The 144,179-nt window shown below is 43.7% G+C and overlaps 1 protein-coding gene across 1 annotated transcript; it reads right to left on the reverse strand.

Moving 5' to 3' along the window:
• Nucleotides 1-51,103: 51,103 nt before the first annotated feature.
• LOC135530813 (probable global transcription activator SNF2L2) lies at nucleotides 51,104-116,576 on the reverse strand. Its single transcript, XM_064958988.1, has 8 exons — nucleotides 116,429-116,576; nucleotides 115,755-115,973; nucleotides 105,122-105,345; nucleotides 95,285-95,390; nucleotides 95,063-95,164; nucleotides 84,036-84,174; nucleotides 73,577-73,737; nucleotides 51,104-51,488 (listed from the first exon to the last, which is right to left on the reverse strand). The coding sequence occupies exons 1-8, from the start codon at nucleotides 116,465-116,467 to the stop codon at nucleotides 51,453-51,455; spliced, it is 1,026 nt and encodes a 341-aa protein (XP_064815060.1). The 5' UTR covers nucleotides 116,468-116,576; the 3' UTR covers nucleotides 51,104-51,452.
• Nucleotides 116,577-144,179: the final 27,603 nt, after the last annotated feature.

Below are 144,179 nucleotides of genomic sequence, written 5' to 3' on the forward strand. Positions count from 1 at the left end.
CATACAGTGTGGAGAACAAGTACTTGATACAAGTATTTGCCGATTTTGCAGGTTTTCCTACTTACAAAGCATGTAGAGGTCTGTAATTTTTTTATCATAGGAACACTTCAACTATGAGAGACGGAATCTAAAACAAAAATCCAGAAAATCACATTGTATGATTTTTAAGTAATTAATTTGCATTTTATTGCATGACATAAGTATTTGGGGTGGCAGGGTAGCCTAGTGGTTAGAGTGTTGGACTAGTAACCAGAAGGTTGCAAGTTCAAACCCCTGAGCTGACAAGGTACAAATCTGTCGTTCTGCCCCTGAACAGGCAGTTAACCCACCGTTCCTAGGTCGTCATTGAAAATAAGAATTTGTTCTTAACTGACTTGCCTAGTTAAATAAAGGTAAAAAAAAAAAAATTGATACATCAGAAAAGCAGAACTTAATATTTGGTCAGAAACCTTTTTTTGCAATTACAGAGATCATACGTTTCCTGTAGTTCTTGACCAGGTTTTGACACACTGCAGTAGGGATTTTGGCCCACTGTTAAGCATTGAAAATGTAGAGTACCTTTGGGTGTCAGGGAAAATGCATAGAGTAAAAAGTACATCATTTTCTTTAGGACCCAAAAAAACGACTTCGTAAAAGAGGGAAACGAGGCGGTCTTCTGGTCAGACTCCGGAGACGGGCACATCGTGCCCCACTTCCTAGCATTCTTCTCGCCAATGTCCAGTCTCTTGACAACAAGGTTGATGAAATCCGAGCAAGGGTAGCATTCCAGAGGGACATCAGAGACTGTAACGTTCTTTTCTTCACGGAAACATGGCTCACTGGAGAGAAGCTATCGGAGGCGGTGCAGCCAGCGGGTTTCTCCACGCATCGCGCCGACAGAAACAAACACCTTTCTGGTAAGAAGAGGGGCGGGGGCGTATGCCTTATGGCTAACGAGACGTGGTGTGATCACAGAAACATACATGAACTCAAATCCTTCTGTTCACCTGATTTAGAATTCCTCACAATCAAATGTAGACCGCATTATCTACCAAGAGAATTCTCTTCGATTATAATCACAGCCGTATATATTCCCCCCCAAGCAGACACATCGATGGCTCTGAACAAACTTTATTTGACTTTTTGCAAACTGGAATCCATACATCCTGAGGCTGCATTCATTGTAGCTGGGGATTTTAACAAGGCTAATCTGAAAACAAGACTCCATAAAATGTATCAGCATATTGATTGCGCCACCAGGGCTGGCAAAACCTTGGATCAATGTTATTCTAACTCCCGCGACGCATATAAGGCCCTGCCCCGCCCTCCTTTCGGAAAAGCTGACCACGACTCCATTTTGCTGATCCCTGCCTACAGACAGAAACTAAAACAAGAAGCTCCCACGCTGAGGTCTGTCCAACGCTGGTCCGACCAAGCTGATTCCACACTCCAAGACTGCTTCCATCACGTGGACTGGGACATGTTTCGTATTGCGTCAGGCAACAACATTGACGAATACGCTGATTCGGTGTGCGAGTTCATTAGAACGTGCGTTGAAGATGTCGTTCCCATAGCAACGATTAAAATATTCCCTAACCAGAAACCGCGGACTGATGGCAGCATTCGCGTGAAACTGAAAGCGCGAACCACTGCTTTTAATAAGGGCAAGGTGTCTGGTAACATGACTGAATACAAACAGTGCAGCTATTCACTCCGTAAGGCTATCAAACAAGCTAAGCGTCAGTATAGAGACAAAGTAGAATCTCAATTCAAGGGCTCAGCCACAAGAGGTATGTGGCAGGGTCTACAGTCAATCACAGACTACAAGAAGAAATCCAGCTCAGTCACGGACCAGGATGTCTTGCTCCCAGGCAGACTAAATAACTTTTTTGCCCGCTTTGAGGACAATACAGTGCCACTGACACTGCCTGCAACGGAAAAATGCGGTCTCTCCTTCACTGCAGCCGAGGTGAGTAAAACATTTAAACGTGTTAACCCTCGCAAGGCTGCAGGCCCAGACGGCATCCCCAGCCGCGCCCTCAGAGCATGCGCAGACCAGCTGGCTGGTGTGTTTACGGACATATTCAATCAATCCCTATACCGGTCTGCTGTTCCCACATGCTTCAAGAGGGCCACCATTGTTCCTGTTCCCAAGAAAGCTAAGGTAACTGAGCTAAACGACTACCGCCCCGTAGCACTCACTTCCATCATCATGAAGTGCTTTGAGAGACTAGTCAAGGACCATATCACCTCCACCCTACCTGACACCCTAGACCCACTCCAATTTGCTTACCGCCCAAATAGGTCCACAGACCACACAATCTCAACCACACTGCACACTGCCCTAACCCATCTGGACAAGAGGAATACCTATGTGAGAATGCTATTCATCGACTACAGCTCGGCATTTAACACCATAGTACCCTCCAAGCTCGTCATCAACTCGAGACCCTGGGTCTCGACCCCGCCCTGTGCAACTGGGTACTGGACTCCCTGACGGGCCGCCCCCAGGTGGTGAGGGTAGGCACCAACATCTCCACCCCGCTGATCCTCAACACTGGGGCCCCACAAGGGTGCGTTCTGAGCCCTCTCCTGTACTCCCTGTTCACCCACGACTGCGCGGCAATGCACGCCTCCAACTCAATCATCAAGTTTGCGGACGACACAACAGTGGTAGGCTTGATTTACCAACAACGACGAGACGGCCTACAGGGAGGATGTGAGAGCCGTCGGAGTGTGGTGTCAGGACAATAACCTCACACTCAACCTCAACAAAACTAAGGAGATGATTGTGGACTTCAGGAAACAGCAGAGGGAACACCCCCCTATCCACATCGATGGAACAGTAGTGGAGAGGGTAGTAAGTTTTAAGTTCCTCGGCATACACATCACAGACAAACTGAATTGGTCCCCTCACACAGACAGCATCGTGAAGTAGGTGCAGCAGCGCCTCTTCAACCTCAGGAGGCTGAAGAAATTCGGCTTGTCACCAAAAGCACTCACAAACTTCTACAGATGCACAATCGAGAGTATCCTGGCGGGCTGTATCACCGCCTGGTACGGCAACTGCTCCGCTCACAACCGTGGGTAGTGAGGTCTGCACAACTTTTCACCGGGGGCAAACTACCTGCCCTCCAGGACACCTACACCACCCGATGTTACAGGAAGGCCATAAAGATCATCAAGGACAACACCCACCCGAGCCACTGCCTGTTCACCCCGCTATCATCCAGAAGGCGAGGTCAGTACAGGTGCATCAAAGCTGGGACCGAGAGACTGAAAAACAGCTTCTATCTCAAGGCCATCAGACTGTTAAACAGCAACCACTAACATTGAGTGGCTGCTGCCAACACACTGACTCAACTCCAGCCACTTCAATAATGGGAATTGATGGGAAAGGATGTAAAATATATCACTAGCCACTTTAAACAATGCTACCTAATATAATGTTTACATACCCTACATTATTAATCTCATATGTATACGTATATACTGTCCTCTATCATCCACTGCGGCCTTAGGTAATACATGTATCACTAGCCACTTTAACTATGCCACTTTGTTTACATACTCATCTCATATGTATATACTGTACTCGATACCATCTACTGTATCTTGCCTATGCTGCTCTGCACCATCACTCATTCATAAATTTATGTACATATTCTTTATCTCCTTACACTGTGTATAAGAAATTAGTTTTGGAATTGTTAGTTAGATTACTTGTTGGTTATTACTACATTGTCGGAACTGGAAGCACAAGCATTTCGCTACACTCGCATTAACATCTGCTAACCATGTGTATGTGACATAAAATTTGATTTGATTTTGATTTAAAAGCAAAAGGTGTCGAAAAAAACAAATAGTAAAGTAAAAAAAATATATACTTAAGTCGTACTTTAAAGTATTTTTACTCAAGTACTTTAAAGCACTGACAGCGACTGGGAGTTTGAATATGGGTGCGGCAGAACGTGCCAACACCACTATCGGTGTGTGAAATGTCACTAGTACCTGAATGGTGAGTCTCGAAGCAGAGCTGTGGGCACAGGGCTCCAGGGTCTTGACTCTTTTTATGGCTCTTACATTCCTGCTTCAAAAGGTTCTCACTCTAAGGAGGAAACATATTCAACATCCTCACTCTAAGGAGGAAACATATTCAGCATTCTCACTCTAAGGAGGAAACATATTCAGCATCCTCACTCTAAGGAGGAAACATATTCAACATCCTCACTCTAAGGAGGAAACATATTCAGCATCCTCACTCTAAGGAGGAAACATATTCAGCATCCTCACTCTAAGGAGGAAACATATTCAGCATCCTCACTCTAAGGAGGAAACATATTCAACATCCTCACTCTAAGGAGGAAACATATTCAGCATCCTCACTCTAAGGAGGAAACATATTCAGCATCCTCACTCTAAGGAGGAAACATATTCAACATCCTCACTCTAAGGAGGAAACATATTCAGCATTTTGCTCATGTTTCTTTTCCCAAGAAACGTTTTTGGAACGCATCTCATCAGAGAATAGTTCCAAAGCGCATATATTTTCCTTCAATTTCCTTCAAACTGAATGCAGAGACATAACAAAGGTATCCACGGGTTCATCTGACTCTGGGGAAGTAGATAAAGTGCCTCATTGCCATAATCCTGGACTATCCCTTTGTGTTCCTGACTCAGGCTTGTTTCAAGGCTCTACAAATACATTGCTGTTTTGATTGGCATTGAATCACTGGCTACAACAGGCAGTACAGTACAAGTGGGATTGAAATAGACAAACATTTGAAATATGAAGAGGAAATTGTATCATTTTGTTTGTAGCTTTTGCCCGGGAAGAAGTTTGGAGAGGCTCTTTGGAGAGTTGATATGTCCAGGAGTGACACAATCTCCTCTCCTGATTGGTTCTGAGTTTGGCTTCCCTCCAAAGTGTATACTCCTTCTGCTTCTCAGAATGGACAGATTAAATGTTATGGTTGTTTAAAGGCCCAATTCATTCGCTTTTATCTCAATATCAAATCATTTCTGGGTAACAATTAAGTACCTTACTGCGATTGTTTTCAATCAAAATGGTCAAAAATAACAAAAATAGCTTCTTAGCAAGAGCAATTTCTCAAGCAATCATTTTTCTAAGACTGTCTGGGAGGGGTCTGAGTGGGGAGGGGAAAACTGAGAACTAGCTGTTATTGGCAGAGAGGTTTGGAACTCTCTTTTCTACTGGTCAATTAACAAAATTCACTGCCTGGTGAACTCCACCCCACTTAATAAACAGGCTGAAATTTCAGGCGGTCTTTTCAAACAGCTCTTTACACTAAAAGGGCATTATTATCATTTTCACAATTTCACAGTATTATTCCAACCTCACGGTGTGGAAATATATATAAAATACAGGAAAGCACATTTTTGGCTGCACTGGGCCTTTAAAGAGGAACTCAGAGGTCCTGAGAAATGGGCCCTGCTCTGGTCGGGCTCTGGTTCGTAAGGTTTAGTAAGCTGTTAGGGTTCTAGCTCTAAGGGTTGGGGTTACATTACAGTGCCTTCAGAAAGCATTCACACGCCTAGACTTTTTCCACATTTCATTGTGTTGCAAATTGGAACTAAAATGGGTTTAATTGTCTTTTTTTGACAACGATCTACACAAAATACTCTTTTGTCAAAGTTGAAGAAAGATTCTAACGTGTAAAACTTCATGAAAAATAAAATACTAATACTGTGTACAGTATCTTGATTAGATAAATATTCAACCCCCTGAGTCAATACATTTTAGAATCACCTTTGGCAGCGATTGCAGCTGTGAGTCTTTCTGGGTAAGTCTCTAAGAACTTTCCACACCTGGATTGTCCAACATTTGCCCATTATTCTTTAAAAAACATTTTTCAAGCTCTGTCAAATTGGTTGTTGATCATTGCTAGACAACCATTTTCAGGTCTTGCCATCGATTTTCAAGCAGATTTAAGTCAAAAAGAAAACTCAGAAACATTCACTGTCTTCTTGATTAACCATTGGCGGCTTAAGAAATGAGAACATATAACTCAGAGATAGCCTATAGGCCAATGCAGCAGTAGGCCTATACCTTCCATCATCAACTAAGTAAAATACATAGGCCTAAAGCCGACAAATAAAAACAGTAGAAAATATCCTGATGAAAATTCGGATTCTTTCAATCTCATTAATTTCTCTTTTCCGCCTGTCTGCCTCCCTTTCTGTCTTGACTTGAGCTATTTGCTAGTGAAGTTCAACATTCTGTCAAATCATCACTGGGTCAGCCAGAAGCTGTCGCTAACAAACTTACAACATTGTATCAACTAGTAGTAGTAGTAGAGTTGTTGTTGTGTAGTAGAGTAGTGTTGTTGTTGTAGTAGTAGTAGTGTTGTTGTGTAGTAGTAGTAGTAGTAGTAGTAGTGTTGTTGTTGTAGTAGTAGTGGTGTAGTAGTAGTAATAGTAGTAATAGTAGTAGTAGTGTTGTTGTTGTTGTAGTAGTAGTAATAGTAGTAGTAGTAGTATTAACAGTAGTAGTAGTAATAGTCTTAGTGGTGTATAGTAGTAACAGTAGTAGTAGTAGTAGTGGTGTAGTAGTAGCAATAGTAGTAGTAGTGTAGTAGTAGTAACATTAGTAGTAATATTAGTAGTAATAGTAGTAGTGGTGTAACAGTAGTAGTAATATTAGTAGTAGTAGTAGTAGTATTAACAGTAGTAGTAGTAAGTAGTAGTAGTGGTGTAGTAGTAGTAACAGTAGTGGTAATAGTAGTAGTGGTAGTGGTAGTAGTAATAGTAGTAGTAGTAGTGGTGGTGTGTAGTAGTAACATTAGTAGTAATAGTAGTAGTAGTAGTAGTAGTAGTAGTAGTAGTAGTAGTAGTAGTAGTAGTAGTAGTAGTAGTACAGTAATAGTAGTAGTAGTAGTAACAGTAGTGTAATAGTAGTAGTAGTAGTGGTAACAGTAGTAGTAATAGTAGTAGTAGTGGTGTAGTAGTAGTAACATTAGTAGTAGTAAGTAACAGTAGTAGTAGTAACAGTAGTAGTAATAGTAGTAGTAGTAGTAGTAATAGTAGTAGTAGTAGTAGTAGTAGTAATAGTAGTGTAGTGTGTTAGTAGTAACATTAGTAGTAATAGTAGTAGTAGTAGTGGTAGTAATAGTAGTAGTAGTAGTAGTAGTAGTAGGTGTAGTAGTAGTAATAGTAGTAGTAGTAGTAGTGTAGTGTAGTGGTAGTAACAGTATAGTAGTAGTAGTAGTAGTAGTAGTAGTAATAGTAGTAGTAGTAGTAGTAATAGTAGTAGTAGTAGTAGTAACATTAGTAGTAATAGTAGTAGTAGTGTAGTAGTAGTAGTAGTAGTAGTAGTAGTAGTAGTAGTAGTAAATAGTAGTTAGTAGTGGTGTAGTAGTAGTAACAGTAGTAGTAATAATAGTAGTAGTAATAGTAGTAGTAGTAGTGGTAGTAGTGTAGGGTGTAGTAGTAACATTAGTAGTAATAGTAGTAGTAGTAGTGTAGTAGAAGTAATAGTAGTAGTAGTGGTGTAGTAGTAGTAACATTAGTAGTAATAGTAGTAGTAGTAGTAGTAGTAATAGTAGTAGTAGTAGTAGTAGCAGTAGTAGTAGTAGTAGTGTTGGACACATTTTTGGACACATTTTTGCGAGAGTGAGCCCTCTCGCTTCGCCTCTTCCTCTCTGCTGAAACTACATCACCGGAGAAAGCATCTGTGCGAGCGAAGCAGCGCCCCTCTGTCTCAGTGGGTGTAGCCCATGTAGCTGATGCTGTCTGGACAGAAATAGTATGACATGCCATATTCAATTGATCCAGACAGCATCAGATACATGGTCTACACACACTGAGACAGAGGGGTGCTGTTTCACTGTCCAGACAGCATCAAAAACATGGTCTACACATACTGAGACAGAGGGGCGCTGTTTCAATGTCCAGACAGCATCAGATACATGATCTGTACACCCTCTCTGTCCCTCCTCTCTCCTCTCCTCACCTCTCTACTCGCTCATCCCCCTCTCCATTCTCCTCTCTCCTTCCCTCTTCTCTCCTCACCTCTCTACTCAATTCAATTCAATTCAAGGGGCTTTATTGGCAGAGGAAACATATGTTAACATTGCCAAAGCAAGTGAAGTAGAAAATATACAAAAGTGAAGTAAACAATAAAAATGAACAGTAAACATTACACTCACAGAAGTTCCAAAAGAATAAAGACATTACAAATGTCATATTATGTATATATACAGTATTGTAGTGATGTGCAAATGGTTCAAGTACAAAAGGGAAAATAAATAAACATAAATATGGGTTGTATTTACAATGGTGTTTGTTCTTCACTGGTTGCCCTTTTCTTGTGGCAACAGGTCACAATTCTTGCCGTTGTGATGGCACAATGAGGTTTTTCACCCAGTAGATATGGGAGTTTATCAAAATCAAGTTTGTTTTTTGTTTAATCTGAGGGAAATATGTGTCTCTAATATGGTCACACATTTGGCAGGAGGTTAGGAAGTGCAGCTCAGTTTCCACCTCATTTTGTGGGCAGTGTGCACATAGCCTGTATTCTCTTGAGAGCCAGGTCTGCCTAAGGCGGCATTTCTCAATAGCAAGGCTATGCTCACTGAGTCTGTACATAGTCAAAGCTTTCCTTAAGTTTGGGTCAGTCACAGTGTACTCTCTGTTTAGGGCCAAATAGAATTCTAGTTTGCTCTGTTTTTTTGTTCATTCAACACTACTACTACTACACACAACAACAACAACACTACTAATACTACTACTACACAACAACACCAACACCACTACTACTACTAGACTACTACTACGACACAAGAACACCACCACTACTACACAACAACAACACCAATACTATTACTACTAATACACTACTACGACACAACAAAAACAACACCACTACTACTACTACTACACCACTACTACTACTACTACTACTACTACACAACAACACCAACACTACTACTACTACTACTACTGTTTTTTCAGTAAAGCTTTTTTGAAATCTGACACAGCGGTTGCATTAAGTTTATCCAAAGTTCCATGCATAGCACTTGTATCTTTCATCAATGTTTATTATGAGTATTTCTGTAAATTGGTGTGGCTCCCCCGTCGTGATGTCCCCTGAATGCCCATCTGCTAGCCACGGCCCGCTAGCTGTCTAGAGCACACTGGACTGTTCGCTGAAGAAGTCCATAAGCCAGTTTTTTTGTGCTACTATACCTATTTTGCCAATTGGCATGGACCCTTTCACTACACGGAACCCTGCTGATCCATCACGACTGATTTGCCAACATAACCGTACGAAGTGGCTACAAATGATTTCTTCCGTTGCGGTGTCTCTCTAAGGCCCTTCTGCTAGCCTGCTAACCCCAGCCTGCTAGCTGTCTGAATCGTCAAATCAAATCAAAATCAAATCAATTTTTATTTGTCACATACACATGGTTAGCAGATGTTAATGCGAGTGTAGCGAAATGCTTGTGCTTCTAGTTCCGACAATGCAGTAATAACCAACAAGTAATCTAACTAACAATTCCTAAACTACTGTCTTATACACAGTGTAAGGGGATAAAGAATATGTACATAAGGATATATGAATGAGTGATGGTACAGAGCAGCATAGGCAAGATACAGTAGATGGTATCGAGTACAGTATATACATATGAGATGAGTATGTAAACAAAGTGGCATAGTTAAAGTGGCTAGTGATACATGTATTACATAAGGATGCAGTCGATGATATAGAGTACAGTATATACGTATGCATATGAGATGAATAATGTAGGGTAAGTAACATTATATAAGGTAGCATTGTTTAAAGTGGCTAGTGAAATATTTACATCATTTCCCATCAATTCCCATTATTAAAGTGGCTGGAGTTGAGTCAGTGTCAGTGTGTTGGCAGCAGCCACTCAATGTTAGTGGTGGCTGTTTAACAGTCTGATGGCCTTGAGATAGAAGCTGTTTTTCAGTCTCTCGGTCCCAGCTTTGATGCACCTGTACTGACCTCGCCTTCTGGATGATAGCGGGGTGAACAGGCAGTGGCTCGGGTGGTTGTTGTCCTTGATGATCTTTATGGCCTTCCTGTAACATCGGGTGGTGTAGGTGTCCTGGAGGGCAGGTAGTTTGCCCCCGGTGATGCGTTGTGCAGACCTCACTACCCTCTGGAGAGCCTTACGGTTGCCGAATCGTCGCGTCTCCAGCTCGCCCAGCCACTCACTGGACCCAATGATCATTTGGCTACGCATGCCTCTCCCTAATGTCAATATGCCTTGTCCATTGCTGTTTTGGTTAGTAATTATGGCCTTATTTCACTGGAGAGCTCAATACGCCTTAGCTAATGCTTTAGTTCCACCTTCCACACATGCGTTGACCTCACCTGGTTTAAAGGATGTTTTTAGAGACATTATCTCTCTCATTGTCACTCAATGCATAGGCTAACCTCCACTGTTTTCACATCCTACCATACCTGTGTCTGTACATTATTCCTTGATTATATTCTACCTTGCCCAGAGACCTGCTCCTTTTATTCTCTGTTCCAAACGTACTAGACGACCAGTTCTTATAGCCTTTAGCCATACCCTTATCCTAATCCTCCTCTGTTCCTCTGGTGATGTAGAGGTTAATCCAGGGCCTGCAGTGCCTAGTTCCACTCCCATTCCCCAGGCGCTCTCATTTGTTGACTTCCGAAACCGTAACAGCCTTGGTTTTATATATGTTAACATTAGAAGCCTCCTCCCTAAGTTTGTTGTATTCACTGCTTTAGCACACTGTGCCAACCCAGATGTCCTAGCCGTGTCTGAATCCTGGCTTAGGAAGACCACCAAAAACACAGAAATTTCCACCCCTAACTATAACATTTTCAAACAAGATAGAACTGCCAAACGGGGGCAGAGTTGCAATCTACTGCAGAGACAGCCTGCAGAGCTCTGTCTTACTATCCATGTCTGTGCCAAAACATTGAGCTTCTACTTTTAAAAATCCACCTTTCCAGAAACAAGTCTCTCACCATTGCCGCTTGCTATAGACCACCCTCTGCCCTCAGCTGTGCCCCGGACACCATATGTGAATTGATTGCCCCCCATCTATCTTCAGAGTTCGTACTGCTAGGTGACCTAAACTGGGACATGCTTAACACCCCGGCCTTCCTACAATCTAAGCTTGATGCCCTCAATCTCCCACAAATTATCAATGAACCCACCAGGTACAACCCCAAATATGTAAACACGGGCAACCTCATAGATATCATGCTAACCAACCTTCCCTCCAAATACACCTCTGCTGTCTTCAACCAGGATCTCAGAGATCACTGCCTCAGTGCCTGCATCCGTAATGGGTCTGCGGTCAAACGACCACACCTCATCACTGTCAAACACTCCCTAAAACACTTAATCAAGCAGGCCGTTCTAATCGACCTGGCCCGGTATCCTGGAAGGATATTTGGTTCACTCCAGACCCGACTGCCCTTGACCAGCACAAAAACATGATGTGGCGTACTGCTTTAGCATCGAACATCCCCCGCGATAAGCAACTTTTCAGGGAAGTTAGGAACAAATATACACAAGCAGTAAGGAAAGCAAAGACTAAACTCCAAAATGTTCTGGGGCACTGTTAAGTCAATGGAGAATAAGAGCACCTCCTCCCAGCTGCCCACTGCACTGAGGCTAGGAAACACTGTCACCACTTGGCTACCCCTACCCCGGTCAAAAGCACTGCACCCTTCACAGCAACTTGCCCAAGCCTCCCCCATTTCTCTTTCACCCAAATCCAGACAGCTGATGTTCTGAAAGAGCTGAAAAATCTGGACCCCTACAAACCAGCAGGGCTAGACAATCTGGACCCTCTCTAAAATTATCTGCCCAAATTGTTGCAACCCCTATTACTAGCCTGTTCAACCTCTCTTTCGTATCATCTGAAATCCCCAAAGATTGAAAATATGCTGCGGTCATCCCCCTCTTCAAAGGGGAAGACACTCTAGACCCAAACTGCTACAGACCTACATCTATCCTACCCTGCCTTCCTAATGTCTTCGAAAGGCAAGTTAACAAACAGATCACCGACCATTTCGAATCCCAAAGTACCTTCTCCGCTATGCAATCTGGTTTCAGAGCTGGTCATGGGTGCACCTCAGCCACACTCAAGGTCCTAAACGATATCATAGCCGCCATTGATAAGGGACAATACTGTGTAGCTGTATTCATCGATCTGGCCAAGGCTTTCAACTCTGTCAATCACCATATTCTTATCGGCAGACTCAACAGCCTTGGTTTCTCAAATGACTGCCTCGCCTGGTTCACCAACTACTTCTCAGACAGAGTTCATTATGTAAAATCGGAGGGCCTGTTGTCCGGACCCCTGGTAGTCTCTATGGGGGTGCCACAGGGACAACTCTTTTCTCTGTATACCTCAATGATGTCACTCTTGCTGCTGGTGATTCTCTGATCTGCCTCTATGCAGACGACACGATTTTGTAGACTTCTGGCCCTTCTTTGGACACTGTGTTAACTAACATCCAGACGAGCTTCAATGACATACAACTCTCCTTCCGTGGCATCCAACTGCTCTTAAATGCAAGTAAAACTAAATGCATGCTCTTCAATCGATCACTGCCCACACCTGCCCGCCCGTCTAGCATCACTACTCGCGACAGTTTTGTCTTAGAATATGTGGACAACTACAAATACCTAGGTGTCTGGTTAGACACCTTCCAGACTCACATTAAGCATATCCAATCCAAAATTAAACCAAGAATTGGCTTCCTATTTCACAACAAAGCATCCTTCACTCATGCTGCCAAACATACCCTCGTAAAACTGACTATCCTACCAATCCTTGACTTCAGCGATGTCATTTACAAAATACCCTCCAACACTACTCAGCAAATTAGATGCAGTATATCACAGTGTTATCCGTTTGGTCACCAAAGCCCCATATACTACCCACCACTGCGACAATATTCCCCTCACCAAACCCACTGGCTTCAGGTCATCTACAAGTCATTGCTAGGTAAAGCCCCGCCTTATCTCAGCTCACTGGTCACCATAGCAGCACCCACCCGTAGCACGCGCTATCTCACTGGTCACCCCCAAAGCAAATTCCTCTTTGGCCGCCTTTCCTTCCAGTTCTCTGCTACCAATGACTGGAATGGCAGTGATGCAAAAATCACTGAAGCTGGAGACTCATATCTCCCTCACTAACTTTAAGCACCAGCTGTCAGAGCAGCTCACATATGACTGCACCTGTACATAGCCCATCTGTAAACAGCCCATCCATCTACCTCATCCCCCATATTGTTATTTATTTAATTTATTTTGTTCCTTTGTACCCCAGTATCTCTACTTGCACACTCATCCTCTGCACGTCTATCACTCCAGTGTTTAATTGCTATATTGTAATTATTTTGCCACTATGGCCTATTTATTGCCTTACCTCCCTTATCCTACCTCATTTGCACACACTGTATATAGACTTTTTCTATTTTATTGACTGTATGTTTGTTTATTCCATGTGTAACTGTGTTGTTGTTTGTTTTGCACTGCTTTGCTTTATCTTGGCCAGGTCGCAGTTGTAAATGAGAACTTGTTCTCAACTGGCCTAGAAGCTGTTTAGAAGCCTCTTGGACCTAGACTTGGTACTCTGGTACCGTCGCTTGCCATGCTGTAGCAGAGAGAACAGTCTATGACTAGGGTGGCTGGAGTCTTGGACAATTTTTGGGTCTTTCCTCTGTCATTGCCTGGTATGGAGGTCCTGGATGGCAGGAAGCTTGGCCTCTGTGATGTACTGGGCCGTTCCCACTACCCTCTGTATTGACTTTTTTTGAACCTTTATTTAACTAGGCAAGTCAGTTAATAACAAATTCTTATTTTCAATGACGGCCTAGGAACAGTGGGTTAACTGCCTTGTTCAGGGGCAGAGCAACAGATTTTTACCTTGTCAGGTCTGGGATTCGATCTAGCAACCTTTCGGTTACAAGTCCAAAACTCTAACCACTAGGCTACCTGCCACACCGGTCGGAGGCCGAGCAGTTGCCGTACCAGGAGGTGATGCAACCAGTCAGGATGCTCTCGACAGTGCAGCTATAGAACTTTTTGAGGATCTGAGGACCCATTCCATGGACCATGTTAGTTTGTTGGTGTTTTGGACACCAAAGAACATGTTTAGCTTGTCTGGAAGCAAGATATTGGTGTCCCCAACGTGGCTGGTTTTCCTTTTGTAGACGATGCCACATACGTCCAGTGTCTGAGCCGTTAAATTGCAACTACACATTGTCTCTAATACTGACGTTTTGCCTGTTTGATTGTCTTGCGGAGGGACTACTACACTGTTTGACTTCAGCCATTTTCCCAGTCACATTTCCATGGTTAAATGTGGTGGATCGAGCTTTCAGTTTTGCGTGAATTCCGCCATCCATTCACGGTTTTATGGTTATTGTAGGTTTTAAATTAATATTCACAGTGGGAACAACATCTCCTATGCCCTTCCTTATAAACTCACTCACCGAATCAGCAATGAAGAGAAAGACGTAATGACTACTCTGTTTTTATAATTGTTTATTGTTATTATTTTATTAATTGTTTTAGGGAGTGGATCAGCTTTAATACTGCGGATAGATTGTCGCTTCCATCAATGTAATTATTTAGAATTCCCCCATATATTTTTGGGGTAAATATATTTATATATATACATACACATACCACTGTATACACAGTGGTTTAAAGTAAAAATATTTTAAAGTACTACTTAATGAGCTGTTTTGGGCTGTACCTTACTATTTATATTTTTGAAAACATTTACTTTTACTTCACTACATTCCCAAAGAAAATATTGTACTTTTTACTCGATACATTACGCCTGACAACCCAAAGTACTCTTCACATTTTGAATGCTTAAACAGGAAAGGCAAATTGTCTAATTCACACGCTTATCAAGAGAACACGTGGTCATCCCTACTGCCTATGGTCTGGCGGTCTCACTAAACACAAATGCATAATTTATAAATGATGTCTGAGTGTTGGAGTGTGGTTATCCATACATTTTTTATTTTTTGTACCCACTTTTTCTCCCCAATTTCGTGGTATCCAATTGGTTGTAGTTACTATCTTGTCTCATTGCTACAACTCCCGTACGGGCTCGGGAGAGACGAAGGTCGAAAGCCATGCGTCCTCTGAAACATAACCCAACTATGCCGCACTGCTTCTTAACACAGCCCGCATCCAACCTGGAAGCCAGCTGCGCCAATGTGTCGGAGGACCTGGTTAGCGTGCACTGTGCCCGGCCCGCCACAGGAGTCGCTAGTGCGCGATGAGACAAGGAGGCCAAACCCTCCCTAACCCGGACGACGCTAAGGCCAATTGTGCATCGCCCCATTGACCACTCCATGGGCTCGAACCCAGAGTCACTGGTGCCTTAGACCACTGCGCCACCCGGGAGACTCATGAATATAAGGGATTTGAAATTATTTATACTTTTACTTCTACTTTTGACACTTAAGTATATTTTAGCAATTGCATTTACTTTTGATACTTTAGTATATTTAAAACCAAATACTTTTAGACATTTACTCAAGTAGTATTTTACTGGGTGAATAACCAACTTTGAATTATTTTTCAAACTTTAGTATGACAATTTTTTCTTGACATCATGAGAAAATCTAAAGCAATCAGCCAAGACCTCAGATTTTTTTTGTAGACCTCCACAAGTCTGGTTCATCTTTGGGAGCAATTTCCAATCGCCTGAAGGTCCCACATTCATCTGTACACACAATAGTATGCAACTATAAACACCATGGGACCACGGAGCGTCATACTGCTCTGGAAGGAGACACGTTCGGTCTCCTAGAGAGGAACGTACTTTGGTGCAAAAAGTGCAAATCAATCCCAGAACAACAGCAAAGGACCTTGTGAAGATGCTGGAGGAAACAGGTACAAAAGTATCTATATCCACAGTAAAACAAGTCCAATATCAACATAACCTGAAAATCCACTCAGCAAGGAAGAAACCACTGCTCCAAAACCGCCATAAAAAAGCCAGACTACGGTTTGCAACTGCACATGGGGACAAAGATTGTACTTTTTGGAGAAATGTCTTCTGGTCTGATGAAACAAATATAGAACTGTTTGGCCATAATGACCCTCGTTATGTTTGGAGGAAAAGGGGGGGCTTGCAAGCCAAAGAACACCATCCCAACTGTGAAGCACGGGGGTGGCAGCATCATGTTGTGGCGGTGGCAGCATCATGTTGTGGGGGTGCTTTGCTGCAGGAGGCACTGGTGCACTTCCCAAAATAGATGGCATCATGAGGTAAGATAATTATGTGGATATATTGATGCAACATCTCAAGACATCAGTCAGGAAGTTAAAGCTTGGTCGCAAATGGGTCTTCCAAATGGACAATGACCCCAAGCATACTTCCAAAGTTGTGCAAAACTGCTGAAGGACAACAAAGTCAAGGTATCGGAGTTGGCATCACAAAGCCCTGACCTCAATCGTATAGAAAATCTGTGGGCAGAACTGAAAAAGCATGTGCGAGCAAGGAGGCCTACAAACCTGACTCAGTTACAACAGCTCTGTCAGGAGGAATGGGCCAAAATTCACCCAACTTGTTGTGGGAAGCTTGTGGAAGACTATCTAAAACTTTTGACCCCAGATAAACAATTTAAAGTCAATGCTACCAAGTACACTCAATTCGTATGTAAACTGGAGAGACGCTATCCGAAGCGGTGCAGGCAACGGGTTTCTCCACGCATCGCGCCGACAGAAACAAACACCTTTCTGGTAAGAAGAGGGGTGGGGGTGTATGCCTTATGGGTAACGAGGCATGGTGCGATGAAAGAAACATACAGGAACTCAAATCCTTCTGTTCAACTGATTTAGAATTCCTCACAATCAAATGTAGACCGCATTATCTACCAAGAGAATTCTCTTCGATTATAATCACAGCCGTATATATCCCCCCCCCCAAGCAGACACATCGATGGCTCTGAACAAACTTTATTTTAACTCTTTGCAAACTGGAAACCATTTATCGGGAGGCTGCATTCATTGTTGCTGGGGATTTTAACAAGGCTAATCTGAAAACAAGACTCCCTAAATTTTATCAGCATTTTGATTGCGCAACCAGGGGTGGAAAAACCTTGGATCACTGTTACTCTAACTTCCGCGACGCATATAAGGCCCTGCCCCGCCCCCCTTTCGGAAAAGCTGACCACGACTCCATTTTGCTGATCCCTGCCTACAGACAAAAACTAAAAAAAGAAGCTCCCACGCTGAGGTCTGTCCAACGCTGGTCCGACCAAGCTGACTCCACACTCCAAGACTGCTTCCATCACGTGGACTGGGACATGTTTCGAAGATAACAACATTGACGAATACGCTGATTCGAAGTTCATTAGAACGTGCGTTGAAGATGTTGTTCCCATAGCAACGATTAAAACATTCCCTAACAAGAAACCGTGGATTGATGGCAGCATTCGCGTGAAACTGAAAGCGCGAACCACTGCTTTCAATCAGGGCAAGGTGTCTGGTAACATGACTGAATACAAACAGTGCAGCTATTCCCTCCGTAAGGCTATCAAACAAGCTAAGCGTCAGTACAGAGACAAAGTAGAATCTCAATTCAACGGCTCAGACACAAGAGGCATGTGGCAGGGTCTACAGTCAATCACAGACCACAGGAAGAAATCCAGCCCAGTCACGGACCAGGATGTCTTGCTCCCAGGCAGACTAAATAACTTTTTTGCCCGCTTTGAGGACAATACAGTGCCACTGACACGGCCTGCAACGGAAACATGCAGTCTCTCCTTCACTGCAGCCGAGGTGAGTAAAACATTTAAACGTGTTAACCCTCGCAAGGCTGCAGGCCCAGACGGCATCCCCAGCCGCGCCCTCAGAGCATGCGCAGTCCAGCTGGCTGGTGTGTTTATTCAATCAATCCCTATACCAGTCTGCTGTTCCCACATGCTTCAAAAGGGCCACCATTGTTCCTGTTCCCAAGAAAGCTAAGGTAACTGAGCTAAACGACTACCGCCCCGTAGCACTCACTTCCGTCATCATGAAGTGCTTTGAGAGACTAGTCAAGGACCATATCACCTCCACCCTACCTGACACCCTAGACCCACTCCAATTTGCTTACCGCCCAAATAGGTCCACAGACGATGCAATCTCAACCACACTGCACACTGCCCTAACCCATCTGGACAAGAAGAATACCTACGTGAGAATGCTGTTCATCGACTACAGCTCGGCATTCAACACCATAGTACCCTCCAAGCTCGTCATCAAGCTCGAGACCCTGGGTCTCGACCCCGCCCTGTGCAACTGGGTACTGGACTTCCTGACGGGCCGCCCCAGGTGGTGAGGGTAGGTAACAACATCTCCTCCCCGCTGATCCTCAACACTGGGGCCCCACAAGGGTGTGTTCTGAGCCCTCTCCTGTACTCCCTGTTCACCCACGACTGCGTGGCCACGCATGCCTCCAACTCAATCATCAAGTTTGCAGACGACACAACAGTGGTAGGCTTGATTACCAACAACGACGAGACGGCCTACAGGGAGGAGGTGAGGGCCCTCGGAGTGTGGTGTCAGGAAAATAACCTCACACTCAACCTCAACAAAACTAAGGAGATGATTGTGGACTTCAGGAAACAGCAGAGGGAACACCCCCCTATCCACATCGATGGAACAGTAGTGGAGAGAGTAGCAAGTTTTAAGTTCCTCGGCATACACATCACAGACAAACTGAATTGGTCCACTCACACAGACAGCATCGTGAAGAAGGCGCAGCAGCGCCTCTTCAACCTCAGGAGGCTGAAGAAATTTGGCTTGTCACCAAAAGCACTCACAAACTTCTACAGATGCACAATCGAGAGCATCCTGGCGGGCTGTATCACCGCCTGGTACGGCAACTGCTCCGCCCTCAACCGTAAGGCTCTCCAGGGGTAGTGAGGTCTGCACAACGCATCACCGGGGGCAAACTACCTGCCCTCCAGGACACCTACACCACCCGATGTTACAGGAAGGCCATAAAGATCATCAAGGACATCAACCACCCGAGCCACTGCCTGTTCACCCCGCTATCATCCAGAAGGCGAGGTCAGTACAGGTGCATCAAAGCTGGGACCGAGAGACTGAAAAACAGCTTCTATCTCAAGGCCATCAGACTGTTAAACAGCCACCACTAACATTGAGTGGCTGCTGCCAACACACTGACACTGACTCAACTCCAGCCACTTTAATAATGGGAATTGATGGGAAATGATGTAAATATATCACTATCCACTTTAAACAATGCTACCTTATATAATGTTACCTACCCTACATTATTCATCTCATATGCATACGTATATACTGTACTCTATATCATCGACTGCATCCTTATGTAATACATGTATCACTAGCCACTTTAACTATGCCACTTTGTTTACATACTCATCTCATATGTATATACTGTACTCGATACCATCTACTGTATCTTGCCTATGCTGCTCTGTACCATCACTCATTCATATATCCTTATGTACATATTCTTTATCCCCTTACACTGTGTATAAGACAGTAGTTTAGGAATTGTTAGTTAGATTACTTGTTGGTTATTACTGCATTGTCGGAACTAGAAGCACAAGATTTTCGCTACACTCGCATTAACATCTGCTAACCATGTGTATGTGACAAATAAAATTTGATTTGATTTTTGAACTTCTGACCCACTGGGAATGTGATGAAAGAAATAAAAGCTAAAATAAATAATTCTCTCTACTATTATTCTGACATTTCACATTCTTAAATTAAAGTTGTGATCCTAACTGACCTAATGCAGGGAAGTTTTACTAGGATTAAATGTCAGGAATTGTGAAAAACTGAGTTTAAATGTATTTGGCTAAGGTGTATGTAAACCTCTGACTTCAACCCTCCTCCAATTGGAGTAAACTAATAAACAATAACACTTATGCTTCTACTTCCAGCTGACACATACTATACACATTTTACAGACACAACCTATTTTACAAAAGTTATATTCCGTTTGTTTTTAGTCCTGGCCTTCCTCTATTTCTGATGTCCATCCAGTTTGATATCTATTTGCCATATATTTGTAACTGTGCTATTTCACAAAAGTTCTGAACCTATATACATTTTACAGACCCCGCATGTTTTACATTGGTTATCTTGTTGTTACTAGTCACACCCTTCAACTCCATTTCACCCCTCCAATCTATATCTTAACACCATCCATTTTGGATTTCTATTTGCCATATATTTTTCAACTCTGCTGTGATGACATTTCTGAACCTTTCTATTCTCATAGTTTCAACAGATTGTGAATTAAAGATAAACATTCCTGGACCTGTGAACAAAAACGAGCAACATATGGACAGTACCAAAATAAATGATCTAGTGACTCTGCCTCCTTGCAGCAAAATCTGCAGAGCTGGGAAGATTGTATCCCCCATATATATAATATTCTATTGGTTGCAAGAATGTTGTATTATAATTTAAATTGAAAAATTAGAAGTTTTGAAGTCCGGCATCATTTTGCGTGTCAATTTATAAACCATGTGCCATGGAATTGGTAGATTGAAAATCTCTTGTACATTTTTTTTGTCCTTAAATTAAACTGGTATATATTTGTATTTATCACAATTTTCTTTAACCAATTTTGGTCTTTAATGCAGGCCCGAAACACAAGTTCCTTACCCCGCACCCCCTTCTACTTGCCTCTTCCATTTTTGTGGTAATGCTGCAATTAGTTGGTTGTAATGTTGGGTAGAGCAGACATTTCCATGTCTGTGTTAGCTGCATGCGTGACATAACTCCACCAGTACAATTCATGATATTCTTTACAAAGATTATACATTTTTTTCTATTTTTTTTCAAATAATATACACTACCATTACAATTATGTTAGCACAGCTGAAAATGGTTGGTCTGATTAAAGAAGCAATAAAAATGTCCTTCTTTAGACAAGTTGAGTATTTGGAGCATCAGCATTTGTGGGTTCGAATACAGGCTCAAAATGCTCACAAAGAAGTGTCTTCTGAAACTCGGCAGTCTATTCCATTAAAAAATCTGTCGTTTCCAGCTACAATAGTCATTTACAACATTAACAATGTTTCCACTGTATTTCTGATCAATTTGATGTTATTTTCATGGACCAAATTATATATGTATTTTTTTAAACAACAACATTTCTAAGTGACCCCAAACTTTTGAACGGTAGTGTATGTTTGTAAACGTACCATTAAAAACAAACATGATGATTGACTACTCTGTCTGTATTCTTCCATATTCCCAGTCACCTTGCCATGGTTAAAGCAATCGCGCTTTCAGTTTTGCGCGATTGCTGCCATCTATCCACGGCCTCTGGTTAGGGTAGGTTTTAATAGTCACAGTGGGTACAACATCTCCTATACACTTCTTGATAAACTCACTAACCGTCTCAGTGTACACATCAGTATTATTCTCGGAAGCTGCTCGGAACATATCCCAGTCCGCGTGATCAAAACATTCTTAAATCATAGATTCCGATTGGTCAGACCAGCGTTGAATAGTCCTTAGCACGGGGGGATATACACAGCTGTGACAATAACCGAAGAGAATTTTCTTGGGAGATAATACGGTCTGCATTTGATAGTGAGGTATTCTAGGTCGGGTGAACAAAAAGACTTGAGTTCCTGTATGTTATTACAATTATAACATGAGTCGTTAATCATGAAACATACACCCCCGCCCGTCTTCTTCCCGGAAAAATGTTTATTCCATTTCGGTGCGATGAACTGAGAATCCAGATGGCTGGACGACAGACCCGATGTTTCTGTGAAGTCTGTTCCACTGATTGAGGACCTTATTACTGATGAATGACTTTGTTGTTTATGACTGTGTTGTTCTTTCTGTTTGCATTTTGATGTATTTTATGTAATTTATGTAATTCTGGGCTTATCTGTAAAAGAGACCTTGGTCTAAAGTATAAAATAAAAAATAAAGGTTAAATAAAATAAAAACAAAAAAATCACTAAAAACAGCAAGTTTTATTGTTTCCCTTTGTTTATTGTATTTGATATAACCTTTATTTGACCTTCATTTAACTAGTCAGTTAAGAACAAATTCTTATTTTACAATGATGGCCTACCCAGACCAAACACTCCCCTAACCCGGGATGACGCTGGGCCAATTGTGCGCCGCCCTATGGGACTCACGATCATGGCCGGTTGTGACACAGCCCGGGATTGAACCAGAGTCTGTAGTGACACCTCTAGCACTAAGATGCAGTGCCTTAGACCACTACACCACTCGGGAGCATTGTTTACACTGTTGGTCCTGTCGCCATGACTATGACAGGCTAGCTTGGCTGGAGCTGTTAGCTCCTATGCTAACTGAGTTTTGTAAATGAATTAAACTATCAAAACATCATTAAAAATAACAACAATATCATTACACTTCACTTACCTTGGTGTTTCATATTCTATCCTTGATAACTCGCTCGCCTTGATGTTAACATTTAAAACATTTTGTTTATCTGCATCTTATCTCTTCAGTCTTCAGTTGGCTTAGCTCTCTCACTCAATTGACTCGGCCAGCTAGCGCAAGAGCCACTGTAGAGTGAGAGTGCGGGAAGCGACCACTAGAGGGAGCGGCTCCCTCTGCCGGCTGATATAAGTACAACACCCCTTGACTATATATACTGTAAATTATTACAACATGCCAACGACTAGGCTACTATATCTCTCACATACTCCCACGTTTCAGGTTGGCAAAACAGGGAACCCAAACATGAGCGACAAATGGTACAATTAATACACAAAGTATTACCCCTTCTACACAGCATCTGTTTCCCTTTGTCTTTGATGTTACAGACAAACTAGGACCAACAATATGCGCATGCATCTGACTTCATCAGACACTTGCCATATAAATTCAACAATATAATACCAACCATACTTTTTTATTTACCTTGGGGGGGGGGGGGTTAAAATATATATATATATATATATATATATATAAAATAAATGATGTTCGTAGAGCATGGCACTTGCACCGTCAGGCTTGTGGGTTTGATGCCCACGAAAAGCCAGTTGGAAAAACATACAGAAATGTATGCACTCACTACTGTAGTGGCTCTGGATCAGAGAGTCTGCTAAATGACTCACTACTGTAAGTCGCTCTGGATCAGAGAGTCTGTTAAATGACTCACGACTGTAAGTCGCTCTGGATAAGAGAGTCTGCTAAATGACTCACGACTGTAAGTGGCTCTGGATAAGAGAGTCTGCTAAATGACTCACGACTGTAAGTCGCTCTGGATCAGAGAGTCTGTTAAATGACTCACGACTGTAAGTCGCTCTGGATAGGAGAGTCTGCTAAATGACTCACTACTGTAGTGACTCTGAATCAGAGAGTCTGTTAAATGACTCACTACTGTAGTGGCTCTGGATCAGAGAGTCTGCTAAATGACTCACGACTGTAAGTCGCTCTGGATAAGAGAGTCTGCTAAATGACTCACTACTCTAGTGACTCTGGATAAGAGAGTCTGCTAAATGACTCACTACTTTAAGTCGCTCTGGATCAGAGAGTCTGCTAAATGACTCACTACTGTAAGTCGCTCTGGATCAGTCTGCTAAATGACTCACGAATGTAAGTCGCTCTGGATAAGAGAGTCTGCTAAATGACTCACGAATGTAAGTCGCTCTGGATAAGAGAGTCTGCTAAATGACTCACTACTGTAGTGACTCTGAATCAGAGAGTCTGTTAAATGACTCACTACTGTAGTGGCTCTGGATCAGAGAGTCTGCTAAATGACTCACGACTGTAAGTCGCTCTGGATCAGAGAGTCTGCTAAATGACTCACTACTGTAAGTCGCTCTGGATCAGTCTGCTAAATGACTCACGAATGTAAGTCGCTCTGGATAAGAGAGTCTGCTAAATGACTCATGAATGTAAGTCGCTCTGGATAAGAGAGTCTGCTAAATGACTCACTACTGTAGTGACTCTGGATCAGAGAGATCTGTTAATGAGAGATGTTCTCCAGTGTTCAGATCTGTTAATGAGAGATGTTCTCCAGTGTTCAGATCTGTTAATGAGAGATGTTCTCCAGTGTTCAGATCTGTTAATGAGAGATGTTCTCCAGTGTTCAGATCTGTTAATGAGAGATGTTCTCCAGTCTTCAGATCTGTTAATGAGAGATGTTCTCCAGTGTTCAGATCTGTTAATGAGAGATGTTCTCCAGTCTTCAGATCTGTTAATGAGAGATGTTCTCCAGTCTTCAGATCTGTTAATGAGAGATGTTCTCCAGTGTTCAGATCTGTTAATGAGAGATGTTCTCCAGTGTTCAGATCTGTTAATGAGAGATGTTCTCCAGTCTTCAGATCTGTTAATGAGAGATGTTCTCCAGTGTTCAGATCTGTTAATGAGAGATGTTCTCCAGTCTTCAGATCTGTTAATGAGAGATCTTCTCCAGTCTTCAGATCTGTTAATGAGAGATGTTCTCCAGTCTTCAGATCTGTTAATGAGAGATGTTCTCCAGTGTTCAGATCTGTTAATGAGAGATGTTCTCCAGTGTTCAGATCTGTTAATGAGAGATGTTCTCCAGTCTTCAGATCTGTTAATGAGAGATGTTCTCCAGTGTTCAGATCTGTTAATGAGAGATGTTCTCCAGTCTTCAGATCTGTTAATGAGAGATGTTCTCCAGTCTTCAGATCTGTTAATGAGAGATGTTCTCAGTCTTCAGATCTGTTAATGAGAGATGTTCTCCAGTGTTCAGATCTGTTAATGAGAGATGTTCTCCAGTGTTCAGATCTGTTAATGAGAGATGTTCTCCAGTGTTCAGATCTGTTAATGAGAGATGTTCTCCAGTGTTCAGATCTGTTCATGAGAGATGTTCTCCAGTGTTCAGATCTGTTAATGAGAGATGTTCTCCAGTGTTCAGATCTGTTAATGAGAGATGTTCTCCAGTGTTCAGATCTGTTAATGAGAGATGTTCTCAGTCTTCAGATCTGTTAATGAGAGATGTTCTCCAGTGTTCAGATCTGTTAATGAGAGATGTTCTCCAGTGTTCAGATCTGTTAATGAGAGATGTTCTCCAGTCTTCAGATCTGTTAATGAGAGATGTTCTCCAGTGTTCAGATCTGTTAATGATGTTCTGTTTCAGATCTGTTAATGAGAGATGTTCCAGTCTTCAGATCTGTTAATGATGTTCTCCAGTTTCAGATGTTAATGAGATGTTCTCCAGTGTTCAGATCTGTTAATGAGAGATGTTCTCCAGTCTTCAGATCTGTTAATGAGAGATGTTCTCCAGTGTTCAGATCTGTTAATGAGAGATGTTCTCCAGTCTTCAGATCTGTTAATGAGAGATCTTCTCCAGTCTTCAGATCTGTTAATGAGAGATGTTCTCCAGTCTTCAGATCTGTTAATGAGAGATGTTCTCCAGTGTTCAGATCTGTTAATGAGATGTTCTCCATGTTCAGATCTGTTAATGTGTTCTCCAGTGTTCAGATCTGTTAATGAGAGATGTTCTCCAGTGTTCAGATCTGTTAATGAGAGATGTTCTCCAGTCTTCAGATCTGTTAATGAGAGATGTTCTCCAGTCTTCAGATCTGTTAATGAGAGATGTTCTCCAGTCTTCAGATCTGTTAATGAGAGATGTTCTCCAGTGTTCAGATCTGTTAATGAGAGATGTTCTCCAGTGTTCAGATCTGTTAATGAGAGATGTTCTCCAGTGTTCAGATCTGTTAATGAGAGATGTTCTCCAGTGTTCAGATCTGTTCATGAGAGATGTTCTCCATGTTCTCTGTTCATGAGAGATGTTCTCCAGTGTTCATCTGTTAATGAGAGATGTTCTCCAGTGTTCAGATCTGTTAATGAGAGATGTTCTCCAGTGTTCAGATCTGTTAATGAGAGATGTTCTCCAGTCTTCAGATCTGTTAATGAGAGATGTTCTCCAGTCTTCAGATCTGTTAATGAGAGATGTTCTCAGTGTTCAGATCTGTTAATGAGAGATGTTCTCCAGTCTTCAGATCTGTTAATGAGAGATGTTCTCCAGTGTTCAGATCTGTTAATGAGAGATGTTCTCCAGTCTTCAGATCTGTTAATGAGAGATCTTCTCCAGTCTTCAGATCTGTTAATGAGAGATGTTCTCCAGTCTTCAGATCTGTTAATGAGAGATGTTCTCCAGTGTTCAGATCTGTTAATGAGAGATCTTCTCCAGTGTTCAGATCTGTTTCTCAGTCAGATCTAAAAAATAAACCATGATATTATAATAAACCATTATAAAGGACCAGCGGTGCGATTGCTCTTGTACCCAAAAGGCATTGCACTGAGGGGCGGACCCTTCATTCCATGTGTACAGTGGGATTCACTAAGGCTGAGATGTCCTTCCCTCTGTCCCTCTCTCCCTAAGGATCATGGGAAGGGCTACATTCTGTCTGCATCCCAAATGGAACCCTATTCCCAATTAAGTGCGCTACTTTTGACCCATAGGGTTCATATCCCCAGTCCTGGCAGCAGCCTCCAACCACAGGCCAGACACCGCCGCCCAGTGTCACTCTCCCTCTCCCCCTTTCATCAAACCAGCTACACAGGAAAGGCCAATATTTGAACATTTCACTCCCACTGCTATGCAGAGCACTCTGCTCGGCCTGAAGAGATCCAGCTTTGTACAGGAGCTGACGGCCAGACTGAGAAAATAGTGTGACGGTCCGGCTGGCTGCTAGGGCTTTGCTGGGCTGCTGCTGGGCACAGGGACCCCCTAAGAACACACCACTTCGATAAAGCAACGGCCGGCAGCCATACCCCCCCCCCACACACACACTTCGCTGTGGGGTTAGAGAATGTAGAAAATAGTGGCAGGCGCAAGTCTGACGAATGCCCAGCGTTTACATTGAGGGGTCAGCAGAGAGACAGAGCTGGAGGAGATTGGCCTCGGCATCCTTCAGAAACACAGATCAGTTTTCTGTCTAAAGTTACTTTGTCTGTCAAACTGACAGTAAAAATCCTACTTCGATATGTCCATGGATGAGTAGGATCCAGTGTGGAGGTTTACATGAATCCAGTGTGGAGGTTTAAATGAATCCAGTGTGGAGGTTTAAATGAATCCAGTGTGGAGGTTTAAATGAATCCAGTGTGGAGGTTTAAATGAATCCAGTGTGGAGGTTTAAATGAATCCAGTGTGGAGGTTTAAATGAATCCAGTGTGGAGTTTTACACCAATCCAGTGTGGAGATTTACATGAATCCAGTGTGGAGGTTTACATGAATCCAGTGTGGAGTTTTACACCAATCCAGTGTGGAGATTTACATGAATCCAGTGTGGAGGTTTACATGAATCCAGTGTGGAGTTTTACACCAATCCAGTGTGGAGGTTTACACCAATCCAGTGTGGAGGTTTACACCAATCCAGTGTGGAGTTTTACACCAATCCAGTGTGGAGGTTTACATGAATCCAGTGTGGAGGTTTAAATTAATCCAGTGTGGAGGTTTAAATGAATCCAGTGTGGAAGTTTAAATGAATCCAGTGTGGAGGTTTAAATGAATCCAGTGTGGAGGTTTAAATGAATCCAGTGTGGAGGTTTAAATGAATCCAGTGTGAAGGTTTACATGAATCCAGTGTGGAGGTTTAAATGAATCCAGTGTGGAGGTTTAAATCCCATGAAATTCTTCACGGGTAATAAAATGGAAGTCAAATAAATAGTCTGGTGAAACAGAGAGACTGAAAGCTCAGCCAGGTTTCCATTCTGAGTTGTGTAATGGGCCTGGTACTGTAGGGTTTTGGGTCTATTCAATTACATACAACCTGGCTGTGCTACAAAGGGGACATTTTGAACGTAGGCTATAAACTGTGGGTTAGGGTTGTGCCCTGTGTAAAACGACCATCCTCGTCTCCTTGCCTAAAGAATGCTGCTTCAGACAGATGATAACAGATTGTTGTCAGAACGTTGTCCGCCTGACGAGGTCCAGCTAACTCTAACCCAGATGGCATGTTGACAATGCAGACACCTGCCATGGCTCTAACCCTCTATCTCTAACCCAGATGGCATGTTGACAATGCAGACACCTGCCATGGCTCTAACCCTCTAACTCTAACCCTGGTCTGTAATCCAGTTTCATTCAGACTTACATTCCTTCTGACCACATCAGGACACAGGGAGAGAGATGGAAAGGAGGGTTTAGAGCATGAGGTAGTCACCTCATACAAGTACTTGGGAGTATGGCTAGACGGTACACTGTCCTTCTCTCAGCACAAATAAAAGCTGCAGGCCAAAGTTCAACCTAGACTTGGTTTCCTCTATTGCAGTGGTTCCCAAACTCTTTATAGTCCCGTACCCCTTCAAACATTCAATCTCCAGCTGCACCCCCTCTAGCACCGGGGTCAGCACACTCTCAAATGTTTTGTTGTTGTTGCCATCAGTGTAAGCCTGCCACACACTCTATACGATACATTTATTAAACATAAGAATGAGTTTTTGTCTCAACCCGGCTCGGTGTTGAGACAAACTAATAACAATAATAATCAATAATGTTGCTCTTTATTTAACCATCTTACATTTAAAACTTTATTTGTTCATTGAAAATTGTGAATAACAGGTTAATGAGAAGGAAAAGATGCACATACAGTTGAAGTCAGAAGTTTACATACACTCAGGTTGAAGTCATTTTCAAGCACTTCACAAATTTCTTGTTATCAAACTATAGTTTTGGCAAGTTGGTTAGGACATCTACTTTGTGCATGACACAAGTAATTTTTCCAACAATTGTTTACAGACAGATTATTTAATTTTCACTGTATCACAATTCCAGTGGGTCAGAAGTTCAGTTGACTGTGCCTTTAAACAGCTTGGAAAATTCCAGAGAATTATGTCATGGCTTTAGAAGCTTCTGATAGGCTAATTGACAACATTTGAGTGAATTAGGGGTGTACCTGTGGATGTATTTCAAGGCCTACCTTCAAACTCAGTGCCTCTTTGCTTTACATCATGGGAAAATAAAAATAAATCAGCCAAGACCTCAGAAAAATAATTGTAGACCTCCACAAGTCTGGATTATCCTTGGGAGCAATTTCTAAACACCTGAAGGTACCACGTCACCTGTACAAACAATAGTATGCAAGTATAAACACCATGGGACCACGCAGCTGTCATACCGTTCAGGAAGGAAACACATTCTGTCTCCTAGAGATGAACGTACTTTGGTGTGAAAAGTGCAAATCAATCCCAGAACAGCAGCAAAGGACCCTGTGAAGATGCTGGAGGAAACAGGTACAAATGTATCTATATCCACAGTAAAACGAGTCCTATATCGACATAACCTGAAAGGCCGCTCAGCAAGGAAGAAGCCACTGCTCCAAAACCGCCATAAAAAAGCCTACGGTTTGCAACTGCACATGGGGACAAAGATCGTACTTTTTGGAGAAATGTCCTCTGGTCTGATGAAACAAAAATAGAACTGTTTGGCCATAATGACCATGGCTATGTTTGGAGGAAAAAAGGAGAGGCTTGTAAGCCGAAGAACACCTTCCCAACCGTGAAGCACGGGGGTGGCAGCATCATTTTGTGGGGGTGCTTTGCTACAATAGGGACTGGTGCACTTCACAAAATAAAATAAATGTCATCATGAGGGCGCAAAATTATGTGGATATATTGAAGCAACGTCTCAAGACATCAGTCAGGAAGTTAAAGCTTGGTCACAAATGGGTCTTCCAAACGGACAATGACCCCAAGCATTCTTCCAAAGTTGTGGCAAAATGGCTTAAGGACAACAAAGTCAAGGTATTGGAGTGGCCATCACAAAGCCCTGACCTCAATCCTATAGAAAATTTGTGGGCAGAACTGAAAAAGCGTGTGCGAGCAAGGAGGCCTACAAACCTGACTCAGTTACATCAGCTCTGTCAGGAGGAATGGGACAAAATTCACCCAATTGTGGGAAGCTCGTGGAAGGCTACCCGAAATGTTTGACCCAAGTTAAACAATCTAAAGACAATGCTACCTAATACTAATTGAGTGTATGTAAACTTGTGATGAATGAAATAAAAGCTGAAATAAATCATTCTCTCTACTATTATTCTGACATTTCACATTCTTAAAATAAAGTGGTGATCCTTAACTGACCTAAGACAGGGAATTTTTACGAGGATTAAATGTCAGGAATTGAGAAAAACTGAGTTTAAATGTATTTGGCTAAGGTGTATGTAAACTTCCGACTTCAACTGTAACTCTGCAATGGTGGGTCTTAAATCTTAATGGTGGGTCTTAAATCATTTTCCACACAGTCTGTGCCTGTATTTAGTTTTCATGCTAGTGGGGGCCGAGAATCCACTCTCACATAGGTACGTGGTTGCAAAGGGCATCAGTGTCCTAACAGCGTGATTTGCCAAGGCAGGATACTCTGAGCGCAGCCCAATCCAGAAATCTGGCAGTGGCTTCTGATTACATTTTCACAGAACCGCTTAATAGAATTTCGATGAGTCTCTCTTGTTCAGATATCGGTAAGTGGACTGGAGGCAGGGCATGAAAGGGATAATGAATCCAGTTGTTTGTGTCGTCCGTTTCGGGAAAGTACCTACGTAGTTGCGCACCCAGCTCACTCAGGTGCTTCGCTATATCACATTTGACATTGTCCGTAAGCTTGAGTTCATTTGCACACAAAAAATCATACAATGATGAAAAGACCTGTGTGTTGTCCTTGTTAATACAGACAGAGAAAAGCTCACCATATCCTAAATTCTGTTCCGCACATTGAATATTGTTGCGGAGAGCCCTTGTAATCCTAGATTCAGATCATTCAGGCGAGAAAAAACATCACCCAGATAGGCCAGTGGTGTGAGAAACTCGTCATCATCAAGCGGTCAGACAAGTGACAATTATAGTCAGTAAAGAAAACTTTAAGCTTGTCTCTCAATTCAAAAAGACGTGTCAATACTTTACCTCTTTATAACCAGCGCACTTCTGTATGTTGTAAAAGCGTTACATGGTTGCTGCCCATATAATTTCACAATGCAGCAAATACACGAGAGTTCTGGGGCCTTGCTTTAACAAAGTTAACCATTTTCACTGTAGTGTCCAGAATGTCTTTCAAGCTGTCAGCCATTCCCTTGACAGCAAGACCCTCTAGGTGGATACTGCAGTGTACCCAAGAGCCTCTAGGTGGATGCTGCAGTGTACCTAAGACCCTCTAGGTGGATACTGCAGTGTACCCAAGACCCTCTAGGTGGATGCTGCAGTGTACCCAAGACCCTCTAGGTGGATACTGCAGTGTACCCAAGACCCTCTAGGTGGATGCTGCAGTGTACCCAAGACCATCTAGGTGGATACTGCAGTGTACCCAAGACCCTCTAGGTGGATGCTGCAGTGGACCCAAGACCCTCTGGGTGGATGCTGCAGTGTACCCAAGAGCCTCTCGGTGGATACTGCAGTGTACCCAAGACCCTCTAGGTGGATGCTGCAGTGTACCCAAGACCCTCTAGGTGGATGCTGCAGTGTACCCAAGACCCTCTAGGTGGATGCTGCAGTGTACCCAAGACCCTCTAGGTGGATACTGCAGTGTACCCAAGACCCTCTAGGTGGATGCTGCAGTGTACCCAAGACCAACTAGGTGGATACTGCAGTGTACCCAAGACCCTCTAGGTGGATGCTGCAGTGGACCCAAGACCCTCTAGGTGGATGCTGCAGTGTACCCAAGAGCCTCTCGGTGGAGACTGCAGTGTACCCAAGACCCTCTAGGTGGATGCTGCAGTGGACCCAAGACCCTCTAAGTAGATACTGCAGTGTACCCAAGAGCCTCTCGGTGGATACTGCAGTGTACCAAGTGGTGTCGGGAGCAACTGCTTGCACGCCCGTTACCACTCCACTAGGTCTCCCTGTCATGGTTTTTGCGCCATCAGTACAGATATCAACACATCAAGTCCATTTGATGTCACAAAGCAGTCCAGTACTTAAAAAATATCCTCTCCTGTTGTCCTGGTTTCCAGTGGTTTGCAGAAGAGAATGTCTTCCTTAATTTACCCTCCATAAATGTAACGGACATATACCAGGAGCTGTGCCAGGCCCACCTTGTCTGTTGACTCATCCAGCTGTAACGCATAGAATAAATTGGCTTGTATGCGAAGCAGTAATTGTTTCAAAACAAGTCCTGCCATGTCACTGATGTGTCATGAAACAGTGTTGTTTGATGAAGACATTGTCTGTATAGTTTTTTTTGGCCTTTTCCTCTAGCATTGTCCCAGCCATAAGACGCTTCTAGCCCCTTCTTATTAATGTCTTACTACACGAAAGTTGTCATAATTCTCACTCAAAAAACTCCCGTGGCTTATTTTTTAAATTGGCATGTTTTGTTCCTAAATGCACAAGAGTGAAGGTTTCATTGAGTTGTGAGATTGTACTTTTGAACATATAAACACACTGTGGCTGAGGAAAGGCACTACTCCCAATATAAGTGAACCCAAATTAATGTAATTCTCATATTTGCGCCTCTTCGATGGTCCAACCCTGTCTGTTGTTCGGTGCTTTCCCGGGTTAGGGGGCAGTAGCTCTTCGGCTGCATCAGATTCACAACTGTCAGTGTCCATGCCAGCTGGGTTAACAACAAATGTCAGATTACTGATGCTAGCATTGGATGTGTTCGTGGAAGCAGAACAACTTGTGTTGTCGACAGGTGCAGGTGTAGTACTGCTGGTAGTAGCAGTACCAGTAAAGCTGGTATGTGTCTCTATGGACGCGGGCCTTACTTGTTTTGGACCATTTGAGCAAACGGAATGAGCAGCAGCTACGTTTGGTTACAGACTGTTAGTGGAATTCCAGCGAGAGGGTAACAGTTAATGTGATTTGATGTTAATTATTTGACAAGGCTACCTGTATTTGACATTGTGTTGTTACTATTTATTTGGGGGGAGATATAAGTCTCCAACTTCAGCAATTTCTGCAATTCGTTTCAGTCATTGGCAGCAGAGAACTGGAAGGAAAGGCAGCCAAAGGAGGTGGGGATGACCAGTGAGATATACCTGCTGGAGCAGGTATGAAACAAGGCTATGCAGGCAAGAAAAAAACCTCACAGTTGGAAAATATAAATGGACTATTTGAAAATGTGAAATGTTTATTTTATTTTTTAAATATATATATTTTTTTATTTGGCGTACCCCCGACAGAATTGCAGTTTGGGAATACCTGCTCTATTGTAAATCCCTCCTCTTTCACCCCAGCTGCCAAACTAACCTTGATTCAGATGACCATCCTACCCATGCTAGATCACGGAGACATAATTTATCGATCAGTAGGTAAGGGTGCTGATGCAGTAGCACAGTAGGTAACGGCTAGATGTTCTTTACCATTCGGCCATCAGATTTGCCACCAATCCTCCTTATAGGACACATCACTTCACTCTATACTCCTCTGTAAACTGAGAGAATAGCAAGAGTGTGCAAAGCTGTCATCAAGGAAAAGGGTGGCTATTTGAAGAATCTCAATTATAAAATATATTATCAATCCACTTTAATTATCACATTTATTTATAAAGCCCTTCTTATATCAGCTGACAAAGTGCTGTACAGAAACCCAGCCTAAAACAACAAACAGCAAGCAATGCAGATGTAGAATCACGGTGGCTAGGAAAAACTCCCTAGAAAGGAACCAGGCTATGAGGGGTGGCCAGTCCTCTTCTGGCTGTGCCGGGTGGCGATTATAACAGAACATAGCCAAGATGTTCAAACGTTCATAAATGACCAGCAGGGTCAAATAATAATAATCACAGTAGTTGTCGAGGGGGCAACAAGTCAGCACCTCAGGAGTAAATGTCAGTTGGCTTTTCATAGCCGAGTCATAGCCGATCATTGAGAGTGGCTCTATTCCATCTGTATCTGTCTCTACTCTATCTGGCTCTTTTCTATCCATCTCTGGCTCTATTCCATCTGTCTCTATTCCAGCTGTCTCCACTCTACCAGTAGCTACTCTATCAGTCTCGACTCTATCTGGCTCTTTTCTATCTGGCTCTTATCTGTCTCTGGCTCTATTCCATCTGTCTCTACTCCATCTGGCTATATTCTATATGTCTCTGTCTCTATTTTATCTGTCTCTACTATATCTGTCTCTACTATATCTGTCTCTACTCTATCTGGCTCTATTCCATCTGTATCCATCTCTTTTATCTGGCTCTTTTCTATCAGTCTCTGGCTCTATTCTATCTGTCTCTATTCCGGCTGTCTCCACTCTATCAGTCTCTGGCTCCATTCTATATGGCTCTATTCCATCTGGCTCTACTCTGTCTTGCTCTACTCCAACAGGCTCTACTCTGTCTTGCTCTACTCCACCTGGCTCTAATCCATCTGGCTATATGTAATATGTCTCTGTCTCCATTTTATCTGTCTCTACTATATCTGTATCTACTCTATCTGGCTCTATTCCATCTGTATCTCTGGCTCCATTCTATATGGCTCTACTCCATCAGGCTCTACTCTGTCTTGCTCTACTCCATCTGGCTATATTCAATATGTCTCTGTCTCTATTTTATCTGTCTCTATTCCATCTGTCACTATTCCATCTGTCTCTATTCCATCTGTCTCTATTCCATCTGTCTCTATTCCATCTGTCTCTATTCCATCTGTCTCTGCCTCTATTCCATATGGCTCTATTCCAACTTTCTCTATTCCATATGTCTCTGGCTCTAATCTACCTGGCTCTATTCCATCTGTCTCTGGCTCTATTCCACCTGTATCTTTTCTATCTGTCTCCTTCTCTATTCTATCTGTCTCTGCCTCTACTCTATCTTGCTCTTTTCTAGCTGTCTCTACTCTATCTGGCTCTATTCCATCTGGCTCTATTCTGTCTGGCTCTGGCTCTACTCTATCTGGCTATATTCTATCTGACACTATCTGGCTCTACTCTACCTGGCTCTATTCGATCTGGCTGAATTCTATCTGTCTCTGGCCCTACTCTATCTGGCTCTACTCTCCTGGCTCTATTCGATCTGGCTGAATTATATCTGTCTCTAGCTCTACTCTATCTGGCTCGACTCTATCTGATTCTACTTTACCTGGCTCTACTCTATCTGGCTCTACTCTACCTGGCTCTACTCTACCTGGCTCTACTCTACCTGTCTCTACTCTACCTGGCTCTACTCTATCTGGCTCTATTTGATCTGGCTGAATTCTATCTGTCTCTGGCGCAACTCTATCTGGCTCTACTCTACCTGGCTCTACTCTACCTGTCTCTACTCTACCTGGCTCTACTCTATCTGTCTCTATTTGATCTGGCTGAATTCTATCTGTCTCTGTCTCTACTCTACCTGGCTCTACACGATCTGTCTCTATTCGATCTGGCTGAATTCTATCTGTCTCTATTCTATCCATCTCTTTCCATATGACTATTCTATCCGTCTCTTTCCATATGACTATTCTATCTGGCTCTACTCTATCTGGCTCTACTCTATCTATCTGTCTCTTTCCATATGACTATTCTATCTGTCTCTTTCCATATGACTATTCTATCTGGCTCTACTCTATCTGGCTCTATTCTATCTGGCTCTACTCTATCTATCTGCCTCTTTCCATATGACTATTATATCTGGCTCTATTCTATCTGGCTCTACTCTATCTGGTTCTATTCTATCTGGCTCTATTTTATCTCTCTCTTTCCATATGACTATTCTATCTGGCTCCACTCTTTCTGGCTCTATTCTATCTGGCTCTATTCTATCTGTCTCTTTCCATATGACTATTCTATCTGGCTCTATTCTATCTGGCTCTACTCTATCTGTCTCTATTCTATCTGGCTCTATTACATCTCTCTCTTTCCATATGACTATTCTATCTTGCTCTTTTCTATCTGACTCTGGCTCTACACTATCTGACTCTATTCTATATTTTTTCTATCTGTCTCTATTCCATATGACTATTCTATCTGTCTCCATTTGTTTGGGTTCTACTCTATCTGGCTCTATTCTCTGGGTCTATTCTATCTGGCTCTGTTCCATCTGCCTCCACTCCATCTGCCCTGCCTCCTCCACCTGCCTACTCCATCTGGCTCTGGCTCTATTCCATCTGCCTCCACTCCATCTGGCTCTATTCCAGATGCTGCTCTCACTGCTCCTCTCACTGTAGAGGTCAGACACATCTGACTGGTTCAGATGCAACCGGCGCTCTGTTTTCCAACAAATCATTTTCCATGCGCCCTGCTCCGCTGGGGACTTTGGCCTAGCTGGGCAGCTAGATAGTTGAGAGGTCTGGCGTGATGGTACAGTATAGAACAGGACATGTTTGTCAGCCATGCGTTAAACCAGGAGCGAACCCAGGAATCCGACAGGGGACAATGCCTCTGTGAGCCTCTTCCCGTCAGGCCTTTTAAGTGGTGCAGAGTGGGAGTTCAGAGGACTAAAGTTAACACGCTACAACACTATATTACTATAGAGAACACCTGCTCCTTTCTCATCATACATGACTCACATCCACCGCTCTCTGGGACAATTCCTTGAATCTGAGCAGGTCGGCACAGGGACTATGGTGGTCTGTCAGCTATCACTGGCTGGTTGTGATGATTGTGGATGGTCTCACAAAGGCTACAGAGGAATAGCAGGGATGGCTTTAGGCTACAGAGGAATAGCAGGGATGGCTTTGACACCGGACTTAGTCCAGCTGATATCTCTGGCTTTCTGGCTTCAGGACCAGGATTAGCCTCCAATTTACCTCTTTCTTACCCAGCTTAGCTCTGTCTAAACAGTTTCTCACTTCAAAGAGCCAACAAACACACACTGGACCTGGCCTGCTCAACGGGGCTCCTCTCCCCAGCACATCACTATAGTTTAGCTGGCGTTCTGAGGGAGATGTTTTGATGTGTGAGGGCAGTGGTGATTTTAACAAATGAACCCATCTAGTCCTGGTGGAATAATGCATGATTAGTAGACAGTGGTGATTTTAACATGTAAATCTGGTTTAGATGCACGCCAGCAAAGCCACAACACTAAACAATACATTAACTGCACTATAACGGTGAAAAACGGTGCCCACAAACTGTTAGGGCCTACATAAAGCTGTCCCAACAGCAGAGCTTTCTGTTCAGCACTATGGAGTGAATCCTTACCACCGCTACACCTGGCTATCAGTGGAGCCTTGTCTGGCAGCGAAACAGTTCATTCAGCCTCATTTACTGCCTTTTTAAAGAACACAGCTGATATGGCTGACTTGCTTATGGCAAATGTGGTTTCTACTCACGATTGAGATGTACAAACTATGTTATAAGGGAACGACGAGCGGATAAGAGGCAATACGTAATTTCGATTAAGACAATGAGCGAGCTAGGACGGACGTAGTCAATATAACTACTTGTTCAGCACTTTTGAAATGTACAGTGACAGAATTCAAAACATGGGCCGTTCTTACAGTGTTCTCCCTGTACACCAAGTCAGAAGCGTAGGATAAATAAAGGGGACATATAAGCAGACAATAAAAGCTCTTACAATACTCGATGATGACATTTCTTACTTTTTTAGCTACAGTATACATATCTCCCTGGCATATTACATAATTTATGCAGCAGCATACTGTACAAAACATTTTTGGACTCACCTTGTTGTGCTGTGCTCACTTGAACAGGAAGGTGGCACGCGGTCCTTCTTGTGGGTACATTTCGTTATAAAACTTTGTCATCAAAGTCTGGCATTCTCTGCATTTATGATATTTTCAAGACAACTGGGAACTCAAAAAAACAAGGTCAAATCATGACGTCAGTGATTTTCAGGTCGGAGCTCTAGAAAGAGGCCCGAGTTCCCGACTTGGAATTCCGAGTTGGATGACCGTTCAAAACATATTTTCTCACACGGAGCTCGTTTTTTTCAGAGATCATCTTGAACTCACTGAAGTGTGAGATTTCCCAGGTCCGGGTTTTCAGTTGTTTTGAACGCAGCAGAAGTCATGCTGGATTGATAGCATGGCCAATGTATTCAAACTTTTCTGGCCCTTGGCCATGTCAATATTTATCCTTTTACACTTGGAAAAGAGACCCTTAAACCCAGACTTTGACCACACACCAACTCTTAACCACTGATTCCTTCCAAACCACTCAATATTGAATTTGCAATTTCCAACCTGTTGTGTAATATTTATGTCTAATGGCCGAAGAGCACCGATACGTTTTATCTTCCTGTAGCACAAACTCAAAAACGTTTGTGCTGCAAAAAAGTCCATAGAGAATAAAAGCACCTCCTCCCATCTGCCCACTGCTCTGAGGCTAGGAAACACCGATAAATCCCAAATAATTGAACATTTCAATAAGCATTTTTCTACGGCTGGCCATGCTTTCCACCTGGCTACCCCTACCCCGGTCAACAGCTCTGCACCCCCCACAGCAACTTACCCAAACCTCCCCCATTTCTCCTTCACCCAGATAGCTGATGTTCTGAAAGAACTGCAAAACCTGGACCCCTACAAATCAGCTGGGCTAGACAATCTGGACCCTCTCCTTTTAAAATTACCTGCCAAAATTGTTGCAACCCCAATAACTAGCCTGTTCAACCTCTCTTTCGTATCGTCTGAGATTCCTAAAGATTGGAAAACGTCCGTGGTCATCCTCCTCTTCAAAAGGAGGAGACACTCTAGACCCAAACTGCTACTGACCTATATCTATTCTACCCTGCCTTTCTAAGGTCTTCAAAAGCCAAGTCAACAAACAGATTACCGACCATTTTGAATCCCACCGTACCTTCTCCGCTATGCAATCTCGTTTCAGAGCTGGTCATGGGTGCACTTCAGCCACGCTCAAGGTCCTAAACGATATCATAACCGCCACTGATAAGAGACATTACTGTGAAGCCGTATTCATTGATCTGGCCAAGGCATTCGACTCTGTCAATCACCACATTCTTATTGGCAGACTCAACAGCTCTGGTTTCTCAAATGACTGCCTTGCCTGGTTCACAAACTACTTCTCTGATAGAGTTCAGTGTGTCAAATCGGAGGGCCTGTTGTCAGGACCTCTTGCAGTCTCTATGGGGGTGCCACAGGATTCAATTCTCGGGCCGACTCTCTTCTCTGTATACATCAATGATGTCGCTCTTGCTGCTGGTGAGTCTCTGATCCACCTCTACGCAGACGACACCATTCTGTATACTTCTGGCCCTTCTTTGGACACTGTGTTAACTAACCTCCAGAAGAGCTTCAATGCCATACAACTCTCCTTCCGTGGCCTCCAACTGCTCTTAAACGCAAGTAAAACTAAATGCATGCTCTTCAACCGATCACTGCCCACACCTGCCCGCCCCTCCAGCATCACTACTCTGGACGGTTCTGACTTAGAATATGTGGACAACTACAAATACCTAGGTGTCTGGCCAGACTGTAAACTCTCCTTCCAGACTCACATTAAGCATCTCCAATCCAAAATTAAATCTAGAATCGGCTTAATATTTCACAACAAAGCATTCTTCAAACATGCTGTCAAACATACCCTCGTAAAACTGACCATCCGCGTCTATCACAGTGCCATCCGTTTGGTCACCAAAGCCCCATATATCACCCACCACTGTGAACTGTACGCTCTCGTTGGCTGGCCATCGCTTCATACTCGTCGCCAAACCCACTGGCTCCAGGTCATCTACAAGTCTCTGCTAGGTAAAGCACCGCCTTAACTCAGCTCACTGGTCACCATAGCAGCACACACCCGTAGTACGTGTTCCAGCAGGTATATCTCACTTGTCACTCCCAAAGCCAATTCTTCCTTTGGCCGCCTTTCCTTCCAGTTCTCTGCTGCCAATGACTGGAACGAACTGCAAAAATCACTGAAGCTGGAGACCCATATCTCCCTCACCAGCTGTCAGAGCAGCTCACAGATCACTGCACCTGTACATAGCTCATCAGCAAATAGCCCAACAAACTACCTCATCCCCATACTGTATTTATTTATTTATCTTGCTCCTTTGCACCCCAGTATCTCTACTTGCACATTCATCTTCTGCATATCTACCATTCCAGTGTTTAATTGTTATATTGTAATTACTTCGCCACCATGGCCTATTTATTGCCTTACCTCCCTTATCTTACCTCATTTGCACTCACTGTATATAGATTTTTTTTTCTCATTTGCTCCCATTGTATATAGACTTATTTTTCTACTGTATTATTGACTGTATGTTTGTTTATTCCATGTGTAACTCTGTGTTGTTGTTTGTGTCGAACTGCTTTGCTTTATCTTGGCCAGGTCGCAGTTGTAAATTCTCAACTAGCCTACCTGGTAATATAAAGGTGAAATATATATTTTAAAAATCTATAATTTCTCTTCATATGACAAGGATTTTAAAAGGATTTGCCAGTAGATTGTCGACTTGATTCATGATTATCACTGTTTGTCTAGCAAGCTAGCTAAGATTTTGAAAGTGTGATGTTGACATGATCAGTCCAATCAAAGCTACGGTAGAAAAATATGATTTGTTGGAAATGATTTGTGGCCAATGACATTGAGCCTGCTTGGATGGGCACTTCTAATGTAAATCTATGGTAACAGCCAAGGGGCTTGATGTAGATTTTGCGGTGATGTTGTGTCCCCATGAGTGACAGAACACTGAGCCAATGACGGTGGAACTAGAGAACATTACCAACTCCTATGCACTGTATTTTCTCCCGTCAGCCACACCACCACAGAAAGCACTGAGGTTGGCTGAAACACCTGCCTTTTGAAGGTGCCTTACTCAATAAGGCAAAAAGAGACCGAAAACAACAGGTTTAGACCTTACTGTGAAATGCATACTTACAAATCAAATCAAATGTATTTATATAGCCCTTCGTACATCAGCTGATATCTCAAAGTGCTGTACAGAAACCAATGTGTGGGGGTAGAGGTTAGTCGAGGTTATTTGTAAAGTGACTATGCATAGATAAAACAGTGAGTAGCAGCAGTGTAAAAACAAGGGGGGGGGGGTCTATATAAATTGTCCGGGTGGCCATTTGATTAATTGTTCAGCAGTCTAATGGCTTGGGGTAGAAGCTGTTTAAAAGCCTTTTGGTCCCAGAGTTGGCGCTCCGGTACCGCTTGCCGTGCGGTAGCAGAGAGAACAGTCTATGACTTGGGTGACTAGAGTCTTTCACAATTTTTTGGGCCTTCCTCTGACACCACCTAGTTTATAGGTCCTGGATGTCAGGAAGCTTGGCCCCAGTGATGTCCTCGGTCGTACGCACTACCCTCTATTGCGCCTTACGGTCAGATGCTGAGTAGTTGCCACACCAGGCAGTGAAGTAACCGGCCAGGACGTTCTCGATGGTGCAGCTGTAGAACTTTTTGAGAATCTGGGGACCAATGCCAAATCTTTTCAGTTTCCTGAGGGGGAAAAGGTGTTGTCGTGCCCTCTTCATGACTGTCTTGGACCGTCAACCTGCTCCACTTCAGCCCTGTTGATGTTAATGGGGGCCTGTTCGGCCCTCCTTTTCCTGTAGGCCACGATCAGCTCCTTTGTCTTGCTCACGTTGAGGGAAAGGTTGTTGTCCTGGCACCGAGCCTGCCCAAACTTACCCGGTTGAATGCTCCCGGTCGCCCTGCCAGTGCGGCGAGGTGGAATAGCCCGCACTGGGCTGTGCAGGCGACCCGGGGACACCATGCGCAAGGCTGGTGCCATGTAAGCCGGCCCCAAGGAGACGCACTGGAGACCAGATGCGTAGAGCCGGCTTCATGACACCTGGCTCGATGCTTACTCTAGCCCGGCCGATACACGGAGCTGGTATGTACCGCACCGGGCTATGCACCCGCACTGGAGACACCGTGCGCTCCACAGCATAACACGGTGCCTGCCCGGTCTCTCTAGCCCCCCGGTAAGCACAGGAAGTTGGCGCAGGTCTCCTACCTGGCGTCGCCATACTCCCTGTGTCCCCCCCCCAAGAAATGTTTGGGGCTGACTCTCGGGCTTCCTTGCCAACCGTGTTCCCTCGTATCGCCGGCTCCTCTCTCCGGCTGCCTCTGCTCTCCTAAGTGCCTCCACCTGTTCCCATGGGAGGCGATCTCTTCCAGCTAGTATTTCCTCCCAAGTGTAACAACCCTTGCAGTCCAAAACATCTTCCCATGTCCATTCCTCCTTTCGCTGCTCCTGCTGCCACTGCCTGTCACCACGCCACTTGGTCCTGTTGTGGTGGGTGATTCTGTAACGGTTTTCTTCTGGTGAAAGAGAGGCGGACCAAAATGCAGCGTGGTTAGTTTTGTACATCTTTAATAAAGATGAAAATACAACAATCTACAAAACAAGAAACGTGAAAAAAAACGAAACAGTCCTATCTGGTGCCACAAACACAAAGACAGGAACAATCACCCACAAAACCTAACACAAAACAGGTTACCTAAATATGGTTCCCAATCAGAGACAATGACTAACACCTGCCTCTGTTTGAGAACCATATCAGGCCAAACATAGAAATAGACAAACCAGACACACAACATAGAATGCCCACCCAGCTCACGTCCTGACCAACACTAAAACAAGGAAAACACACAAGAACGATGGTCAGAATGTGACAATAATATTAAGAAATGCTACAGATGGAAGGAAAGCAGTGTGGAAACCTACCAAAAAACAATAATGCAACAACAAATTCAATCTCTTTTTTTTTCTTCCTGGACAAATTGTTTCACTGTAATAGTGAAGGTGTGAACTTGGCAGTAGAAAACCTAAACAGTATATCTGACCTCTCAGCTTCCCTAACAAATCTAAAAATTTCAAACACAAAACCGAAAAAAATGAACAACAATGACAAATGGTTTGATGAAGAATGCAAAAACATAGACACCCAGAAAACCTGAGCCTACACCTTCACAATGGTGAATCACTAAAACAATACAGAAATACACTACGGAAAAAGAAGTAACAGCACATCAGAAAATAGCTCAATGTAATTGAAGAATCCATAGACAACCACTTCCAGGAAAATTGGAAAACACTAAACAAACAACACAAAGAGTTTATATTTACTATGGACTCCCATTAGCTACTCTTCCTGGGGTCCAGCAAAATAAAGGCAGTTTATACAATCTTAAAAACATTACAATACATTCACGGATTTCACAACAAACTGTGTGCCACCACTACCACATATGTACAGTACTAAATCCATGTGTATGCATCATGTGTATGTTATTGTGTGTGTGTGTGTATCCATACGTCTGTGCCAATGTTTGTGTTGCTTCACAGTCCGTTCCATAAGGTTTTTATCTGTTTTTAGAGTTCTATGCAGTCATGTCTCTATGTAGCACTGTGTGCCTCCCATAGTCTGTTCTGGACTTGGGGACTGTGAAGAGACCTCTTGTGGCATGTCTTGTGGGTGGGGTATGCATGGGTGTCCGAGCTGTGTGCCAGTAGTTTAGACAGACAGCTTGGTGCAGTCAACATGTCAATACCTCTCATAAATACAAGTAGCGATGAAGTCAATCTCTGCATATTATTAATATTAGCTCTCTGTGTACATCCAAGGGCCAGCCGTGCTGCCCTGTTCTGAGACAATTGCAAGTCCTTTTTTTGGCACCTGACCACACGACTGAACAGTAGTCAAGGTGCGACAAAATGAGGGCCTGTAGGGTCTGCCTGTTGATAGTGTTGTTAAGAAGGTTGAACAAAGCTTTATTATAGACAGACTTCTCATCTTAGCTACTACTGCATCAATATGTTTTGACCATGACAGTTTACTATCCATGGTTACTCCAAGCAGTTTAGTCATCTCAACTTGCTCAATTTCTAAATGATTTATTATAAGATTTAGTTGAGGTTGAGGGATTAGTGAGTGTTTTGTTCCAAATAAAATGGTTTTCGTTTTAGAAATATTTAGGGCTAACTTATTCCTTACCGCCCATTCTGAAACCAACTGCAGCCCTTTTTGAATGTTGCAGTCATGTCAGTCTCTGTAGTAGCTGACGTGTACAGTGTTGAGCCATCCACATACATAGATACTCTGGCTTTACTCAAAGTTGGTGTTATGTCATTAGTAAAAATTGAAAAAAGCAAAGGGCCTAAACAGCTAATTCCTGATTCTAACTGGATTATATTTGAGAGGCTTCCATTAAATAACTCCCTCTGTGTTCTGTTAGACAAGTAACTCTTTATCCATTATAGCAGGGGGTGTAAAGCCATAACACATACGTTTTTCCACAAAGAGTTATGGATAAACCATTGGCCCTATCACAATGCAAACAGCCAAAACATATACATGATCAACTAGAAATCTTAGAAAAAAACTATTAAAGACCACCAGAACCCACTGGATTCTCCAATTACATTGAATGAAATACAGGACAAAATACAAACCCTTCAACCCAAAAAGCCTGCGGTGTTGATGGTATCTTACATGAAATTATAAAATATACAGACCACAAATTCCAATTGGCTATACTTAAACTCTTTAACATCATCCTTAGCTCTGGCATCTTCCCCAATATTTGGAACCCAGGACTGATCACCCCAATCCACAAAAGTGGAGACAAATTTGACCCAATAACTACCGTGGGATAAGCATTAACAGCAACCTAAGGAAAATCCTCTGCATTATCATTAATTAACAGCAGACTCGTACATTTGCTCAGTGAAAAAATACTGAGTACTGAGCAAATGCCAAATTGGCTTTTAACCAAAATACCGTACGACAGACCACGTATTCACCCCGCACACCCTTATTGACAATCAAAGAAACCAAAACAAAAGTCTAGCCTAGTGATTAGAGCGTTGGGCCAGTAACAAAAAGGTTGCTGGATTGAATCCCGAGCTGACAAGAAAAAATCTGTTGTTCTGCCCCTGAACAAGGCATTTAACCCACAGTTTCCTGGCACGCCATCATTGTAAATAAGAATTTGTTCTTAAAAACTCTAGGATAGGGGGCAGTATTCGGAATATTGGATGAAAAGCATGCCCAAAAAGCATGCCCAAATTCAATTGCCCGCTACTCATCCCCAGAAGATAAGATATGCATATTATTAGATTTGGATAGATTTAGATTTTAGATTTTTGAGTTCACTCTCTTTTCAATGAGCTTTCATTGGGAATCCAGATTTCTAAGGGACCTTCTTGCAGTTCCTACCGCTTCCACTGGATGTCAACAGTCTTTAGAAATTGGTTGTCATTTTTCCTTTGTGTAATGAAGAAGTAACACTGTTCAGAACGAGGCTAGAGTGAAGAGGACTCTTTGTTAGAGTCGCGTGACCTGAAAGCATGCTACAGTTTGTTTTCCTCCTGTATTGAACACAGATCATCCCATCTTCAATTGGATCGATTATTTACGTTAAAAAATACCTAAAGTTGTATTATAAAAGTAGTTTGAAATGTTTTGGCAAAGTTTTCAGGTAACTTTTGAGATATTTTGTAGTCACGTAGCGCAAGTTGGAACCGGTGTATTTCTGGATCAAACGCTCCAAATAAATAGACATTTTGGATATATATCGACAGAATTAATCGAACAAAAGGACCATTTGTGATGTTTATGGGACATATTGGAGTGCCAACAAAAGAAGCTCATCAAAGGTAAGGCATGAATTATATCTTTATTTCTGCGCTTTGTGTCGCGCCTGAAGGGTTGAAATATGCTTGTCAATGTTTGTTTACTGTTGTGCTATCAGATAATAGCATTGTTTGCTTTCGCCGAAAAGCCTTTTTGAAATCTGACACGATGGCTGGATTCACAACAAGTGTAGCTTTAATTTGGTATCTTACATGTGTGATTTCATGAAAGTTTGATTTTTATAGTAATTTATTTGAATTTGGCTCTCTGCATTTTCATTGGCTTTTGCCAGGTGTGACGCTAGCGTCCCACATATCCAGGAGAGGTTTTAACTGACTTGCCTAGTTTTCAAAAAAGCTTTTGACTCATTTTGGCATGAGGGTCTGCAATACAAATGGGTGGGAAGTGGCGTTGACAAACATACGAAATTATCAAATCCATGTACACATACATCAAGCGTGTGCTTAAAATTGTCAAACAACACACACATTTCTTTCCAAAGGGCCAGACAGGGATGCAGCTTAAGCCCCACCCTCTTCAACATACATATCAATGAAGGGAAATAGAACAGTCTGCAGCACCCGAGCCTTCTATAACATCAAAAATAACATGAAATTCAACATACTAATTAGGATAAGGCAAAAAAACACTTCAATCAGTTACAGAACCCATTGCCCTTTATGGTTGTGAGGTTTGGGGTCCGCTCACCAACCTAAAATTCACAAAATGGGACAAACACAAAATTGAGACTCTGCATGTAGAATTCTGCCAAGAAACAAATAATGAATGCAGAGCAGAATTAGGGCGATACCAGCTAATGATCAAAATCCAGAAGAGAGACGTTAAATTCTTCAACCTCCATACCTTCCATAACAAAGCCATCACCTACAGAGATTAACCTGGAGAAGTCCCCTAAGCAAGTTGGTCCTGGGGCTCTGTTCACAAACACAAACAGACCCCACAGAGCCCCAGGACAGCAACACAATTAGACCCAACCAAATCAAGAGAAAACTAAAAGATAATTACTTGACACATTGGAAATAATTAACAAACAAAAACAAAGCAAACTAGAATGCTATTTGGCCCTAAACAGAGAGTACAGCAGAATACCTGACCACTGTGACTGACCCAAGGAAAGCTTTGACTATGTACATACTACGTGAGCATAGCCTTGCTATTGAGAAAGAAGGCCGCCGTAGGCAGACCTGGCTCTCAAGAGAAGACATAACTGGTCTAACAGGTCTATAGATACTGGATACTGGTCTAACAGGTCTATAGATACTGGTCTATCAGGTCTATAGATACTGGTCTAACAGGTCTATAGATACTGGTCTAACAGGTCTATAGATACTGGTCTAACAGGTCTATAGATACTGGTCTAACAGGTCTATAGATGCTGGTCTAACAGGTCTATAGATACCGGTCTAAAAGGTCTATAGATACTGGTCTAAAAGGTCTATAGATACTGGTCTAACAGGTCTATAGATACTGGTCTAAAAGGTCTATAGATACTGGTCTAACAGGTCTATAGATACTGATCTATAGATACTGGTCTAACAGGTCTATAGATACTGATCTATAGATACTGGTCTAACAGGTCTATAGATACTGGTCTAACAGGTCTATAGACACTGAAGGCTATCGTAATAAAGTGGACGTACAGAACAGACGTTGAAGAAATACAATGGTAGAACAAGAGGTAATACTCAGTTCTTTCATTTTATTTTGCTCTGGGCATTGAGATACAACCACAAATACAAAGATGATATAACCACAAAGACGACAAGAACAGAAGAGACCAGATCAGACCATTCAGAGAGATACTGCCAGTAAGTCTTCCTGTCTGCCTGCCTCTCTCTCTGCCTGTCTGCCTGCCTCTCTCTCTGCCTGTCTGCCTGCCTCTCTCTCTGCCTGTCTGCATGTCAGTCTTTCTTCCGGTCTGTCTGCCTCTCTCTGCCCGTCTGTCTTTCTTCCTGCCTGTCTCTTTCCTTGTCTCTCTACCATGCTGTCTTCCTGTCTGTCTGTTTTCATGTCAGCCTGTCTCTCTGTCTGTCTTCCTGTATGTCTATCTGTCGTCCTGTTTTCCTCTCTGCCTGTCTGTCTATCTAGTCAACCACACAACACCACCACACAACAACACTGCAGGGTAACAGAGAGAGGAGATCACTACTAGATTAATGACTCATATCTAACTGATATCTAATATCTAAATGAGTAAATCAAAACAGAGCACTTCAATCCATAAAGAATGAAATCAATATACTGCAGAATGTGGTCTCTCTCTACATGAGCTAGGACTACTAACTGTTAAACTGCAGTATGGGGATATTAAGATAATGGCAGCAGCTAGGACTACTAACTGTTAAACTGCAGTATGGAGATTAAGATAATGGCAGCAGCTAGGACTACTAACTGTTAAACTGCAGTATGGAGATTAAGATAATGGCAGCAGCTAGGACTACTAACTGTTAAACTGCAGTATGGAGATTAAGATAATGGCAGCAGCTAGGACTACTAACTGTTAAACTGCAGTATGGAGATTAAGATAATGGCAGCAGCTAGGACTACTAACTGTTAAACTGCAGTATGGGGATATTAAGATAATGGCAGCAGCTAGGACTACTAACTGTTAAACTGCAGTATGGGGAGATTAAGATAATGGCAGCAGCTAGGACTACTAACTGTTAAACTGCAGTATGGGGAGATTAAGATAATGGCAGCAGCTAGGACTACTAACTGTTAAACTGCAGTAAGATTAAGATAATGGCAGCAGCTAGGACTACTAACTGTTAAACTGCAGTATGGAGATTAAGATAATGGCAGCAGCTAGGACTACTAACTGTTAAACTGCAGTATGGAGATTAAGATAATGGCAGCAGCTAGGACTACTAACTGTTAAACTGCAGTATGGGGAGATTAAGATAATGGCAGCAGCTAGGACTACTAACTGTTAAACTGCAGTATGGGGATTTAAGATAATGGCAGCAGCTAGGACTACTAACTGTTAAACTGCAGTATGGAGATTAAGATTAAGATAATGGCAGCAGCTAGGACTACTAACTGTTAAACTGCAGTATGGAGAGATTAAGATAATGGCAGCAGCTAGGACTACTAACTGTTAAACTGCAGTATGGAGATTAAGATAATGGCAGCAGCTAGGACTACTAACTGTTAAACTGCAGTATGGGGAGATTAAGATAATGGCAGCAGCTAGGACTACTAACTGTTAAACTGCAGTATGGGGAGATTAAGATAATGGCAGCAGCTAGGACTACTAACTGTTAAACTGCAGTATGGGGAGATTAAGATAATGGCAGCAGCTAGGACTACTAACTGTTAAACTGCAGTATGGAGATTAAGATAATGGCAGCAGCTAGGACTACTAACTGTTAAACTGCAGTATGGGGAGATTAAGATAATGGCAGCAGCTAGGACTACTAACTGTTAAACTGCAGTATGGGGAGATTAAGATAATGGCAGCAGCTAGGACTACTAACTGTTAAACTGCAGTATGGAGATTAAGATAATGGCAGCAGCTAGGACTACTAACTGTTAAACTGCAGTATGGGGAGATTAAGATAATGGCAGCAGCTAGGACTACTAACTGTTAAACTGCAGTATGGGGAGATTAAGATAATGGCAGCAGCTAGGACTACTAACTGTTAAACTGCAGTATGGGAGATTAAGATAATGGCAGCAGCTAGGACTACTAACTGTTAAACTGCAGTATGGGGAGATTAAGATAATGGCAGCAGCTAGGACTACTAACTGTTAAACTGCAGTATGGGGAGATTAAGATAATGGCAGCAGCTAGGACTACTAACTGTTAAACTGCAGTATGGGGAGATTAAGATAATGGCAGCAGCTAGGACTACTAACTGTTAAACTGCAGTATGGAGATTAAGATAATGGCAGCAGCTAGGACTACTAACTGTTAAACTGCAGTATGGGGAGATTAAGATAATGGCAGCAGCTAGGTTAAACTAGTATGGGGAGATTAAGATAATGGCTAGGACTGTTAAACTGCAGTATGGGAAGATTAAGATAATGGCAGCAGCTAGGACTACTAACTGTTAAACTGCAGTATGGAGATTAAGATAATGGCAGCAGCTAGGACTACTAACTGTTAAACTGCAGTATGGGGAGATTAAGATAATGGCAGCAGCTAGGACTACTAACTGTTAAACTGCAGTATGGGGATATTAAGATAATGGCAGCAGCTAGGACTACTAACTGTTAAACTGCAGTATGGAGATTAAGATAATGGCAGCAGCTAGGACTACTAACTGTTAAACTTAAGATTAATAATGGCAGCAGCTAGGACTACTAACTGTTAAACTGCAGTATGGGGAGATTAAGATAATGGCAGCAGCTAGGACTACTAACTGTTAAACTGCAGTATGGAGATTAAGATAATGGCAGCAGCTAGGACTACTAACTGTTAAACTGCAGTATGGGAAGATTAAGATAATGGCAGCAGCTAGGACTACTAACTGTTAAACTGCAGTATGGAGATTAAGATAATGGCAGCAGCTAGGACTACTAACTGTTAAACTGCAGTATGGGGAGATTAAGATAATGGCAGCAGCTAGGACTACTAACTGTTAAACTGCAGTATGGGGAGATTAAGATAATGGCAGCAGCTAGGACTACTTATTGTTAAACTGCAGTATGGGGAGATTAAGATAATGGCAGCAGCTAGGACTACTAACTGTTAAAAGATAATGGCTAGCAGTATGGTATGGAGATTAAGATAATGGCAGCAGCTAGGACTACTAACTGTTAAACTGCAGTATGGGGAGATTAAGATAATGGCAGCAGCTAGGACTACTAACTGTTAAACTGCAGTATGGGGAGATTAAGATAATGGCAGCAGCTAGGACTACTAACTGTTAAACTGCAGTATGGAGATTAAGATAATGGCAGCAGCTAGGACTACTAACTGTTAAACTGCAGTATGGGGAGATTAAGATAATGGCAGCAGCTAGGACTACTAACTGTTAAACTGCAGTATGGAGATTAAGATAATGGCAGCAGCTAGGACTACTAACTGTTAAACTGCAGTATGGGGAGATTAAGATAATGGCAGCAGCTAGGACTACTAACTGTTAAACTGCAGTATGGGGAGATTAAGATAATGGCAGCAGCTAGGACTACTAACTGTTAAACTGCAGTATGGAGAGATTAAGATATTGCTTAGGATAATATAGAGAAATCGTAATTGCGTCTTTTTGTAGGCACTCACTCCGCCATGGTTTGTTGGACAAAACCTATGGGAAAATGAGAAATAAGGTCTGTGGTAAACAAAGGCTCAGGAGATCGTACGTTTTGTTCTATGAGATCATCTTCACCAGCTAATATCACTTCTTGTGAATTTTGAAGCATTTATGTATTAAAAAAACACACAACATTAAGTTGAATAAAGGTCATGTTAACTGACTGATATTATATCATAGAACACAACATATAAGACCTCCTAAGCGTGTGTTAACCTTAGACCTTATTTTCTGCCTTTATTCCAAAACCCCATTCTTTCCTTATTCATTTTCCCGATAGGAACGTCTGGACGAACCAGAGGCAAATCATTTCCTGTTGTTTGGACTACAAGCTGGGGAGCTCTATAGGAGACGAATGCTAATGGGAGTAGTGGGAAATATAACATTAGATATATCTATACTGCCATGATATAAACACTTCAAAAAGCAATTATAGAAACTAAGCATTTGCAAGCATATGTGTTGTTGATTCTGAAATTGTTTTAATCCCATTGAATTAAAGCATAAATATATAAAATGTACAAACACGCTTAAAATATAGATTCTCCACAACGTTTGATCTTTAAAATATTCCTGTAGGGTAAACTAATAAGAATATTGCCATAGAAAACCCTGTCTGTATGTCATCCTGTCTGTACTGTACTAATAACATAGTCACATGCCATCACTATGGTGGGGACAGCTCTGACAGAAAACATCCATATAGTAGAAAGAACAAACAAAACCAAAATGATTGAAGAAGTGCATTACTGTAGAAAATAAAAGAAAGGATTTTCTTGTTAAGTCCAAAGGATCAGCCTTCCTCTTCTTCACTCATCTTCACTTCTGCTCTCCTCAGACTGATTCTGCAGAGGAAGACAACACTATGAGGTCATCAACAGTGGACCTGCTGGGATGAGACTTCACCAGACCACAGGAATTAACAACCTAACAACCAACTCTAGAATAGCTCAGAGAACAAAGATAAGAGAGAAGAGGAGAGAGAAGCATAACTTACCTTTTCCTCCTGAACTGCAGAAGAGCAGAGAAAGAGAGAAAGAAAGAGAAATGGAGAGAGAAACACAGAGAGAAAGAAAGAGAGAGAGATGAGTGGAGATAGAGAGAAAGACACATGGAGAGATAAACATGGAGAGAAAGAAAGAGAGAGAGAGAAAGAGATGGAGAGAAACATGGAGAGAAAGAAAGAGAGACATGCGTGGAGAGAGAGAGAAAAAAGAGTCACGAAGAGAGAGAGAAACATGGGGATGGAGAGAGACATGGAGAGAGAGAGAAACATGGGGATGGAGAGAGACATGGAGAGAGAGAAACATGGGGATGGAGAGAGACATGATGAGAGAGAGAAACATGGGGATGGAGAGAGAGAGAAACATGGGGATGGAGAGAGACATGGAGAGAGAGAGAAACATGGGGATGGAGAGAGAGAGAAACATGGGGATGGAGAGAGAGAGAAACATGGGGATGGAGAGAGAGAGAAGCATGGGGATGGAGAGAGACATGGAGAGAGAGAGAAACATGGGGATGGAGAGAGAGAGAAACATGGGGTTGGAGAGAGACATGAAGAGAGAGAGAACCATGGGGATGGAGAGAGACATGAAGAGAGAGAGAAACATGGGGATGGAGAGAGAGAGAAACATGGGGATGGAGAGAGACATGAAGAGAGAGAAACATGGGGATGGAGAGAGACATGGAGAGAGAGAGAAACATGGGGATGCAGAGAGACATGATGAGAGAGAGAAACATGGGGATGGAGAGAGACATGAAGAGAGAGAGAAACATGGGGATGGAGAGAGACATGGAGAGAGAGAAGCTTCGGGATGGAGAGAGAGATAAACATGGGGATGGAGAGAGACATGGAGAGAGAGAAGCTTCGGGATGGAGAGAGAGATAAACATGGGGATGGAGAGAGACATGGAGAGAGAGAGAAACATGGGGATGGAGAGAGACATGAAGAGAGAGAGAAACATGGGGATGGAGAGAGAGAAAACATGGGGATGGAGAGAGAGAGAAACATGGGGATGGAGAGAGAGAGAAACATGGGGATGGAGAGAGAGAGAAACATGGGGATGGAGAGAGAGAAGCATGGGGATGGAGAGAGACATGGAGAGAGAGAAAACATGGGGATGGAGAGAGAGAAAACATGGGGATGGAGACATGATGAGAGAGAGAGACATGGAGAGAGAGAGAAACATGGGGTTGGAGAGAGACATGGAGAGAGAAACATGGGGATGGAGAGAGACATGAAGAGAGAGAAACATGGGGATGGAGAGAGACATGAAGAGAGAGAGAAACATGGGGATGGAGAGAGAGAGAAACATGGGGATGGAGAGAGAGAGAAACATGGGGATGGAGAGAGAGAGAAACATGGGGATGGAGAGAGAGAGAAACATGGGGATGGAGAGAGAGAGAAACATGGGGATGGAGAGAGAGAGAAACATGGGGATGGAGAGAGAGAGAAACATGGGGATGGAGAGAGACATGAAGAGAGAGAGAAACATGGGGATGGAGAGAGAGAGAAACATGGGGATGGAGAGAGAGAGAAGCATGGGGATGGAGAGAGACATGATGAGAGAGAGAAACATGGGGATGGAGAGAGAGAAGAAGCATGGGGATGGAGAGAGACATGATGAGAGAGAGAAACATGGGGATGGAGATGAAGAGAGAGAGAAACATGGGGATGGAGAGAGACATGATGAGAGAGAGAAACATGGGGATGGAGAGAGAGAAAACATGGGGATGGAGAGAGACATGAAGAGAGAGAGAAACATGGGGATGGAGAGAGAGAGAAACATGGGGATGGAGAGAGAGAGAAACATGGGGATGGAGAGAGACATGGAGAGAGAGAGAAACATGGGGATGGAGAGAGACATGAAGAGAGAGAGAAACATGGGGATGGAGAGAGACATGAAGAGAGAGAGAAACATGGGGATGGAGAGAGAGAAGCATGGGGATGGAGAGAGAGAAGCATGGGGATGGAGAGAGAGAAACATGGGGATGGAGAGAGAGAGAAACATGGGGATGGAGAGAGACATGATGAGAGAGAGAAACATGGGGATGGAGAGAGAGAGAAACATGGGGATGGAGAGAGACATGATGAGAGAGAGAAACATGGGGATGGAGAGAGAGAGAAGCATGGGGATGGAGAGAGACATGAAGAGAGAGAGAAACATGGGGATGGAGAGAGAGAAACATGGGGATGGAGAGAGAGAAACATGGGGATGGAGAGAGACATGATGGAGAGAGAAACATGGGGATGAGAGAGAGAGAAGCATGGGGATGGAGAGAGAGAAACATGGGGATGGAGAGAGAGAAACATGGGGATGGAGAGAGACATGATGAGAGAGAGAAACATGGGGATGGAGAGAGAGAAGAAACATGGAGATGGAGAGAGACATGGAGAGAGAGAGAAACATGGGGATGGAGAGAGAGAGAAACATGGGGATGGAGAGAGACATGATGAGAGAGAGAAACATGGGGATGGAGAGAGAGAGAAACATGGAGATGGAGAGAGACATGGAGAGAGAGAGAAACATGGGGATGGAGAGAGAGAGAAACATGGGGATGGAGAGAGACATGGAGAGAGAGAGAGAAACATGGGGATGGAGAGAGACATGATGAGAGAGAGAAACATGGGGATGGAGAGAGACATGATGAGAGAGAGAAACATGGGGATGGAGAGAGACATGATGAGAGAGAGAAACATGGGGATGGAGAGACATGATGAGAGAGAGAAACATGGGGATGAGAGAGAGACATGATGAGAGAGAGAGAGAAACAAGGGGATGGAGAGAGACATGGAGAGAGAGAGAAACATGGGGATGGAGAGAGAGAGAAACATGGGGATGGAGAGAGACATGATGAGAGAGAGAAACATGGGGATGGAGAGAGACATGATGAGAGAGAGAAACATGGGGATGGAGAGACATGATGAGAGAGAGAAACATGGGGATGAGAGAGAGACATGATGAGAGAGAGAGAGAACAAGGGGATGGAGAGAGACATGGAGAGAGAGAAAACATGGGGATGGAGAGAGACATGGAGAGAGAGAGAAACATGGGGATGGAGAGAGACATGGAGAGAGAGAAAAACATGGGGATGGAGAGAGAGAGAAACATGGGGATGGAGAGAGACATGATGAGAGAGAGAAACATGGGGATGGAGAGAGACATGATGAGAGAGAGAAACATGGGGATGGAGAGAGACATGCAGAGAGAGAAGCATGGGGATGGAGAGAGACATGCAGAGAGAGAAGCATGGGGATGGAGAGAGACATGAAGAGAGAGAGAAACATGGGGATGGAGAGAGAGAGAAACATGGGGATGAAGAGAGAGAGAAACATGGGAATGGAGAGAGAAACATGGGGATGGAGAGAGACATGATGAGAGAGAGAAACATGGGGATGGAGAGAGAGAGAAACATGGGAATGGAGAGAGAGAGAAACATGGGAATGGAGAGAGAAAAACATGGGGATGGAGAGAGAGAGAAACATGGGAATGGAGAGAGAGAAACATGGGGATGGAGAGAGAGAGAAGCATGGGGATGGAGAGAGACATGGAGAGAGAGAGAAACATGGGGATGGAGAGAGACATGAAGAGAGAGAGAAACATGGGGATGGAGAGAGAGAAACATGGGGATGGAGAGAGAGAGAAACATGGGGATGGAGAGAGAGAGAAACATGGGAATGGAGAGAGAGAGAAACATGGGGATGGAGAGAGAGAGAAACATGGGGATGGAGAGAGAGAGAGACATGGAGAGAGAGAGAAACATGGGGATGGAGAGAGATATGAAGAGAGAGAAACATGGGGATGTAGAGAGACATGGAGAGAGAGAGAAACATGGGGATGCAGAGAGACATGATGAGAGAGAGAAACATGGGGATGGAGAGAGAGAGAAACATGGGGATGGAGAGAGACATGATGAGAGAGAGAAACATGGGGATGGAGAGAGAGAGAAACATGGGGATGGAGAGAGAGAGAGACACATGGGAATGGAGAGAGAGAGAAACATGGGGATGGAGAGAGAGAGAAACATGGGGATGGAGAGAGACATGAAGAGAGAGAGAAACATGGGGATGGAGAGAGAGAAACATGGGGATGGAGAGAGAGAGAAACATGGGGATGGAGAGAGAGAGAAACATGGGGATGGAGAGAGAGAGAAACATGGGGATGGAGAGAGAGAGAAGCATGGGGATGGAGAGAGACATGGAGAGAGAGAGAAACATGGGGATGGAGAGAGAGAAGCATGGGTTTGGAGACATGATGAGAGAGAGAGACATGGGGTTGGAGAGAGACATGAAGAGAGAGAGAAACATGGGGATGGAGAGAGACATGAAGAGAGAGAGAAACATGGGGATGGAGAGAGACATGAAGAGAGAGAGAAACATGGGGATGGAGAGAGAGAGAAACATGGGGATGGAGAGAGAGAGAAACATGGGGATGGAGAGAGAGAGAAACATGGGAATGGAGAGAGACATGAAGAGAGAGAGAAACATGGGGATGGAGAGAGACATGATGAGAGAGAGAAACATGGGGATGGAGAGAGAGAGAAGCATGGGGATGGAGAGAGACATGATGAGAGAGAGAAACATGGGGGGGGATGGAGAGAGAGAGAAACATGGGAATGGAGAGAGACATGAAGAGAGAGAGAAACATGGGGATGGAGAGAGACATGATGAGAGAGAGAAACATGATGAGAGAGAGAGAGAAACAAGGGGATGGAGAGAGACATGGAGAGAGAGAGAAACATGGGGATGGAGAGAGAGAGAAACATGGGGATGGAGAGAGACATGATGAGAGAGAGAAACATGGGGATGGAGAGAGACATGATGAGAGAGAGAAACATGGGGATGGAGAGACATGATGAGAGAGAGAAACATGGGGATGAGAGAGAGACATGATGAGAGAGAGAGAAACAAGGGAATGGAGAGAGACATGGAGAGAGAGAGAAACATGGGGATGGAGAGAGACATGGAGAGAGAGAGAAACATGGGGATGGAGAGAGACATGAAGAGAGAGAGAAACATGGGGATGGAGAGAGACATGATGAGAGAGAAAAACATGGGGATGGAGAGAGAGAGAAACATGGGGATGGAGAGAGAGAGAAACATGGGGATGGAGAGAGACATGATGAGAGAGAGAAACATGGGGATGGAGAGAGACATGAAGAGAGAGAGAAACATGGGGATGGAGAGAGAGAGAGACATGGAGAGAGAGAGAAACATGGGGATGGAGAGAGATATGATGAGAGAGAGAAACATGGGGATGGAGAGAGAGAGAAACATGGGGATGGAGAGAGACATGATGAGAGAGAGAAACATGGGGATGGAGAGAGAGAGAAACATGGGGATGGAGAGAGAGAGAGACACATGGGAATGGAGAGAGAGAGAAACATGGGGATGGAGAGAGAGAGAAACATGGGGATGGAGAGACATGAAGAGAGAGAGAAACATGGGGATGGAGAGAGAGAGAAACATGGGGATGGAGAGAGACATGATGAGAGAGAGAAACATGGGGATGGAGAGAGACATGAAGAGAGAGAGAAACATGGGGATGGAGAGAGAGAGAAACATGGGGATGGAGAGAGAGAGAAACATGGGGATGGAGAGAGAGAGAAACATGGGGATGGAGAGAGAGAGAAACATGGGGATGGAGAGAGAGAGAAGCATGGGGATGGAGAGAGACATGGAGAGAGAGAGAAACATGGGGATGGAGAGAGACATGCAGAGAGAGAGAAAACATGGGGATGGAGAGAGACATGGAGAGAGAGAGAAACATGGGGATGGAGAGAGAGAAACATGGGGATGGAGAGAGAGAGAAACATGGGGATGGAGAGAGAGAGAAGCATGGGGATGGAGAGAGACATGGAGAGAGAGAGAAACATGGGGATGGAGAGAGACATGATGAGAGAGAGAAACATGGGGATGGAGAGAGACATGATGAGAGAGAGAAACATGGGGATGGAGAGAGACATGATGAGAGAGAGAAACATGGGGATGGAGAGACATGATGAGAGAGAGAAACATGGGGATGAGAGAGAGACATGATGAGAGAGAGAGAGAAACAAGGGGATGGAGAGAGACATGGAGAGAGAGAAAAACATGGGGATGGAGAGAGAGAGAAACATGGGAATGGAGAGAGAGAAACATGGGGATGGAGAGAGAGAGAAGCATGGGGATGGAGAGAGACATGGAGAGAGAGAGAAACATGGGGATGGAGAGAGACATGAAGAGAGAGAAAACATGGGGATGGAGAGAGAGAGAAACATGGGGATGGAGAGAGAGAGAAACATGGGAATGGAGAGAGAGAGAAACATGGGGATGGAGAGAGAGAAACATGGGGATGGAGAGAGAGAGAGACATGGAGAGAGAGAAACATGGGGATGGAGAGAGATATGATGAGAGAGAGAAACATGGGGATGGAGAGAGAGAGAAACATGGGGATGGAGAGAGACATGATGAGAGAGAGAAACATGGGGATGGAGAGAGAGAGAAACATGGGGATGGAGAGAGAGAGAGACACATGGGAATGGAGAGAGAGAGAGACACATGGGGATGGAGAGAGAGAGAAACATGGGGATGGAGAGACATGAAGAGAGAGAGAAACATGGGGATGGAGAGAGAGAGAAACATGGGGATGGAGAGAGACATGATGAGAGAGAGAAACATGGGGATGGAGAGAGACATGAAGAGAGAGAGAAACATGGGGATGGAGAGAGAGAGAAACATGGGGATGGAGAGAGATATGAAGAGAGAGAAACATGGGGATGTAGAGAGACATGGAGAGAGAGAGAAACATGGGGATGCAGAGAGACATGATGAGAGAGAGAAACATGGGGATGGAGAGAGAGAAACATGGGGATGGAGAGAGACATGATGAGAGAGAGAAACATGGGGATGGAGAGAGAGAGAAACATGGGGATGGAGAGAGAGAGACATGGGAATGGAGAGAGAGAGAAACATGGGGATGGAGAGAGAGAAACATGGGGATGGAGAGAGACATGAAGAGAGAGAGAAACATGGGGATGGAGAGAGAGAAACATGGGGATGGAGAGAGAGAAAACATGGGGATGGAGAGAGAGAAACATGGGGATGGAGAGAGAGAGAAACATGGGGATGGAGAGAGAGAGAAGCATGGGGATGGAGAGAGACATGGAGAGAGAGAGAAACATGGGGATGGAGAGAGAGAGAAACATGGGGATGGAGACATGATGAGAGAGAGAGACATGGAGAGAGAGAGAAACATGGGGTTGGAGAGAGACATGAAGAGAGAGAGAAACATGGGGATGGAGAGAGACATGAAGAGAGAGAAACATGGGGATGGAGAGAGACATGAAGAGAGAGAGAAACATGGGGATGGAGAGAGAGAGAAACATGGGGATGGAGAGAGAGAGAAACATGGGGATGGAGAGAGAGAGAAACATGGGAATGGAGAGAGACATGAAGAGAGAGAAACATGGGGATGGAGAGAGACATGATGAGAGAGAGAAACATGGGGATGGAGAGAGAGAGAAGCATGGGGATGGAGAGAGACATGATGAGAGAGAGAAACATGGGGATGGAGAGAGAGAGAAACAGGGGGATGGAGAGAGAGAGAAACATGGGGATGGAGAGAGAGAAAACATGGGGATGGAGAGAGAGAAAACATGGGGATGGAGAGAGAGAGAAACATGGGGATGGAGAGAGAGAGAAACATGGGGATGGAGAGAGAGAGAAACATGGGGATGGAGAGAGAGAGAAACATGGGGATGGAGAGAGAGAAACATGGGGATGGAGAGAGAGAAAACATGGGGATAGAGAGAGAGAGAAACATGGGGATGGAGAGAGAGAAAGCATGGGGATGGAGAGAGACATGGAGAGAGAGAGAAACATGGGGATGGAGAGAGAGAGAAACATGGGGATGGAGAGAGACATGGAGAGAGAGAGAAACATGGGGATGGAGAGAGAGAGAAACATGGGGATGGAGAGAGACATGATGAGAGAGAGAAACATGGGGATGGAGAGAGAGAGAAACATGGGGATGGAGAGAGAGAAACATGGGGATGGAGAGAGACATGATGAGAGAGAGAAACATGGGGATGGAGAGAGAGAGAAGCATGGGGATGGAGAGAGAGAGAAACATGGGGATGGAGAGAGAGAGAAACATGGGGATGGAGAGAGACATGATGAGAGAGAGAAACATGGGGATGGAGAGAGAGAAACATGGAGATGGAGAGAGACATGGAGAGAGAGAGAAACATGGGGATGGAGAGAGACATGGAGAGAGAAACATGGGGATGGAGAGAGACATGGAGAGAGAGAGAAACATGGGGATGGAGAGAGACATGATGAGAGAGAGAAACATGGGGATGGAGAGAGACATGATGAGAGAGAGAAACATGGGGATGGAGAGAGACATGATGAGAGAGAGAAACATGGGGATGGAGAGAGACATGATGAGAGAGAGAAACATGGGGATGGAGAGACATGATGAGAGAGAGAAACATGGGGATGAGAGAGAGACATGATGAGAGAGAGAGAGAAACAAGGGGATGGAGAGAGACATGGAGAGAGAGAGAAACATGGGGATGGAGAGAGAGAGAAACATGGGGATGGAGAGAGACATGATGAGAGAGAGAAACATGGGGATGGAGAGAGACATGATGAGAGAGAGAAACATGGGGATGGAGAGACATGATGAGAGAGAGAAACATGGGGATGAGAGAGAGACATGATGAGAGAGAGAGAGAAACAAGGGAATGGAGAGAGACATGGCAATGTAAACACATGTTTCCCATGCCAATAAAGCCCCTTGAATTGAATTGAATTGAATTGAGAAACATGGGGATGGAGAGAGAGAGAAACATGGGGATGGAGAGAGACATGATGAGAGAGAGAAACATGGGGATGGAGAGAGACATGAAGAGAGAGAGAAACATGGGGATGGAGAGAGACATGATGAGAGAGAGAAACATGGGGATGGAGAGAGACATGGAGAGAGAGAAAAACATGGGGATGGAGAGAGAGAGAAACATGGGGATGGAGAGAGAGAGAAACATGGGGATGGAGAGAGACATGATGAGAGAGAGAAACATGGGGATGGAGAGAGACATGAAGAGAGAGAGAAACATGGGGATGGAGAGAGACATGATGAGAGAGAAAAACATGGGGATGGAGAGAGAGAGAAACATGGGGATGGAGAGAGAGAGAAACATGGGGATGGAGAGAGACATGATGAGAGAGAGAAACATGGGGATGGAGAGAGACATGAAGAGAGAGAGAAACATGGGGATGGAGAGAGACATGATGAGAGAGAGAAACATGGGGATGGAGAGAGACATGCAGAGAGAGAAGCATGGGGATGGAGAGAGACATGAAGAGAGAGAGAAACATGGGGATGGAGAGAGACATGAAGAGAGAGAAGCATGGGGATGGAGAGAGACATGAAGAGAGAGAGAAACATGGGGATGGAGAGAGAGAGAAACATGGGGATGGAGAGAGAGAAACATGGGAATGGAGAGAGAGAGAAACATGGGGATGGAGAGAGACATGATGAGAGAGAGAAACATGGGGATGGAGAGAGAGAAACATGGGAATGGAGAGAGAGAAACATGGGAATGGAGAGAGAGAAAAACATGGGGATAGAGAGAGAGAGAAACATGGGAATGGAGAGAGAGAGAAACATGGGGATGGAGAGAGAGAGAAACATGGGGATGGAGAGAGACATGGAGAGAGAGAGAAACATGGGGATGGAGAGAGACATGGAGAGAGAGAGAAACTTGGGGATGGAGAGAGAGAGAAACATGGGGATGGAGAGAGAGAGAAACATGGGAATGGAGAGAGAGAAACATGGGGATGGAGAGAGAGAGAAACATGGGGATGGAGAGAGAGAGAGACATGGAGAGAGAGAGAAACATGGGGATGGAGAGAGATATGATGAGAGAGAGAAACATGGGGATGGAGAGAGAGAAAACATGGGGATGGAGAGAGACATGATGAGAGAGAGAAACATGGGGATGGAGAGAGAGAGAAACATGGGGATGGAGAGAGAGAGAACATGGGAATGGAGAGAGAGAGAAACATGGGGATGGAGAGAGAGAAACATGGGGATGGAGAGACATGAAGAGAGAGAGAAACATGGGGATGGAGAGAGAAAAACATGGGGATGGAGAGAGACATGATGAGAGAGAGAAACATGGGGATGGAGAGAGACATGAAGAGAGAGAAAACATGGGGATGGAGAGAGAGAGAAACATGGGGATGGAGAGAGAGAGAAACATGGGGATGGAGAGAGAGAAAACATGGGGATGGAGAGAGAGAGAAACATGGGGATGGAGAGAGAGAAACATGGGGATGGAGAGAGACATGGAGAGAGAGAGAAACATGGGGATGGAGAGAGACATGGAGAGAGAGAGAAACATGGGGATGGAGAGAGACATGGAGAGAGAGAGAAACATGGGGATGGAGAGAGAGAGAAACATGGGGATGCAGAGAGAGACATGGGGATGGAGAGAGAGAAAGCATGGGGATGGAGAGAGACATGGAGAGAGAGAGAAACATGGGGATGGAGAGAGACATGATGAGAGAGAGAAACATGGGGATGGAGAGAGACATGATGAGAGAGAGAAACATGGGGATGGAGAGAGACATGAAGAGAGAGAGAAACATGGGGATGGAGAGACATGATGAGAGAGAGAAACATGGGGATGAGAGAGAGACATGATGAGAGAGAGAGAAACAAGGGGATGGAGAGAGACATGGAGAGAGAGAAAAACATGGGGATGGAGAGAGAGAGAAACATGGGAATGGAGAGAGAGAAACATGGGGATGGAGAGAGAGAGAAGCATGGGGATGGAGAGAGACATGGAGAGAGAGAGAAACATGGGGATGGAGAGAGACATGAAGAGAGAGAGAAACATGGGGATGGAGAGAGAGAGAAACATGGGGATGGAGAGAGAGAGAAACATGGGAATGGAGAGAGAGAGAAACATGGGGATGGAGAGAGAGAGAAACATGGGGATGGAGAGAGAGAGAGACATGGAGAGAGAGAAAACATGGGGATGGAGAGAGATATGATGAGAGAGAGAAACATGGGGATAGAGAGAGAGAGAAACAGGGGGATGGAGAGAGACATGATGAGAGAGAGAAACATGGGGATGGAGAGAGAGAAACATGGGGATGGAGAGAGAGAGAGACACATGGGAATGGAGAGAGAGAGAGACACATGGGGATGGAGAGAGAGAGAAACATGGGGATGGAGAGACATGAAGAGAGAGAGAAACATGGGGATGGAGAGAGAGAAGCATGGGGATGGAGAGAGACATGATGAGAGAGAGAAACATGGGGATGGAGAGAGACATGAAGAGAGAGAGAAACATGGGGATGGAGAGAGAGAGAAACATGGGGATGGAGAGAGAGAAACATGGGGATGGAGAGAGAGAAAACATGGGGATGGAGAGAGAGAAACATGGGGATGGAGAGAGAGAGAAGCATGGGGATGGAGAGAGACATGGAGAGAGAGAGAAACATGGGGATGGAGAGAGACATGCAGAGAGAGAGAAACATGGGGATGGAGAGAGACATGGAGAGAGAGAGAAACATGGGGATGGAGAGAGAGAGAAACATGGGGATGGAGAGAGAGAGAAACATGGGGATGGAGAGAGAGAGAAGCATGGGGATGGAGAGAGACATGGAGAGAGAGAGAAACATGAGGATGGAGAGAGACATGATGAGAGAGAGAAACATGGGGATGGAGAGAGACATGATGAGAGAGAGAAAACATGGGGATGGAGAGAGACATGATGAGAGAGAGAAACATGGGGATGGAGAGACATGATGAGAGAGAGAAACATGGGGATGAGAGAGAGACATGATGAGAGAGAGAGAGAAACAAGGGGATGGAGAGAGACATGGAGAGAGAGAGAAACATGGGGATGGAGAGAGAGAGAAACATGGGGATGGAGAGAGACATGATGAGAGAGAGAAACATGGGGATGGAGAGAGAGAGAAACATGGGGATGGAGAGAGAGAGAAAAACATGGGGATGGAGAGAGACATGATGAGAGAGAAACATGGGGATGGAGAGACATGATGAGAGAGAGAAACATGGGGATGAGAGAGAGACATGATGAGAGAGAGAGAGAAACAAGGGGATGGAGAGAGACATGGAGAGAGAGAGAAACATGGGGATGGAGAGAGACATGGAGAGAGAGAGAAACATGGGGATGGAGAGAGACATGGAGAGAGAGAAAAACATGGGGATGAAGAGAGAGAGAAACATGGGGATGGAGAGAGACATGATGAGAGAGAAAAACATGGGGATGGAGAGAGAGAGAAACATGGGGATGGAGAGAGACATGATGAGAGAGAAAAACATGGGGATGGAGAGAGAGAGAAACATGGGGATGGAGAGAGACATGATGAGAGAGAGAAACATGGGGATGGAGAGAGACATGAAGAGAGAGAGAAACATGGGGATGGAGAGAGACATGATGAGAGAGAGAAACATGGGGATGAGAGAGACATGATGAGAGAGAGAAACATGGGGATGGAGAGAGACATGCAGAGAGAGAAGCATGGGGATGGAGAAAGACATGAAGAGAGAGAGAAACATGGGGATGGAGAGAGACATGCAGAGAGAGAAGCATGGGGATGGAGAGAGACATGAAGAGAGAGAGAAACATGGGGATGGAGAGAGAGAGAAACATGGGGATGGAGAGAGAGAGAAACATGGGAATGGAGAGAGAGAGAAACATGGGGATGGAGAGAGACATGATGAGAGAGAGAAACATGGGGATGGAGAGAGAGAGAAAACATGGGAATGGAGAGAGAGAGAAACATGGGAATGGAGAGAGAGAAAAACATGGGGATGGAGAGAGAGAGAAACATGGGAATGGAGAGAGAAAACATGGGGATGGAGAGAGAGAGAAGCATGGGGATGGAGAGAGACATGGAGAGAGAGAGAAACATGGGGATGGAGAGAGACATGAAGAGAGAGAGAAAAACATGGGGATGGAGAGAGACATGATGAGAGAGAGAAACATGGGGATGGAGAGAGAGAGAAACATGGGGATGGAGAGAGAGAAACATGGGGATGGAGAGAGAGAAACATGGGGATGGAGAGAGAGAGAAACATGGGGATGGAGAGAGAGAGAAACATGGGAATGGAGAGAGAGAGAAACATGGGGATGGAGAGAGAGAGAAACATGGGGATGGAGAGAGAGAGAGACATGGAGAGAGAGAGAAACATGGGGATGGAGAGAAATATGAAGAGAGAGAAACATGGGGATGTAGAGAGACATGGAGAGAGAGAGAAACATGGGGATGCAGAGAGACATGATGAGAGAGAGAAACATGGGGATGGAGAGAGAGAGAAACATGGGGATGGAGAGAGAGAGAGACACATGGGAATGGAGAGAGAGAGAAACATGGGGATGGAGAGAGAGAGAAACATGGGGATGGAGAGAGACATGAAGAGAGAGAGAAACATGGGGATGGAGAGAGAGAGAAACATGGGGATGGAGAGAGACATGATGAGAGAGAGAAACATGGGGATGGAGAGAGAGAGAAACATGGGGATGGAGAGAGAGAGAAACATGGGGATGGAGAGAGACATGGAGAGAGAGAGAAACATGGGGATGGAGAGAGAGAGAAACATGGGGATGGAGAGAGAGAGAAGCATGGGGATGGAGAGAGACATGGAGAGAGAGAGAAACATGGGGATGGAGAGAGACATGCAGAGAGAGAGAAACATGGGGATGGAGAGAGACATGGAGAGAGAGAGAAACATGGGGATGGAGAGAGAGAAACATGGGGATGGAGAGAGAGAGAAACATGGGGATGGAGAGAGAGAAAACATGGGGATGGAGAGAGACATGGAGAGAGAGAGAAACATGGGGATGGAGAGAGACATGCAGAGAGAGAGAGAAACATGGGGATGGAGAGAGAGAGAAACATGGGGATGGAGAGAGAGAGACACATGGGGATGGAGAGAGACATGGAGAGAGAGAGAAACATGGGGATGGAGAGAGAGAGAAACATGGGGATGGAGAGAGAGAGAAACATGGGGATGGAGACATGAAGAGAGAAACATGGGGATGGAGAGAGACATGGAGAGAGAGAGAAACATGGGGATGGAGAGAGAGAGACACATGGGGATGGAGACATGAAGAGAGAGAGAGAAACATGGGGATGGAGAGAGATGGAGAGTGGGAAAGAGAGACATTGAGAGTCTTCTGTGAGTGTAATGTATACTGATAATTTGTATTTTTTATTTCACTTTTGTTTATTATCTACCTCACTTGCTTTGTCAATGTTGACATAAACTCAGCAAAAAAAGGAACGTCCTCTCACTGTCAACTGGGAATATTTTCAGCAAACATGTGTAAATATTTGTATGAACATAACAATATTCAACATATATTCCAGGTCGCAGTTGTAAATGAGAACTTGTTGTCAACTAGCCTACCTGGTTAAATAAAGGTGAAATAAAATAAAAAAAACAACTGAGACATAAACTGAACAAGTTCCACAGACATGTGACTAATAATCAAAAGTAACAGTCAGAATCTGGTGTGGCCACCAGCTGCATTAAGTACTGAAGTGAATCTCCTCCTCATGGACTGCACGAGATTTGCCAGGTTTTCCTGTGAGATGTTATCCCACTCTTCCACCAAGGCACCTGCAAGTGCCCAGACATTTTTGGGGGGAATGGCCCAAACCCTCACCCTCCGATTCAACAGTTCCCAGACGTGCTGGGATTGAGATCCGGGCTGTTCGCTGGCTATGCCAGCTTCTCTCAGCCTATTGAGGACAGTCTGAGCACTGATGGAGGGATTGTGCGTTCCTGGTATAACTCGGTGTCCCGCAGGTGTGATGTTCGGATGTACCGATCCTGTGCAGGTGTTGTTACACGTGGTCTGCCACTGCGAGGACGATCAGCTGTCCGTCCTGTCTCCCTGTAGCGCTATCTTAGGTGTCTCACATGGGACATTGCAATTTATTGTCCTGGCCACATCTGCAGTCCTCATGCCTCCTTGCAGCATGCCTACGGTTGGTGTTTTTGAGAGTCAGTAGAAAGGCCTCTTTAGTGTCATAACTTTTCATAACTGTGACCTTAATTGCCTACCGTCTGTAAGCTGTAAGTGTCTTAACTACCGTTCCACAGGTGCATGTTCATTAATTGTTTATGGTTCATTGAACAAACATGGGAAACAGTGTTTAAACCCTTTACACTGAAGATCTGTGACGCTATTTGGAGTTTTACGAATTATCTTTGAAAGATAGGGTCCTTTTGCTGAGTTTGTTTCCCATGCCAATAAAGCCCTTGAATTAAATTGAGAGAAAGAGAGAGACATATGGAGAGACAGAAGCATGGTAAGAGGGAAAGAGAGAGAGAGAAAGAGACATGGAGAGAGAGAAAACATGGGGATGGAGAGAGAGAGAAACATGGGGATGGAGAGAGAGAGAAACATGGGGATGGAGAGAGACATGATGAGAGAGAGAAACATGGGGATGGAGAGAGACATGAAGAGAGAGAGAAACATGGGGATGGAGAGAGACATGATGAGAGAGAAAAACATGGGGATGGAGAGAGAGAGAAACATGGGGATGGAGAGAGAGAGAAACAAGGGGATGGAGAGAGACATGATGAGAGAGAGAAACATGGGGATGGAGAGAGACATGAAGAGAGAGAGAAACATGGGGATGGAGAGAGACATGATGAGAGAGAGAAACATGGGGATGGAGAGAGACATGCAGAGAGAGAAGCATGGGGATGGAGAGAGACATGAAGAGAGAGAGAAACATGGGGATGGAGAGAGACATGCAGAGAGAGAAGCATGGGGATGGAGAGAGACATGAAGAGAGAGAGAAACATGGGGATGGAGAGAGAGAGAAACATGGGGATGGAGAGAGAGAGAAACATGGGAATGGAGAGAGAGAGAAACATGGGGATGGAGAGAGACATGATGAGAGAGAGAAACATGGGGATGGAGAGAGAGAGAAACATGGGAATGGAGAGAGAGAGAAACATGGGAATGGAGAGAGAGAAAAACATGGGGATAGAGAGAGAGAGAAACATGGGAATGGAGAGAGAGAAACATGGGGATGGAGAGAGAGAGAAGCATGGGGATGGAGAGAGACATGGAGAGAGAGAGAAACATGGGGATGGAGAGAGACATGAAGAGAGAGAGAAACATGGGGATGGAGAGAGAGAGAAACATGGGGATGGAGAGAGAGAGAAACATGGGAATGGAGAGAGAGAGAAACATGGGGATGGAGAGAGAGAAACATGGGGATGGAGAGAGAGAGAGACATGGAGAGAGAGAGAAACATGGGGATGTAGAGAGACATGGAGAGAGAGAGAAACATGGGATGGAGAGAGAGAGAAACATGGGGATGCAGAGAGACATGATGAGAGAGAGAAACATGGGGATGGAGAGAGAGAAACATGGGGATGGAGAGAGAGAGACACATGGGAATGGAGAGAGAGAGAAACATGGGGATGGAGAGAGAGAGAAACATGGGGATGGAGAGACATGAAGAGAGAGAGAAAACATGGGGATGGAGAGAGAGAGAAACATGGGGATGGAGAGAGACATGATGAGAGAGAGAAACATGGGGATGGAGAGAGACATGAAGAGAGAGAGAAACATGGAGATGGAGAGAGAGAAACATGGGGATGGAGAGAGAGAGAAACATGGGGATGGAGAGAGAGAGAAACATGGGGATGGAGAGAGAGAGAAACATGGGGATGGAGAGAGAGAGAAGCATGGGGATGGAGAGAGACATGGAGAGAGAGAGAAACATGGGGATGGAGAGAGACATGCAGAGAGAGAGAAACATGGGGATGGAGAGAGACATGGAGAGAGAGAGAAACATGGGGATGGAGAGAGAGAGAAACATGGGGATGGAGAGAGAGAGAAACATGGGGATGGAGAGAGAGAGAAACATGGGGATGGAGAGAGACATGGAGAGAGAGAAACATGGGGATGGAGAGAGACATGATGAGAGAGAGAAACATGGGGATGGAGAGAGACATGATGAGAGAGAGAAACATGGGGATGGAGAGAGACATGATGAGAGAGAGAAACATGGGGATGGAGAGACATGATGAGAGAGAGAAACATGGGGATGAGAGAGAGACATGATGAGAGAGAGAGAGAAACAAGGGGATGGAGAGAGACATGGAGAGAGAGAAAAACATGGGGATGGAGAGAGAGAGAAACATGGGAATGGAGAGAGAGAAACATGGGGATGGAGAGAGAGAGAAGCATGGGGATGGAGAGAGACATGGAGAGAGAGAGAAACATGGGGATGGAGAGAGACATGAAGAGAGAGAGAAACATGGGGATGGAGAGAGAGAGAAACATGGGGATGGAGAGAGAGAGAAACATGGGAATGGAGAGAGAGAGAAACATGGGGATGGAGAGAGAGAGAAACATGGGGATGGAGAGAGAGAGAGACATGGAGAGAGAGAGAAACATGGGGATGGAGAGAGATATGATGAGAGAGAGAAACATGGGGATGGAGAGAGAGAGAAACATGGGGATGGAGAGAGACATGATGAGAGAGAGAAACATGGGGATGGAGAGAGAGAGAAACTTGGGGATGGAGAGAGAGAGACACATGGGAATGAGAGAGAGAGAGACACATGGGGATGGAGAGAGAGAAACATGGGGATGGAGAGACATGAAGAGAGAGAGAAACATGGGGATGGAGAGAGAGAGAAACATGGGGATGGAGAGAGACATGATGAGAGAGAGAAACATGGGGATGGAGAGAGACATGAAGAGAGAGAGAAACATGGGGATGGAGAGAGAGAGAAACATGGGGATGGAGAGAGAGAGAAACATGGGGATGGAGAGAGAGAGAAACATGGGGATGGAGAGAGAGAAACATGGGGATGGAGAGAGAGAGAAGCATGGGGATGGAGAGACATGGAGAGAGAGAGAAACATGGGGATGGAGAGAGACATGCAGAGAGAGAGAAACATGGGGATGGAGAGAGACATGGAGAGAGAGAGAAACATGGGGATGGAGAGAGAGAGAAACATGGGGATGGAGAGAGAGAGAAACATGGGGATGGAGAGAGAGAGAAGCATGGGGATGGAGAGAGACATGGAGAGAGAGAGAAACATGAGGATGGAGAGAGACATGATGAGAGAGAGAAACATGGGGATGGAGAGAGACATGATGAGAGAGAGAAACATGGGGATGGAGAGAGACATGATGAGAGAGAGAAACATGGGGATGGAGAGACATGATGAGAGAGAGAAACATGGGGATGAGAGAGAGACATGATGAGAGAGAGAGAGAAACAAGGGGATGGAGAGAGACATGGAGAGAGAGAAACATGGGGATGGAGAGAGAGAGAAACATGGGGATGGAGAGAGACATGATGAGAGAGAGAAACATGGGGATGGAGAGAGAGAGAAACATGGGGATGGAGAGAGAGAGAAACATGGGGATGGAGAGAGACATGATGAGAGAGAGAAACATGGGGATGGAGAGACATGATGAGAGAGAGAAACATGGGGATGAGAGAGAGACATGATGAGAGAGAGAGAGAAACAAGGGGATGGAGAGAGACATGGAGAGAGAGAGAAACATGGGGATGGAGAGAGACATGGAGAGAGAGAGAAACATGGGGATGGAGAGAGACATGGAGAGAGAGAAAACATGGGGATGGAGAGAGAGAGAAACATGGGGATGGAGAGAGACATGATGAGAGAGAAAAACATGGGGATGGAGAGAGAGAGAAACATGGGGATGGAGAGAGACATGATGAGAGAGAAAAACATGGGGATGGAGAGAGAGAGAAACATGGGGATGGAGAGAGACATGATGAGAGAGAGAAACATGGGGATGGAGAGAGACATGAAGAGAGAGAGAAACATGGGGATGGAGAGAGACATGATGAGAGAGAGAAACATGGGGATGGAGAGAGACATGATGAGAGAGAGAAACATGGGGATGGAGAGAGACATGCAGAGAGAGAAACATGGGGATGGAGAAAGACATGAAGAGAGAGAGAAACATGGGGATGGAGAGAGACATGCAGAGAGAGAAACATGGGGATGGAGAGAGACATGAAGAGAGAGAGAAACATGGGGATGGAGAGAGAGAGAAACATGGGGATGGAGAGAGAGAAACATGGGAATGGAGAGAGAGAAACATGGGGATGGAGAGAGACATGATGAGAGAGAGAAACATGGGGATGGAGAGAGAGAGAAACATGGGAATGGAGAGAGAGAGAAACATGGGAATGGAGAGAGAGAAAAACATGGGGATGGAGAGAGAGAGAAACATGGGAATGGAGAGAGAGAAACATGGGGATGGAGAGAGAGAGAAGCATGGGGATGGAGAGAGACATGGAGAGAGAGAGAAACATGGGGATGGAGAGAGACATGAAGAGAGAGAGAAAAACATGGGGATGGAGAGAGACATGATGAGAGAGAGAAACATGGGGATGGAGAGAGAGAGAAACATGGGGATGGAGAGAGAGAGAAACATGGGGATGGAGAGAGAGAAACATGGGGATGGAGAGAGAGAGAGAAACATGGGGATGGAGAGAGAGAGAAACATGGGAATGGAGAGAGAGAGAAACATGGGGATGGAGAGAGAGAGAAACATGGGGATGGAGAGAGAGATAGACATGGAGAGAGAGAGAAACATGGGGATGGAGAGAAATATGAAGAGAGAGAAGCATGGGGATGGAGAGAGACATGAAGAGAGAGAGAAACATGGGGATGGAGAGAGACATGAAGAGAGAGAGAAACATGGGGATGGAGAGAGAGAGAAACATGGGGATGGAGAGAGAGAGACACATGGGAATGGAGAGAGAGAAAAACATGGGGATGGAGAGAGAGAGAAGCATGGGGATGGAGAGAGACATGATGAGAGAGAGAAACATGGGGATGGAGAGAGAGAGAAACATGGGGATGGAGAGAGACATGATGAGAGAGAGAAACATGGGGATGGAGAGAGAGAGAAACATGGGGATGGAGAGAAGAGAAACATGGGGATGGAGAGAGACATGGAGAGAGAGAGAAACATGGGGATGGAGAGAGAGAGAAACATGGGGATGGAGAGAGAGAGAAACATGGGGATGGAGAGAGACATGGAGAGAGAGAGAAACATGGGGATGGAGAGAGACATGGAGAGAGAGAGAAACATGGGGATGGAGAGAGACATGGAGAGAGAGAGAAACATGGGGATGGAGAGAGAGAAGCATGGGGATGGAGAGAGAGAGAAACATGGGGATGGAGAGAGAGAGAAACATGGGGATGGAGAGAGACATGGAGAGAGGAGAAACATGGGGATGGAGAGAGACATGCAGAGGAGAGAGAGAAACATGGGGATGGAGAGAGAGAGAAACATGGGGATGGAGAGAGAGAGAGACACATGGGGATGGAGAGAGACATGGAGAGAGAGAGAAACATGGGGATGGAGAGAGAGAGAAACATGGGGATGGAGAGAGAGAGAAACATGGGGATGGAGACATGAAGAGAGAGAGAGAAACATGGGGATGGAGAGAGACATGGAGAGAGAGAGAAACATGGGGATGGAGAGAGAGAGACACATGGGGATGGAGACATGAAGAGAGAGAGAGAAACATGGGGATGGAGAGAGATGGAGAGTGGGAAAGAGAGACATTGAGAGTCTTCTGTGAGTGTAATGTATACTGATAATTTGTATTTTTTATTTCACTTTTGTTTATTATCTACCTCACTTGCTTTGTCAATGTTGACATAAACTCAGCAAAAAAAGGAACGTCCTCTCACTGTCAACTGGGAATATTTTCAGCAAACATGTGTAAATATTTGTATGAACATAACAATATTCAACATATATTCCAGGTCGCAGTTGTAAATGAGAACTTGTTCTCAACTAGCCTACCTGGTTAAATAAAGGTGAAATAAAATAAAAAAACAACTGAGACATAAAGACATAAACTGAACAAGTTCCACAGACATGTGACTAATAATCAAAAGTAACAGTCAGAATCTGGTGTGGCCACCAGCTGCATTAAGTACTGAAGTGAATCTCCTCCTCATGGACTGCACGAGATTTGCCAGGTTTTCCTGTGAGATGTTATCCCACTCTTCCACCAAGGCACCTGCAAGTGCCCAGACATTTTTTGGGGGAATGGCCCAAGCCCTCACCCTCCGATTCAACAGTTCCCAGACGTGCTGGGATTGAGATCCGGGCTGTTCGCTGGCTATGCCAGCTTCTCTCAGCCTATTGAGGACAGTCTGAGCACTGATGGAGGGATTGTGCGTTCCTGGTATAACTCGGTGTCCCGCAGGTGTGATGTTCGGATGTACCGATCCTGTGCAGGTGTTGTTACACGTGGTCTGCCACTGCGAGGACGATCAGCTGTCCGTCCTGTCTCCCTGTAGCGCTATCTTAGGTGTCTCACAGTACGGACATTGCAATTTATTGTCCTGGCCACATCTGCAGTCCTCATGCCTCCTTGCAGCATGCCTACGGTTGGTGTTTTTGAGAGTCAGTAGAAAGGCCTCTTTAGTGTCATAACTTTTCATAACTGTGACCTTAATTGCCTACCGTCTGTAAGCTGTAAGTGTCTTAACTACCGTTCCACAGGTGCATGTTCATTAATTGTTTATGGTTCATTGAACAAACATGGGAAACAGTGTTTAAACCCTTTACACTGAAGATCTGTGACGCTATTTGGAGTTTTACGAATTATCTTTGAAAGATAGGGTCCTTTTGCTGAGTTTGTTTCCCATGCCAATAAAGCCCTTGAATTAAATTGAGAGAAAGAGAGAGACATATGGAGAGACAGAAGCATGGTAAGAGGGAAAGAGAGAGAGAGAAAGAGACATGGAGAGAGAGACACGGAGAGAGATAGCATCATAAGAAAACAGCAGGTCAAACAACTTTACCCTGTTAGTCTGAAAACGTCCCTGAACCCCAGCAGGTTGTCATGGTGACTTACGTTGTCATCCTGATCTTCGTCGCTGTCATCATCACTGACGACGGGTTTGGCCTTGGAGCGACTCAGTCTCTTCTTGCCTTTGTCCTTGTTATGGTGACGGGCTCCGATGCTGCTACCGCCACACTCCTTACCTAGCATTATCTTCACCCTCATTGAATTAGCTGCAGAGGAGAGACAGGGGGATGAGGAGAGAGAGAGGGATGAGGAGAGAGAGAGGGATGAGGAGCGAGAGAGGGATGAGGAGAGAGAGAGGGAGAGAGAGGGATGAGGAGAGAGAGGGAGAGAGAGAGGGATGAGGAGAGAGAGAGGGAGAGAGAGGGATGAGGAGAGAGGGAGAGGGATGAGGAGAGAGAGGGATGAGGAGAGAGGGAGAGGGATGAGGAGAGAGAGAGGGAGAGAGAGGGATGAGGAGAGCGAGAGAGAGAGATCAACAGTGTGCCATCACAGCAGCAAGATTTGTGACCTGTTGCCACAAGAAAAGAAGCAACCAGTGAAGAGCAAACACAATTTAAATACAACCCTTTTTTTATTATCTACTTCACTTGCTTTGGAAATGTTAACATATGTGTCCCATGCCAATAAAGCTCTTAATTTGAATTGAATTTGAAAAGAGAGAGACGAGGAGAGTGGGGTGTGAGGAGAGAGGGGGGTGAAAGAAAGAGAGATGAGGAGAGAGGGGTGTGAGGAGAGAGGGGGGTGAAAGAAAGAGAGATGAGGAGAGAGAGGGGGGTGAAAGAGAGATGAGGAGAGAGGGGTGTGAGGAGAGAGGGGTGGTGAAAGAAAGAGAGAGATGAGGAGAGAGAGGGGGGGGGAAAGAAAGGGAGATGAGGAGAGAGAGGGGGTGAAAGAGAGATGAGGAGAAGGAGTGAGGAGAGGGGGGTGAAAGAAAGGAGGAGATGAGGAGGAGAGAGGGGGGTGAAAGAGAGATGAGAGAGAGGTGTGAGGAGAGAGGGGGGTGAAAGAAAGAGAGAGATGAGGAGAGAGGGGGGTGAAAGAAAGAGCGATGAGGAGAGAGGGGGGGGTGTGAAAGAGAGATGAGGAGAGAGAGGTGTGAGGAGAGAGAGGGGGGGTGAAAGAAAGAGAGAGATGAGGAGAGAGAGGGGGGGTGAAAGAAAGAGAGAGATGAGGAGAGAGGGGGGGTGAAAGAAAGAGAGAGATGAGGAGAGAGAGGGGGGGTGAAAGAAAGAGAGAGATGAGGAGAGAGGGGTGTGAGGTGAGAGAGAGGGAGAGAGAGAGAGGGAGAGGGATGAGGAGAGAGAGAGGGAGAGATGAGGAGAGAGGGAGAGAGGGATGAGGAGAGAGGGGTGTGAGGAGAGAGAGGGAGAGGGATGAGGAGAGAGAGAGGGAGGGATGGGATGAGGAGAGAGAGGGGGGGTGAAAGAAAGAGAGAGATGAGGAGAGAGGGGTGTGAGGAGAGAGAGGGATGAGGAGAGAGAGAGGGAGAGAGAGGGATGAGGAGAGAGAGAGAAAGCATTACGGCCCAATAAATTACATGGTACTAAACAGGCCTATAGATGGCGTGCGAACAGTACAGACATCTACCAGTAGCAAACAATACAATCTCTCCTGGACAACTTTTTAACCTTAACATTCTCCTGCAGCAATGAAGGTTGACAAACTTGGCTAATCCAAAAATAATAGATAATGAAAAATGGTTCGATAATGATTGGAGAAATCTAAGAACATCATTGAGAAATACATCTAATTAAAAATGAAGAGAACCAGACAACAAAAATATAGACCTTCGATATGGAGAAACACAATATAAACACACTAACAACAGACAAGAAACAGTTGGAAATGAGGAATCCATAGAATCAAACCACTTCTGGGAGAATTGGAAAACATTAAACCTCATCATGAGGGATTGGCTATCTAAAATGGGGAAACGTGGAAAAATCACTTAGCAAACCTCCACTGCAATAAATCAAATCAAATTGTATTAGTCACTTACACAATGTTAGCAGATGTTAATGTGAGAGTAGTGAAATGCTTGTGCTTCTAGTTCCGACAGTGCAGTGATATCTAACAAGAAAACTAACAATTTCACAACAACTACCTTATACAAACACATCTAATTAAAGGAATGAATAAGAATATGTACATATAAATATATGGATGAGTTTTGGCCGAGGGTCATAGGCAGGATGCAGTATATGGTATAAAATATAGTATATACAGTGGAGAGAACAAGTATTTGATACACTGCCGATTTTGCAGGTTTTCCTACTTACAAAGCATGTATGATTTTTAAGTAATTAATTTGCATTTCATTGCATGACATAAGTATTTGATACATCAGAAAAGCAGAACTTAATATTTGGTACAGAAACCTTCGTTTGCAATTACAGAGATCATACGTTTCCTGTAGTTCTTGACCAGGTTTGCACACACTGCAGCAGGGATTTTGGCCCACTCCTCCATACAGACCTTCTCCAGATCCTTCAGGTTTCGGGGCTGTCGCTGGGCAATATGGACTTTCAGCTCCCTCCAAAGATTTTCTATTGAGTTCAGGTCTGGAGACTGGCTAGGCCACTCCAGGACCTTGAGATGCTTCTTACGGAGCCACTCCTTAGTTGCCCTGGATGTGTGTTTCGGGTCGTTGTCATGCTGGAAGACCCAGTCCCGACCCATCTTCAATGCTCTTACTGAGGGAAGGAGGTTGTTGGCAAAGATCTCGTGATACATGGCCCCATCCATCCTCCCCTCAATACGGTGCAGTCATGTCCCCTTTGCCGGAAAGCATCCCCAAAAATGATGTTTCCACCTCCATGCTTCACGGTTGGGATGGTGTTCTTGGGGTTGTACTCATCCTTCTTCTTCCTCCAAACACGGCGAGTGGAGTTTAGACCAAAAAGCTCTATTTTTGTCTGATCAGACCACATGACCTTGTCCCATTCCTCGTCTGGATCATCCAGATGGTCATTGCCAAAATTCAGACGGGCCTGGACATGCGCTGGCTTGAGCAGGGGGATCTTGCGTGTGCTGCAGGATTTCAATCCATGACAGCTTAGTGTGTTACTAAAGGTTTTCTTTGAGACTGTGGTCCAAGGTCTCTTCAAGTCATTGACCAGGTCCTGCCGTGTAGTTCTGGGCTGATCCCTCACCTTCCTCATGATCATTGATGCCTCACGAGGTGAGATCTTGCATGGAGCCCCAGACCGAGGGTGATTGACCGTCATCTTGAACTTCTTCCAATTTCTAATAATTGCGCCAACAGTTGTTGCCTTCTCACCAAGCTGCTTGCGTATTGTCCTGTAGCCCATCCCAGCCTTGTGCAGGTCTACAATTTTATCCCTGATGTCTTTACACAGCTCTCTGGTCTTGGCCATTGTGGAGAGGTTGGAGTCTGTTGATTGAGTGTGTGGACAGGTGTCCAGTTAACGAGTTCAAACAGGTGCAGTTAATACAGGTAATGAGTGGAGAACAGGAGGGATTAAAAAAAACTAACAGGTCTGTGAGAGCCGGAATTCTTACTGGTTGGTGGTGATCAAATACTTATGTCATGCAATAAAATGCTAACTCTGACTGTTAATCACAGGTTCTGTCTGACCTGGGCCCTGACCGTTAACCACAGGTTCTGTCAGACCTGGGCCCTGACCGTTAACCACAGGTTCTGTCAGACCTGGGCTGACCGTTAATCACAGGTTCTGTCTGGCCTGGGCCCTGACCGTTAACCACAGGTTCTGTCAGACCTGGGCCCTGACCGTTAACCACAGGTTCTGTCAGACCTGGGCTCTGACCGTTAACCACAGGTTCTGTCAGACCTGGGCTCTGACCGTTAATCACAGGTTCTGTCAGACCTGGGCCCTGACCGTTAACCACAGGTTCTGTCAGACCTGGGCTCTGACCATTAATCACAGGTTCAATCAGACCTGGGCTCTGACCGTTAATCACAGGTTCTGTCAGACCTGGGCTCTGACCGTTAATCACAGGTTCAATCAGACCTGGGCTCTGACCGTTAATCACAGGTTCTGTCTGACCTGGGCCCTGACCGTTAACCACAGGTTCTGTCAGACCTGGGCCCTGACCGTTAACCACAGGTTCTGTCAGACCTGGGCTGACCGTTAATCACAGGTTATGTCTGGCCTGGGCCCTGACCGTTAACCACAGGTTCTGTCAGACCTGGGCCCTGACCGTTAACCACAGGTTCTGTCAGACCTGGGCTCTGACCGTTAACCACAGGTTCTGTCAGACCTGGGCTCTGACCGTTAATCACAGGTTCTGTCAGACCTGGGCCCTGACCGTTAACCACAGGTTCTGTCAGACCTGGGCTCTGACCATTAATCACAGGTTCAATCAGACCTGGGCTCTGACCATTAATCACAGGCTCTGTCAGACCTGGGCTCTGACCGTTAATCACAGGTTCAATCAGACCTGGGCTCTGACCGTTAATCACAGGTTCTGTCAGACCTGGGCTCTGACCGTAGATGGTAATGAGACAGCAGAGTATTCACTACAGACAATAGATGGTAATGAGACAGCAGAGTATTCACTACAGACAATAGATGGTAGTGAGACAGCAGAGTATTCACTACAGACAATAGATGGTAGTGAGACAGCAGAGTATTCACTACAGACAATAGATGGTAATGAGACAGCAGAGTATTCACTACAGACAATAGATGGTAATGAGACAGCAGAGTATTCACTACAGACAATAGATGGTAATGAGACAGCAGAGTATTCACTACAGACAATAGATGGTAATGAGACAGTAGAGTATTCACTACAGACAATAGATGGTAATGAGACAGCAGAGTATTCACTACAGACAATAGATGGTAATGAGACAGTAGAGTATTCACTACAGACAATAGATGGTAATGAGACAGCAGAGTATTCACTACAGACAATAGATGGTAGTGAGACAGCAGAGTATTCACTACAGACAATAGATGGTAATGAGACAGCAGAGTGTTCACTACAGACAATAGATGGTAATAAGACAGCAGAGTGTTCACTACATATGCCACTTAGCAGACACTTCTATCCAAAGCAACTTACAGTCATGTGTGCATACATTTTTTACTACAGTACCAGTCAAAAGTTTGGACACACCTACTATTTCAAGGGTTGTTCTTTATTTGTACTATTTTCTGCATTGTAGAATAACAGTGAAAACATCAAAATGATGAAATGACACATACTGTATGGAATCATGTAGTAACCAAAAAAGTGTTAAACAAATAAAAATATATTTATTATTTGACATTCTTCAATGGAATGGAATGCTTTTCCAAAAGGCTTGATGGAGTTTCCACATATTCTGAGCACCTGTTGGCTGTTTTTCCATCACTCTGCGGTCCAACTCATCCCAAACCATCTCAGTTGGTTTGAGGTCGGGTGATTGTAGAGGCCAGGTCATCTGATGCAGCACTGCATCACTCTCCTTGGTCAAATAGCTCCTACACAGCCTGGAGGTGTGTTGGGTCATTGTCCTGTTGAAAAACAAATGATAGTCCCACTAAGCGCAAACCAGACGGGATGGAGTATCGCTGCAGAATGCTGTGGAAGCCATACTGGTTAAGTTTGCCTTGAACTCTAAATAAATCACTGACTGTGTCACCAGCAAAGCACACCATCACACCTCCTCCTCCATGCTTCATGGTGGAAACCACATATGCAGAGATCATCTGTTCACCTCCTCTGTGTCTCACAAAGACACAGTAGTTGGAACCAATGATCTCAAATTTGGACTCAGACCATTTCCACCGGTCTGATGTCCATTGTTTCTGTTTCTTGGCCTAAGCAAGTCTCTTCTTGTTATTGGTGTCCTTTTGTAGTGGTTTCTTTGCAGCATTTCGACCATGAAGGTCTGATTCATGCAGTCTCCTCTGAACAGTTGATTTTGAGATGCGTCTGTTACTTGAACTCTATGAAGCATTTATTTGGGCTGCAATTTCTGAGGCTGGTAACTCTAATGAACTCATCCTCTGCAGCAGAGGTAACTCTGGGTCTTCCTTTCCTGTGGCGGTTCTCATGAGAACCAGTTTCATCATAGCGCTTAAAGGTTTTTGCGACTGCACTTGAAGAAACTTTAAAAGTTCTTGAAGTTTTCCAGATTGACTGACCTTCATGTATTAAAGTAATGATGGACTGCTGTTTCTCTTTGCTTATTTGAGCTGTTCTTGCAATAATATGGACCTGGTCTTTTACCAAATAGAGCTATCTTCTGTAAACCACCCCTAACTTCTGGAAGCAACATCAGCACAATAACTGTTCGGCGGGAGCTTGCTGCATTTAAACCCTTTACAATTTAGATCTGTGAAGTTATTTGGATTTTTAGTAATTATCTTTGAAAGACAGGGTCCTGAAAAAGGGATGTTTCTTTTTTTGCTGAGTTTATGTACAAATACCCCAGAGAAATAGGCTGGGAGTAGGGTACTTGCTTTGGATATTAGTGACCATTGTTCCAATGAATGTGTGAGGGATTTACAAATGCCTAGTTTTAAACCTCGTTTTATCAACAAGAAGAATTTTAAACATTTCAATGTGACCTTAATTTTGGTGACTTTGATTGTATTGCATCTATACCTGACCCAGAGCTCTGAACCATTTATGAAATGTTTTCAATTGTATTGTAGATAAACATGCTCCCAAAAAATTGAATTAAAAATAGGTCTTTCTCTTGGTTCAGTCCAGAGCTATCTAAAGTCATACACAACAGAGATGCTGCCTGAGCCAAAACTAGATTCAGACTCGGGCCCAGACTGGCAGTCATTCAGACGATTTGAGAAATCTGTGTAAACTAGTTAAAAAAGCTAAATCTGAATATTATGTTAATTCACTATCTGCATGTACAGGGAACCCAGCTACATTTTGGACAGTTGTTTCATCACTGAAGGGTTGTGTCTCCTCTTCTCTCCCCCAATAAATTAATTTAGATTCTGGCCCTATTACTGACAAAATAAATATATTTAATGCATTTAATCACCATTTTATCTCTGCAGGCTTTATTTTTGAATGCATTTCAAAGCCAGCTCTTGAAAAGCGTAGTTTGGATGTTGATGGTGAAAATCTATTGAATGAAAATGTTGGTCAGGAGTTTTCTTTTCTGAAATTCACTGATAAAGAAGTTCAGGGATGCTTTGTTAACATTAGACAACATCAAATCCCCAGGGGCTGATCACCTGGAGCCTGGTCTGGTTAGCGTGCAGCGCCCCTTATTACTGGCTCAGTGGCCCACATTTTATATTAACATAGTTACCAGGAAGTATTCCAAAAGCATGGACATCTGCATATGAGATGTCACTCCATTAGGGTGGGGATACAAATGATCTGGACATCTATCACTCCATTAGGGTGGGGATACAAATGATGTAGACATCTATCACTCCATTAGGGTGGGGATACAAATGATGTAGACATCTATCACTCCATTAGGGTGGGGATACAAATGATGTAGACATCTATCACTCCATTAGGGTGGGGATACAAATGATGTAGACATCTATCACTCCATTAGGGTGGGGATACAAATGATGTAGACATCTATCACTCCATTAGGGTGGGGATACAAATGATGTAGACATCTATCACTCCATTAGGGTGGGGATACAAATGATGTAGACATCTATCACTCCATTAGGGTGGGGATACAAATGATGTAGACATCTATCACTCCATTAGGGTGGGGATACAAATGATGTAGACATCTATCACTCCATTAGGGTGGGGATACAAATGATGTAGACATCTATCACTCCATTAGGGTGGGGATACAAATGATGTAGACATCTATCACTCCATTAGGGTGGGGATACAAATGATGTAGACATCTATCACTCCATTAGGGTGGGGATACAAATGATGTAGACATCTGTCACTCCATTAGGGTGGAGATACAAATTATGTAGACATCTATCACTCCATTAGGGTGGGGATACAAATGATGTAGACATCTGTCACTCCATTAGGGTGGGGATACAAATGATCTGGACATATGTCACTCCATTAGGGTGGGGATACAAATGATGTAGACATCTATCACTCCATTAGGGTGGGGATACAAATGATCTGGACATCTATCACTCCATTAGGTGGGGATACAAATGATGTAGACATCTGTCACTCCATTAGGGTGGGGATACAAATGATGTAGACATCTATCACTCCATTAGGGTGGGGATACAAATGATGTAGACATTTATCACTCCATTAGGGTGGGGATACAAATGATGTAGACATCTATCACTCCATTAGGGTGGGGATACAAATGATGTAGACATTTATCACTCCATTAGGGTGGGGATACAAATGATGTAGACATCTATCACTCCATTAGGGTGGGGATACAAATGATGTAGACATCTGTCACTCCATTAGGGTGGGGATACAAATGATCTGGACATCTATCACTCCATTAGGGTGGGGATACAAATTACCTTTTTATCTGATATTTGTTTTCTTAATATACACCAACCTGGGCATAGTACTACCACAGCAACCATGCTAGTTGTTAATGATCTTGTCAATGCCTTGGATGCTAGAAAGAGCTGTGCTGCTTTGTTTATTGATCTGTCAAAGGCGGTCAACACTGTTGATCATTCTGTTTTGCTGAAGAAATTATAAAAAATAGGCCTGGTATATACAGGTTGATTATAGTTTCAGAATTATCTCAGGCCATCTTGATAGATGGGGTTAAATCTGAATTATCTTAGTGACAGAACTCAGGCCATCTTGATAGATGGGGTTAAATGTGAATTATCTTAGTGACAGAACTCAGGCCATCTTGATAGATGGGGTTAAATCAGAATTATCTCAGCGACAGAACTCAGGCCATCTTGACAGATGGGGTTTAATCTGAATTTCTTCAGATTCAAAAAGGTGTTCCTCAGGGTTCTACTTTGGGTCCATTATTGTTCACTTTGTATATTAATGACATAGGAAACACTGTTAATACTTGTAACATTCATCTCTATGCAGACGACACAGTGTTGTGTTTCTGTGCCACCTCGGTGCAGCAGGCTATTCGTGAACTTCAGCATGACTTTGATCCAGTTCTGAAATCACTTACAGATCTTAAATTTGTGTTAAATATAAGTAAAACCAAGATCCTGCTGTTCTCCAGGTCATGAAATGTTGATCCTGAGGACCTGCACATTTGCCCTACAAATGGAGCCCAAATTGAGCTGGTTTCTCAATATAAGTACCTGAGTGTCTGGATTGATGACAAGATGTCCTTCCTAACGCATATAGAACATCTGACTAAGAAGCTAAGATCCTAGATTTATTTTTTATTTTTTTACATCTGAATAAATCATGCCTCCATATTGAAAATAGGAGAAAGATTGTTCAAACAACGCTTCTCCCTGTTTTGGATTTTGGTGACACTGTTTGCATGGGGCAAACTGTTTTAAGACCCTTGGACACAGTCTACCATTCAGCAATACGTTATACACAGGGGACCATTTTAGGACATTGTAGTCTGTATATAAATGTGGGATGGACCTCTCGGTCTGTAAGAAGAGCGCTGCATTCCCTTTGATTTATTTACAAAGCAACCTGACAGAAACTCCCTCCATATGTAACTTAATTTATTCATTTAAGAATCATAAGTTAACCAAACCCGTTCTCAGGAATGGATAACAATAGAGACCCCTTCAGTCCACAAAGATTTGGGAAAATCCGTGTTTTTGCCCCTAATTTGTGGAACAATCTACAGAGTTCACTGCAGTTAGATGTGCTGTTGAATGAGATTGCTTTTAATAAATGTGTTTATTTTGTTATTGTGTGCTGCATTATATTGTTTTGTACACATGTGTATGTTTTATTATTCTGTTCTTATTGTAATGTATACAGGGCTCACTTGTAAAATCGATTTTTAATCTCAATGTGACTCCCTGTTTAAAGAAATAATACAAATAAATATTTTAAAAAACCTTGTCACAACACAACTGCTCAAACGCATTAAGAAGAAAATAAATTCCACAAATTAACAAGGCACACCTGCTACTTGAAATGCATTCCAGGTGGCTGGTTGAGAGAATGCCAAGAGTGTGCAAAGCTGTCATCAAGGCAAAGGGTGGCTACTTTGAAGAATCTCAAATATAAAATATATTTTGATTTGTTTAACACGTTTTTGGTTACTACATGATTCCATATGTGTTATTTCATTGTTTTGATGTCTTACTATCATTCTACAATGTAGAAAATAGTCAAAATAAAGAAAAACCCTGGAATGTGTAGGTGTGTCCAAACCTTTGACTGGTACTGTATGGGTGGTCCAGGGAATCAAACCCACTATCCTGGCATTGCAAGAGCCATGCTCTACCAACTGAGCTCTAGAGGACCACATGACAGACAAGTGAAGTACATATCCACAGAGATACAGTAGGTATATTTTTCAGTTGGATGAGTTGAGAACCTTGCATTGATTTTACATTACATTATATATGATTTATTGCCAAGAGAGAGGGAGGGGAGAGGGAGAGAAAGAGAGAATCCTTTATCTTACACTCTGCCTCCGACTCTTCCTCATCATCATCATCATCGTCATCGTCATCATCGCTGTCCTCTTCACTCTCCTCCTCCTTCACGATTCTCTGTCTGGCACTCTTAAACACAGACTGGAGCACGATGGAGTCCTCATAGATCTACAGCACATAGACAGGATTAACATCATAGGTCTACAACACAGACACCACACCACGTTATAGATCTACAACACAGACATAACACCATAGGTCTACAACACAGACACCACACCACGTTATAGATCTACACCAGACATAAAATCATAGGTCTACAACACAGACACACCACACCACGTTATAGATCTACAACACAGACACACCACACAACACAGACACCACACCACGTTATAGATCTACAACACATAGACATAACACCATAGGTCTACAACACAGACACCACACCACGTTATAGATCTACAACACATAGACATAACACCATAGGTCTACAACACAGACACACCACACCACGTTATAGATCTACACCAGACATAAAATCATAGGTCTACAACACAGACACACCACACCACGTTATAGATCTACAACACAGACATAACACCATAGGTCTACAACACAGACACCACACCACGTTATAGATCTACAACACATAGACATAACACCATAGGTCTACAACACAGACACACCACTCCATGTTATAGATCTACAACACATAGACATAACATCATAGGTCTACAACACAGACACACCACACCACGTTATAGATCTACACCAGACATAAAATCATAGGTCTACAACACAGACACACCACACCACGTTATAGATCTACAACACAGACATAACACCATAGGTCTACAACACAGACACACCACACCACGTTATAGATCTACAACACATAGACAGGATTAACATCACAGGTCTACAACACCTACACAGACACAACCACAGAATTAGGATTAGTTAGAATACTAGAATGGTCATGAACCCTCTTATGATGGTATAAAGGTCAGCCATGTTGGTCAGGGAGGTGGTCAACGATGGTTTGCCAGTGCTGTGATAAGATATTGTGTAAAATAATGAATTTTAAGAATTTATCTGCCCTGTATGTGTGTTAGCTAGCAAGCCAGTTTTAGAAGAATGATACCATAACTGTTTCTAATTAACTGCCAATAAACACAGACAGACACCATGTCATAGCTCTACAACACAGACAGACACCATGTCATAACTCTACAACACAGACAGACATTATAGTATGGGATTGGTTGAAGCTCAATGTTAAATTGAAATCTCACAACCATCATATCTAAGTCAATGTAACACCAATGTCGATTAAAGTTCGCAAATCAACTTGATTGGAGGTACACAACACACTCCCTGCCTGTCGTCATGATCCGTCCGGCCGTTTCCAAGAACCACAAACCGGATTGTTGACAGGGTCGTTAGCATTAGGGTCGTCAGACAATCAATGTCTTGCCCAAACCTAGCTCAAATTCTAGACTTCATATTAAAACGAGGCTACAGCATCCATAATGTGACAATTACATTTAGATATTTTCATCCAAATATCAGAGTTATAAAATCCCTCTTATGATGGGATAGAAGTTCTTATTTGATTAATGGTGGTCGGACCCATTTATGTGAAGCTAGCCACAATAAGGATTAGCGACAATAGTGGACTTTGCGTTTAGCCTTCAAAATAAAAGGCAAACCGCAAATTCCAATATTGTGCTTAAAACCTCTTGACTCTCAAACCCGGATCCGGGAGTGTAATCATCACCTGACACTAATTAGCATAACGCAACGGACATAAATCTTCCTAGAAAATATTCCTATTCATAAAAATCACAAGTGAAATATATTGGAACACAACTTAGCCTTTTGTTAATCACCCTGTCATCTCAGATTTTCAAAATATGCTTTACAGCCAACGATAGACAAGCATTTGTGTAAGTTTATCATAGCCTAGCATAGCATTATGCCTTGCTAGCAGCAGGCAACCTGGTCACGGAAATAAGAAAAGCAATCAAATTAAATTGATTACCTTTGATGAACTTCGGATGTTTTCACTCACGATGTTTTCACTCACCACAACGATGAAAAATATTCCAAATTAGCTCCATAATATCGACAGAAACATGGCAAACATAATGTATAATCAATCCACAAGGTGTTTTTCTAATATCTATTCGATAATATATCCATCGGGACAATTCGTTTTTCAGGAGGACCGATTGGAGTAATGGCTACTTCTGTGTATTTTACGCAAGAATCTCTCTCGGAGCCACCATGTGACCACTTACGCAATGTGGCCGCCTAAGGCTATTCTTGAACAGAAATGCGTAAAACTACGTCACAATGCTGTAGACACCTTGGGGAATACGTAGAAAGCGTAAGCTCGTTGATGGTACATTCACAGCTGAATAGGGCGTCATTGGAACGCAGCGCTTTCAAAACCTGGGGCACTTCCGGATTGGATTTTTCTCAGGCTTTCGCTTACGCATTTCTGTTCCGGTTCCGGGTTGGAGCGAGCGGTCGCATCTACACTTCGGTCCGCAGGTAGTATAACTTTTCATTACATTTTCATTATAGTACAACGGTTTGATTTGTCTAATCTTAGCAATTTCTTCTTAGCTAGCTACATAGCCGTCTTTGTATCAAAGATAATTGAGTAATTATCGTATTTCGTCGTCCTAACGTAGTCTACACTGCTATCTGCCCAGCAGCTAGCTAACGAATACCAGCACTGTAGAAACTATTCACTCAACTGAACGACTCGATTAGTGTAGTGTTAGCTAGCTACATAGTTGTCTTTGCTGTCTTCGTATCCAAGATAATTGTGTAGTTTAGAGTGTGTAGACTTAGAGTGATTATCTTAATTTACTGAGGTTAGCTAGCCAGCTATTTGTCGTCCTTAACGTAGGAGATACTGCTAGCTAGCTAGCCAACAGCTAGCCAACGTCTACCGAATAGAACTTCAACAACCCGGTCAACATTCCGCTTCGCTCCACAGGTAGTATCACATTTTCATTTCACTTCATTACAGTACAACGGTTTGATTTGTTTGATCGTAGCTAGCTAGCTACATAGCCGTCTTTGTATCTAAGACAATTGTGTAGTCTAGAGCGATTTTCTAGGTTAGCTAGCCAGCTATTGTCATTCTTTTAACGTAACGTAACGTAATCAACACTGCTAGCTAGCCAGCTAACCCCCGAATAGCAGCACTGTAGAAACTATTACACTCGACGGAACGACTTGATTAGTGTAGTGTCAACAACGCAGCCACTACCAGCTAGCCTACAAAGTCAACAACGCAGCCACTACCAGCTAGCCTACTCCAGCAGTACTGTATCATTTCAATCATTTTAGTCAATAAGATTCTTGCTACGTAAGCTTAACTTTCTGAACATTCGAGACGTGTAGTCCACTTGTCATTCCAATCTCCTTTGCATTAGCGTAGCCTCTTCTGTAGCCTGTCAACTATGTGTCTATCTATCCCTGTTCTCTCCTCTCTGCACAGACCATACAAACGCTCCACACCGCGTGGCCGCGGCCACCCTAATCTGGTGGTCCCAGCGCGCACGACCCACGTGGAGTTCCAGGTCTCCGGTAGCCTCTGGAACTGCCGATCTGCGGCCAACAAGGCAGAGTTCATCTCAGCCTATGCCTCCCTCCAGTCCCTCGACTTCTTGGCACTGACGGAAACATGGATCACCACAGATAACACTGCTACTCCTCTCTTCGTCCGCCCACGTGTTCTCGCACACCCCGAGAGCTTCTGGTCAGCGGGGTGGTGGCACCGGGATCCTCATCTCTCCCAAGTGGTCATTCTCTCTTTCTCCCCTTACCCATCTGTCTATCGCCTCCTTTGAATTCCATGCTGTCACAGTTACCAGCCCTTTCAAGCTTAACATCCTTATCATTTATCGCCCTCCAGGTTCCCTCGGAGAGTTCATCAATGAGCTTGATGCCTTGATAAGCTCCTTTCCTGAGGACGGCTCACCTCTCACAGTCCTGGGCGACTTTAACCTCCCCACGTCTACCTTTGACTCATTCCTCTCTGCCTCCTTCTTTCCACTCCTCTCCTCTTTTGACCTCACCCTCTCACCTTCCCCCTACTCACAAGGCAGGCAATACGCTCGACCTCATCTTTACTAGATGCTGTTCTTCCACTAACCTCATTGCAACTCCCCTCCAAGTCTCCGACCACTACCTTGTATCCTTTTCCCTCTCGCTCTCATCCAACACTTCCCACACTGCCCCTACTCGGATGGTATCGCGCCGTCCCAACCTTCGCTCTCTCTCCCCGCTACACTCTCCTCTTCCATCCTATCATCTCTTCCCTCTGCTCAAACCTTCTCCAACCTATCTCCTGATTCTGCCTCCTCAACCCTCCTCTCTTCCCTTTCTGCATCCTTTGACTCTCTATGTCCCCTATCCTCCAGGCCGGCTCGGTCCTCCCCTCCCGCTCCGTGGCTCGACAACTCATTGCGAGTTCACAGAACAGGGCTCCGGGCAGCCGAGCGGAAATGGAGGAAAACTCGCCTCCTGCGGACCTGGCATCCTTTCACTCCCTCCTCTCTACATTTTCCTCCTCTGTCTCTGCTGCTAAAGCCACTTTCTACCACTCTAAATTCCAAGCATCTGCCTCTAACCCTAGGAAGCTCTTTGCCACCTTCTCCTCCCTCCTGAATCCTCCTCCCCCTCCTCCCCCTCTCTGCAGATGACTTCGTCAACCATTTTGAAAAGAAGGTCGACGACATCCGATCCTCGTTTGCTAAGTCAAACGACACCGCTGGTTCTGCTCACACTGCCCTACCCTGTGCTCTGACCTCTTTCTCCCCTCTCTCCAGATGAAATCTCGCTTCTTGTGACGGCCGGCCACCCAACAACCTGCCCGCTTGACCCTATCCCCTCCTCTCTTCTCCAGACCATTTCCGGAGACCTTCTCCCTTACCTCACCTCGCTCATCAACTCATCCCTGACCGCTGGCTACGTCCCTTCCGTCTTCAAGAGAGCGAGAGTTGCACCCCTTCTGAAAAAACCTACACTCGATCCCTCCGATGTCAACAACTACAGACCAGTATCCCTTCTTTCTTTTCTCTCCAAAACTCTTGAACGTGTCGTCCTTGGCCAGCTCTCCCGCTATCTCTCTCAGAATGACCTTCTTGATCCAAATCAGTCAGGTTTCAAGACTAGTCATTCAACTGAGACTGCTCTTCTCTGTATCACGGAGGCGCTCCGCACTGCTAAAGCTAACTCTCTCTCCTCTGCTCTCATCCTTCTAGACCTATCTGCTGCCTTCGATACTGTGAACCATCAGATCCTCCTCTCCACCCTCTCCGAGTTGGGCATCTCCGGCGCGGCCCACGCTTGGATTGCGTCTTACCTGACAGGTCGCTCCTACCAGGTGGCGTGGCGAGAATCTGTCTCCTCGCCACGCACTCTCACCACTGGTGTCCCCCAGGGCTCTGTTCTAGGCCCTCTCCTATTCTCGCTATACACCAAGTCACTTGGCTCTGTCATAACCTCACATGGTCTCTCCTATCATTGCTATGCAGACGACACACAATTAATCTTCTCCTTTCCCCCTTCTGATGACCAGGTGGCGAATCGCATCTCTGCATGTCTGGCAGACATATCAGTGTGGATGACGGATCACCACCTCAAGCTGAACCTCGGCAAGACGGAACTGCTCTTCCTCCCGGGGAAGGACTGCCCGTTCCATGATCTCGCCATCACGGTTGACAACTCCATTGTGTCCTCCTCCCAGAGCGTTAAGAACCTTGGCGTGATCCTGGACAACACCCTGTCGTTCTCAACTAACATCAAGGCAGTGGCCCGTTCCTGTAGGTTCATGCTCTACAACATCCGCAGAGTACGACCCTGCCTCACACAGGAAGCGGCGCAGGTCCTAATCCAGGCACTTGTCATCTCCCGTCTGGATTACTGCAACTCGCTGTTGGCTGGGCTCCCTGCCTGTGCCATTAAACCCCTACAACTCATCCAGAACGCCGCAGCCCGTCTGGTGTTCAACCTTCCCAAGTTCTCCCACATCACCCCGCTCCTCCGCTCTCTCCACTGGCTTCCAGTTGAAGCTCGCATCCGCTACAAGACCATGGTGCTTGCCTACGGAGCTGTGAGGGGAACGGCACCGCAGTACCTTCAGGCTCTGATCAGGCCCTACACCCAAACAAGGGCACTGCGTTCATCCACCTCTGGCCTGCTCGCCTCCCTACCACTGAGGAAGTACAGTTCCCGCTCAGCCCAGTCAAAACTGTTCGCTGCTCTGGCCCCCAATGGTGGAACAAACTCCCTCACGACGCCAGGACAGCGGAGTCAATCACCACCTTCCGGAGACACCTGAAACCCCACCTCTTTAAGGAATACCTAGGATAGGATAAAGTAATCCTTCTCACCCCCCCCCTAAATGATTTAGATGCACTATTGTAAAGTGGCTGTTCCACTGGATGTCATAAGGTGAATTCACCAATTTGTAAGTCGCTCTGGATAAGAGCGTCTGCCAAATGACTTAAATGTAAATGTAACATCAGTTCTGTTATACTCAAAGACAATATCTTTACAGTTTTGGAAACGTTAGAGTGTTTATCTTTTCCTGACAAAATATCCCGTTTAAAACGGGAACGTTTTTTTCCCCAAAAATGAAAATACTGCCCCCTAGTACCAAGAGGTTAATCCTTATTGTGGCTAGCTTCACAACACATAACCCGGTCCGGTCGAGCCTCACTAGCCAGATGAAGCTATCTGGCTGCTTATAACGTTAACTTTGGGCAACAGGGTTAAGTAGCTGACTAGCTATTTATTTTCATGAACTGAAGTTCAATATCAATAGTCGAAAAACAAGTGGCAACCTAGCTAATACTTACTCAAGGATTCCTAAATCATTGCTAAGAATAATGAAAATGACTGCAGTTTCTACTGGTCATTGTTTTCAGGCTGGTTGTATTGGTGCTGGCCAGGTACCAAGCTAAAGCTAGCTAGCTACCCCAGAAGTTGTGGTCGAACAAGTGATGCTTTATTACCAACGCGGTATTGTAAACACATCGTTCATGGCTGTTGTCTGCTTGTTTGCAGACATTTTTGTACAGCTTTGACAGTGCTACTGTATTTTTTTGACACGTAAAGACCCAAACGGCGTTCCATAGTATGTATGTCATGAAGCTAATAGCAGTGACGCTGCTACTGTGTAACTCCGGTAGGGAAACATCTGAAAAATAGCGAGGTTGGTAGTGTGTACTGGTGATCAACCAGTCGGCGAAAGCCAATATCATCCACGACAGAGAATGGTTGCTTGTCAAGGGCAATGAATTCCATTATCTTGGCTTTAATGGATTTCGCCTTTTGAGTTGTCTCGCTTAAATTTTCTTACTCTTTCAAATGTCTGCTCAACTTGTTGAATGCTCAATCCACACAGCAGACATTGTGGACTAGGTTAGGAATGCTGTATTGCATGTGTAGCGCAAAATCTTACGTGGCGTAATTACGTCACAATGTCTGCTGTGTGGATCGAGCACGTTATATAGGTACGCACAGCAGCTTTGACATAGATTTTTAACATTGGCGTTAAACTAGACATGGAACTTATACCAATGTGGGCATTTTTAGCTAATATCGGCCGATTCCGATATGTTCATCGATATATCGTGCATCCCTAGTAGTAGGTCAAAGCTGTGTTCTGGAAAACCATGGTAGTGCATGGGTGAATTAGGCATTATGGTGCTCATATGAATTTCCTTTCTTTTTCAGCTTTAGACCAATACCTATTCTCACTTAAAACAAACAATAGATATACGACACAGACAGGCATAACATCATAGATCTACAACACATAGACAGACATAACATTATAGATATTATTACGGAAACCCAGACGCAAGCTCCCCAGTGACGTGAGCCTACCAGATGAGCTAAATGCCTTTTATGCATGCTTTGAAGCAAGCAACACTGAAGCGTGCAAGAGAGCACCAGCTGTTCTGGATGACTGTGTGATAACGCTCTCGGTAGCCGATTTGAGCAAGACCTCTAAACAGGTCAAAAGCCGTGGGACCAGATGGATTACCAGGACGTGTACTCAAAGCATGCGCTGACCAACTGGCAAGTGTCTTCACTGACATTTTCAACCTCTCCCTGTCTGAGTCTGTAATACCTACATGTTTCAAGCAGACCACCATATTCCCTGTGCCCAAGGAAACATAGGTAACCTGCCTAAATGATTACCGCCCCGTAGCACTCACATCGTTAGCCATGAAGTGTATTGAAAGGCTGGTCATGGCTCACATCAACAGCATCCTCCCAGACACCCTAGACCCACACCAATTTGCATACCGCCCCAACAGATCCACAGATGACGCAATCTCAATAGCACTCCACACTGCCCTTTCCCACCTGGACGAAAGGAACACCTACAGTTGAAGTCAGAAGTTGACATACACCTTAGCCAAATACATTTAAACTCAGTTTTTCACAATTCCTGACATTTAATCCTATTAAACATTCCCTGTCATTGGTCAGTTAGGATCACCACTTTATTGTAAGAATGTGAAATGTCAGAATAATAGTAGAGAGAATGATTTATTTCAGCTTTTATTTCTTTCATCACATTCCCAGTGGGTCAGAAGTTTACATACACTCAATTAGTATTTGGTAGCAATGCCTTTAAATTGTTTAACTTGGGACAAATGTTTCAGGTAGCCTTCCACAAGCTTCTCACAATAAGTTGGGTGGATTTTGTCCCATTCCTCCCGACAGAGCTGGTGTAACTGAGTCAGGTTTGTAGGCCTCCTTGCACGCACATGCTTTTTCAGTTCTGCCCACACATTTTCTATGGGACTGAGGTCAGGTCTTTGTGATGGCCACATTAATACCTTGACTTTGTTGTCCTTAAGGCATTTTGCCACAACTTTGGAAGTATGCTTGGGGTCATTTTTCAATTTGGAAGACCCATTTGCGAACAAGCTAAAACACTTTCTGACTGATGTCTTGAGATGTTGCTTCAATATATCTATATAATTTTCCTCCCTCATGATGCCATTTATTTTGTGAAGTGCACCATCCCTCCTGCAGCAAAGCACCCCCACAACATTGTTTGTACAGATGAATGTGGTACCTTCAGGCGTTTGGAAATTGCTCCCAAGGATGAACCAGACTTGTGGAGGTCTACAATTTTTTTTCTGGGGTCTTGGATGATTTCTTTTGATTTTCCCATGATGTCAAGCAAAAGGCACTGAGTTTGAAGGTAGGCCTTGAAATACATCAACAGGTACACCTCCAATTGACTCAAATGATGTCAATTAGCCTATCAGAAGCTACTAAAGCCATGACATAATTTTCTGGAATTTTGCAAGCTGTTTAAAGGCACAGCCAACTTGGTGTATGTAAACGTCTGACCCACTGGAATTGTGATACAGTGAATTATAAGTTAAATAATCTGTCTGCAAACAATGGTTGGAAAAATTACTTGCGTCATGCACAAATAAACTTGGAAAAACTAGTTTGTTAACAAGAAATTTATGGACTGGTTGAAAAACAAGTTTTAATGACTCCAACCTAAGTGTACGTAAACTTCCGACTTCAACTGTATGTGAGGATGCTGTTAATTGACTACAGCTCAGCATTCAACACCATAGTGTCCACGAAGCTCATCACTAAGCTAAGGACCCTGGGACTAAACGCCTCCCTCTGCAACTGGATCCTGGACTTTCTGACGGGCCGCCCCAAGGTGGTAAGTGTAGGTAACAACACGTCTACCACACTGATCCTCAAAACTGGGGCACCTCAGGGGTGTGTACTTAGTCCCCTCCTGTACTCCATGTTCACTCATGACTGCACGGCCAGGCATGACTCCAACACCATCATTAAGTTTGCTGGCGACACAACAGTCTGATCACCGACAACGATGAGACAGCCAACAGGGAGGAAGTCAGAGAACTAGCAGTGTGGTGCCAGGACAACAATATCTCCCTCAGTCTGAGCAAGACAAAGGAGCTGATCGTGGACTACAGAAAAAGGCAGGCCGAACACACCCCCATTCACATTGACGGGACTGTAGTAGAGCGGGTCGAGAGTTTCAAGTTCCTTAGTGTCCACATCACCAACGAACTACCATGGTCCAAACACATCAAGACAGTCGTGACGACAAAACCTTTTCCTCCTCAAGAGACTGAAAAGATTTGGCAAGGGGTCCCCAGATTCTCAAAAAGTTATATAGCTGCACAATTGAGAGCATCCTGACCGGTTACATCACCTTGGCATGGCAACTGCTCGGCATCTGACAGTAAGGCGCTATAGAGGGTAGTGCGTACGGCCCAGTACATCACTGGGGCCAAGCTTCCCGCCATCCAGGACCTATGTAGTAGGCGTGTCAGAGGAAGGCCCTTAAATTGTCAGAGACTCCAGTCGCCCTCTGGTACCGCACGGCAAGCGGTACCAGAGCACCATGTCTAGGACCAAAAGGCTCCTGAACAGCTTCTACCCCCAAGCCATAAGACCCCATTTTACGGTAAGGTCTACACTTGTTGTATTCGGCACATGTGACAAATAAAGTTTGATTTGATCTCCATCACATAGACAGGCACAATGTCATAGATCTACAACACATAGACACCATGTCATAGATACACAACACATAGACAAAACATGATAGATATACAGACAGACAACATCAAAGATCTTCAACACATAGACAGACATAACATTATAGATACACAGCACATAGACATACAGACCATCATAGCTCTACAACACATAGACAGGCATAACATCATAGATTTACAACACATAGACAGAGGTAACATTGTAGACCTACAACACATAGAAAATACCAACATCATAGATCTACAACACATAGACAGACCTATCATAGATATACAAAACATGGAAATACCCACCATAGATAAACATACCTATCATAGATATACAACACATAGACAAACCACTCCATGTTATAGAACTACAGCACATAGACAGGCGCAACATCATAGATATACAACACAGACAGGGTGAGGAATATAGTTCAGGGTTAGAGGTGACTGACCTGTGACCCCTCCAGGTTAAAAGTCTGAGCATTGTGACAGAGCAGCATCACATCCTTCTCCAAGTCAGACACACTCCTGAACTTGTGGCTCCGCACACGCTCCTGGAAACAAACAAACAAACAAGCACGCACACAATCAGTCTGTCACACTCGGTAGGTTCCTCTGTCTGTCCTTACTACTATAGGTGTTATGTTTAATATGTATTATCTGTTGTTTGGTACCTTGATTTTCTTGAAGTCAACAGGTTTTCTGATCAGCTCGTAGTACTCTGGCAGCTCTTTCCTGGACGGCAGCTGGACAAACACCTCTGACAGCTGTCTGTTAGACCTGTTAACAAACAGACTTTAAAATACGAGGTATGGTAGTAGGTGCCAAGCTCACTGGTTTGTGTCAAGAACTACAAAGCTTATACACATATATATATATAAACACTTTATACACATATACAGTACCAGTCAAACATTCTACATTGTAGAATAATAGTGAATACATCAAAACTATGAAATAACACATATGGAACCATGTCGTAACCAAAAAAGTGTTAAACACATTTTTGATTCTTCAAAGTAGCCACCCTTTGCCTTGATGACAGCTTTGCACACTCAGTTTAACTCTATTAGGGTAGGGGGCACTATTTTCACCTCCGTATGAAAAGCGGGCCCAAAGTAAACTGCCTGTTACTCAGGCCCAGAAGCTAGGATATGCATATAATTTATATATTTGGATAGAAAACACGTATGACTAAAAACAACCTGAGGATTGTTAAAAACATTGTTTGACATGTTTCTACGAACTTTACTGATACTTTTCGGATTTTTCATCTGGCTGTTGTGATTGCCTTTGAGCCTGTGGATTACTGAACAAAATGAGTGAACAAAAGGTTTTTGGATATAAAGAGGGACTTTATCGAACAAAACTAACATGTATTGAGTAAATGGGAGTCTTGTGAGTGCAACCATATGAAGATCATCAAAGGTAAGTGATACATTTTATCGCAATTTCTAACTTGTGTAACTCCTCTACTTGGGTGGTAACTGTTTGTAATGATTTGTCCCACACCCCCTAGAGGTTAAAGTTTTAATATCAGACCATATCACACAATTACTTCTCTCTCACCCCACATCATAGCACCAACACATCATAACCACGAGTCTTAAACATCCAACTGTGCCCAGTTATTAGTCACAGAACTCAGTGTTGTATCATAATTACTGACATTGAGGCTTAGTGATGTCCCATAATAACTCCTGACATTGAGCTTAGTGATGTCCCATAATAACTCCTGACATTGAGGCTTAGTGATGTTCAATAATAACTCCTGACATTGAGGCTTAGAAAACAGGTAGATAGTTCCTGTCTAATTGAAAACACCAGAGTCCTTCTCTAATAGGAAACAGGTAGAGTTCCTGTCTAGTAGAAAACAGGTAGAGAGTTCATGTCAAATAGAAACAACTGGAGAGTTCCTGTCTACTTGACAACAGATAGAGCGATCCTGTCTAGTAGAAAACAGGTAGATAGTTTCTGTCTAGTAGAAAACAGGTAGATAGTTCCTGTAACGGTTTTCTTCTGGTGAAAGAGAGGAGGACCAAAATGCAGCGTGGTTATCTTTATACATCTTTAATGAAAGATGAAAATAGAACAATATAAAGAATAAATAAATAATAAACAACCTAAAGAATATGGCTGCCTAAATATGGTTCCCAATCAGAGACAACGATAAACAACTGCCTCTGATTGAGAACCACTCCAGGCAACTATAGACTTACCTAGAATACTTAACTAAACACAATCCCATTAACTACAAAACCCCAAGACAAAACACACCATATAAATCACCCATGTCACACCCTGGCCTAACCAAAATAATAAAGAGAACACAGAATACTTAAGACCAGGGCGTGACAGTTCCTGTCCACTTGAAAACAGCTAGAGAGTACTTGTCTACTTGAAAACAGCTAGAGAGATCCTTTCTAGTAGAAACAGCTAGAGAGTTTAACCTTCATTTAACTAGGCAAATCAGTTAACTTCTTATGGCTTGGGGGAAGTATTTCAACGTCTGCAAGAGAAGCGGGCTCAAAGTAAACTGCCTGTTACTCAGGACCAGAAGCTAGGATATGCATATAATTGGTAGATTTGGATAGAAAACACTCTAAAGTTTCCAAATCTGTTAAAACAATGTCTGTGAGTATAACAGAAATATGGCAGACGAAAACCTGAGGAAAATCCATCCAGGAAGTGGGATTTTTGATGTGGGTATTTTCAATTGAATGCCTATAGAGTATCTAATAGGTTAGGACCCATATTGCAGTTCCTATGGTTTCCAACAGTCTTTAGACATTGTTTCAGGCTTGTTTTCTGAAAAATGAAGAAGAATGAATGGCCTGAGGAAGAATGCAGAGCTGGTTTGCGCGCACCCTTGGTTGTTTTTCCTTTCTATTGAATACGCTATTGTCCGGTTGAAATATTATCGATTATTTAGACATTTGACAACCTGAGGATTATCTTGTCTCATCGCTTCAACTCCCGTACGGGCTCAGGAGAGATGAAGGTCAAAATACATGTGTCCTCGGAAACACAAGCAGCACTGCTTCTTAACACAGAGTGCATCCAACCTGGAAGCCAGCAGCACATATGTGTCGGAGGAAACACCGTGCACCTGGCGCCCTGGTTAGCGTGCACTGCCCGCCACAGGAGTCGCTAGTGCGCCAAACCCTCCCTAACCCGGACGACGCTAGGCCAATTGGGCTCGAACCCAGAGTCTCTGATGGCACAGCTAGCACTGTGACGCTGGGCCAATTGTGCGCCGCCCTATGGGACTCCCAATCACGGCTGGTTGTGATACAGCCTGGATTTGAACCAGGGTGTCTGTAGTGACTCCTGAAGCACTAAGATGCAGTGCCACTGCACTACTCGGGAGCCCAAGAGCTGGGAGGAGATGGGAGGAGAAGAGAGGAGAAGAGAGGAAATGGGAGGAGATGGGAGGAGAAGAGAGGGGAGGTGAGGAAAAAGGGTTTTCAAGCCACAAAGCATGATGTTTTGTTGCTCAAAGATGACTTCATCCATTAAATCATCCTGGTGTTCAGCGGGTTAGGGTTAGGCTGACTGGGGAGCAGTGGAGGAATGTTTCCATGTGTAGCTCCAAACATGTGCCTGTCAAACACTCCAGCTACAGACAGAGCACGGCACTGAAAAAGGAACCCCAGAGGACACTACTGATATAGAACCCCAAATGACGATACTGATATAGGAAACCCAGAGGACAATACTGATATAGAAGCCACAGAGGACAGAGGACAATACTGATATAGGAACCCCAGAGGACAATACTGATATAGGAACCCCAGAGGACAATACTGATATAGGAACCCCAGAGGATGATACTGATATAGGAACCCCAGAGGATGATACTGATATAGGATCCCCAGAGGACGATACTGATATAGGAACCCCAGAGGATGATACTGATATAGGAACCCCAGAGGATGATACTGATATAGGATCCCCAGAGGACGATACTGATATAGGAACCCCAGAGGATGATACTGATATAGGAACCCCAGAGGATGATACTGATATAGGAACCCCAGAGGATGATACTGATATAGGAACCCCAGAGGACAATACTGATATAGGAACCCCAGAGGATGATACTGATATAGGAACCCCAGAGGACAATACTGATATAGGAACCCCAGAGGACGATACTGATATAGGAACCCCAGAGGATGATACTGATATAGGAACCCCAGAGGACAGAGGACGATACTGATATAGGAACCCCAGAGGACAATACTGATATAGGAACCCCAGAGGACAATACTGATATAGGAACCCCAGAGCATGATACTGATATAGGAACCCCAGAGGATGATACTGATATAGGAACCCCAGAGGATGATACTGATATAGGAACCCCAGAGGACAGAGGACGATACTGATATAGGAACCCCAGAGGATGATACTGATATAGGAACCCCAGAGGATGATACTGATATAGGAACCCCAGAGGATGATACTGATATAGGAACCCCAGAGGACAGAGCATGATACTGATATAGGAACCCCAGAGGATGATACTGATATAGGAACCCCAGAGGATGATACTGATATAGGAACCCCAGAGGATGATACTGATATAGGAACCCCAGAGGATGATACTGATATAGGAACCCCAGAGGACAGAGGATGATACTGATATAGGAACCCCAGAGGATGATACTGATATAGGAACCCCAGAGGACGATACTGATATAGGAACCCCAGAGGATGATACTGATATAGGAACCCCAGAGGATGATACTGATATAGGAACCACAGAGGACAATACTGATATAGGAACCCCAGAGGACAGAGCATGATACTGATATAGGAACCCCAGAGGACAATACTGATATAGGAACCCCAGAGGACGATACTGATATAGGAACCCCAGAGGATGATACTGATATAGGAACCACAGAGGACAATACTGATATAGGAACCCCAGAGGACGATACTGATATAGGAACCCCAGAGGACGATACTGATATAGGAACCCCAGAGGACAATACTGATATAGGAACCCCAGAGGACAATACTGATATAGGAACCCCAGAGGACAATACTGATATAGGAACCCCAGAGGAGAGAGGACGATACTGATATAGGAACCCCAGAGGACGATACTGATATAGGAACCCCAGAGGACAGAGGACGATACTGATATAGGAACCCCAGAGGACGATACTGATATAGGAACCCCAGAGGATGATACTGATATAGGAACCCCAGAGGAGAGAGGACGATACTGATATAGGAACCCCAGAGGACAGAGGACGATACTGATATAGGAACCCCAGAGGATGATACTGATATAGGAACCCCAGAGGACGATACTGATATAGGAACCCCAGAGGAGAGAGGACGATACTGATATAGGAACCCCAGAGGATGATACTGATATAGGAACCCCAGAGGACAATACTGATATAGGAACCCCAGAGGACAATACTGATATAGGAACCCCAGAGGACGATACTGATATAGGAACCCCAGAGGAGAGAGGACGATACTGATATAGGAACCCCAGAGGATGATACTGATATAGGAACCCCAGAGGACGATACTGATATAGGAACCCCAGAGGAGAGAGGACGATACTGATATAGGAACCCCAGAGGATGATACTGATATAGGAACCCCAGAGGATGATACTGATATAGGAACCCCAGAGGACAATACTGATATAGGAACCCCAGAGGATGATACTGATATAGGAACCCCAGAGGACAATACTGATATAGGAACCCCAGAGGATGATACTGATATAGGAACCCCAGAGGACAATACTGATATAGGAACCCCAGAGGATGATACTGATATAGGAACCCCAGAGGACAGAGGACGATACTGATATAGGAACCCCAGAGGACAATACTGATATAGGAACCCCAGAGGATGATACTGATATAGGAACCCCAGAGGACAATACTGATATAGGAACCCCAGAGGACGATACTGATATAGGAACCCCAGAGGATGATACTGATATAGGATCCCCAGAGGACGATACTGATATAGGAACCCCAGAGCTGATATAGGAACCCATGATACTGATATAGGAACCCCAGAGGATGATACTGATATAGGAACCCCAGAGGACGATACTGATATAGGAACCCCAGAGGACGATACTGATATAGGAACCCCAGAGGACAATACTGATATAGGAACCCCAGAGGACGATACTGATATAGGAACCCCAGAGGACAATACTGATATAGGAACCCCAGAGGATGATACTGATATAGGAACCCCAGAGGACAGAGGACGATACTGATATAGGAACCCCAGAGGATGATACTGATATAGGAACCCCAGAGGATGATACTGATATAGAAACCCCAGAGGATGATACTGATATAGGAACCCCAGAGGACAATACTGATATAGGAACCCCAGAGGACGATACTGATATAAGAACCCCAGAGGACAGAGGACGATACTGATATAGGAACCCCAGAGGACAGAGGGACGATACTGATATAGGAACCCCAGAGGACAGAGGACGATACTGATATAGGAACCCCAGAGGACAGAGGACGATAGGAACCCCAGATCTGATATAGGAACCCCAGAGGACAGAGGATGATACTGATATAGGAACCCCAGAGGACAATACTGATATAGGAACCCCAGAGGATGATACTGATATAGGAACCCCAGAGGATGATACTGATATAGGAACCCCAGAGGATGATACTGATATAGGAACCCCAGAGGATGATACTGATATAGGAACCACAGAGGACAATACTGATATAGGAACCCCAGAGGATGATACTGATATAGGAACCACAGAGGACAATACTGATATAGGAACCCCAGAGGACGATACTGATATAGGAACCCCAGAGGACGATACTGATATAGGAACCCCAGAGGACAATACTGATATAGGAACCCCAGAGGACAGAGGACGATACTGATATAGGAACCCCAGAGGACAATACTGATATAGGAACCCCAGAGGACAGAGGACGATACTGATATAGGAACCCCAGAGGACGATACTGATATAGGAACCCCAGAGGATGATACTGATATAGGAACCCCAGAGGACAGAGGACAATACTGATATAGGAACCCCAGAGGATGATACTGATATAGGAACCCCAGAGGACAGAGGACAATACTGATATAGGAACCCCAGAGGATGATACTGATATAGGAACCCCAGAGGACGATACTGATATAGGAACCCCAGAGGAGAGAGGACGATACTGATATAGGAACCCCAGAGGATGATACTGATATAGGAACCCCAGAGGACAATACTGATATAGGAACCCCAGAGGACAATACTGATATAGGAACCCCAGAGGACGATACTGATATAGGAACCCCAGAGGACAATACTGATATAGGAACCCCAGAGGACAATACTGATATAGGAACCCCAGAGGAGAGAGGACGATACTGATATAGGAACCCCAGAGGATGATACTGATATAGGAACCCCAGAGGACGATACTGATATAGGAACCCCAGAGGAGAGAGGACCCCAGAGGACATACTGATATAGGAACCCCAGAGGATGATACTGATATAGGAACCCCAGAGGACAATACTGATATAGGAACCCCAGAGGATGATACTGATATAGGAACCCCAGAGGACAATACTGATATAGGAACCCCAGAGGACAATACTGATATAGGAACCCCAGAGGACAATACTGATATAGGAACCCCAGAGGACAGAGGACGATACTGATATAGGAACCCCAGAGGACAATACTGATATAGGAACCCCAGAGGATGATACTGATATAGGAACCCCAGAGGACAGAGGACGATACTGATATAGGAACCCCAGAGGATGATACTGATATAGGAACCCCAGAGGATGATACTGATATAGAAACCCCAGAGGATGAAACTGATATAGGAACCCCAGAGGACAATACTGATATAGGAACCCCAGAGGACGATACTGACATAAGAACCCCAGAGGACAGAGGACGATACTGATATAGGAACCCCAGAGGACAGAGGACGATACTGATATAGGAACCCCAGAGGACAGAGGACGATACTGATATAGGAACCCCAGAGGACAGAGGACGATACTGATATAGGAACCCCAGAGGACGATACTGATATAGGAACCCCAGAGGACAATACTGATATAGGAACCCCAGAGGACAGAGGACGATACTGATATAGGAACCCCAGAGGATGATACTGATATAGGAACCCCAGAGGACAATACTGATATAGAAGCCACAGAGGACAGAGGACAATACTGATATAGGAACCCCAGAGGACAATACTGATATAGGAACCCCAGAGGATGATACTGATATAGGAACCCCAGAGGACAATACTGATATAGGAACCCCAGAGGACAATACTGATATAGGAACCCCAGAGGACAGAGGACAATACTGATATAGGAACCCCAGAGGACGATACTGATATAGGAACCCCAGAGGACGATACTGATATAGGAACCCCAGAGGACAGAGGATGATACTGATATAGGAACCCCAGAGGACAGAGGACGATACTGATATAGGAACCCCAGAGGACAATACTGTTATAGGAACCCCAGAGGATGATACTGATATAGGAACCCCAGAGGACAGAGGACGATACTGATATAGGAACCCCAGAGGATGATACTGATATAGGAACCCCAGAGGATGATACTGATATAGGAACCCCAGAGGATGATACTGATATAGGAACCCCAGAGGACAGAGCATGATACTGATATAGGAACCCCAGAGGACAATACTGATATAGGAACCCCAGAGGACGATACTGATATAAGAACCCCAGAGGACAGAGGACGATACTGATATAGGAACCCCAGAGGACAGAGGACGATACTGATATAGGAACCCCAGAGGACAGAGGACGATACTGATATAGGAACCCCAGAGGACGATACTGATATAGGAACCCCAGAGGACGATACTGATATAGGAACCCCAGAGGACGATACTGATATAGGAACCCCAGAGGACGATACTGATATAGGAACCCCAGAGGACAGAGGATGATACTGATATAGGAACCCCAGAGGACAGAGGACGATACTGATATAGGAACCCCAGAGGACAATACTGTTATAGGAACCCCAGAGGATGATACTGATATAGGAACCCCAGAGGACAGAGGACGATACTGATATAGGAACCCCAGAGGATGATACTGATATAGGAACCCCAGAGGATGATACTGATATAGGAACCCCAGAGGATGATACTGATATAGGAACCCCAGAGGACAGAGCATGATACTGATATAGGAACCCCAGAGGACAATACTGATATAGGAACCCCAGAGGACGATACTGATATAAGAACCCCAGAGGACAGAGGACGATACTGATATAGGAACCCCAGAGGACAGAGGACGATACTGATATAGGAACCCCAGAGGACAGAGGACGATACTGATATAGGAACCCCAGAGGATGATACTGATATAGGAACCCCAGAGGACGATACTGATATAGGAACCCCAGAGGACGATACTGATATAGGAACCCCAGAGGACGATACTGATATAGGAACCCCAGAGGATGATACTGATATAGGAACCCCAGAGGACGATACTGATATAGGAACCCCAGAGGACAGAGGCTGATATGGATACTGATATAGGAACCCCAGAGGACGATACTGATATAGGAACCCCAGAGGACAGAGGACGATACTGATACAGGAACCCCAGAGGACAGAGGACGATACTGATATAGGAACCCCAGAGGACGATACTGATATAGGAACCCCAGAGGACGATACTGATATAGGAACCCCAGAGGATGATACTGATATAGGAACCCCAGAGGATGATACTGATATAGGAACCCCAGAGGATGATACTGATATAGGAACCCCAGAGGACGATACTGATATAGGAACCCCAGAGGACGATACTGATATAGGAACCCCAGAGGACAATACTGATATAGGAACCCCAGAGGATGATACTGATATAGGAACCCCAGAGGACGATACTGATATAGGAACCCCAGAGGACAATACTGATATAGGAACCCCAGAGGACGATACTGATATAGGAACCCCAGAGGACAATACTGATATAGGAACCCCAGAGGACAGAGGACGATACTGATATAGGAACCCCAGAGGACGATACTGATATAGGAACCCCAGAGGACAGAGGATGATACTGATATAGGAACCCCAGAGGATGATACTGATATAGGAACCCCAGAGGATGATACTGATATAGGAACCCCAGAGGACAATACTGATATAGGAACCCCAGAGGACGATACTGATATAGGAACCCCAGAGGATGATACTGATATAGGAACCCCAGAGGACAGAGGATGATACTGATATAGGAACCCCAGAGGATGATACTGATATAGGAACCCCAGAGGACAGAGGACGATACTGATATAGGAACCCCAGAGGAATACATCTGTCAATAATTGAATCAGGGATACTATTGCTGGACTAGAGAAAACATGTGCAACCCAGGTGCTTGAGGACTGGTTGGGGGTATCACCACTCTCTCCTGCTATGGTTCTCTTACCTGTCTCTGTAGTTGATGACGGTATCGATGATGGCATTCATCTGTTTGGTGAGTTTGGGGGGGTTGGGGGACAGCTTCTCGGCAGGGGGACGTCCACGCCTCTTCTTTGCCTTCTCTCCTCCCTCTTCCCTCCCTCCGTCCTTCTCCCCTCGTCTCCTCCTCTTCCTCGACTTCTTCAGACGGATCTCTTCCTCCATTTCCTCCAGGTTACCATCCTCTACTGCCTGTAGGGGGCGACACACAGATAAAAATACACTCATATACTGTAGCTGTCCTTCCCATTGTTCTGGTTACAGACTGAACTAATGAGCGAAGAACAAATGTGCAGCTGTAGTAGTCACATTGTTTCAGAATCCCACAATTCTTACCTGTCTAACAGTATTTAGCATGTGTTCGTAGGACTTCTAGTTATGAAACTAAAAGTATTCAGTATTCGGAAAGTATTCAGACCCCTTGACTTTTTCCACATTTGGTTACGGTACAGCCTCATTCTAAAATGTATTAAATTAAACATTTTCCTCATCAATCTACACACAATACCCAATAATGACAAAGCAAAAACAGGTTAGACCTTTTTGTAAATGTATTTAAAATAAGAAACAAATAACTTATTTACATAATCATTCAGAACCTTTGCTATGAGACTCAAATCAAATCAAATTTTCTTTCACATGCGCCGAATACAACAAGTGTAGACCTTACCGTGAAAATAGTTACTTTACAAGCCCTTAACCAACAATGCAGTTCAAGAAATAGAGTTAAGAAAATATTTACTAAATAAACTAAAGTATTTTTTTTTATAAAATCATAAACTAACACAATAAAATGACATAACAATAACGAGGCTATAGACAGGGGGTACTGGTACCGATTCAATGTGAAGGAGGCACCAGTTAGTTGAGGTAATTTGTAAAGTGACTCTACATAGATAATAAACAGCGAGTAGCAGCAGTGTAAAAACAAAGGAGGGGGGGTCAATATAAATAGTCCGGGTGGCCATTTGATCAATTGTTCTGCAGTCTTATGGCTTGGGGGTAAAAGCTGTTAAGGAGCTTTTTGGTCCAAGACTTGGCGTTTCAGTACCACTTGCCGTGCGGTAGCAGAGAGACCAGTCTATGACTTGGGTGATGGAGTGTTTGACCATTTTCTGGGCCTTCCTTTGACACCGCCTAGTATATAGGCCCTGGATGTTAGGAAACTTGGCCCCAGTGATGTATTGGGCCTTACGCACTACCCTCTGCAGTTGTACCAGGCGGTGAATCAACCGGTCAGGATGCTCTCGATGGTGCAGCTGTAGAATTGTTTGAGGATCCTTTTAAGTCTCCTGAGGGAAAAAAGGTGTTGTCGTGCTTCACAACTGTCTTGGTGTGTTTGGACTTTGGTGATTTGGAAACCAAGAAACTCTCAACCCGCTCCACATCAGCCCTGTCGATGTTAATGGGGGCCTGTTTGGTATTGAGTTTCCAATGATCAAACTTAAAATGTGTCTACCACTTGATTGGAGCCAACCTGTGGTAAATTCAATTGATTTGACATGATTTGGAAAGGCACACACCTGGCACACATAAGGTCCCACAGTTGACAGGGCAAGTCAGAGCAAAAACCAGTCCATGAGGTCGAATTAATTGTCCGTAGAGCTCCGAGACAGGATTGTGTCGGGGCACAGATCTGGGGAAGTTACAAAAACAATTCTGCGGCATTGAAGGTCCCCAAGAACACAGTGGCCCGGATCATTATTAAATGGAAGAAGTTTGGAACCACTAAGACTCTTCCTAGAACTGGCTGCCCAGCCAAACTGAGTAATCGGAGGGCAAAGGGCAATGGTCAGGGAGGTGACCAAGAACCTGATGGCCAATCTGACATAGCTCCAGAGTTCCTCTGTGGAGATGGTAGAACATTCCAGAAGGACAACCGGAAGCCACCCCTCAGTAAAAGGAACATGACAGCCCGCTTGGAGTTTGCCAAAAGGCATCTAAGGCGACACTCAGACCATGAGAAACAATATTCTCTGGTCTGATGAAACCAAGATTGCTCTTTTTGACCTGAATACTAACTGTCACGTCTGGAGGAAACCTGTCACCATCCCTACGTTGAAGCATGGAAATGGCAGCATCATGCTGTGGGGATGTTTTCAGCGGCAGGGACTGGGAAACTAGTCAGTATCAAGGGAAAGATGAACGGAGCAAAGTACAGAGAGATCCTTGATGAAAACCTGCTCCAGAGCGCTCAGGACCTCAGACGGGGGTGAAGGTTCACCTTCCAACAGGACAACGACCCTAAGTACACAGCTAATACAACGCAAGAGTTGTATAGCTATGTAGCTGATCTGTGTATAGACCCTAACACGTTTGGTAAAATACCGGTAGTATGGATGTACAGCTATATATTTGACCTGTGTATACATTTAGAGGTCGAACGATTAATCGGAATGTCCGATTAATTAGGGACGATTTCCAGTTTTCATGACAATCGGAAATCGGTATCTTTGGACACAGATTTTTTATACACCTTTATTTAATGTTTATTTAACTAGGCAAGTCAGTAAAGAACACATTCTTATTTTCAATGGCGGCCTAGGAATGGAGGTTTAACTGCCTTGTTCAAGGGCAGAACGACAGATTTTTACCTTGTCAGCTCGGGGGATTCAATCTTGCAACCTCAAAGTTAACTAGTCCAATGCTCTAACCACCTGATTACACTGCACTCCACGAGGAGCCTGCCTGTACCACGAATGCAGTAAGCCAAGGTAAGTTGCTAGCTAGCACTAAATTTATCTTATAAAAAACAATCAATCAATCAATCATAATCACAAGTTAACTACACATGGTTGATGATATTACTAGTTTATCTAGCATGTCCTGTATTGCATTTAATCGATCAAATCAAATCAAATTTTATTTGTCACATACACATGGTTAGCAGATGTTAATGCGAGTGTAGCGAAATGCTTGTGCTTCCAGTTCCGACAATGCAGTAATAACCAACAAGTAATCTAACTAACAATTCCAAAACTAATTTCTTATACACAGTGTAAGGGGATAAAGAACATGTACATAAAGATATGAATGAGTGATGGTGCAGAGCAGCATAGGCAAGATACAGTAGATGGTATCGAGTACAGTATATACATATGAGATGAGTATGTAAACAAAGTGGCATAGTTAAAGTGGCTAGTGATACATGTATTACATAAGGATGCAGTAGATGATAGAGTACAGTATATATGTATACATATGAGATGAATAATGTAGGGTATGTAAACATTATATTAGGTAGCATTGTTTAAAGTGGCTAGTGATATATTTTACATCCTTTCCCATCAATTCCCATTATTGAAGTGGCTGGAGTTGAGTCAGTGTGTTGGCAGCAGCCACTCAATGTTAGTGGTTGCTGTTTAACAGTCTGATGGCCTTGAGATAGAAGCTGTGCTCTGAGGGCGCGGCTGGGGATGCCGTCTGGGCCTGCAGCCTTGCGAGGGTTAACACGTTTAAATGTTTTACTCACCTCGGCTGCAGTGAAGGAGAGTCCGCATGTTTTCGTTGCAGGCCGTGTCAGTGGCACTGTATTGTCCTCAAAGCAGGCAAAAAAGTTATTTAGTCTGCCTGGGAGCAAGACAACCTGGTCCGTGACTGGGCTGGTTTTCTTTTTGTAGTCCGTGATTGACTGTAGATCCTGCCACATACCTCTTGTGCCTGAGCTGTTGAATTGAGATTCTACTTTGTCTCTATACTGACGCTTAGCTTGTTTGATAGCCTTGTGGAGGGAATAGCTGCACTGTTTGTATTCGGTCATGTTACCAGTCACCTTGCCCTGATTAAAAGCAGTGGTTCGCACTTTCAGTTTCACGCGAATGCTGCCATCAATCCACTATTTCTGGTTTGGGAATGTTTTAATCATTGCTATGGGAACGACATCTTCAACGCACGTTCTAATGAACTCGCACACCGAATCAGCGTATTCGTCAATGTTGTTGTCTAACGCAATACGAAACATATCCCAGTCCACGTGATGGAAGCAGTCTTGGAGTGTGGAATCAGCTTGGTCAGACCAGCGTTGGACAGACCTCAGCCTGGGAGCTTCTTGTTTTAGTTTCTGTCTGTAGGCAGGGATCAGCAAAATGGAGTCGTGGTCAGCTTTTTCGAAAGGAGGGTGGGGCAGGGCCTTATATGCGTCGCGGAAGTTAGAATAACAATGATCCAAGGTTTTGCCAGCCCTGGTTGCGCAATCGATAGGCTGATAAAATTTCTTGTTTTCAGATTAGCCTTGTTAAAATCCCCAGCAACCATGAATGCAGCCTCCGGATAAATGGTTTCCAGTTTGCAAAGAGTCAAATAAAGTTTGTTCAGAGCCATCGATGTGTCTGCTTGGGGGGGAATATATATGGCTGTGATTATAATCGAAGAGAATTCTCTTGGTAGATAATGCGGTCGACATTTGATTGTGAGGAATTCTAAATCAGGTGAACAGAAGGATTTGAGTTCCTGTATGTTTCTGTGATCACACCACGTCTCGTTAGCCATAAGGCATACGCCCCCGCCCCTCTTCTTACCAGAAAGATGTTTGTTTCTGTCGGCGTGATGCGTGGAGAAACCCGCTGGCTGCACCGACTCCGATAGCGTCTCTCCAGTGACCCATGTTTCCATGAAGCAAAGAACGTTACAGTCTCTGATGTCCCTCTGGAATGCTACCCTTGCTCGGATTTCATCAACCTCGTTGTCAAGAGACTGGACATTGGCAAGAAGAATGCTAGGGAGTGGTGCACGATGTGCCCGTCTCCGGAGTCTGACCAGAAGACCGACTCGTTTCCCTCTTTTACGGAGTCGTTTTTTTGGGTCGCCGGCTGGGATCCATTCCATTGTCCTGGGTGAAAGGCAGAACACAGGATCCACTTTGCGAAAGTCATATTCTTGGTCGTACTGATGGTGAGTTGACGCTGATCTTATATTCAGTAGTTCTTCTCGACTGAATGTAATGAAACCTAAGATGACCTGGGGTACTAATGTAAGACATAACACGTAAAAAAACAAAAAACTGCATAGTTTCCTAGGAACGCGAAGCGAGGCGGCCATCTCTGTCGGCGCCGGAAGTACAAATGAGAGAAATAGTCCTATAATTCCTATGATAACTACAACCTAAAACGTCTTACCTGGGAATATTGAAGACTCGTGTTAAAAGGAACCACCAGCTTTCATATGTTCTCATGTTCTGAGCAAGGAACTGAAACGTTAGCTTTCTTACATGGCACATATTGCACTTTTACTTTCTTCTCCAACACTTTGTTTTTGCATTATTTAAACCAAATTGAACATGTTTCATTATTTATTTGAGGCTAAATTGATTTTATTGATGTATTATATAAAGTACAAATAAGTGTTCATTCATTATTGTTGTAATTGTATTTATTACAAATACATTTTATATTTTTTACATTTTAAATAAATCGTCTGATTAATTGGTATCGTCTTTTTTTGGTCCTCCAATAATCGGTATCGTCGTTGAAAGTTCATAATCGGTCGACCTCTAGTATAGACCCTAACACATTTGGTAAAAGACGTACTATGGACGTACAGCTATGTAGCTGACCTGAGTACAGACCCTAAAACATTTGGTAAAAGACATGCACTATGGACGTACAGCTACGTAGCTGACCTGAGTACAGACCCTAAAACATTTGGCAAAAGACATGTAAAAGATATGTACTATGGAAGTACAGCTATGTAGCTGACCTGAGTACAGACCCTAAAACATTTGGTAAAAGACATGTACTATGGACGTAAAACATTTTGTATAAATATTAGTTCAGAACAGTGGTTTTATTTGCTTCTACTGATTAATAATTAATCCCCAAGAAATGGCAGAAAATTAAACCTGTCAAACTGCTATTTTGAAATGAAAGTCCTGCTTCAAATCAAATTGTATTTGCCACAAACATGTTTAGCAGATGTTATTGCGGGTAAAGCGAAACGCTTGGGTTTCTAGCTGTGCAGTAATAGTGCAGTAATATCTAACCATTTTCACAACAATACAAACAACCTAAAAGGAAAAGAATGAATGAATATATAAATATTAGATGAGACATTTTGGAGTGGCATTGACTAAAATACAGTAGAATAGAATACAGTATATACATACAGTGGGGCAAAAAAGTATTTAGTCAGCCAACAATTGTGTAAGTTCTCCCACTTAAAAAGATGAGAGAGGCCTGTAATTTGAATGGGGCCATAATTTCCACCATAATTTGCAAATAAATTCTTTAAAAATCCTACAATGTGACCAGGCCTCTCTCATCTTTTTAAGTGGGAGAACTTGCACAATTGGTGGCTGACTAAATACGTTTTGCCCCACTGTACGTATGAGATGAGTAAAGCAAAAATATGTTGTGGCGTACAGCAGGTCAGCTAGAAACCCAAGTGTTTCGCTTCACCCGCAATAACATCTGCTAAACATGTTTGTGGCAAATATAATTTGTTTTGATTTGAAGCAGGACTTCAATTTCAAAATAGCAGTTTGACAGGGGGAAACTCGTCGAGGCCTGGTGACAGACAGAGTATACATCACGAGGCGATGGCTCTATCTGCTGGACGTGCCAGGTCTCTCCGGCCAGGACTAATTGGGGCTGCTTGGGGAGTAATCAAGGGCTAATTGCTCACCAGCTATACAACTCCCATAAAGCTGCCAGAAGAGTGGCACACAGGGGAGAGACTGGGGGAGGAAAGGACTCCTGTATAGTTGGGGACCCGAAGCCCAGCAGAAGGTATCCCGGAGAAGGTCTCTTAGTGGAGATCTATTATTTTCTTTTGGACTATTATTTCAATAAACACCTTTCAAACCGAGCTAATCCTACTCTGTCTGATCTGTGTAAACATTTTGCCCCAATCCCCTGGTCTGCCACAATGCAAACATTATTAGTGACTAGTGTTCCATTATTAACCTTTTGCGTGTAGGGAGCAGTACTTTTGTTTTTGGCTAACAAAACGTACCCATTTGAAACGGCCTATTTCTCAGCCCCAGAAACTAGAATATGCATATCATTGTTAGATTAGGATTGAAAACACTCTAAAGTTTCCAAAACTGTCAAAATATTGTCTGTGAGTATAACAGAAGTCATATTGCAGGTGAAAACCTGAGGAAAATCCAATCAGGAAGTGCCTCTTATTTCGAAACCTCTCTGTTCCTATGCATGCCTATCCTCCATTTAAAGGGATATCAACCAGATTCCTTTTTCTATGGCTTCCCTAAGGTGTCAACAGTCTTTAGACATAGTTTCAGGCTTTTATTTTGAAAAATGAGCGTGAAAGATCACATTGCGTAAGTGGATGGGTGGCGGCTCTCAGAGTGAGTTTTGCGCTACATAGTAAAGCGGCCATTGTTTCTCCCGGTGTTATTGAAAAACCTACTCACCCGGTTGATAAATTATCGAAAATATATTTTTAAAAATACCTGAGGGTTGATTATAAAAAAAACATTTGACATGTGTCTGTGGACATTATGGATATTATTTGGAATATATGTCTGCGTTGTCGTGACCGCTCTTTCTTGTGGATTTCTGAACATAACGTGACAAACAAACGGAGGTATTTTGGGTATAAAAATAATCTTTATAGAACAAAAGGAACATTTGTTGTGTAACTGGGAGTCTCGTGAGTGAAAACATCCGAAGATCATCAAAGGTAAACGATTAATTTGATTGCTTTTCTGATTTTCGTGACCTAGCTACTTAATGCTTAGTGTACATAATGTTTTGTTATGCTATCGATAAACTTACACAAATGCTTGGATTGCTTTCGCTGTAAAGCATCATTTCAAAATCTGATAAGACAGGTTGATTAACAAAAGGCTAAGCTGTGTTTTGCAATATTGCACTTGTAATTTCATGAATATTTTTTCGTAATATTATTTGACTGTGGCGCTATGCTATTCAGTGGTTGCTGACAAAAATGATCCCGCTAACAGGATGGGTAGGACAGGTAGTTTGCCCCTGATGATGCGTTGGGCATCACGCAGACAAACTTGAAACTTTCCACCTGCTCCACTGCGGTCCCGTCGATGTGGACAGGGGCGTGCTCCCTCTGCAGTTTCTGGAGGGAGCAGCTCCTTTGTTTTGTTGATTTTTTTTCTTCCTGGCACCGCACTCCCTGTTCCCTCATCTCCTCTCTGTAGGCCGTCTCATCATTGTTGGTAATCAGGCCTACTACTGTTGTGTCGTCTGCAAACTTGATGATTGAGTTGGAGGCATTCTGAGCCCTCTCCTGTACTCCCTGTTCACCCACGCAGGTGAACAGGAAGTACAGGAGAGGGCTCAGAACGCACCCTTGGGGTCCCCAGTGTTGAGGATCAGCGAAGTGGAGGTGTTGTTTCCAACCTTCACCACCTGGGGCCGGCCCATCAGGAAGTCCAGGACCCAGTTGCACAGGGCGGAGTTCAGACCCAGGGCCACAAGCTAAATTATGAGCTTGGAGGGTACTATGGTGTTGAATGCTGAGCTGTAAACAATGAACAGAATTCTTACATAGGTATTCCTCTTGTCCAAATGGGATAGGGCTAGTGTGCAGTGTGATTGCATCGTCTGTGGATCTATTGGGGTGGTAAGCAAATTGAAGTGGGTCTAGGACGTCAGGTTGGGTGATATGATCATTAACTAGGCTCTCAAAGCTCTTCATGATGACAGAAGTGAGTGATACGGAGCGTGGGGACAGCAGACTGGAATAGGGAGAGATTGAATATGTCCGTAAACACTCCAGCCAGCTGGTCTGTGCATGCTCTGAGGACGCGGCTAAGGATGCCGTCTGGGGAGGCAGCCTTGCGAGGGTTAACACATTTAAATGTCTTACCCACGTCGGCCACGGAGAAGGAGAGCCCACAATCCTTGGTAGCAGGCCACGTCACTGGCACTGTGTTATCCTCAAAGCGGGCAAAGAAGGTGTTTAGCTTGCCTGGAAGGAAGATGTCGGTTTCCGCGAAGTGGCTGGTTTTCCTTTTGTAGTCCGTGATTGTCTGTAGACCCTGCCACATACGTCTCGTGTCTGAGCCGTTGAATTGTGACTCCACTTTGTCTCTAGAATGACGTTTTTCCTGTTTGATTGCCTACAGAGTGAAAAACTACCCTGTTTGTATTCGGCCATATTCCCAGTCACCTTGCCATGGTGAAATGCAACTTCCACAGTTTCTGGTTAGGGTAGGTTTTAACAATCACAGTGGGTACAACATCCCCTACACACTTCATGATAAACTCAGTCTTCCAAATCAGTGCATTTGTCAATGTTATTCTCAGAGGCTACCCGGAACATATCCCAGTCTGCGTGATCAAAACAATCTTGTAGCGTGGATTCAGACGAGCGTTAGCACGGAGCAAAATGGAGATGTGATTGCTGAAGGGAGGGCGGGGGAGGACCTTGTATACATCCCAGAAGTTGGAGTAGCAGTGGTCGAGTGTTTTAGCAGCACGAGTACTACAGTCAATAAGTTGATAGAACTTCAATAGTGTTTTCTCTTTGCTTTTCTTTTCTTTGTTAAAATCCCCAGCTACAACAAATGTGGCCTCAGAATATGTGTAATCCAGTTTGCATAAAGACCAGTGTAGTACTTTGTGGGCTGTTGTGGTATCAGTTTGAGGGGAAATATACACGGCTATGACTATAACCAAAGAGAATTCTCTTGGTAGGTAGTAAGATCAACATTTGATTGTGAGGTTTTCTCGGTCGGGTGAAAAAAAGGACTTGAGTTTATGTATGTTATCACAATCACACCATGAGTAGTTAATCATGAAACATACACCCCCGCCTTTCTTCTTCCTGGAGAGTTTCTTATTCCAGTCTGCGCGATATACTGAGAACTGAACCGAGCTATAGAAAGACAGTATATCCCGAGAGAGCCATGTTTCTGTGAAACAGAGTATGTTATAATCCCTGATGTCTCTCTGGAAAGAGATCCTCGTCCTGAACTCGTCTACTTTATTATCCAGAAACTGAACATTAGCAAGTAATACACTCGGAAGCGGTGGATGGTGTGCGCGCCTCCTGAGTTGGACAACAAGTCCACTCCAAATACCTCTTCCCCACCGGCTGTGTTTTGGATCAGCCTCTGGAATCAGTTCAATTGCCCTGGGGGTTACGAACAAAGGATCCAATTCGGGAAAGTCATATTCCCAGTCGTAACGCTGGTGAGTTACCGCCGGTCTGATATCCAAAAGTTATTTACGGATGTATGTAATATCACAAAAAAATCCTGGGCTAATAATTAAGAAATAACACAAAAAAAACAAAATACTGCAAAGTTGCTTAGGAACTAGTAGCAGAGCTGCCCTAACTATCAGCGCCATATTGCTTTTTTACATGAGTAGTGCATGCCACAAATTCCAAGTGGGTCTTTCTCCATTCTTCATTCGTATTGCATGAGAAATATAAGGAAAGTTAGTACTGCCGCCAATACACATTGTGAAAAACACAAGGCCGTAAACAGCACTTTACTGAATTGCGTGGTAGGCTATCATTTGACAGCTTCTGCTGTTTGCAAGTGATGTAATATTGTCCCATTCCCTAGGGTTATTTAGCTCTCACTACCACTAGGGGGTTAATGGGATTAAGAATTAGATTCTGGCAAACCCTTGAGAATAAAATAATATGTTCCAGCCTACCCTGAGCCACTGTTTCTCTGTCAGGGCGTCGCTGTAGTCAACGTCGCCTCTCCTGCGTGATCCTCGGCCGAAGATCTTCTCCTCCTCTTCCTCGCAAGTGAGCCGCTCCACCTCTGCGTCATCCTTGACGATCCAAGATGGCAGCTCATCCTCCTCCATCAGACGTGGCTTCCTTTTAGGGTTCCTGGCGTCCTCCCGCCGCCGGTCCAGGTCCATACTCTAAAGAGGAAACAACACTTTATTGATTTCTAACTCTAACCCTTAGCCTAGCCCTTAAACTTCACCCTAACATTTTACATAACCTTTACCCTAACCCTAACCTTTACCGTAACCTTTACCCAAACCTTTACCTTAATCCTAAACTTTACCCTAATCCCAAACCTTTACCTTATCCCTAACCTTTACCCTTTCTCCCAACCTTACCCCTAACCTTTACCCTTTCCCTAACCTTTACCTTAATCCTAACCTTTACCCTAACCCTAACCTTTATCTTAATCCTAACATTTACCCTTTCCCTAACCTTTACCTTAATCATAACCTTTACCCTTTCCCTAACCTTTACCTTAATCCTAACCTTTACCCTATAGTGATCTTATTGTGTCAGTATTCAAACTCATATCAATGTCTCGAAAGCACCATACCAAAGGCTACGGTTAATGTAATGTGCTTCTCACCATGAACAGCTCAAACTCATCCTCATTACGGGCGATCATCTGGTTCAGAGTCTCATCATCAGGCACCTCGTCTTCCTCCTACAGACACACAGTACAAAAAGACAGACATCAGACAGTACAGAACGAGACATCAGACAGTACAGAACGAGACATCAGACAGTACAGAACGAGACGTCAGACAGTACAGAACGAGACATCAGACAGTACAGAACGAGACGTCAGACAGTACAGAACGAGACGTCAGACAGTACAGAACGAGACATCAGACAGTACAGAACGAGACACCAGACAGTACAGAACGAGACATCAGACAGTACAGAACGAGACATCAGACAGTACAGAACGAGACATCAGACAGTACAGAACGAGACACCAGACAGTACAGAACGAGACACCAGACAGTACAGAACGAGACACCAGACAGTACAGAACGAGACACCAGACAGTACAGAACGAGACACCAGACAGTACAGAACGAGACATCAGACAGTACAGAACGAGACATCAGACAGTACAGAACGAGACGTCAGACAGTACAGAACGAGACATCAGACAGTACAGAACGAGACACCAGACAGTACAGAACGAGACACCAGACAGTACAGAACGAGACGTCAGACAGTACAGAACGAGACGTCAGACAGTACAGAACGAGACATCAGACAGTACAGAACGAGACGTCAGACAGTACAGAACGAGACATCAGACAGTACAGAACGAGACATCAGACAGTACAGAACGAGACACCAGACAGTACAGAACGAGACACCAGACAGTACAGATGTATGCTGTTTCTGTATTGTATGCCATAGCTGTATTGTACCGTATACTGTACCTGTGTTTTGTGCTGTACCTGCATTGTATTGTATGATGTACCTATATTGTATTTTATACCTGTATTGCATTGTAGTATGCTGTACCAGGGTATTCTATTGCATTTTATTATGCTGTACCAGGGTATTCTATTGCATTGTATGCTGTACCAGGGTATTCTACTGCATTGTAGTATGCTGTACCAGGGTATTCTAATGCATTGTATGCTGTACCAGGGTATTCTACTGCATTGTAGTATGCTATGCCAGGGTATTCTATTGCATTGTGTGCTGTACCAGGGTATTCTACTGCATTGTAGTATGCTGTACCAGGGTATTCTATTGCATTGTAGTATGCTGTACAAGGGTATTCTATTGCATTGTAGTATGCTGTACCAGGGTATTCTATTGCATTGTATGCTGTACCAGGGTATTCTACTGCATTGTAGTATGCTGTACCAGGGTATTCTACTGCATTGTAGTATGCTGTACCAGGGAATTCTATTGCATTGTAGTATGCTGTACCAGGGTATTCTACTGCATTGTAGTATGCTGTACCAGGGTATTCTATTGCATTGTGTGCTGTACCAGGGTATTCTACTGCATTGTAGTATGCTGTACCAGGGTATTCTACTGCATTGTAGTATGCTGTACCAGGGTATTCTACTGCATTGTAGTATGCTGTACCAGGGTATTTTATTGCATTGTGTGCTGTACCAGGGTATTCTATTGTAGTGTATGCTGTGTACCAGGGTATTCTAATGCATTGTGTGCTGTACCAGGGTATTCTATTGCATTGTATGCTGTACCAGGGTATTCTACTGCATTGTAGTATGCTGTACCAGGGTATTCTATTGCATTGTAGTATGTTGTACCAGGGTATTCTATTGCATTGTGTGCTGTACCAGGGTCTTCTATTGCATTGTGTGCTGTACCAGGGAATTCTATTGCATTGTGTGCTGTACCAGGGAATTATATTGCAGTGTGTGCTATACCAGGGAATTATATTGCAGTGTGTGCTGTACCAGGGAATTCTATTGCATTGTAGTATGCTGTACCAGGGTATTATATTGCATTGTGTGCTGTACCAGGGTATTCTATTGCATTGTAGTATGCTGTACCGGGGTATTCTATTGCATTGTATGCTGTACCAGGGTATTCTACTGCATTGTATGCTGTACCAGGGTATTCTACTGCATTGTATGCTGTGTACCAGGGTATTCTACTGCATTGTAGTATGCTGTACCAGGGTATTCTACTGCATTGTAGTATGCTGTACCGGGGTATTCTATTGCATTCTAGTATGCTGTACCAGGGTATTCTATTGCATTGTGTGCTGTACCAGGGTATTCTATTGCATTGTATGCTGTACCAGGGTATTCTACTGCATTGTAGTATGCTGTACCAGGGTATTCTATTGCATTGTAGTATGCTGTACCAGGGTATTATATTGCATTGTGTGCTGTACCAGGGTATTCTATTGCATTGCAGTATGCTGTACCAGGGTATTCTATTGCATTGTAGTATGCTGTACCAGGGTATTCTACTGCACTTTAGTATGCTGTACCAGGGTATTCCATTGCATTGTAGTATGCTGTACCAGGTTATTCTACTGCATTGTAGTATGCTGTACCAGGGTATTCTATTGCATTGTATGCTGTACCAGGGTATTCTACTGCATTGTAGCATTCTGTACCAGGGTATTCTATTGCATTTTAGTATGCTGTACCAGGGTATTCTATTGCATTGTATGCTGTACCAGGGTATTCTACTGCATTGTAGCATGCTGTACCAGGGTATTCTACTGCATTGTAGTATGCTGTACCAGGGTATTCTATTGTATTTTAGTATGCTGTACCAGGGTATTCTATAGCAGTGTATGCTGTACCTGGGTATTCTACTGCATTGTAGTATGCTGTACCAGGGTATTCTATTGCATTGTAGTATGCTGTACCAGGGTATTCTATTGCATTGTAGTATGCTGTACCAGGGTATTCTAGTGCATTGTGTGCTGTACCAGGGTATTCTATTGCAGTGTATGCCCGTACCAGGGTATTCTACTGCATTGTAGTATGCTGTACCAGGGTATTCTATTGCATTGTGTGCTGTACCAGGGTATTCTACTGCATTGTATGCTGTACCAGGGTATTCTACTGCATTGTAGTATGCTGTACCAGGGTATTCTATTGCATTGTAGTATGCTGTACCAGGGTATTCTATTGTATTTTAGTATGCTGTACCAGGGTATTCTAGTGCATTGTGTGCTGTACCAGGGTATTCTATTGCATTGTATGCTGTGCCAGGGTATTCTACTGCATTGTAGTATGCTGTACCAGGGTATTCTATTGCATTGTGTGCTGTACCAGGGTATTCTATTGTATTGTATGCTGTACCAGGGTATTCTACTGCATTGTAGTATGCTGTACAAGGGTATTCTACTGCATTGTAGTATGCTGTACCAGGGTATTCTATTGCATTGTATGCTTTACCAGGGTATTCTATTGCATTGTATGCTGTACCAGGGTATTCTACTGCATTGTAGTATGCTGTACCAGGGTATTCTAGTGCATTGTGTGCTGTACCAGGGTATAATACTGCATTGTAGTATGCTGTACCAGGGTATTCTATTGCAATGGAAGCTGTACCAGGGTATTCTATTGCATTGTGTGCTGTACCAGTGTATTATATTGCATTGTATGCTGTACCAGGGTATTCTATTGCAGTGTATGCTGTGTACCAGGGTATTCTATTGCATTGTATGCTGTACCAGGGTATTCTATTGCATTGTAGCATGCTGTACCAGGGTATTCTATTGCATTTTAGTATGCTGTACCAGGGTATTCTAGTGCATTTTAGTATGCTGTACCAGGGTATTCTAGTGCATTGTGTGCTGTACCAGGGTATTCTATTGCAGTGTATGCTGTACCAGGGTATTCTACTGCATTGTAGTATGCTGTACCAGGGTATTCTATTGCAGTGTATGCTGTGTGAGGGTATTCAATTGCATTGTGTGCTGTACCGGGGTATTCTACTGCATTGTAGTATGCTGTACCAGTGTATTCTATTGCATTGTGTGATTTACCAGGGTATTCTATTGCATTGTAGTATGCTGTACCAGGGTATTCTATTGCATTGTAGTATGCTGTACCAAGGTATTCTATTGCATTGTATGCTGTGCCAGGGTATTCTACTGCATTGTAGTATGCTGTACCAGGGTATTCTATTGCATTGTGTGCTGTACCGGGGTATTCTACTGCATTGTATGCTGTACCAGGGTATTCTACTGCATTGTAGTATGCTGTACCAGGGTATTCTATTGCATTGTAGTATGCTGTACCAGGGTATTCTATTGTATTTTAGTATGCTGTACCAGGGTATTCTAGTGCATTGTGTGCTGTACCAGGGTATTCTATTGCATTGTATGCTGTGCCAGGGTATTCTACTGCATTGTAGTATGCTGTACCAGGGTATTCTATTGCATTGTGTGCTGTACCAGGGTATTCTATTGTATTGTATGCTGTACCAGGGTATTCTACTGCATTGTAGTATGCTGTACAAGGGTATTCTACTGCATTGTAGTATGCTGTACCAGGGTATTCTATTGCATTGTATGCTTTACCAGGGTATTCTATTGCATTGTATGCTGTACCAGGGTATTCTACTGCATTGTAGTATGCTGTACCAGGGTATTCTTGTGCATTGTGTGCTGTACCAGGGTATAATACTGCATTGTAGTATGCTGTACCAGGGTATTCTATTGCAGTGTATGCTGTACCAGGGTATTCTATTGCATTGTGTGCTGTACCAGTGTATTATATTGCATTGTATGCTGTACCAGGGTATTCTATTGCAGTGTATGCTGTGTACCAGGGTATTCTATTGCATTTTAGTATGCTGTACCAGGGTATTCTAGTGCATTTTAGTATGCTGTACCAGGGTATTCTAGTGCATTGTGTGCTGTACCAGGGTATTCTATTGCAGTGTATGCTGTACCAGGGTATTCTACTGCATTGTAGTATGCTGTACCAGGGTATTATATTGCAGTGTATGCTGTGCGAGGGTATTCAATTGCATTGTGTGCTGTACCGGGGTATTCTACTGCATTGTAGTATGCTGTACCAGTGTATTCTATTGCATTGTGTGATTTACCAGGGTATTCTATTGCATTGTAGTATGCTGTACCAGGGTATTCTATTGCATTGTAGTATGCTGTACCAGGGTATTCTATTGCATTGTATGCTGTGCCAGGGTATTCTACTGCATTGTAGTATGCTGTACCAGGGTATTCTATTGCATTGTGTGCTGTACCAGGGTATTCTACTGCATTGTAGTATGCTGTACCAGGGTATTCTATTGCATTGTATGCTGTACCAGGGTATTCTATTGCATTGTAGTATGCTGTACCAGGGTATTCTACTGCATAGTGTGCTGTATCAGGTTATTCTACTGCATTGTAGTATGCTGTACCAGGGTATTCTATTGCATTGTATGCTGTACCAGGGTATTCTATTGTATTGTATGCTGTACCAGGGTATTCTACTGCATTGTAGTATGCTGTACCAGGGTATTCTATTGTATTTTAGTATGCTGTACCAGGGTATTCTAGTGCATAGTGTGCTGTACCAGGGTATTCTACTGCATTGTAGTATGCTGTACCAGGGTATTCTATTGCAGTGTATGCTGTACCAGGGTATTCTATTGCATTGTGTGCTGTACCAGTGTATTATATTGCATTGTATGCTGTACCAGGGTATTCTATTGCAGTGTATGCTGTGTACCAGGGTATTCTATTGCATTGTATGCTGTACCAGGGTATTCTATTGCATTTTAGTATGCTGTACCAGGGTATTCTAGTGCATTTTAGTATGCTGTACCAGGGTATTCTAGTGCATTGTGTGCTGTACCAGGGTATTCTATTGCAGTGTATGCTGTACCAGGGTATTCTATTGCATTGTAGTATGCTGTGCCAGGGTATTCTACTGCATTGTATGCTGTACCAGGGTATTCTACTGCATAGTGTGCTGTACCAGGTTATTCTACTGCATTGTAGTATGCTGTACCAGGGTATTCTACTGCATTGTAGTATGCTATACCAGGGTATTCAACTGCATTGTAGTATGCTGTACCAGGGTATTCTATTGCATTGTAGTATGCTGTACCAGGGTATTCTATTGCATTGTAGTATGCTGTACCAGGGTATTCTACTGCATTGTAGTATGCTGTACCGGGGAATTCTATTGCATAGTAGTATGCTGTACCAGGGTATTCTATTGCATTGTAGTATGCTGTACCAGGGTATTCTACTGCATTGTAGTATGCTGTACCAGGGTATTCTATTGTATTTTAGTATGCTGTACCAGGGTATTCTAGTGCATTGTGTGCTGTACCAGGGTATTCTATTGCATTGTATGCTGTGCCAGGGTATTCTACTGCATTGTAGTATGCTGTACCAGGGTATTCTATTGCATTGTGTGCTGTACCAGGGTATTCTATTGTATTGTATGCTGTACCAGGGTATTCTACTGCATTGTAGTATGCTGTACAAGGGTATTCTACTGCATTGTAGTATGCTGTACCAGGGTATTCTATTGCATTGTATGCTTTACCAGGGTATTCTATTGCATTGTATGCTGTACCAGGGTATTCTACTGCATTGTAGTATGCTGTACCAGGGTATTCTACTGCATTGTGTGCTGTACCAGGTTATAATACTGCATTGTAGTATGCTGTACCAGGGTATTCTATTGCAGTGTATGCTGTACCAGGGTATTCTATTGCATTGTGTGCTGTACCAGTGTATTATATTGCATTGTATGCTGTACCAGGGTATTCTATTGCAGTGTATGCTGTGTACCAGGGTATTCTATTGCATTGTATGCTGTACCAGGGTATTCTATTGCATTGTAGCATGCTGTACCAGGGTATTCTATTGCATTTTAGTATGCTGTACCAGGGTATTCTAGTGCATTTTAGTATGCTGTACCAGGGTATTCTAGTGCATTGTGTGCTGTACCAGGGTATTCTATTGCAGTGTATGCTGTACCAGGGTATTCTACTGCATTGTAGTATGCTGTACCAGGGTATTCTATTGCAGTGTATGCTGTGCTGGGTATTCAATTGCATTGTGTGCTGTACCGGGGTATTCTACTGCATTGTAGTATGCTGTACCAGTGTATTCTATTGCATTGTGTGATTTACCAGGGTATTCAACTGCATTGTAGTATGCTGTACCAGGGTATTCTACTGCATTGTAGTATGCTGTACCAGGGTATTCTATTGCATTGTAGTATGCTGTACCAGGGTATTCTATTGCATTGTAGTATGCTGTACCAGGGTATTCTATTGCATTGTATGCTGTACCAGGGTATTCTACTGCATTGTAGTATGCTGTACCAGGGTATTCTAGTGCATTGTGTGCTGTACCAGGGTATTCTATTGCATTGTATGCTGTGCCAGGGTATTCTACTGCATTGTAGTATGCTGTACCAGGGTATTCTATTGCATTGTGTGCTGTACCAGGGTATTCTATTGTATTGTATGCTGTACCAGGGTATTCTACTGCATTGTAGTATGCTGTACAAGGGTATTCTACTGCATTGTAGTATGCTGTACCAGGGTATTCTATTGCATTGTATGCTTTACCAGGGTATTCTATTGCATTGTATGCTGTACCAGGGTATTCAACTGCATTGTAGTATGCTGTACCAGGGTATTCTAGGGCATTGTGTGCTGTACCAGGGTATAATACTGCATTGTAGTATGCTGTACCAGGGTATTCTATTGCAGTGTATGCTGTACCAGGGTATTCTATTGCATTGTGTGCTGTACCAGTGTATTATATTGCATTGTATGCTGTACCAGGGTATTCTATTGCAGTGTATGCTGTGTACCAGGGTATTCTATTGCATTGTATGCTGTACCAGGGTATTCTATTGCATTGTAGCATGCTGTACCAGGGTATTCTATTGAATTTTAGTATGCTGTACCAGGGTATTCTAGTGCATTTTAGTATGCTGTACCAGGGTATTCTAGTGCATTGTGTGCTGTACCAGGGTATTCTATTGCAGTGTATGCTGTACCAGGGTATTCTACTGCATTGTAGTATGCTGTACCAGGGTATTCTATTGCAGTGTATGCTGTGCGAGGGTATTCAATTGCATTGTGTGTTGTACCGGGGTATTCTACTGCATTGTAGTATGCTGTACCAGTGTATTCTATTGCATTGTGTGATTTACCAGGGTATTCTATTGCATTGTAGTATGCTGTACCAGGGTATTCTATTGCATTGTAGTATGCTGTACCAAGGTATTCTATTGCATTGTATGCTGTGCCAGGGTATTCTACTGCATTGTAGTATGCTGTACCAGGGTATTCTATTGCATTGTGTGCTGTACCGGGGTATTCTACTGCATTGTAGTATGCTGTACCAGGGTATTCTATTGCATTGTATGCTGTACCAGGATATTCTATTGCATTGTAGTATGCTGTACCAGGGTATTCTACTGCATAGTGTGCTGTATCAGGTTATTCTACTGCATTGTAGAATGCTGTACCAGGGTATTCTACTGCATTGTAGTATGCTGTACCAGGGTATTCTACTGCATTGTAGTATGTTGTACCAGGGTATTCAACTGCATTGTACTATGCTGTACCAGGGTATTCTACTGCATTGTAGTATGCTGTACCAGGGTATTCTATTGTATTGTATGCTGTACCAGGGTATTCTACTGCATTGTAGTATGCTGTACCAGGGTATTCTATTGTATTTTAGTATGCTGTACCAGGGTATTCTAGTGCATTGTGTGCTGTACCAGGGTATTCTACTGCATTGTAGTATGCTGTACCAGGGTATTCTATTGCATTGTGTGCTGTACCAGTGTATTATATTGCATTGTATGCTGTACCAGGGTATTCTATTGCAGTGTATGCTGTGTACCAGGGTATTCTATTGCATTGTATGCTGTACCAGGGTATTCTAGTGCATTTTAGTATGCTGTACAAGGGTATTCTAGCGCATTGTGTGCTGTACCAGGGTATTCTATTGCAGTGTATGCTGTACCAGGGTATTCTATTGCATTTTAGTATGCTGTACCAGGGTATTCTAGTGCATTTTAGTATGCTGTACCAGGGTATTCTAGTGCATTGTGTGCTGTACCAGGGTATTCTATTGCAGTGTATGCTGTACCAGGGTATTCTACTGCATTGTAGTATGATGTACCAGGGTATTCTATTGCAGTGTATGCTGTGCGACGGTATTCAATTGCATTGTGTGCTGTACCGGGGTATTCTACTGCATTGTAGTATGCTGTACCAGTGTATTCTATTGCATTGTGTGATTTACCAGGGTATTCTATTGCATTGTAGTATGCTGTACCAGGGTATTCTATTGCATTGTAGTATGCTGTACCAAGGTATTCTATTGCATTGTATGCTGTGCCAGGGTATTCTACTGCATTGTAGTATGCTGTACCAGGGTATTCTATTGCATTGTGTGCTGTACCGGGGTATTCTACTGCATTGTAGTATGCTGTACCAGGGTATTCTATTGCATTGTATGCTGTACCAGGATATTCTATTGCATTGTAGTATGCTGTACCAGGGTATTCTACTGCATAGTGTGCTGTATCAGGTTATTCTACTGCATTGTAGTATGCTGTACCAGGGTATTCTACTGCATTGTGTGCTGTACCAGGGTATAATACTGCATTGTAGTATGCTGTACCAGGGTATTCTATTGCAGTGTATGCTGTACCAGGGTATTCTATTGCATTGTGTGCTGTACCAGTGTATTATATTGCATTGTATGCTGTACCAGGGTATTCTATTGCAGTGTATGCTGTGTACCAGGGTATTCTATTGCATTGTATGCTGTACCAGGGTATTCTATTGCATTGTAGTATGCTGTACCAGGGTATTCTATTGCATTGTAGTATGCTGTACCAGGGTATTCTAGTGCATTTTAGTATGCTGTACCAGGGTATTCTAGTGCATTGTGTGCTGTACCAGGGTATTCTATTGCATTGTGTGATTTACCAGGGTATTCCATTGCATTGTAGTATGCTGTACCAGGGTATTCTATTGCATTGTAGTATGCTGTACCAGGGTATTCTATTGCATTGTATGCTGTGCCAGGGTATTCTACTGCATTGTAGTATGCTGTACCAGGGTATTCTATTGCATTGTGTGCTGTACCAGGGTATTCTACTGCATTGTAGTATGCTGTACCAGGGTATTCTATTGCATTGTATGCTGTACCAGGGTATTCTATTGCATTGTAGTATGCTGTACCAGGGTATTCTACTGCATAGTGTGCTGTATCAGGTTATTCTACTGCATTGTAGTATGCTGTACCAGGGTATTCTACTGCATTGTAGTATGCTGTACCAGGGTATTCTACTGCATTGTAGTATGTTGTACCAGGGTATTCAACTGCATTGTACTATGCTGTACCAGGGTATTCTACTGCATTGTAGTATGCTGTACCAGGGTATTCTATTGTATTGTATGCTGTACCAGGGTATTCTACTGCATTGTAGTATGCTGTACCAGGGTATTCTATTGTATTTTAGTATGCTGTACCAGGGTATTCTAGTGCATTGTGTGCTGTACCAGGGTATTCTACTGCATTGTAGTATGCTGTACCAGGGTATTCTATTGCATTGTGTGCTGTACCAGTGTATTATATTGCATTGTATGCTGTACCAGGGTATTCTATTGCAGTGTATGCTGTGTACCAGGGTATTCTATTGCATTGTATGCTGTACCAGGGTATTCTAGTGCATTTTAGTATGCTGTACAAGGGTATTCTAGCGCATTGTGTGCTGTACCAGGGTATTCTATTGCAGTGTATGCTGTACCAGGGTATTCTATTGCATTTTAGTATGCTGTACCAGGGTATTCTAGTGCATTTTAGTATGCTGTACCAGGGTATTCTAGTGCATTGTGTGCTGTACCAGGGTATTCTATTGCAGTGTATGCTGTACCAGGGTATTCTACTGCATTGTAGTATGATGTACCAGGGTATTCTATTGCAGTGTATGCTGTGCGACGGTATTCAATTGCATTGTGTGCTGTACCGGGGTATTCTACTGCATTGTAGTATGCTGTACCAGTGTATTCTATTGCATTGTGTGATTTACCAGGGTATTCTATTGCATTGTAGTATGCTGTACCAGGGTATTCTATTGCATTGTAGTATGCTGTACCAAGGTATTCTATTGCATTGTATGCTGTGCCAGGGTATTCTACTGCATTGTAGTATGCTGTACCAGGGTATTCTATTGCATTGTGTGCTGTACCGGGGTATTCTACTGCATTGTAGTATGCTGTACCAGGGTATTCTATTGCATTGTATGCTGTACCAGGATATTCTATTGCATTGTAGTATGCTGTACCAGGGTATTCTACTGCATAGTGTGCTGTATCAGGTTATTCTACTGCATTGTAGTATGCTGTACCAGGGTATTCTACTGCATTGTGTGCTGTACCAGGGTATAATACTGCATTGTAGTATGCTGTACCAGGGTATTCTATTGCAGTGTATGCTGTACCAGGGTATTCTATTGCATTGTGTGCTGTACCAGTGTATTATATTGCATTGTATGCTGTACCAGGGTATTCTATTGCAGTGTATGCTGTGTACCAGGGTATTCTATTGCATTGTATGCTGTACCAGGGTATTCTATTGCATTGTAGCATGCTGTACCAGGGTATTCTATTGCATTTTAGTATGCTGTACCAGGGTATTCTAGTGCATTTTAGTATGCTGTACCAGGGTATTCTAGTGCATTGTGTGCTGTACCAGGGTATTCTATTGCAGTGTATGCTGTACCAGGGTATTCTACTGCATTGTAGTATGCTGTACCAGGGTATTCTATTGCAGTGTATGCTGTGCGAGGGTATTCAATTGCATTGTGTGCTGTACCGGGGTATTCTACTGCATTGTAGTATGCTGTACCAGTGTATTCTATTGCATTGTGTGATTTACCAGGGTATTCTATTGCATTGTAGTATGCTGTACCAGGGTATTCTATTGCATTGTAGTATGCTGTACCAAGGTATTCTATTGCATTGTATGCTGTGCCAGGGTATTCTACTGCATTGTAGTATGCTGTACCAGGGTATTCTATTGCATTGTGTGCTGTACCGGGGTATTCTACTGCATTGTAGTATGCTGTACCAGGGTATTCTATTGCATTGTATGCTGTACCAGGATATTCTATTGCATTGTAGTATGCTGTACCAGGGTATTCTACTGCATAGTGTGCTGTATCAGGTTATTCTACTGCATTGTAGTATGCTGTACCAGGGTATTCTACTGCATTGTAGTATGCTGTACCAGGGTATTCAACTGCATTGTAGTATGCTGTACCAGGGTATTCTACTGCATTGTAGTATGCTGTACCAGGGTATTCTATTGCATTGTATGCTGTACCAGGGTATTCTACTGCATTGTAGTATGCTGTACCAGGGTATTCTATTGTATTTTAGTATGCTGTACCAGGGTATTCTAGTGCATTGTGTGCTGTACCAGGGTATTCTACTGCATTGTAGTATGCTGTACCAGGGTATTCTATTGCAGTGTATGCTGTACCAGGGTATTCTATTGCATTGTGTGCTGTACCAGTGTATTATATTGCATTGTATGCTGTACCAGGGTATTCTATTGCAGTGTATGCTGTGTACCAGGGTATTCTATTGCATTGTATGCTGTACCAGGGTATTCTAGTGCATTTTAGTATGCTGTACCAGGGTATTCAACTGCATTGTAGTATGCTATACCAGGGTATTCAACTGCATTGTAGTATGCTGTACCAGGGTATTCTACTGCATTGTAGTATGCTGTACCAGGGTATTCTATTGCATTGTAGTATGCTGTACCAGGGTATTCTATTGCATTGTAGTATGCTGTACCAGGGTATTCTATTGCATTGTATGCTGTACCAGGGTATTCTACTGCATTGTAGTATGCTGTACCAGGGTATTCTAGTGCATTGTGTGCTGTACCAGGGTATTCTATTGCATTGTATGCTGTGCCAGGGTATTCTACTGCATTGTAGTATGCTGTACCAGGGTATTCTATTGCATTGTGTGCTGTACCAGGGTATTCTATTGTATTGTATGCTGTACCAGGGTATTCTACTGCATTGTAGTATGCTGTACAAGGGTATTCTACTGCATTGTAGTATGCTGTACCAGGGTATTCTATTGCATTGTATGCTTTACCAGGGTATTCTATTGCATTGTATGCTGTACCAGGGTATTCAACTGCATTGTAGTATGCTGTACCAGGGTATTCTAGGGCATTGTGTGCTGTACCAGGGTATAATACTGCATTGTAGTATGCTGTACCAGGGTATTCTATTGCAGTGTATGCTGTACCAGGGTATTCTATTGCATTGTGTGCTGTACCAGTGTATTATATTGCATTGTATGCTGTACCAGGGTATTCTATTGCAGTGTATGCTGTGTACCAGGGTATTCTATTGCATTGTATGCTGTACCAGGGTATTCTATTGCATTGTAGCATGCTGTACCAGGGTATTCTATTGAATTTTAGTATGCTGTACCAGGGTATTCTAGTGCATTTTAGTATGCTGTACCAGGGTATTCTAGTGCATTGTGTGCTGTACCAGGGTATTCTATTGCAGTGTATGCTGTACCAGGGTATTCTACTGCATTGTAGTATGCTGTACCAGGGTATTCTATTGCAGTGTATGCTGTGCGAGGGTATTCAATTGCATTGTGTGTTGTACCGGGGTATTCTACTGCATTGTAGTATGCTGTACCAGTGTATTCTATTGCATTGTGTGATTTACCAGGGTATTCTATTGCATTGTAGTATGCTGTACCAGGGTACTCTATTGCATTGTAGTATGCTGTACCAAGGTATTCTATTGCATTGTATGCTGTGCCAGGGTATTCTACTGCATTGTAGTATGCTGTACCAGGGTATTCTATTGCATTGTGTGCTGTACCGGGGTATTCTACTGCATTGTAGTATGCTGTACCAGGGTATTCTATTGCATTGTATGCTGTACCAGGATATTCTATTGCATTGTAGTATGCTGTACCAGGGTATTCTACTGCATAGTGTGCTGTATCAGGTTATTCTACTGCATTGTAGTATGTTGTACCAGGGTATTCAACTGCATTGTACTATGCTGTACCAGGGTATTCTACTGCATTGTAGTATGCTGTACCAGGGTATTCTATTGTATTGTATGCTGTACCAGGGTATTCTACTGCATTGTAGTATGCTGTACCAGGGTATTCTATTGTATTTTAGTATGCTGTACCAGGGTATTCTAGTGCATTGTGTGCTGTACCAGGGTATTCTACTGCATTGTAGTATGCTGTACCAGGGTATTCTATTGCATTGTGTGCTGTACCAGTGTATTATATTGCATTGTATGCTGTACCAGGGTATTCTATTGCAGTGTATGCTGTGTACCAGGGTATTCTATTGCATTGTATGCTGTACCAGGGTATTCTAGTGCATTTTAGTATGCTGTACAAGGGTATTCTAGCGCATTGTGTGCTGTACCAGGGTATTCTATTGCAGTGTATGCTGTACCAGGGTATTCTATTGCATTTTAGTATGCTGTACCAGGGTATTCTAGTGCATTTTAGTATGCTGTACCAGGGTATTCTAGTGCATTGTGTGCTGTACCAGGGTATTCTATTGCAGTGTATGCTGTACCAGGGTATTCTACTGCATTGTAGTATGATGTACCAGGGTATTCTATTGCAGTGTATGCTGTGCGAGGTTTTCAATTGCATTGTGTGCTGTACCGGGGTATTCTACTGCATTGTAGTATGCTGTACCAGTGTATTCTATTGCATTGTGTGATTTACCAGGGTATTCTATTGCATTGTAGTATGCTGTACCAGGGTATTCTATTGCATTGTAGTATGCTGTACCAAGGTATTCTATTGCATTGTATGCTGTGCCAGGGTATTCTACTGCATTGTAGTATGCTGTACCAGGGTATTCTATTGCATTGTGTGCTGTACCGGGGTATTCTACTGCATTGTAGTATGCTGTACCAGGGTATTCTATTGCATTGTATGCTGTACCAGGATATTCTATTGCATTGTAGTATGCTGTACCAGGGTATTCTACTGCATAGTGTGCTGTATCAGGTTATTCTACTGCATTGTAGTATGCTGTACCAGGGTATTCTACTGCATTGTAGTATGCTGTACCAGGGTATTCAACTGCATTGTAGTATGCTGTACCAGGGTATTCTACTGCATTGTAGTATGCTGTACCAGGGTATTCTATTGCATTGTATGCTGTACCAGGGTATTCTATTGTATTGTATGCTGTACCAGGGTATTCTACTGCATTGTAGTATGCTGTACCAGGGTATTCTATTGTATTTTAGTATGCTGTACCAGGGTATTCTAGTGCATTGTGTGCTGTACCAGGGTATTCTACTGCATTGTAGTATGCTGTACCAGGGTATTCTATTGCAGTGTATGCTGTACCAGGGTATTCTATTGCATTGTGTGCTGTACCAGTGTATTATATTGCATTGTATGCTGTACCAGGGTATTCTATTGCAGTGTATGCTGTGTACCAGGGTATTCTATTGCATTGTATGCTGTACCAGGGTATTCTATTGCATTTTAGTATGCTGTACCAGGGTATTCTAGTGCATTTTAGTATGCTGCACCAGGGTATTCTAGTGCATTGTGTGCTGTACCAGGGTATTCTATTGCAGTGTATGCTGTACCAGGGTATTCTATTGCATTGTAGTATGCTGTGCCAGGGTATTCTACTGCATTGTATGCTGTACCAGGGTATTCTACTGCATAGTGTGCTGTACCAGGTTATTCTACTGCATTGTAGTATGCTGTACCAGGTTATTCTACTGCATTGTAGTATGCTATACCAGGGTATTCAACTGCATTGTAGTATGCTGTACCAGGGTATTCTACTGCATTGTAGTATGCTGTACCAGGGTATTCTATTGTATTTTAGTATGCTGTACCAGGGTATTCTATTGCATTGTGTGCTGTACCAGGGTATTCTATTGTATTGTATGCTGTACCAGGGTATTCTATTGCATTGTATGCTGTGCCAGGGTATTCTACTGCATTGTAGTATGCTGTACCAGGGTATTCTATTGCATTGTGTGCTGTACCAGGGTATTCTATTGTATTGTAGTATGCTGTACCAGGGTATTCTATTGCATTGTAGTATGCTGTACCAGGGTATTCTATTGTATTTTAGTATGCTGTACCAGGGTATTCTAGTGCATTGTGTGCTGTACCAGGGTATTCTATTGCATTGTAGTATGCTGTACCAGGGTATTCTATTGCATTGTAGTATGCTGTACCAGGGTATTCTACTGCATTGTAGTATGCTGTACCGGGGAATTCTATTGCATAGTAGTATGCTGTACCAGGGTATTCTATTGCATTGTAGTATGCTGTACCAGGGTATTCTATTGCATTGTAGTATGCTGTACCAGGGTATTCTATTGTATTTTAGTATGCTGTACCAGGGTATTCTACTGCATTGTGTGCTGTACCAGGGTATTCTATTGCATTGTATGCTGTGCCAGGGTATTCTACTGCATTGTAGTATGCTGTACCAGGGTATTCTATTGTATTTTAGTATGCTGTACCAGGGTATTCTAGTGCATTGTGTGCTGTACCAGGGTATTCTATTGCATTGTATGCTGTACCAGGGTATTCTATTGCATTGTATGCTGTACCAGGGTATTCTATTGCATTGTGTGCTGGACCAGGGTATTCTATTGTATTGTATGCTGTACCAGGGTATTCTACTGCATTGTAGTATGCTGTACAAGGGTATTCTACTGCATTGTAGTATGCTGTAACAGGGTATTCTATTGCATTGTATGCTTTACCAGGGTATTCTATTGCATTGTATGCTGTACCAGGGTATTCTACTGCATTGTAGTATGCTGTACCAGGGTATTCTAGTGCATTGTGTGCTGTACCAGGGTATAATACTGCATTGTAGTATGCTGTACCAGGGTATTCTATTGCAGTGTATGCTGTACCAGGGTATTCTATTGCATTGTGTGCTGTACCAGTGTATTATATTGCATTGTATGCTGTACCAGGGTATTCTATTGCAGTGTATGCTGTGTACCAGGGTATTCTATTGCATTGTATGCTGTACCAGGGTATTCTATTGCATTGTAGCATGCTGTACCAGGGTATTCTATTGCATTTTAGTATGCTGTACCAGGGTATTCTAGTGCATTTTAGTATGCTGTACCAGGGTATTCTAGTGCATTGTGTGCTGTACCAGGGTATTCTATTGCAGTGTATGCTGTACCAGGGTATTCTACTGCATTGTAGTATGCTGTACCAGGGTATTCTATTGCAGTGTATGCTGTGCGAGGGTATTCAATTGCATTGTGTGCTGTACCGGGGTATTCTACTGCATTGTAGTATGCTGTACCAGTGTATTCTATTGCATTGTGTGATTTACCAGGGTATTCTATTGCATTGTAGTATGCTGTACCAGGGTATTCTATTGCATTGTAGTATGCTGTACCAAGGTATTCTATTGCATTGTATGCTGTGCCAGGGTATTCTACTGCATTGTAGTATGCTGTACCAGGGTATTCTATTGCATTGTGTGCTGTACCGGGGTATTCTACTGCATTGTAGTATGCTGTACCAGGGTATTCTATTGCATTGTATGCTGTACCAGGATATTCTATTGCATTGTAGTATGCTGTACCAGGGTATTCTACTGCATAGTGTGCTGTATCAGGTTATTCTACTGCATTGTAGTATGCTGTACCAGGGTATTCTACTGCATTGTAGTATGCTGTACCAGGGTATTCAACTGCATTGTAGTATGCTGTACCAGGGTATTCTACTGCATTGTAGTATGCTGTACCAGGGTATTCTATTGCATTGTATGCTGTACCAGGGTATTCTACTGCATTGTAGTATGCTGTACCAGGGTATTCTACTGCATTGTAGTATGCTGTACCAGGGTATTCTATTGCAGTGTATGCTGTACCAGGGTATTCTATTGCATTGTGTGCTGTACCAGTGTATTATATTGCATTGTATGCTGTACCAGGGTATTCTATTGCAGTGTATGCTGTGTACCAGGGTATTCTATTGCATTGTATGCTGTACCAGGGTATTCTAGTGCATTTTAGTATGCTGTACCAGGGTATTCAACTGCATTGTAGTATGCTATACCAGGGTATTCAACTGCATTGTAGTATGCTGTACCAGGGTATTCTACTGCATTGTAGTATGCTGTACCAGGGTATTCTATTGCATTGTAGTATGCTGTACCAGGGTATTCTATTGCATTGTAGTATGCTGTACCAGGGTATTCTATTGCATTGTATGCTGTACCAGGGTATTCTACTGCATTGTAGTATGCTGTACCAGGGTATTCTAGTGCATTGTGTGCTGTACCAGGGTATTCTATTGCATTGTATGCTGTGCCAGGGTATTCTACTGCATTGTAGTATGCTGTACCAGGGTATTCTATTGCATTGTGTGCTGTACCAGGGTATTCTATTGTATTGTATGCTGTACCAGGGTATTCTACTGCATTGTAGTATGCTGTACAAGGGTATTCTACTGCATTGTAGTATGCTGTACCAGGGTATTCTATTGCATTGTATGCTTTACCAGGGTATTCTATTGCATTGTATGCTGTACCAGGGTATTCAACTGCATTGTAGTATGCTGTACCAGGGTATTCTAGGGCATTGTGTGCTGTACCAGGGTATAATACTGCATTGTAGTATGCTGTACCAGGGTATTCTATTGCAGTGTATGCTGTACCAGGGTATTCTATTGCATTGTGTGCTGTACCAGTGTATTATATTGCATTGTATGCTGTACCAGGGTATTCTATTGCAGTGTATGCTGTGTACCAGGGTATTCTATTGCATTGTATGCTGTACCAGGGTATTCTATTGCATTGTAGCATGCTGTACCAGGGTATTCTATTGAATTTTAGTATGCTGTACCAGGGTATTCTAGTGCATTTTAGTATGCTGTACCAGGGTATTCTAGTGCATTGTGTGCTGTACCAGGGTATTCTATTGCAGTGTATGCTGTACCAGGGTATTCTACTGCATTGTAGTATGCTGTACCAGGGTATTCTATTGCAGTGTATGCTGTGCGAGGGTATTCAATTGCATTGTGTGTTGTACCGGGTATTCTACTGCATTGTAGTATGCTGTACCAGTGTATTCTATTGCATTGTGTGATTTACCAGGGTATTCTATTGCATTGTAGTATGCTGTACCAGGGTATTCTATTGCATTGTAGTATGCTGTACCAAGGTATTCTATTGCATTGTATGCTGTGCCAGGGTATTCTACTGCATTGTAGTATGCTGTACCAGGGTATTCTATTGCATTGTGTGCTGTACCGGGGTATTCTACTGCATTGTAGTATGCTGTACCAGGGTATTCTATTGCATTGTATGCTGTACCAGGATATTCTATTGCATTGTAGTATGCTGTACCAGGGTATTCTACTGCATAGTGTGCTGTATCAGGTTATTCTACTGCATTGTAGTATGCTGTACCAGGGTATTCTACTGCATTGTAGTATGCTGTACCAGGGTATTCTACTGCATTGTAGTATGTTGTACCAGGGTATTCAACTGCATTGTACTATGCTGTACCAGGGTATTCTACTGCATTGTAGTATGCTGTACCAGGGTATTCTATTGTATTGTATGCTGTACCAGGGTATTCTACTGCATTGTAGTATGCTGTACCAGGGTATTCTATTGTATTTTAGTATGCTGTACCAGGGTATTCTAGTGCATTGTGTGCTGTACCAGGGTATTCTACTGCATTGTAGTATGCTGTACCAGGGTATTCTATTGCATTGTGTGCTGTACCAGTGTATTATATTGCATTGTATGCTGTACCAGGGTATTCTATTGCAGTGTATGCTGTGTACCAGGGTATTCTATTGCATTGTATGCTGTACCAGGGTATTCTAGTGCATTTTAGTATGCTGTACAAGGGTATTCTAGCGCATTGTGTGCTGTACCAGGGTATTCTATTGCAGTGTATGCTGTACCAGGGTATTCTATTGCATTTTAGTATGCTGTACCAGGGTATTCTAGTGCATTTTAGTATGCTGTACCAGGGTATTCTAGTGCATTGTGTGCTGTACCAGGGTATTCTATTGCAGTGTATGCTGTACCAGGGTATTCTACTGCATTGTAGTATGATGTACCAGGGTATTCTATTGCAGTGTATGCTGTGCGACGGTATTCAATTGCATTGTGTGCTGTACCGGGGTATTCTACTGCATTGTAGTATGCTGTACCAGTGTATTCTATTGCATTGTGTGATTTACCAGGGTATTCTATTGCATTGTAGTATGCTGTACCAGGGTATTCTATTGCATTGTAGTATGCTGTACCAGGGTATTCTATTGCATTGTATGCTGTACCAGGATATTCTATTGCATTGTAGTATGCTGTACCAGGGTATTCTACTGCATAGTGTGCTGTATCAGGTTATTCTACTGCATTGTAGTATGCTGTACCAGGGTATTCTACTGCATTGTGTGCTGTACCAGGGTATAATACTGCATTGTAGTATGCTGTACCAGGGTATTCTATTGCAGTGTATGCTGTACCAGGGTATTCTATTGCATTGTGTGCTGTACCAGTGTATTATATTGCATTGTATGCTGTACCAGGGTATTCTATTGCAGTGTATGCTGTGTACCAGGGTATTCTATTGCATTGTATGCTGTACCAGGGTATTCTATTGCATTGTAGCATGCTGTACCAGGGTATTCTATTGCATTTTAGTATGCTGTACCAGGGTATTCTAGTGCATTTTAGTATGCTGTACCAGGGTATTCTAGTGCATTGTGTGCTGTACCAGGGTATTCTATTGCAGTGTATGCTGTACCAGGGTATTCTACTGCATTGTAGTATGCTGTACCAGGGTATTCTATTGCAGTGTATGCTGTGCGAGGGTATTCAATTGCATTGTGTGCTGTACCGGGGTATTCTACTGCATTGTAGTATGCTGTACCAGTGTATTCTATTGCATTGTGTGATTTACCAGGGTATTCTATTGCATTGTAGTATGCTGTACCAGGGTATTCTATTGCATTGTAGTATGCTGTACCAAGGTATTCTATTGCATTGTATGCTGTGCCAGGGTATTCTACTGCATTGTAGTATGCTGTACCAGGGTATTCTATTGCATTGTGTGCTGTACCGGGGTATTCTACTGCATTGTAGTATGCTGTACCAGGGTATTCTATTGCATTGTATGCTGTACCAGGATATTCTATTGCATTGTAGTATGCTGTACCAGGGTATTCTACTGCATAGTGTGCTGTATCAGGTTATTCTACTGCATTGTAGTATGCTGTACCAGGGTATTCTACTGCATTGTAGTATGCTGTACCAGGGTATTCAACTGCATTGTAGTATGCTGTACCAGGGTATTCTACTGCATTGTAGTATGCTGTACCAGGGTATTCTAATGGTTGTACAGTCATCTCAAATAAAACTGTGAAGGACCTCGGCGTTACTCTGGACCCTGATCTCTCTTTTGAAGAACATATCAAGACCATTTCAAGGACAGCTTTTTTCCATCTACGTAACATTGCAAAAATCAGAAACTTTCTGTCCAAAAATGATGCAGAAAAATTAATCCATGCTTTTGTCACTTCTAGGTTAGACTACTGCAATGCTCTACTTTCCGGCTACCCGGATAAAGCACTAAATAAACTTCAGTTAGTGCTAAATACGGCTGCTAGAATCCTGACTAGAACCAAAAATTTGATCATATTACTCCAGTGCTAGCCTCCCTACACTGGCTTCCTGTCAAAGCAAGGGCTGATTTCAAGGTTTTACTGCTAACCTACAAAGCATTGCATGGGCTTGCTCCTACCTATCTCTCTGATTTGGTCCTGCCGTACATACCTACACGTACGCTACGGTCACAAGACGCAGGCCTCCTAATTGTCCCTAGAATTTCTAAGCAAACAGCTGGAGGCAGGGCTTTCTCCTATAGAGCTCCATTTTTATGGAACGGTCTGCCTACCCATGTCAGAGACGCAAACTCGGTCTCAACCTTTAAGTCTTTACTGAAGACTCATCTCTTCAGTGGGTCATATGATTGAGTGTAGTCTGGCCCAGGAGTGGGAAGGTGAACGGAAAGGCTCTGGAGCAACGAACCACCCTTGCTGTCTCTGCCTGGCCGGTTCCCCTCTTTCCACTGGGATTCTCTGCCTCTAACCCTATTACAGGGGCTGAGTCACTGGCTTGCTGGGGCTCTCTCATGCCGTCCCTGAGGGGTGCGTCACCTGAGTGGGTTGATTCACTGATGTGGTCATCCTGTCTGGGTTGGCGCCCCCCCTTGGGTTGTGCCGTGGCGGAGATCTTTGCGGGCTATACTCAGCTTTGTCTCAGGATGGTAAGTTGGTGGTTGAAGATATCCCTCCAGTGGTGTGGGGGCTGTGCTTTGGCATAGTGGGTGGGGTTATATCCTTCCTGTTTGGCCCTGTCCGGGGGTGTCCTCGGGTGGGGCCACAGTGTCTCCTGACCCCTCCTGTCTCAGCCTTCAGTATTTATGCTGCAGTAGTTTATGTGTCGGGGGCTGGGGTCAGTTTGTTATATCTGGAGTACTTCTCCTGTCCAATTCGGTGTCCTGTGTGAATCTAAGTGTGCGTTCTCTAATTCTCTCCTTCTCTCTCTCGGAGGACCTGAGCCCTAGGACCATGCCCCAGGACTACCTGACATGATGACTCCTTGCTGTCCCCAGTCCACCTGGCCGTGCTGCTGCTCCAGTTTCAACTGAACCGCGGCCCTAGGACCATGCCCCAGGACTACTTGACATGATGACTCCTTGCTGTCCCCAGTCCACCTGGCCGTGCTGCTGCTCCAGTTTCAACTGTTCTGCCTTATTATTATTCGACCATGCTGGTCATTTATGAACATTTGAACATCTTGGCCATGTTCTGTTATAATCTCTACCCGGCACAGCCAGAAGAGGACTGGCCACCCCACATAGCCTGGTTCCTCTCTAGGTTTCTTCCTAGGTTTTGGCTTTTCTAGGGAGTTTTTCCTAGCCACCGTGCTTCTACACCTGCATTGCTTGCTGTTTGGGGTTTTAGGCTGGGTTTCTGTACAGCACTTTGAGATATCAGCTGATGTACGAAGGGCTATATAAATAAATTTGATTTGATTTGATTTGATTTCTATTGCATTGTATGCTGTACCAGGGTATTCTACTGCATTGTAGTATGCTGTACCAGGGTATTCTATTGTATTTTAGTATGCTGTACCAGGGTATTCTAGTGCATTGTGTGCTGTACCAGGGTATTCTACTGCATTGTAGTATGCTGTACCAGGGTATTCTATTGCAGTGTATGCTGTACCAGGGTATTCTATTGCATTGTGTGCTGTACCAGTGTATTATATTGCATTGTATGCTGTACCAGGGTATTCTATTGCAGTGTATGCTGTGTACCAGGGTATTCTATTGCATTGTATGCTGTACCAGGGTATTCTAGTGCATTTTAGTATGCTGTACCAGGGTATTCAACTGCATTGTAGTATGCTATACCAGGGTATTCAACTGCATTGTAGTATGCTGTACCAGGGTATTCTACTGCATTGTAGTATGCTGTACCAGGGTATTCTATTGCATTGTAGTATGCTGTACCAGGGTATTCTATTGCATTGTAGTATGCTGTACCAGGGTATTCTATTGCATTGTATGCTGTACCAGGGTATTCTACTGCATTGTAGTATGCTGTACCAGGGTATTCTAGTGCATTGTGTGCTGTACCAGGGTATTCTATTGCATTGTATGCTGTGCCAGGGTATTCTACTGCATTGTAGTATGCTGTACCAGGGTATTCTATTGCATTGTGTGCTGTACCAGGGTATTCTATTGTATTGTATGCTGTACCAGGGTATTCTACTGCATTGTAGTATGCTGTACAAGGGTATTCTACTGCATTGTAGTATGCTGTACCAGGGTATTCTATTGCATTGTATGCTTTACCAGGGTATTCTATTGCATTGTATGCTGTACCAGGGTATTCAACTGCATTGTAGTATGCTGTACCAGGGTATTCTAGGGCATTGTGTGCTGTACCAGGGTATAATACTGCATTGTAGTATGCTGTACCAGGGTATTCTATTGCAGTGTATGCTGTACCAGGGTATTCTATTGCATTGTGTGCTGTACCAGTGTATTATATTGCATTGTATGCTGTACCAGGGTATTCTATTGCAGTGTATGCTGTGTACCAGGGTATTCTATTGCATTGTATGCTGTACCAGGGTATTCTATTGCATTGTAGCATGCTGTACCAGGGTATTCTATTGAATTTTAGTATGCTGTACCAGGGTATTCTAGTGCATTTTAGTATGCTGTACCAGGGTATTCTAGTGCATTGTGTGCTGTACCAGGGTATTCTATTGCAGTGTATGCTGTACCAGGGTATTCTACTGCATTGTAGTATGCTGTACCAGGGTATTCTATTGCAGTGTATGCTGTGCGAGGGTATTCAATTGCATTGTGTGTTGTACCGGGGTATTCTACTGCATTGTAGTATGCTGTACCAGTGTATTCTATTGCATTGTGTGATTTACCAGGGTATTCTATTGCATTGTAGTATGCTGTACCAGGGTATTCTATTGCATTGTAGTATGCTGTACCAAGGTATTCTATTGCATTGTATGCTGTGCCAGGGTATTCTACTGCATTGTAGTATGCTGTACCAGGGTATTCTATTGCATTGTGTGCTGTACCGGGGTATTCTACTGCATTGTAGTATGCTGTACCAGGGTATTCTATTGCATTGTATGCTGTACCAGGATATTCTATTGCATTGTAGTATGCTGTACCAGGGTATTCTACTGCATAGTGTGCTGTATCAGGTTATTCTACTGCATTGTAGTATGTTGTACCAGGGTATTCAACTGCATTGTACTATGCTGTACCAGGGTATTCTACTGCATTGTAGTATGCTGTACCAGGGTATTCTATTGTATTGTATGCTGTACCAGGGTATTCTACTGCATTGTAGTATGCTGTACCAGGGTATTCTATTGTATTTTAGTATGCTGTACCAGGGTATTCTAGTGCATTGTGTGCTGTACCAGGGTATTCTACTGCATTGTAGTATGCTGTACCAGGGTATTCTATTGCATTGTGTGCTGTACCAGTGTATTATATTGCATTGTATGCTGTACCAGGGTATTCTATTGCAGTGTATGCTGTGTACCAGGGTATTCTATTGCATTGTATGCTGTACCAGGGTATTCTAGTGCATTTTAGTATGCTGTACAAGGGTATTCTAGCGCATTGTGTGCTGTACCAGGGTATTCTATTGCAGTGTATGCTGTACCAGGGTATTCTATTGCATTTTAGTATGCTGTACCAGGGTATTCTAGTGCATTTTAGTATGCTGTACCAGGGTATTCTAGTGCATTGTGTGCTGTACCAGGGTATTCTATTGCAGTGTATGCTGTACCAGGGTATTCTACTGCATTGTAGTATGATGTACCAGGGTATTCTATTGCAGTGTATGCTGTGCGACGGTATTCAATTGCATTGTGTGCTGTACCGGGGTATTCTACTGCATTGTAGTATGCTGTACCAGTGTATTCTATTGCATTGTGTGATTTACCAGGGTATTCTATTGCATTGTAGTATGCTGTACCAGGGTATTCTATTGCATTGTAGTATGCTGTACCAAGGTATTCTATTGCATTGTATGCTGTGCCAGGGTATTCTACTGCATTTTAGTATGCTGTACCAGGGTATTCTATTGCATTGTGTGCTGTACCGGGGTATTCTACTGCATTGTAGTATGCTGTACCAGGGTATTCTATTGCATTGTATGCTGTACCAGGATATTCTATTGCATTGTAGTATGCTGTACCAGGGTATTCTACTGCATAGTGTGCTGTATCAGGTTATTCTACTGCATTGTAGTATGCTGTACCAGGGTATTCTACTGCATTGTAGTATGCTGTACCAGGGTATTCAACTGCATTGTAGTATGCTGTACCAGGGTATTCTACTGCATTGTAGTATGCTGTACCAGGGTATTCTATTGCATTGTATGCTGTACCAGGGTATTCTATTGTATTGTATGCTGTACCAGGGTATTCTACTGCATTGTAGTATGCTGTACCAGGGTATTCTATTGTATTTTAGTATGCTGTACCAGGGTATTCTAGTGCATTGTGTGCTGTACCAGGGTATTCTACTGCATTGTAGTATGCTGTACCAGGGTATTCTATTGCAGTGTATGCTGTACCAGGGTATTCTATTGCATTGTGTGCTGTACCAGTGTATTATATTGCATTGTATGCTGTACCAGGGTATTCTATTGCAGTGTATGCTGTGTACCAGGGTATTCTATTGCATTGTATGCTGTACCAGGGTATTCTATTGCATTGTAGTATGCTGTACCAGGGTATTCTATTGTATTTTAGTATGCTGTACCAGGGTATTCTAGTGCATTGTGTGCTGTACCAGGGTATTCTATTGCATTGTATGCTGTGCCAGGGTATTCTACTGCATTGTAGTATGCTGTACCAGGGTATTCTATTGCATTGTGTGCTGTACCAGGGTATTCTATTGTATTGTATGCTGTACCAGGGTATTCTACTGCATTGTAGTATGCTGTACAAGGGTATTCTACTGCATTGTAGTATGCTGTACCAGGGTATTCTATTGCATTGTAGTATGCTGTACCAGGGTATTCTATTGTATTTTAGTATGCTGTACCAGGGTATTCTAGTGCATTGTCTGCTGTACCAGGGTATTCTATTGCATTGTATGCTGTGCCAGGGTATTCTACTGCATTGTAGTATGCTGTACCAGGGTATTCTATTGCATTGTGTGCTGTACCAGGGTATTCTATTGTATTGTATGCTGTACCAGGGTATTCTACTGCATTGTAGTATGCTGTACAAGGGTATTCTACTGCATTGTAGTATGCTGTACCAGGGTATTCTATTGCATTGTATGCTTTACCAGGGTATTCTATTGCATTGTATGCTGTACCAGGGTATTCTACTGCATTGTAGTATGCTGTACCAGGGTATTCTAGTGCATTGTGTGCTGTACCAGGGTATAATACTGCATTGTAGTATGCTGTACCAGGGTATTCTATTGCAGTGTATGCTGTACCAGGGTATTCTATTGCAGTGTATGCTGTGTACCAGGGTATTCTATTGCATTGTATGCTGTACCAGGGTATTCTATTGCATTGTAGCATGCTGTACCAGGGTATTCTATTGCATTTTAGTATGCTGTACCAGGGTATTCTAGTGCATTTTAGTATGCTGTACCAGGGTATTCTAGTGCATTGTGTGCTGTACCAGGGTATTCTATTGCAGTGTATGCTGTACCAGGGTATTCTACTGCATTGTAGTATGCTGTACCAGGGTATTCTATTGCAGTGTATGCTGTGCGAGGGTATTCAATTGCATTGTGTGCTGTACCGGGGTATTCTATTGTATTGTATGCTGTACCAGGGTATTCTATTGCATTGTAGCATGCTGTACCAGGGTATTCTATTGCATTTTAGTATGCTGTACCAGGGTATTCTAGTGCATTTTAGTATGCTGTACCAGGGTATTCTAGTGCATTGTGTGCTGTACCAGGGTATTCTATTGCAGTGTATGCTGTACCAGGGTATTCTACTGCATTGTAGTATGCTGTACCAGGGTATTCTATTGCAGTGTATGCTGTGCGAGGGTATTCAATTGCATTGTGTGCTGTACCGGGGTATTCTATTGTATTGTATGCTGTACCAGGGTATTCTATTGCATTGTAGTATGCTGTACCAGGGTATTCTATTGCATTGTAGTATGCTGTACCAAGGTATTCTATTGCATTGTATGCTGTGCCAGGGTATTCTATTGCATTGTAGTATGCTGTACCAGG

Source organism: Oncorhynchus masou, unplaced genomic scaffold (genome assembly GCF_036934945.1).
Source record: "Oncorhynchus masou masou isolate Uvic2021 unplaced genomic scaffold, UVic_Omas_1.1 unplaced_scaffold_1429, whole genome shotgun sequence".
NCBI lineage: Eukaryota > Metazoa > Chordata > Actinopteri > Salmoniformes > Salmonidae > Oncorhynchus > Oncorhynchus masou.

Coding starts and splice junctions, on each gene's coding strand:
- LOC135530813 (XM_064958988.1), bottom strand. CDS start 116,467: ATGATCGCCCGTAATGAGGATGAGTTTGAGCTGTTCATG. Junction 115,974..116,428: donor ATGAGTTTGAGCTGTTCATG/GTGAGAAGCACA, acceptor TTTCCTCTTTAG/AGTATGGACCTGGACCGGCG. Junction 105,346..115,754: donor CAGAGAAACAGTGGCTCAGG/GTAGGCTGGAAC, acceptor CGCCCCCTACAG/GCAGTAGAGGATGGTAACCT.